Genomic DNA, 118,515 nt, shown 5'->3' with positions numbered 1-118,515 from the left:
ATGACCAGTCCAAAAAACGTGACTTTTCAAAATCAGTGCAAGCTTCTTCTAACAAACAACTTTACAGTCTCTGCATGCGAGCATGTGAGTGCAGCTTAAGATAGAAAACAGACTGCTCTCAGCTGTGTCCCTGCACAATTACAACTTAATAATGATAATGACACGTTGTCAAGTTGATTTTCCCAGCATGCCAAACTGTGTTCTGCTTTAGAAAATGTTTCAAAATGACATGTGCACGATTCAGTAGGCTTTTAAAAAAAATAAAAAAGCATGCATACTGCTTTCAGACACATTTTCTACCAGAGGAGAAGATAAATCCTTTGGCAGACAATAAGATCTTGTAACGTTTACATTTAACATTTAATTTAAAGCTGTTTTACATCATAATATTTTTTTTATGAGCTGGCATAATAGCTGGATTTCAGGTGCTTCTAATTAATTATATCAGCACCAGACCTACTAATCCACCTTAATTCAACTGCAGCAATATGAAATACACTATCAAACTATCAAATTGTGCCAGAAATACAGGGTACAGAGCCAATGACTGTTTTAGTGACAGTATTAACGTGTTTTCGGTGGATTACTCCTGTAATGCACCGTCAGGAACAGAGCTGTAATATGCTTGCATAACAAAGCCTGCCAGCTGGGCTTTGTAAAACTCTGTTGTGTCAGCCCACATTTCTCTACCATAGGAGAGGAGGCTGAGGGGACCAGAATAGGTCTGAGCTCATGAATGACAGCGGAGGAGCAGGACAACACACACAGACACACACACATATACACAGGTTGTGACTACACAAGGGCACGGACATGACTCATCACGGTCTTAAGACTTCAGGCTTGAATTTAGCCACTGTGATGTCTGCATCTGTCACTCATCACTGTGATGTGCTGACTCTGTGAGGAGCAACATTATATAAAACAACACATGGACCATTACAGAGAGTTATCTGAGCGGAACTCTCTTGCTCTTTGTTTTCACAATCGTTGTTCTCAGAAAAATTAAAATTAAACTTTATCTTGAAATGACACAGGAAGCAAAGTATGTGTGTGCAAGCATGCCCATATTAACCCTGTCAGCTAAAACTAATTTCTTTTAATATCCTGATTTTGAGTAAGTGAGCAGTGGAGTTGCAGAAATTAAGAATTTAATTTAATTTAATAAAATTGATATTTCAAAGTCTTTCATCACCTGTGACCTTTATTAAAGCTGTCAGGAAAAGTAATAAGTGAGAACATATATACCTGCTCTTTTGTATACATTAGTCTAGTTGTGTTTTTAAAGGTTTGGCTTGTTCAACAGGAAATATCAGTCTACAACATAGTGAGTGACACTTTACTGTAGAAAACAGTGTGCCTATAGCAACAGTTTGTGTGTGTAATGTATTTTACCGGTTTCAGCACAGTGTCCTTGGAGATTAGAGTAGAGTGAAACTTTAATGTTACAGTGAGGTGATCCTTGCGCCAGGATTGTAGCTGAATCAATAAACCTCAAGTCTGAGTCCCCTGAGTCTCAAATCCCCAGTGTTCAAGTCCAGGTCCAACTCACAACAGATGAGACAAAGTCAAGTTGAATCTGAGTCCAAGTCTGAGTCCTCAGAGCTGAATCTGAGTCAAAAAGGTGAAAAACAAACAAGTCAAGCGATTTAATATTTCAACTGCAAATCAAAGTTTAGAGAAAGATAACAACAACAACAAAAAACAGTTTTCCTTCTCTCTTCTCTCTTCTTCATCTCACAGCCTCTCTCACATGTTTGTTCAACAATCACATAAATGTGTTAAGGCGTCTGCAAACATTTGGCCGCGCAGTGTAACGCAATATTCCCAGCTCAGTATTTTATCAGTTGTCCGCCTGTACGATCTGATGTTGACATTTCTTTCAGACTGCAGACTGAACAGAAGCAGTCGTAGAGCGAGGGAGAAATTAAAAGAGAGCACCAACAGTCTGGCCGACATCAAACGTGACCCTGAAGGCAGCAGGAGACACAGCCACATGGCTCACACTGTCTCGCCTGAACAGAGCAGAGCAGCACAACCGCGGAGGTTCATAGGTGCTGTAAACAGAAACTGAGAGCTTGATAGAAATGGGGGGGAAGCTAAAGGACAAACAGCATGATGAGAAAAATGAAAAACAAAAGGGCAAAAGTGGCATCATTTGGATTTTCAGTCAGGGGCGACATCCATCAAACTGGAAAGTTACAGGAGACACTTTCATTTTGTAAAAGTCTCTTTCTTACATGCTTGTGCTTATAGCTTTCTCATTTTATCTGGAGACTCTCACCAGCTAAATAAAGAACATAAAGAAAAAGTAAACATGGTATAAAAATATGTCACAGTGTGCAGATTTTTGTCACAAAAATACTGGATAGCTGAGTGGACTGAGGATTAAAGTAATGCACTGTCATGTACAAACCTATAGAGAGCAGTGGAGCGCTTTGTTTCACAAAACTCATGCATCTTACAACACAAGTCTCGCTGTGGGGTGAGGTGTGAGAACACTTGTGTCCGTCCAGTGTCTTCTCAGAGGCAATCAGCAGCTTCATGTCGGGATGAAAACATAGAGCCCGGATAGAGTGATAACACGCCCCTATTAGAAGAAAGAGGAGGAGAAGGACGATATAATTGATTCTGCTATTGTTACAGCTTTATGGTACATGAAATTGAATCAAATGATCCATAATGTGCTTGGAGGAACCAGCATGTTTCCACGGACGGCTGGTTGGCACATGTGAAGGATTGCGGCAAAAACCATTCATCCGCTTCTCTTTGCACCAAGAGGGATGAGTAAAAGTGTACGTTTGGCAGCTGATGTACATCCTGATATCTTGGATGGTCTGGCACTACTGTAAATGAGAGGAGAACAGCTTGAAATTGATGGCAGGCTGGAGGATAAAATAAGATGAGATATTTAACACTGCCTGGCTGACTGCAGTGTAGGAGGGAAATGAGAGAGAGAGAAGAAAAAACAGAGAAAGATAGAAAGAGAGAGAGAAGAGAAAACAGCTTAAGGCCTGATACATCCCTCCAGCCCTCATTAGGAAAAGAGAGGCGCAGCAGGGTTTTGTTGTAAATGGAGGGCTAAGCCTGAGAGCCGGCCAGGCTCTGAGGGCCAAACGTAAGGCCTCTGGAGTTTAACACACACACACACACACACACATGGGCATACACACACTCTTTAAAAGGAATAGCTCCACACTTTGAGAAACACACCTGCTTTAGCTCAGGCTGAGAGTTACAGTAGGCTGGATGACAAGCGGTGGCGCTCTCGTGCTTTTACGATACATTTGAAGCGAGAGCAAGTTAGCCTAGCTTAGCACAAGGACTGGAAACGAGGGGAAACAGCTAGCCTGGCCTGGCAACAAAATTCTGTAAAAATGACCCACTGCAGTTTTAACAAGAGGCAAAGAACTGGACTATTTACTATTTACTTTACTTTTTGTACAGACAATAAACTGTGTAAAACATAGGTTGAAGGTGGATCCTCTTAATCTGGCTGGCTATTTCTACTTTTTTTGTATGCTAAGTTTACTGGCTGGGGGAGAATATGTCAGTCCGACCACCCAGGTCCGACCGCCCATTTCTCTGACTACCCATTAATCCGACTTATTCTAGAGCAGTGGTTCCCAACCTTTTTGGCTCATGACCCCATTTTGACATCACAAATTTCTGGTGATCCCGCAATCACGTGACTGCAGCCATCAATCAAGATGCACCAGCTCATTTTCTATATGATGCATTTTATTTGAACTCAATTTATATTTGAGAAAGTGAAAGTATAGAATACAGTTGTTTAAGATTGTGGTGTTTTTAGTCGTAACAATAATTAGTTTAAAAATATTTTTCATCAGTAATTATTCTTTGTCAATTTAGACATTTCAGGCGACCCTACATGGGGTCCCGACCCCAAGGTTGAAAAACACTGTTCTAGAGGGTTATGGTTATGGTTATGGTTATGGTTATGGCTAGCATTACTTAAGTCGGAGAAATGGGAGGTCGGACTAATGGACACAAAAATATAGAAATCTATGATCGGAGAAATGGGAAGTCAGAGAAATAGGAAGTCGGACAGACGCCATGCGCCCTACCTGCTGCTAGCCTCATGTTTACTGCACACACAGGAGAATGACAGTTTCATCTACATCAAGGCAAGTCTGCAGGCTAATATGTATTCAAAGACTCTGTGACTGCTGGCAGATGCCACCTCTGGCAATAAATTATTCCAAGGAAATGTGGAAGTTTCTTTTAATTCTAATTCCTCAATATGAAATTGCTTTGGAACACTTTTTGAGAAAGAATATTAGGCTAATAATTTGTTTGACCTTTACAGCTGAAATGAATGAATTTCACCATTTAATAAAAGCTGAAACAAAAGAAATTGGGAAAGTGGAATTTTGTCCAGGAGCAGCTTGTTGGCTGAACAAAGAGTGGTTTAGTGTAACCTAGAGGTATTTCCATGACCACGTTTAAATGTTCCACACTTAAATAGTGTGTTAGATCAGTGTAATTCATCATAGTGTTTTTTATCATAGTGTGATGAGGATGTTTACAAGTGAGCAGCTACTCGGTCCCTCTGACCTCTATTTGCCTGCTCCTTTCATGCTCAGACTGATTCCTATCACAAAGGGCAGTTCAAAGCATCACACTGAGGAGAACTGCGTCTGGTAAAGGTTTTTTTTTTTTTTTTTGGTTCATTTTCCAAATAACACCACATGTAGCCGACACTGTGCTATACTGCAAGTGCTCATAATTAAGGTGCTGAGCCAAAAAAAAACTCATAGAACGCACCTCAGGTTAAATCAACCAACAGGGGGGTCAAACTCAGAAACGCATGACTCACTGCAAAGCCTTTTAGCACTAAGAGCAGCCACAAATATAGAAAATGGTGCAAGCTGAGCTGAGTTTCAGTGGAAATAAAAGTACTCCAGCAGCACAGAAGATAGCTGCTGCAGGCACTACATGTATAACATTTCCGGCTGGCATGACCCTTGTTACTTCTGCACCTTAGCAGAATGTGACTAAAGATTATGGTGCTTGGAAATGGCAGAGTGGCGCTGCTGCATGTTCACAAATTGAGATTATTACAGAACACCCTCAGTGCACTGAAATATAGATGAGGGAGAGGAGCATTTTGGCAGTCAGAGCTGGGTCAAGCAGCACCAGTCAAGCATGCCTCTGTCATTTCTTTATTTAATTAGGGGAACTGATTACCAAAAGCAAAGACATGTACGTTTTTCTTTCCTGGATGACAAATTTGCATATGTCACGGTGCCAAAACAAGGGGATGAACATTATAACGGAGAGGAAATTTCACTCCCTCGTGGTCATACACAGCATGCAAAAGAAGCAGAAGAAATTAGATGGAAAAAAAAATTCTATTGAAGCAAATGTATGGCTTTTATAAGAGGCATGATGAACAAGGGTGGCTGCCTGTCACATCCACTTTAGCAAATCACTGTGACAGCGGATGCCAATAAAGAGGAGGGGAATGTGGCGTTTGTGAGTAAAGATGAAAAAAAGGGAGGAGAGGAGATAAAGAGGAGAGGAGGAAAAGACAATAACAGGAAGTGAAGGAGTGAGACACGGAGAGACAGATAAACAAATATTCCTTGCCTGTTTTGTTTGGCGAACTAACACAACGGCTGGCTTTGTCAAATGGGCATATTAGATGAATAATTCAAGGCGGCTGGCAGACTGCAGCTTTGGAGGGTGGTGTCAGTAGGTGACAGGGGAGACATGTTTCAGGCTGGAGTGGATGTCAGTGATGCATTAGAGGGAAAGAAAAAAAAAGAAGTGTGTGTATGTGTGTGTGTGTGTGTGACATTGAGAGAAATTAGGTTTGTTTAGTTAAAGTATGAAAAAAAGACATGAAGTGAAGAAGGGATTGTGTGTTTGTGAGTTTCTCAACATAGAAATACCCTCACTCCACTGGGACTCAGGAGCTATTAGCATTTCTCACCCAATCCCTCTCATGGCCGATCATAGAGCTGCAACTGTGCATGTTTTTCTTTTTTCTTCTTCCTCAGTACAGACTATGGAATCAAGGCCTTCTGTTTGATCTTGGAGACACACATTTCCCTGTATCTATAAACCAATAAATCCTAAATCCTGACAGATCCGAGGCCTGTTATCGACCGGAACACCTCAAACCCACAACGCTTCACTTCCTGGACCAGAGACAGAGAGGAGAGGAGGAACAAGAGAGAACCAAAGGAGAAAGGCAGAGATCAAGGCAGCTCAAAGGCTGATTTGATCTCTACCAGCATCCTGGAGTGGCAAACCTCCCATCTCTGTGGTGGTGGTGGTGGTGGTGGTGGTGGTGTGTGTGTGTGTGTGTGTGTGACGTGGAGGTTAAGAAGGTTCTCATGTTGAATTTAAAACCTGGGAAGCTATAGGAATTTATGTTTTCACATTATCAGAGCCTTGACACTGAGGCAGTTTTGAGCTTGTTGCCTTGCAGCCGGGAGCTCCATCATTTGTCCCGCCCTCCTCCACCTCAGTTGGACAAGTTTGCCACTGCAATTCTTCTAACACGTCTAGATGAGCTGTGCACCTTCAAAAAGCAAATATAGGCTGGAGGTTGAAACCTGCCACAGCTAATAGTCTTGTTTGGCTTCTAACAGCCTTTGCAGAAGTTTTCTGAGTAATCTGTATCTCTACCACAAACACAATTTGACAGAGTAGTAGTGCAGAATGAGTCACTTTATTCTCTGTCTTCATAGAAAGCTGTATACCTACACCCCCTTGTTCACAGTCATTAATCATAACCATTACAATTCAGGTCCTGTCCATGTGTCCTGCTAATTTTAAGAGAAGACAGGGCATCAGATTAGACAATATAATAGAGTTGGTTTTCTTTTCTCCTGCAGTGAAGTATGAAAGTAACATATTTTTTTTTATGAATCACTGTTACACTAATTATCAGCAAAGACAGTCAATCAATTACAAACATAGACATACTGTGCCCCCTGAACTCAGTCATGAGTGATGAACACTGCCTGCTGTCATGATCTGATGCAACTAACCACTGCATGCACCATACTGCGCACCATCCAAGATAATTCTCTAGTTCTGCCTTTGAGTTGCAGCTGCAAAATAAGTTAAAAAAAAAAATAAAATAAAAAAGGGCAAAATGATCAGGCACACAAAGCAGGATGTGGCACAAAAAAAGGAGGAGGAGGAGAAGGAACACTGTGTGAGTAGGAATAATTACGATTGTGTGAATGTTATATTACAATCCAAAATCTCTCCTTTGGTGCAAGAGCCTGCCCTGTGAGAAGATCAGTCATCATCATCATCATCTTCACCACCTCACTACTATGACATTTTAAAGTTGCATTTTGCCCCCACTTTGTGTTAACATCCAAAATATGTTTGTCTTGCAGAGACCGCTTGCCGAAAAACTGCCCCCAATGCGCATCAGCTGTTTTACATGAATTTACCTAAAAAAAAAACTCTGTCTCGTAACGTTCCGTTATTATCTCATAGCGTGGTGAATGTGTAGGTCACAACTTGTCCACCAGAGTGTTTTGGAGTTGTTGGATTGTGTATTTGATGAGTTTGATAAGGGAAACCAAAAAATCCCATGAGCCTCTATAGTGTAGCTCTGAGCAGCTCATAGCTCTGCTCTGCCGTTCTAAAATTAGCTCGCATCAACAATTAAAGTTAACAAACCTACTCCTAAGACTATAGGGATAGGCAATGGGCCAATTTGCCAAAATGTTGAACTATCCCTTTAAGTACACATACTTTATTTATAGTATATTGTTGTAAATATTATTCACTGCCATATACGTACACACAAAGATAGTTTTGATTAAAAGTTCTTATTGAAATAAAAAAGAAACATAATTTAAATTCCTGTTATGTCTCTGTCTCCTGTGTGAGCAGTCGTTACAGTACATGCTCCTATTAGGCTTCATTGTACACTGAGATCTTGACATCTAATAGCTTGAAAAGCACAGGTGACAAAAACACAACACACGCCAGTCGCTGAAAATAGAGACGCTGCCATTGAAACAATAGACATGAGTTTTGTCATAGATAACTTGGGTTTAACTAACATTAAAATGGACTATATTCCCTTTAGGTTTATTTACCTCTCTTCCCCATATGTGCTGTTGTGTATAGTGTCTCTCTTTCTATCTGTGCAATTATTCATCTAATTAGTTACACCTGTATTTTTGTGCCATGGCATGTCAAAATGTCTGCCCTGAAAATGTTACCGGACAAGCTGATTATGCTGATTAGTTAAGAGTCGAGTGACTTCCCACAATTCCCAGAATAGCTGAGCCTGGGTCTAATCAGCCAGAATAACTTAAAACACTTGTAGGTGTGTAGTTCCCAATTATTTCCGTCTGTATCTACGGTATGTATAAGTGATTCATCAGTGAGAGACATTGGGAGCCAACTACAGGGACAGTAAGTAACAATGTAGTGAAGGATATAATTTTATACTTAATTTCATCTTTTATTCATGACCATGTAATCACCTTGGATGAATAGCAAGCTTGCTAATTAACATTAGTGTATAGACCTACAGTATGTTCTGAATTCAGGTCAGCTAGGCTAACTAGCTAACAGGGAAAATGTCAGGGACACAGCATTTTATGTGATTATCAAGACTCAAGTTGAGGTCTGTATTGTCAGTTTCAAAGGAGATGAGAGGCAGGGTCAAAGTTCACGCAGGAGATATCTAACGAACTGTTCGCTCTCGTTTTGACCCAATTTAGTTGAGGAGTACAAAAAAAGAAGGCAGCTGGGAGAGAGGAGCATGGTCTGCAACTCTGCATACCAAGAGTCAGTGAAGGTGCAGGAACATAGCAGGTTTAGTGAACGCGTATGTATGCAGCATAAACATTACTTCACGTATACACGCGCACGCACGCACAAAGAATTACACACTTATCCTTACAAAAGCCAGATAGCTGTCAAGCGTCTGATGCAGTAAGTCAAAGGCAAAGGAGGATTTCAAACATTAGCATTCCTCCATAATTCCTCCTAATCCAAACACTAACAGAACAGTAGGAAGTTCAGTCTAATTGAAGAAGGGATGAAAGCCAAGGATATCCTGTGTGGGAAAAGATATCTGGATTAATTAGTATTGTTGTGGTATGTGTGTGTTTAGTTGTATAGCTATTTGTACACCTGTGCTTCAGTATGCCTGTGTAAGAGTATACGTGCGCGGACGTGTGTTTGTGTGTTTGACAGTGTGCAAGGGGGTAATTGTTACTGTATAATATACTATATATGGAGCCACCACCTCATCAGTGAATGTTCACTGTCATAAGAAGCATGTTTGATTGGATTTTCCTGTTTTAATCACTGAGCCTCTATTTTCTGCTTGTGGTGGTGGGGCCTGGCTAATTACAAGTACGGATTAAATTTGAATGTCAACATGTTAAAGGCATGCAATCATAAACACAGAGAATCAGGAAGCATCACTTTAAATGAATCAACCATATGAGGATGTTATTTGAATGAGTACATGCAGTGTGTGATATGAAAAAATAGTGACTATATAAGAACTTAAGCCAAAAATAAAACCCCTGAGCTGGAAATGTCACCAAGATAGCAGACAGATAATCTGCTGAAGCTAAAATGGCTGCATCCAGATGCAGTGAAAATGCCCTAAATTGGTTATTTGTAAGCTTGTCTGCCTGTGAATGTGGTTTCTTGCCAGTGGTTATAGTTTATAACAAATCAACTGAGCATTGCTCTGTGTTTGGGGCAGACTGGAGGCTACAGTGACTCGCTATCGGAAAATGAGACAGGCAGCAGGCTGGAGCTATGTGCTAACTTAAGTATAAGAAAACAATGTGATGATGTTGCTTCCCAACACTGGAGTAAGTTTGATGCTGAATTTGTAACATTTACTCTAGACAGGTAAACGCTGACACTGACTACGTAGCGGTAACAAAGGTGTCAGTATGCTCTGTCATTTTCCAGATGCTGTTGACTATCAATGAGCGCCCTATGATTTCTAACCAGCAAAACTGGAGGTAACATGATAAAAAATCCTGTGACTTTGACCTTGGATATAATGGTGCATGTTTCATAACATACAACTAAAAACTGAACTCTTGCATGACAATTATATTTTCCTAAGGCTTACTGATTAGTTTTAGTTGGCTAAACCTAAGTAGACCACAACTATTGAGGCTGCAAATCAGAAAAATTAAAAAAAAATTAAATGAAAAACTCATTACATAAAACTACTGCCATAAATATTATTCCATGACTGAGTAGTCAAGTAGGGGAATGTAACAGTGTGCATTTACCGAATTAGCATTAAATATGGTGTGGTTAGCTTGACTGATGGACTAGCTAATGTGAGGGATTTCAAGCTCACTCACTATTTAGAGCTCGGCTGAGAAAGTAAATTAAAATATCTCACACAAAATAATACTTATTTAATACTACTTATTAATAACTGTAAGATTAATACAATATTCATGCAAATCAAAGGAAAGAGTAACCTGTGCATGCTTTCTATTCTGTGATTAGTTATAGGCCTCTTCCACTATAAGGGATGATTACAATTGGCTGAGGTATACACATATACACTGCCTAGGCTTTCTTTTTCCTCCTTCCCCGAGAAACTAAATAATATTAATATTTAGAATGATTGTTGCCTCGCACTGCTTTGCCCCACAGGCGCATCCAGTGATGCGCAGCATGTCGGCACCCGTCAGTTTAGTGTGTTGTTAGCCTGAATCTTGGGTGCTAATGTTCCCCCACAGTTTATTGCTTTGTGAAATGGGCTCCATTAGTGTTGAAACCCACAGTAATGGCATGCAGATGGGCTGTCATGCACTAAGGCGAGCCAAGGGTTGCGAGAGGGAACACTGAATGACAAGCAGGAAGTCAGAGCATCTACCTAACATCATACTCTGTGTGTTTGTATATGTATGAAGGAAATGTACCATATCTGCCATATACTATATATGTATATGACTATAAATATACTGTATATATATACACAGTCTTCACCTGTACAGGTCAGTGTGTGTGTGTGTGTGTGTGTGTGTACATGCATGTGGTTGTGTGTGTATATGTGTGCTGTCTCCGCTCAGGGGACAGCAGTGGGTTTCTAGACGTGCTCACTTCTCTTCAGCTGTTACACTCCGCTGATCCTCAGGGGTCTTATGGAAGCGACGCAGCAGTGAGGGGAGAGTGTTGTGATGACAGTGGGAAATGGCTGCTATGCCAAACTATAAATTGCTCTGCTGGCTAAAAAGAAACTTTAAGTTGGTTGGTGATGGCCTGCAGGAGCTCTGAACTTTGAAAACTTTCCAACTACCATGATGTTTTAATATAGCGAGGTCTGTTATGGCAGCATGTTGATGAGGAAAAATATGAATAATATGACAGTTATGTGGTTGATATTCTGTTATTGAAGCATCAAATATATGTAGGATATTAGCTGAACATTTTATGGCTTTATACGAGGGGGTACCAAACAGTGAAAGGAGGATATTGCAGTACCTGTCCCTGTTGTGTTTTTTAATTGTGCTGTATTTTATTTGGGTAATATAATAACTCCATCACGCCTATTGGTTCAGGAAACAGACAGAGACATGCTAAGGGATTATAGATAATTATTGTGTTGCAGCTTCACTGCTATTTCACACATCATCAACAGAATGAGTAACAAACTGAAGCTAAAAATATCAGATTAATTTTCATAATTCAAAAAACGATTTGGATGAAGTCCAAGACCAACAGAGTGACGGCAAAAGGGATGTTGACACTCTGTGTCTGAAAAGTAATTTCCTGATAAAAAACACTTAAGCTTGTTACCTTGCTTGGCAAACAATATCAAGCAGGCATATTATCTCCTGAATAACCTCCAGGATTCCTGTCAAGCATAGCTTTTAATAGTGATTAAATTCTACTTTTGATGAATAGGTTGTGTTAACAAGACTAAAACAACCTGCAGCTCTGGGAAGCTGCGCTCAGTCATAGACGTGCTTTAAACAACATCAGCATGCCAACATGCTTGTAATTACAATTGTTCAGCAGACAACAATATTAACCATGTTCAAAATCTTCCTTAGCATGTTTACACAGGCAATAAGCACTCAGCTACAGCAACAGCTGAGGCTGATGGGGATCACATGGAATTCAGAAATAAACACTGACTTGTTGCGGTTGGTTTTTTTTTGGCTTTTATGCCTTTAATTGATAGTACAGCTGCAGAGAGACAGGAAATTACATGCAGCAAAGGAATCAAACCGGGGCCGCTGCGTGCATATGGGGCACCTGCTCTACCCACTGAGCTAAACGATGCCCTGGTGGAACTATGTTTATATAAAGGAGACATATTCTGCCCCCTTTCCACAAATTAAAATAGTTCCCAGGTGTCTTAAAGACATGTCTGTAAGGATCAAACATCACAGCTCTATTCCTACTCTCTAAACAGCCCTGTTCAGAACGGCTGGTTTCAGTGCCTGTCCCTTTAAATGCAAATTAACCACTGCTTGCCCTGCCCCACCCCTTCTACTGGTACCAGGTAGGGGTGGTATTATGCAAATTTGAATCCTAGTTACATCACTGGAAGACAACTGAGAGAACAGCTCGTAAAACCACGTGGATTTCAACCAATAGGGAGTCTGAAAATTACTGATTTTTTTGTCAATTCTCACATTTTGAGGGCCGGAAGGAAAGACAAACACCCAGATATGTTAAAGGTAAATTGTGTAGGAATTACTCCCATCTAGCATTGTGGTTGTATATCGCAAGCAACTCAATCGTATTTTTCATGCTGCATTCACGTGAAATTGGGCAGACCGCAGACGGACGACAGCCGCTGCCCGTAACGGCATAAACAAACCTCTATGTAAACAAGTGGTCCGTCAGCACGAGGCAAAACAATACACGTGACAATATGTTGTCATGGCGATGTCGTATTGTTTACCTGACCCACGTTTTACCGGCTTTCTCTCGACTTCTGTGGCTAAAATGACATCTGGTTTGTTACTGACGGCCGTCTGTCCGACTGCACGTGAATGCAGCATCAGTGTAAAGCTCCTCACTGCGTTACCGTGGTGACTTTTCACAGACGCCGACAGCTCCGGTGTCAATGGTGAGTTTCCGTGGTTTCCTACCGTCACGCTGCCACTGAACGTAAAAACATGGCGACACCACATGGCAGCCAGCACCGAGCTTACCCGCTCCATGTAGATATGAATGATATGAAGGGCAAATTCAGAGCTGAAAGGAACACTTCAGTTTGTTGATGGGGGTGATTACTGATTAATGAAAAACATATTTTTGAACGAAATAATACATTTTTGTGACTATAACAGGAGAAGTTAGACAATGTCCCTTTAAAGAGCCTTTAAAAAGTGATATTTCCATAATATGTCTCCTTAAAAAAGATTGCAGAAGTCAAACGTATTTGTCACAGACAGTATGGATGCAGAGAGTGGAGACAACAGTGGATTTGTCCATCAAACTTCAGAGTAGGTTTGTGCTTGTAACAGTGGAGCAGTGGCACTTGGAGCTATAAATAAGCAACCATCATTTTTTAAAAGCTTCCTTTGTTTATGTTGATTTAAATAGCGTTATGTGTGAAAGTGCTGACATCATTAACGGGACTCCAGCAGCTCTTCAGTAATCTTCCTGGCAACTGAGCTAACTTTAACATTTAACTGTGGTGTTATGATCACAGGAATGGCAGGACACCATGTAAAGTTTGCACATCAGATGGACACAAGTGACGCAAAACTGTTGTATATTGGAACAACATGAGCCTAACAGAGCCAAACATACTTGTGGTTTATCCAAACTTTGATTAAGAGGTGTTGGTTTCTGGTGTTCGGCTAAAAATATTTGAGTACAGGGTCAAAACGCACCAATTATAGTTCCAGTTTGTTGTGATGCAGTCACACTGTCTGTCACAGATGTAGTGAAATGCTCAATGCTGTGTATCTAGATGGGCGCAGGTGCTGCTTGTTGCCCCGATGAAGCGCTCCCGTCTCTCTCCGCCTCTCAGCCACCACATTCACGTCCTGTGTGCTGGTAAATAACAGCGTTCGGCCATTTTTTACTCAGCAGGTGGCTCGTTGTCAGGGAGGTTGTGTCCTAGTGTCTAAACAAACTGTTGAAACAATCTTCCATTTTCACTTTTGAGAGAGTGGGAGTCCAGTCGGTGGTAGTGTGAAGAACAGTATTGTGGGTAAATGTCACAGAGAGCCTTCTGTTCCATATGTGACTAAGTGAACAAAAAAAAACAACAAAAAAAATCCTCCATAGGCAGCACTTTGTCTGCAGCGTGAGGACAAGGCTGGAGAGCAGGAGTGGATTTCTGCAGAGTAATATGTCCTGGGATTGTCACTGTCATCTTTTTAGTACGAAGACACACAAATTGTGCAGCTATTACATCTTTTTCAAAATGCTTCATGAATGTACCTCTTGGAAAATGACACTAACTTCTAATACCAGTAGCTCAAAGTTGTGTTTGATGGAAAACTGTGCAGTGTCTCTTCCTGTTTTACGGGCACATACAGATGACACATTCAGGACTCATCTAAGCACTGGCTGTTGCAGACATATGGCTCACTTCCTGTTGTGCTCTCCTCATATGGGATGGATAGCGGAGATGGAAAGATTCTCATGGCCACAACTCTACAGTGTTTGTCACTGGTAGCCTGACAGCACGGCTGGCTCTGTGAAGAACAATATCACCGAGTATTCACTATTTGAATCCTACATATTTTTGTCACTGTGAAGCATCAAAGTTTTAAAAAAAATTTTATTAGGCCTACAGTGAAAGGGGGTCTCTTAATTCCTCACTTGTCAGCTTAGTTCACCTATCATAAAGATTCTGGCAGCAGAGTACAGAAATACAGACATAAAGGAGGTCCAGAAAGAATAATTTAGTGTAATAACAGGTATTAAATTGTCTTTTTTTTCTACTTTTGGAAGGAAACAGGACTCACCGTGTGTTTTACAATTCTGTCATGAATCATATACACATGACAGTTGTATCATGAAAGTGTGTGACGTGTTCTTCCTCTTTAATGCATCCTTAACTACAGTGAGTGTAAGAACCGGCACACACACAGAGCACAGGAAACACTCCTGCTAATGTGCTGCTCACGCTACATGTCCAGTGTTGACACAGTGTGAAGGGCCACAGCGTACTAGTCCTATGGAGCACTCAAAACACTTCACACTGCACATCACAGTCACCCATTCACACACAATGATGATGATGATGATGACACATCAGGGCAATTTGGGTTGAGTATCTCGCCCACAGACACTTAGAGGAGCAAAGAGCACAATCACCAACCTTCTGATCCAGATGTGGTCAGGCACAGAGGTGCTATGAGCAAACACCTTGCTAACATGCTCACATGCTGAACTCTCAAAATCACAGAATGGAAAGAAAAAAAAAATTCTGATAATGGAGGGTCCCCACATTATCCCAGTATGGTTGTACGTTGCTCTTGAACCCAATACAGACAGACTATCTGTCTTATCATATCTGCTGTATTGATCCCAGTACTACTACAACCAATAATATGAGATCATATTTAGTTGTGGTGGCAGTTACATTTACATTTTGCAGTCTTTTTAACACTGCTTTGTGGCTGTGTCGTGAATGAATGCTTAAACACAGCTTCTGTTTGTAATGCTCTGTGAACTGGGTTAAACAGCCCAAACTTTTATCCGGAATTTAAATGAGAAAAAAAGAAAGGAGGCTTTTAGTTCAAGCAGCAAGACAATTATCATTTCAATTTTCTCATCGCAGCCGGTCTCCACCTCCTAATTATTACCAGCGAACTCACTAAGTTATGTGCACGTACTTCTCTGTCAACCATGATTAACCTAGCTGAAGGGTATTTAAACTCTTTTACATGTTTTTTTTTCTTCTATTGCTGCTTCATGGCTCCTCCACCAGCAGAGTCTCCCCCACAGATTCATAGCTGATTGTTGGAGAAAAGAAAAAGTGTTTCTGTGATCTCTCTACAAATTTGGTTTTCATTCCTGTAAACGCTGCCTCTACTTCTGATCACAGATCACCGAGCGGTGGACAAATCACTACTACTTTATATATAAAAAAAATACCCCCAAAAAACACGAGGTATTATTTATGGCTGTAATGCAACAGTTGGAAATACATCTGTGACCAGTCGGACTACGTGGCTAAAACCAACACGCTGCATTAAATAAAGTGAATCACGCACATTTTTGACCCCACTGAATACTAGAATCATCAAAACATGCTCCAGCTTGGCAGGCGAGCGGGCTGATCCCTGCCAGCTCTCCCAGTCTGTCTCGCTGGCTGCAGGCCCAGAGGGCAGGGCACAGCAATGGATGGGCCTGTCGCTGGCTCTCTGCTGCCCAGATGGCTCGCTCTGTCAGCGGGCTCACCGCCAGGAGGGGTGGCACCCTGACGTCAGGCCATGATTGGATACGCCAACTTTCATTTGCTTCCCCCCAACACCTGTGGACTGCGTGGAGAAATGACGGGGCGGTGGTACTGGATCCTGGAGTGTGTGTGTGTGTGTGTGTGTGTGTGTACATGAATGTGTGTACTTCTTGTACCTAAATTCGTAGCATGAGGATGTTATTGTATACACTCCATCAAATCCACGTCTACACCTGCACCAATTAAAGGAGCTATTTGTAAGTTTTGCTGTTGCTACGTAGCCAACGTTAGCGTTAGCAGCTGTTTATTCGCCAGTGTAGAAGACGTGTTGTTCAGTGTCAAACCTCATTCATTTACTCACCAAGAGCTGTCTTCAGCTGTGTTAGTCTACGGTGGCCTTTAGAGCTCAGATCTGCAGCTTGAAAAAGAGAGAGAAGGAAATTCAGAAAATCTTTAACATAAGAAAATTATAACACATGCAAACACAACACAAGTCAAACGTGCTGCAAATTCGAGGGGGGAAAACATCTTATTCAATTGGACAGCAAGCAAGAAATCACAACACATAGGCTAAAATAATAATAATACGGTGGCCCTGAGAGGTCAACACACTGCAACGTAAGAAACATGCAAAGACACAACGTGCTACAAATTCAGAAAGCAGCTTCATCAATTTGACAAGGAAAAGCTCACAACACAACAACAGTGTTTCTAGGGAAACAAAGAAGTGACAGACTTGGATAGACTAATGCTAAGCTAACAGTCAATATTTGCAATAATATCAGAATCACGTGACATTGAAGTTCTAATAAACCAAACTCACTTCATATTCACCACTGACAGCCATCCTCACAACTTCTGAATTCAAGAAGCATTGAACAAAAGCACCTCAGTCGAGCCCGTCACTTTATTGTGTCCCCAAAAACGCTTCCACTATAAAATGACCAACCACACAAAGTGTAATCCTAACTGCAGTGGTCTGGGTCTGATGTTGCATCATATCATCCTCAACACTCTTGTTATCAAGAGCTTTTGACTTCAACAGTCACTCTTGGTGATCGGACAAATCTACGTGTTCATCACTTTTCTGTGTCCCCTGGAAATGTGTTGTGGAACTGAAGAACCTCTTTCCAGAATTTTTTGCATATCTGCATGTTTCCTTCAATTGCAATACGAGTCTTATGATTTGGTCTTTAAATACAATCACCCCAGCAGGTAGAATCATGATTAGGAGTTGTATGCTAATTGTACATAAATGTTATGGGGTTAACTGGTTGAACTCAGAGTTACTGGTTCATACGCAGATAACTTATTGGGAGTAGAGCAGCCGTGACCAGACATTCAATTCGAGTAATGCCTTCTACTTAAGCTGATAATCATACCACAGAATTATGCCACAACTACACAAATCCGTTTAGAAAGCAATTCTCAGTTTGGGTATAATTTTTTGATAAAACTCTCAGTGGTGTCATTGTTTACTGCATAAATCTCTCATTTACTGCGAGTCCTCCCAGTCTCCAGCGTGAAGTAATTTGAGTGAACCAAACAAAAGTGGATTTAAGTCCTCAGGCATTATACTGCAGTAGATTTGTGTTGTGAAATTACTTTCTCCATTCCAACAATAGGAATGGGAGACCTAACTCATGGAGCATGTAATTCAGCTGCCTCAACTGTCATTACTCTGAATGTGAAAACTTTGATGAACACCACCGTCCGTCCTCACTTTTTTGGACTGTTCCCACCACCACAGCCTGTGCGTCTCCCACGTCTCCTCAAATACCAGCACACAGCATGGAGCCAAAAATACCTGGTGACCACTGCTGCCTTCCCACCATGTAATGAGAACTCCTCTGACTCCATTAGACGCCGAAACAGTCAGGAGAACACAAAGTATAAGCTCTTATTGTGTCTCTGCGGATTTCAATTCTCAAATGTTAACACTCTCTTCATGCTACCAAGCTGTACATGGAGCTCTCATGTGTTTTCAAAAGCTGCTGACCTTTGACCCTAGCCCCCCCCACACATGTATTTGAAGTGTGCTGTTGTATGAGGAAATGCATTAATGTAGTGGGTTTTACACCCTGGCAGCAGACTGCATGTCTTATAATGTGTGTGTGGTGCGTTTATGCAGGCGCGTGCACTCCTAATGTGTGCGTGCGCTGGAGGACAGCTCAACAGCGTTTTGGATCAATAAACAGGAAGTAGCTTTCATCTGCCACAGTAGAATAAATCTCCTGCAGCAAAAAAGCAGAGAAGCAAAGGCCACCTCGCTGACCTCAAGTCTGTCCAGAAAGCTGCCATCTTTTCTGCAATATCTCAAAAATGAGTCTTGGTGTTCTTTCACAGAAATGACAGGGATGGTGATTTTTTTTTTTTTTTTTTTTTTTTTACAATTTATGACAATTTTGCAGCAATAAAGTACAGGACCATGCCGTTCTGAATGCATAAGGGGCTTTTAAAAATCACTGTACAGTGAGATGCATTCAAAACATTCAGTCTCTGCTGTTGTGTTCAATAACAGCTGTTTGTTAGACCGCTTCCACCAGCAAAACAATCCCCACCTGCTCACTCCCCCTGGGCTGCGCTGGAGTCAGCTAATCTCTAATTTAACACAGATAGAGCAGAGAAAATATGAATACAATATGCAGCAGGTGTGAATCGGATTCAGTTGCAGATGAAGGTGTTGATGATTTTGTGTTGAAATGCCACATCTTATCAACGGCGCCGTCGGCGATACTGTACGTCCCCGCTGTTTGTTATGCAAAGCTGATGATGCAGCTCCAGATTTCTGTGTGTTCTGATGCACAGAGGTTTGGAAAGAGTAAACTTTGAAATGACGGATACATGTCGGAGTTGTCAGCGTCCGTTTAACCAGCAGAACCGAGGAGGCAATTTTCAATTTAATTTATTTTTTTAGGAGCCAGATTGGTTTCTATTCTCTGAAACTGTGTCACTGAGACTGAAACAAACTGAGACAGAAAGGAGCCACACAGTCTACATCACAGTAACATGGGTTGACTGTGGCTCCTGCAGCGGGTTGGAGAAAAGCCAGACATATTATAAAAAGCCTGACTTTTATTAGCCTGACAACATAAACCAATCAATACAAATGTAACTGGACTTCTTAAAGTCTAGTTTAACTGAATTTTATGAGAAACACCTTTGAAACATTTGACACAGAACAACTTGAACTCACAGATAACAAACAGCACATTTTAAACATATGATACAGAAGAGTAAATTTATGTATCAAATAAAGTGCAGTGAACAAACGCGGGCCTGTGGCAGCACGATGTAGAGCAGCAGTGAGCTCAGACTTTGACACAGAGATTTAGTCGTTGCTGCTGAACACCTCCGTTGACTCAGAGGTTCAAGTCCCATGTGAGTAATGTGAAATTTCTCTGTATCATAAGTGTTTAAAATGAGTGTACAAGATGAAAGTATTAGTATGATCTAGAAACAGAAGTTACATAACAGCTCCCATGACGGTATACAGTAGTTTAAATAGCTTCAAACTGATGGTCAGTCATTATAGATTACTGAGTGTTATTTAAGTGACTTTTAAAGAGACAACTGTCGCTTCCAGTGAGAAACAGCAACAGGTTAAAAGTCTATTACATTTACTTTAAATTCCAGTTTTAAAAATAGACCCTGGATGTTGACAGAAACAGATTTTTCATACTAGCTATAGGTTTTCAAACTGAGATTAGCTTCAGTGTAACTTTCATATCATGAAGACCAGAGAATGATCATCCATTATCTGCTTAGAAAGAGAGAAATGATACAACTTTCACCTCATGAACACGCCTCAGAATGATAAAGCTTACTCCACTGAGTCTCTGTACACTGCAAATCAGATCACTAATGAACTCTGCAAACTTTTAACACTTCCAATTTAGCAGGATGGAAGCAAACACAGCCTAAAGACAACCGGGTCTAGGTTGTGGCACACACTGTCAGTTTAACTCAGTCATTCAGTGGCCACATTATTGTTCATGTTTGCATCCCCTAAAGCATTATGGGAGCTGTGATTACGCAATTCTGAGTTTTACTGTGCCCGAAAATAGAAGTAAGACATGCACTGCAATGTGTACAGTATGTGATGTTCATTAGGAAATGTACACAAACAGATGTTTGTGCAGGTCCAGCTGTTTAAGAAGGAAAAACACACACAAGAACACACAGGGATCATTAGACAAAATCAACATTTATTATAAAAATACAACCAGTTGTGTCACAGTCGTGCTGCTCAGCCTGGCCCTTCATTACAATTCAACATAGGAACAAGTGGGTGACTTTCCTTCAAATTTATACACACACGCGCACACACACACACAAAGATAAAGAACAATGTGATTGGGCTGAGCTACCATGAGGATATAAAAATAGATAAGGACATAAGGTTCCTTCTCAGACAGGAAATGAAGGAGATGGACTGAGTCGTCTTTCACACATCACACTCATTATCCATTCCTCTCAGACGCCCCCTCCTCCCTCCATCGCATGCTGACTTTTTGGAAAAGAGACAGAATCCGTCAGTGTGAAATGAGGTCAGCGATCACGTCGCTGATGGAAAATCACCTACAGTACCCACCAGGCCACGGATGGACACACACGGATGGACACGCACGCACGCACGCACACACACACACACACACGCACAGACGGAGTTCGTACACTTTTCTCTCCAACACTCGGTTGCTCTATGAGACACACACAGATGTGTTGCTAAAGGGTTGCCATGACAACTCCCTTACATTCCCAGTTGGTCAGGGCGACTGTGAGGAGAGCCTGTGTGTGTGTGTGTGTGTGTGTGTAAAGTGTAATCGAGTAGAGTCATTTAGGGCTCAGAGAGAAAGTCATTTTGTTGCAGAAATGTCCATTTTAAGGACAATTTGAGGACTGAGCTGCAGAATCAGGCTGCAACACCGCTCACCTCCTGACACAAATCACCAACACATCACCATCACCGTGTTATCAGCCCGACACAGTCCTTCAGCTCAACATTTAAAGGTAGAGTCTGGAGTTTTTTTCGTTGCAGTTTGGAAACAAAACATTGAAACTCTGCCCCTCCTCTTGGGCTCAACCGTGTAGCCTCCTGCCCCAGAAGTGAAGCGCTGGAACCGTGGGCCGATAGCAGACCCGGTGTTAAGGGGTGTTCACACCAAACGCGATGCTGCGTTGTTGCGCGTCGAGATTACATGTAAAGTCAATGCACAGACGCGATGGACGCGATGCCGCGAAAATCGCGTCAACGCGCGAGTTGAAAATATTGAACTTTTGCGGCGATCGCGTGACGCCGTGACGTGACAGCCTATCAGCGTTGAGATTCTGACACAGCAATACACTGCTACTCACCGGAGACAGATGGACAGGCACTACGCAGCTGAAATGAAGCGCCTGTAAAACTTTAACTTAGTTGGTGTCCTGCCTGGAGATCCTGGCACCAACCCTAGCAAGCAAGTCCTCAAACTGAGCAACAGTCAGTCTGAAGTACCGTACAACGGCCGCGACGCGATACGTAAACGGGGCTGAGCGGAGTTTTTTTTACCTGCTACACCAGGACCAGGTCGTCAAGGATCAGCTTCACCTCGTCCATTGTCAAGCCTACGGTAAAATGAGTACACTTCATGTGTCTCAACACATTTTTACATCCGTCCTGTTAGCTGGATTGACAGTAGAGGGGAGGGGAGGGGGGACGCGATGACGCGAATTTACACAAAGCGGTCACGCGTCAAAACACGAGCGATAGCGCGTCGGATTCTCATTTGTCGCGCGAAAAAATCGCGTTCATCGCGTTTGGTGTGAACACCCCTTTACGTTGATGCCGTTGTGGTGAGCTGGGAAGACGGTATTAGTGGCGGATGCTAACCGCTACCGCTAGCCGAAGTTAGCATTGAGCTAGCTCCCCACAACGGCCCTAATATTTGTTACCAGTCAAGGCTTTAGTTGTCGGTGACGGTCGGGAATCGGTCCGCGGCTCCAGCATTTCACTCAGACTGTATTTCTTTTTCTTTGCGGTGTTGCTAAGAGAGAGAGACGTGCTAGCACTCAATAGCATCAGGGACGGCTAGTGGGGCTAGCAGCCCTGAGCCTCCTACTCTGCTGCACGTAGCTTCACCTGAGCCGTCATTGGCTGGAGAGAAAACACAGACTCTCTTGCTCTCCATCCAGAAACGTCCACGTGCACAACAAAACAGAGCAAAAGACCAAAATACAGGCAGGGGGAGGGGGACGCTGCAGACACAGTCACCACCACACAGGACTAGAAGCCCATAGGTTTGATTAAGACAGATTTCATTTGTATAAGTCTAACGTTTATTTTGGGCACAAAACTCCAGGCCCAACCTTTAACAACACAATCACACTCCCGAGCACCTGTGTATGTGTAGAATTCATTGTACTATGTCAAACTGTGAGATCTGCTGATCTGATGTGATTTAAATGTAAAGTGTTGCATCAGAAGTTTGGATTGAAACCATGCGCCGATGATGAAATGTTTTCATCACAATAACAAAAAAAACAAAAAAAAAAGACAGCACAGTGGGGGGAGAGCACAGTCAGCTTAATCCACGCAGGAGACACCATGATGCATATTGCGATGTTCGTGCTACAGAGTCATTTATTGCTAATGAGGTAATCTGATTTGATCCCAGATTTGACGTGAGGGACCGGAGAGAGACTAAGTGGTCGGTTGGGTACAAATTAGCTCAGCTCCTCGGCCCAGTGAAGGAAAAAGACATTAAAATGTTTTAAATGCTATTTATGGGCTCATTTTTCTGCTCGCTGTGTTTGTATTCTGTAATCACCTCTTTATATAATGGTTCTCCTTGTTAGTGGCAGAGTCCCTGATTCTCATGCTGGCTTTAAATTGCTGTCACTCAACTGTGAAACAAATTTAACTATCCAGGCCGAACTGTAGAAAAAAAATTATAAATATATCTCAGTTTCATTCTGTGTGTGTGGCTACAGTCAAAGATCTGATCTGAGGTCAGGAGTGTTCATTCAAATAAACAAAAAAATGGGATTAGCTTGCATAGGATGGGCCAGAAAGGCGTTATACCACAGCAACACACATATACAGTATTGTGCAGAGGATATTTTGGGATCATTAAAGTTACTCCACCATTCAGCTCTGAGGTAGAAAGCTGAAATCCATCTTAACGCTACTTCAGACGGAGGAGGGCTGTGTGGAAAGGGGGAGCGACTCCACAGGAGAAGCACCGGTTTCAGCACACATCCACTGATCTCTGTGTGGCCCTGTTAGGGCAGCGGGTAGCAGAGATAATAACATCCATTCTGCTGAGAGATAATCCGAGGAAAACATTCAGCACCGAGAACATGAACCCAATTTAATTTCACCACAAAATTCTGTATAATTTACACTGTTTAGTCGGCATGTTGTCTCGTTTCAGCGGGTTTAAATCCACTGCCTTTCTCTTATTTCGGGCCAATTATGCAGTCCATGACATAAATCTTCAAGTTAGTGTTTCTACTTTATTGAATACACAGATTTTCTCTGGTTATTGCTTAAATTCAACAGTATTAATTATCTTGTGTTCTGGCCGTGAGTTCATCATCACACCTCTAGAAATCTCTAGAAATTCTTGTATGCCTCTATAAAAACGGGGGCAGTGAAAGTGAAAACCAGTTGGACTTGAGTGAGTCAGGAGAACGGAGCCTCGTCTCTCCGTCTCTCCGACTCCGTGGCTCCTCAGGCCTGCAGCAGCTTCCTCAGGTCCTCGTCCATACCTCGCTCTCTCAGCTGCTCCAGGCTGTGGTAGCGGTGGACGACGCCGTCGGCCGTCACCACCACCACCCTGACGCCGTGGGTGTCGGCGCCGAGCTGGCAGCCGATGGCCGAGCTCACCACCATGTCCAGGCCGTTGTGGAGGCCGCCGGCGTTTCGGTGGTAATGGCCGGAGAAGACGGCCTTCACCCCTGTGACAGAGAGAAGGAGAGAGAGATGTGAGCACTGACAAAAATATGTAAATCCAGGCATTAACTGGTGGAAAACAAAAGCCTGGATTTGTGTTTTCTCTGGTTTGTCTCCATTAACGTCACAGCTCTAAACTGGGATGTTGCCGTAAATAGGCAACACGCTGTTCAAGGTGCCGTGTAATACACACCACGTCTGACCCTGTGTCCCTCACGCAGCCAGAACAAAGGCACAACAAACACAATTATGAATAGCTCGTAACTGAAAATGACCTAAATATATCTACAGTACAAGGAGATGACAGGGTTAAAGGATCAATAACAGGAAGTGACTCAATGTTTACTCCAGCAGAAGATTTCTCCAAATAACTCACTCACTACAGCCTCTGGTGCATTTTTCTACAAGAACCTGCTGCTCAAGTTGACAGAGAGATTTACATTTAGCTCCAGCTCATTTAGCATCACATCATCATTATTAGTGGCATCTGAGAAGAATATACAGACACTTAAAGGAGACATATTATGCCCCTTTTCCACAAATTGAAATAGTTCCCAGGTGGCTTGAAGACATATCTGTGACATGCTTTGGTCAAAATACCCCAAGGATCAAACATTTTCATCTGTTCAGAACAGCTCTGTTCAAAACGGCTGGTTTCAGTGTCTGTCCCTTTAAATGCAAATGCTCCCTTTACCGGTACCAGTACACACAGGTAGGGGTGGGATTATGCAAATTCAAAAACTAATGATGTCATTGTATGTCAACTGAGGGAACAGCTCATAAAACAACATGGATTTCAACCTCGGTAGCCTGCAAATTACAGATTTTTTTTTGTCAATTCTCACATTTTGGGGGCCAGAAGGCAAGACAAACACACAAATATATGTTAAAGAGCCTTCAAAAAGTGATATCTACACAATATGTCCCCTTTAATAGGACTGTATTGGAGCAGATGGGCAAAAAGTTTGAAGAGAGATAAGAAGAAATTATCAGGACAGACAGACAGACAGACAGACAGACAGACAGACAGACAGACAGACAGACAGACAGAAAGAAAGAAAGAAAGAAAGAAAGAAAGAAAGAAAGAAAGAAAGAAAGAAAGAAAGAAAGAAAGAAAGAAAGAAAGAAAGAAATAAAGAAAGAAAGAAAGAAAGAGAAAGATAACATACCCTGGAGCCTTCCACTTGTGGAATATTTTGAAAACCCAGGAAACTTTCATTAAGGGAGCCACGATTTTCAATTTATTTTCAATTACCAACGACATGGTTAATAGAATGGTGCGGCTGTAGCTGGGGCCCGCGGCACTGATGCTGTGTCACTACAGTTGAAATGACTACACACTTAAAATGGCCACGCCAGACGAGCCTCACTTTGAATGAGGGCTGCAAAATGAGTTGTTCTGCTGCGAGCGAGCGAGGGGTTAGCATTGGAGTCTGTGAATTTGTTTCGCTGTTTCTGGGGGGAAACAATTTGACTCTGTGACAAGTCGCTGTCGGGTCTGAAACAACAACATTATGACAGAATTAGAATGAGGTGAATGAAGAGTCATGTTGGGGACAGACTGTGTATATGGCACGGTTGCATGTGCTGGGCTTGCATTATCAGCTGTATAGGTAAAGGGGATCTTTAAAATGAGTTTACTGCAGGCTTTTTTGCAGACAAAAGGAGCTGCTCTATTTTCTAACTGCAAGTGTTTCCATGGAGGGGAGTCTGGCTGCTCGCTGCCTCGTCTCCAGAGAGACACCCAGCCAAAAAAAAAAAACAGAAAAAAAACAGAAAACTGGCAACAAAAGAGGATAAATTGCAGCATGTGCATGAGAAAGACATCGGTCTGTCCCGGAAATCTGCACAACAAAGACAAGGAAGATCCCTCCGAAAAAAAAGAAGAAAAGAAAAAAAACTCTTTTCTTTTCCTCCGTGTGCTGCTGATACTACTTCGGCTTCACTTTCCGTGAAATTGCCCGGAATCATCACGGCCACCACTCTGCATAATCAAACAGCACCAGAATACGAATGTGACCTAAATTTATATTAATATTCCGAGCTACGGTGGGACAACGGCTGCACATGCTGGACCATTAAATAATTAATCCGCCATAGATGGAAATTGATGATTTAGGCCCCTGTGTGTGTGTGTGTGTGTGTGTGTGTGTCTGGGCTAAATTCATTTACAATCAAAACCTGGGGCAGTATTTGTGGGTGGGCCGGCAGCTCCACCATTATAGGCCATACATTTCATGAATGTTTGCACATACGTGTGTGTGTGGCCAGCGATAACAGCATTTCATACAACCTTGCTGCCACTGCTGCAGGTGAATGAACAACTGGCCGGGCTCAACACACGTGTGTGCAGGCGCGTGTGTGTGTAAACGTGCGTCCTTGTTGTGTTGTTTTCTAGATGAGACACAAATGCCCTTTAAAGCCTCCGGGGCCACAGCAGGTACTCATTACTTCCGACTGACTGAGTGTTCTACGAGGAATTACAAAACTCATCTACAATTATTCAGAATGAAAACAAAGAGAAGCAGTAATGGTGTGTGTGTATGATGTGTGTGTGTGTGTGTGTGTGTGTGTGTGAGATGTGTTCACCTGATGACTCAGTTAGCGACACTGATTGTGGAAACGTTTGGATTTGTTTCCGAATCCACGAGAGGGTTGTGACTTCTCTGTCACCTCGGAGACACGAGGACGTGGGAGGGAGACGCCAAGACAGCGATAGTAAAGAAGTGATAGACGAGATTTAATCCTGTAATAATAATGATGACGAATGAACCACCGGGAGGAATAAAGACATCTTTTTGAAGCTGAAATGTTGTTGTTTTTTTTGTTTTTTTTCTGTACCTCCTCTAAAAACTCCCAAAGACGCCGTGATTAATCATGATGCCGCCAAATAAAAGTGTGTGGGAACGTGTAAGTGTGCATATGTATACATGTGTCAGTGCGTCTGAGTTCTGTTGCCACGTCTTTGATGATCCACATCCCACACATACGCTGCACGAAGCCACCACGCAGCAGCAGTGAGCCCCCCACCACCCCCCATGTGTGTGACATATTTGTGATGCATCCATGTAGCCGAGCTGTGCTGCATGTCTGCTGGTCAGAGCTTTAAAAGTGAAGGGATGAGTTACAGACGGTGTTAGACACAAACACAGACGTGGGAACAGGGCTGCGATTAGTGATTATTTCATCTCTCTATCAGCTGCCTGACATTAGTGTTAAAACAGCAGTGACATCATCACGTCTTATTTTGTTCGCCCAACTGTCGGAAACTCACAGATAATTTTATACAGTGTTACTTCTGTTGAACAGTGATAAACAGGGCGTTGTGTAGCTCAGTGGGCTGAGCAGGTGGCCCATATACAGATATATACAATACTCACAAAAAGTTAGGGATATTTGACAAGAATATCCCTAGAAAAAGTTCATGCTACAGTACAGTGATATTCTATCATGAAAGCCTTTTAAGTAGAAGGATGCAATGGTCATTTCTTTATCGCAAACAAAAGCTAAAAACAGTGGTGGCTATAGCACAACAAAAATCTCAATGTCTCAATAACTTGTTCAATTTAATCAAAGTGTTGTCTTGGTATCATGATGTCAACATGTGAACATGGTGGAGAGGAGAGGGAGAGAGAAGAGGACTGTCTACAAATTGTCATTGAACCAGAACATTTAGTTGTTCAATGACAATTGAACCACTAAATCAGACGGTGCTTGTGATTTTTGTGGTTAATCACCTTGTCAGTGACCAGCATGTTATTCAATAAGGACTGAAACATTGAACAGTTGGGCATTCAAAAGTTTAGAGAAGGTTCAATCAAGTTCACCTGTAAAGGTTATAGTGCATTTTAGGTGCATTCTGAAATTTAATCCAAAAGCCAAACATCCCTAACTTTTTGTGAGTAATACGTATAGTCCTTGCTGCAGTTTATATTCAACTAGTTGCCCTTTGCTGCCCCGTTTCTCTGGCTCCCTATTTCCTGTCTCTCTACTATCTTATCTTTCAAAGGCATAAAAAAAACAAAATTCATTAAAGGGGCATTGTGTAGGAATTACTCATCTAGCGGTGCGGATGTATATCGCAACCAACTGAATCGTATTCTTTATGCTGCATTCATGTGGAATCGGGCAGACGGCAGACGGACGGACAGCCACTGCACTTAACAGGATGAACAACTGTCTATGTAAACAACTGGTCCGTCGGCACGAGGCAAAACGATACACACGTGACAATATGTTGTCATAGTGATGTCGTATTGTTTACCTTACCCACGTTTTACCAACTTTCTCTTGTCGACTAACATGACACCCGGTTTGTTTGCTGTCTGCCGTCTGCCTGACTCCACGTGAATGCAGCGTAAGTGTGACCCTCCATCCTTTCTCACGCTACATTGTAGTGATGGTTTTCAAACAGACGCCACCTAGATTTCTCCCAGAGCCGACTGCTCTGGTGTCTCCAGTGAGTTTCTGTGGTTACCTACAGTCACGCTGCCACTGAACGTAAAAGATGGCGGTACAACATGGCAGCCAGCACTGAGATTACCAGCTCTATGTGTATATGAAAGGCAAATTCAAAGCTTACCAGGGCACTTCAGTTTGTTGATGGGGTTAATTACTAATTAATGAAACACATACATGTTGATGTTTTGGTGCTGTCTTCTGTCTATTGTGTTTGTGATACCTGCTGCAAATTCAATTTCCCTCAGGATGTAAATAAAGCTGAACTGAACTGTACTGAACATACCTTTTTAACGAAGTAATAGATTTTTGTGAATAGACAACAAGAGAAGTTACACAATGTCCCTTTAAAAAAAATAAAAGTGATAAACAAAGTGCAATTTTTATTAATATATCTATCATCATCATATAATCCTGACACTGGAAAGGCAATCAGATATTATGGTTCCTTAGAAAAATGACTCATTGATTGCTCATTAGTTTTCTGATGATTACTTGTTTCTCTGAACTATACTGACTAACAGAAATAGTAAGAAATCAAACAGGCGTATGCAATCTCTTGCTGAGAGTTTGAGTTTCACTTGGCTGAACTCCCTAATGTCCATCAGGCGGAGTGGGATCTGTGTGAGGTTGTCATTACACACTCCAGGCTTTCTTTCAAAGATCTGAAGTGTAGCAGAGGACTGAAGTGGACTGAATCAACAGACAATTTTTATGTTGTGGAAATGAATTGTCTTGCTCCGCCGACTCGTCCCGCTGGCTCTTATGGAGCAAAACTGATTTCATAGAAACAATTTAGCGCGGGCCCGGCGATAACACCCTGACCTGAATTCATTTGAGCACGTCCCTTTCGGAGCAGCATCATTACGCAGGCTTTAGAAGTCAAACCACTCCACCTGGGTCCTCGTCTGCTCAAAAACACTCTGTGATAGAAAGCGCGGCCCGTCTTAGGAAGAGAAGCATTTTCAATCTCCACAACATTGTCTGTATGAATAAAAGATAGACAATTGAAAAAAAAGAAGAAGAATAAAGACGTAAGAGAGCCGTCCCCGCTCACAGTGCACTTCAGAGATGAAGATGGCCCCTGAAATTGTCTGCAAAACAATAAATCAGGGAAGGTATTCTTTCAAAGTGAGGGGGTGGAGGCCAAGACTAGCTATAAGGAGGTGAAAAATACACACAATAAAACACAAAAACAAACAAATTGAAACCCCCATGACGCACTAATACTGTCTCAAAGACTTCTGCATATATCTACTGATAAGAAGGGACGGGCAGTTCAAGCAAATATACTGTTGGAAATTTGTTTAAAACTATTCTAGTTTATCTGGGAATACCTGAGTGACGACAAAGCTGACATGAATATTGATTTTTAACACGTCTTCATTTGCACTCCGTGTCTCAAGATTCATCTGAACAGATTTCTGTCCTGAAAAATTTAAATTTCTAGTTTAAAGCTTTAAAGAGACCCCAAGGAGTTTGCTTTTGGTTATAAAAGAGTCTCATATTAATGTGGATTAATCTACGTTACCCACTTGTTAAAGGGTCCATTTTCGATAAATATATCGTTTTGTCTTTATAGTTGTTTTTGATTATTATTTAGTGGTCGACTCGCCCAGCATTTCCTAGTTTTGGTTTCCTAGACGCTGCCCGGCGGGTCATAGGAATAACGCCGTCGGATCGCTAGTTGGCATCGTTGATGGTCGGAACTACGATGGTATCTGATCGTCTTCGAACCTCCGACTTTCATTCTTGATTAATGAAAACGTTCTTGGCAAATGTTTTCGCTTTCGTCCGTCTTGCGCCGGTCCAAGAATTTCACAGTGCACGCGGAGGCTCATGGGAAATGTAGTGTGAAAACACTTCGCTATCCGAAACAGTCCTCGTAGTCACTTTAATTATAACAACCAACTCTCAGGTTTAAACCAGACTAGGAAACCTAAATACAGTTAATGGGACAGGCTGGGCGTCTCTCTGTGGGTCCAATCTAAGCTTGGATTGGTTTAGTTGGTTTAGGATTAGTTCAGTAGCTGTGTCACATAAACCATTTGATTTGTTTCCAAATGTAATAACTAGTTGAATATTTGATTAATCCCTACTGATTAGTTGACACCCCGCTTTCCTCAAAATTGTCTTGCTCTTGTGTGACGTGACCAATGACAGAAAGAGTAACTCTGTAACCGATGAAAGAAAAAAAAAGTTTGGTGGTGGATCTGACGTCTGCATTTAGTAGCAACAGCTGCAGGAAAATGAGCAGCAGAGACCAGACTAACACGCTGTTCACACTCGGACACTCAGGCAGGCTGCTATTCACTGTGAATGGGACCTAGTGAGAGAGAGAAGGGCACACACATGGTGACATCATGTGAAACTGAAGGAAAGCTCAACTTTATGCAAATGTCCTCCTATGTAACATGATCAACAACGTTAGTGCAGCGGCTCCAGACACCGAGCTACATCACTCCTCTCCTTCAACTGACACTATCAAACTCCAAGGCTTTCAACCATGTAAAGAATGAAACATTAAACCATGATAAAAATCTTGAGCGAAACGCAGACAGGAGGCACCGTATGCGTTCAGAGTGTCACAGTCCAATCTCACGTTTTTTTTTTTCCCCCCTCACTTCTTCTCCAGTTCTTTGCTGCATTCCTTCCCTTTGCCTCCTTTCACTGAGTGGGTGCCCCTCGTGACAACACACGCTCACTGTGCTGATAATTCCACGTTCTTGTCTTGGCCTCTGTGGAAATCCCATTTACCTATCAGCCTTGAAACAGTGCTGGTTCTTTTGTGCTTTTCTTTGTGATAAAGACTCCCCGTCTGGGGACTGGCCTTTGCTTTGACAGACAGAGGTGGGGAGGGTGGCAAGGAAGGAAGGAGGGAGCGAGGAAGGGAAGGGAAGGGAAGGAGGGAGGGAGGGAGCGGGGGGTATCAAAGCGCTCGGAAAATATCCAGAGTAAGCAGTCAGAGTGATGAAAACATATTGAATGCAAACGGAGGAAAATTACCCAGAGTCAAATTGAATTCTGGTCAGGAGTTGAAGAAAAATGCACAGAGAGGAGAGGAAGGGGGGGTCTGGGGGGGGGGGGGGGGGGTCTGGATTTTTTCCCCCTGTAATAAAAAATTTCACATGCTGAAGTCACCTGTACCGAGCCCCTGTTAATTGGTGGATCTACTGGAAACAGCTTTTACTTTTTAAATGCTAATAATCTGCGTTGAAGTAGTCTGCAAAATAATGGAATAAAAAGGAGTGAAGAAACGCCCATCCACATCAAATCATGTTTGATGTTTGTGCGCCCCTTCTTTCAATCTGCCCTCCCGTTCTCTCTCTCTCTCTTCCCACTCTCCATCATCTCTCTTTCATCTCCTGGTCACCGATTCGCAGGCTGCGAGATTGGATTTGCTAATTGCGAGCTAAGTTCTGTCGCTAAACCTCCTCTTATCGTTGATTACATCTAGGAGAAGCCGTTCTCCCTCAGACCCTTTTTCCCCCACTGTCTCTTTGACATAAAAACTCCCGATGGAGTTCTGAACAGAGCTGTCATCTGCACATCTGTGAAGAACAGGGCTGCGTAGGAGGAAACATGCAACGTGTGCGCTCGTGTTGAGGGGCGGTTGTCATTAAGTGCAGGTCTGGGAAATAATTCATCACGCAATGGTGGTGGCTGTTGATAATTTGCATGACAGAGGGATACAAAATGATGTAGCGCGGTGAGGCATGTTGCAGCCCCGGCTCCCCATAAATCACTCTCAGCCATCAGTCACTGTGCAGCATCCCCTTCCTGTGTCCTCCAGTCACACACACACACACACACCATCTCAAAGGGAGCTGGGAAATGAAAGTAGTCAGCATGTCATCTGTCCCCCTTTGAGCATGCATGTGTTTTGGCCCTTTGGTATCCGTGGCGGTCCCTCCTCACCGAGCTATGATCCCTGTGTTTAAAGCAGCATAGGTGTCACATATGGATCACAGGAACCTGTCAATACGACCATTTAGATCATCATATGAGAACGGCCTATGTTTACTGAGCGGTTATTTATAAGGCTGGGTATGAGGAGTCATGATGATGAATGTCATGATAATAGCTGGGCGCAGTTTCTTTCTATGGAGTTGTTTTCGAGGCAAATACAGAGACTGCTTGCCGAAAAACTGCCCCTGACAGGAACGCGCATCAGCTATTTTGCATGAATTTGCCTCGAAAACAAACCAAGAAATTCAATGAGCCTCCGTAACGTAGCTCTGAGCAGCTCACGGCTCTGCTCCGCCGTTCTAAAAATAGCTTGCACCAACAATTAAAGGTAACGAATCTACTGCTATGACTATAGGGATGGCAATGGGCCAATTTGCCAAAATGTTGAACTATCCTTTTAAGATATAAAGAGATTTTTTTTGGACTCAGGTAAGAAACCAGTTCAATGTAAAACTTTGCGACTTAAATTAACAAAGGTTGGAGAAACTCAGCGGCTGTCTGATCTAAAAATAAGTTAACAAGATGAGCTATCTGAGCAGACCGGCATGCTCAGGTATGGACGCCCTAATTATTCTGGATGTAGAGATGAGCTTTGGAATCAAGCTGGACCGAGGCGAGAGCCGCATCAGCAGCTAAATCGATAGAATGGTAAACGAAGAGGAAGTGGTGAAGATTACTTCATGGTTACCGTCCACTTTAATGACTCTGATTCTTTCAGGCATGAAGAGACGATGGATCAGTACACAAAATCCCTAATTCGCTCATTAAATGAAGCCGCTGCTTTGACACCAGGCAGCAAACAAATCCATTGTAGGATTTTATAACGTTCTACCCTTCACCTCACCGCTCAGAGCCCGTCCACACGGGAACGGGTTTCAGTGAATCCACATATGTTTTGTTTTTTTATTATCGTTTTGGTGTTTCGTCTTCTTACAAGCCTTGCACATGTAGCACAGCATTTTGAGTCATTTTGTACGCAGAGATTTCTTGAAACGATGCTGTGTTAACGGAAAACTTTTTTCAAAACGAATAAGAAAAAGATTTGTTTTGGCTGAGGCTCCGTTTCCGTGTGGACCAGGGCTCAGACTGTGCCTTCCTGGGTTGTTTTCTCCCATCCCACCGACACCCAAAAAAGCCAGACGCCCACGAGCCAACGCAGCGCGGGCGTTTTTTTTGGTCTGAACGCCCGGTATCTGGTCCCCACCACCTCCCCCACCTTTGGCTGCAGAAGAAAGAGACGACGACGGAATGAGAGAGCCGAGATACAGAAAAAGCAAAAAAGCATTATTCAGCCTCATCATTAAAACAATGGGGTTAAAGGCTTAACCGTGGCCTCTTATCGAATCCCCAGCGGGTGATAAATGTGTCTTCGCTTTTGAACAGAGTAGGATGCTCGCTGATAAAGACAACCAGCAGCAAGAGAGCGAGAGCGAGCGAGAGACACAGAGGAGAAGATGGAGAGGCTATGCGGAGCGGCGCGCTGCTTATCTGCGCCTCTAATTAGCTACTGTATGTACAACTCTACAGCCGGGAGCAATGTTGGGAATTCCAATGAATTTCTCAGCTGCGCTCTTGTTCTTCTGTTTTTTTTTTTCTTTCGTTCTGTACATAAACAGGGTTTAGAGGCAAACAGCAGCAGTGGGGAAATGTGTGTCTGTCTGTCTGTCTCTCTGTCTATGTGTCCATCCGTCCTTGTTTGTATGTGTGCTGCTGAAGGTATCCCTGCATGCAGGATATAAACCTTGGAGGAGGAGGAATGGGGCTAAGAAATCTAATTACAGTCCTCCATCTACGAGCAGAGGAGAGGCTGAGGACACTGCTGGGATTTCTGCTCCTCCACTCGTCTCTGGGAAAGGAGACAGCGGTCCCCAGCCATGGGAATTCAATCTCCTTCTGAAGCAACTCTGGATGTGGGCAAAACCCATTCTCTCTAAATTCAACATCTTCAACGAGCAACCTACAATTTTTGCACGTCTTTTTTTCTTTTACTCGCTCTAACTAGATGCTACATACAGTACATTCATACAAATTGGCATAGGTGGAAGCAATAAAGCCCAAGAGAGCATTATTTACTATGATTATGAGTATGACAGTGACAAGGCAACGCAGGAATACACACGTAATACGAGTAAAAAAAACTTCCTCCAGGGCTTTGTGTGACAGTTAGACTTTAGACTTTCTTGCACATATGAAACAGAACAAATACATTTAACTTATCTCTCTTAAAGGGATAGTTCACTCAAAATTGAAATTTCACTCATTATCTACTCACCCTCATGTCGACTAAGGGTTGGGAGAAGTTTCAGAGTCCTCTGTGCCTTCTCTCCGTGCAGCACTGCATGTCCATATGACGGGGCTCACTTTTCTTCGTCCAAAAAGACACACCAAAAAACATCCAAATACCTCCATACTGCTCGTCTGTAATGTCCCTCTTGTATTGAAGCCCCAACATGAGAAATTGTTCCAAAAATGTTTTTAATAAGTCTATGTTTTAAGCTTGTTTGTAGCGGAAGCTCCCAGTGTCTCAGTTCACTGCTCTTCCTGTGTCAGTGCAAATCTCGCGTGATTTGCATTGACACCCAGTTCACAGCTCCGCAAATTGCGCAAGATTCCAGCAGAGCAACATTGGGAGCTTCCGCTACAAACAAGCCTAAAATATAGACTTTAGATAGAATTTTTTTGGAACAATTTCTCATGTTGGGGCTTCAATACAAGAGGGACATTACAGATGAGCACTATGGAAGTATTTGGATGTTTTTTGGTGTGTCTTTTTGGACGAAGAAAAGTGAGCCCCATTCGCTACCGTCGTATGGCAATGCAGTGCTGCACGGAGACCTGCTGTAACTCCAAAAAGGCATGGAGGACTCTGAAACTTCTCCCAGCCCTTAGTCGACATGAGGGTGAGTAGATAAAAGATGAAATTTCAATTTTGAGTGAACTACTAGTGAACTATATATAACTAAATAGGGAGGAAGATACGAAAAATGTGTGAAAAAAGTAAAGAAATAACATACCTTGTGCGAGGTAGAGAAATAACAAATAAAAATTAGAAAAGAAAAGAAAAGAAATGAAGATGATGATGATAATAGTAAAAATAATAGTAGTAGTAATGATAACAACACTAAATAAATAAATGGAAAAAAGTGAGATTAAAAAAAGAAAACAAAAAAAAAACCTCATACAGATAAATTAGGGTGGCACTACGGAAGGCAAAATTGAACAGTCAAACCAATTTTTGTTGTTATGTTAATTCTTAAAGTAGTCTCTTTGAATATTGCCAGTCACCACTAAACTGACTCCACCAAGAAGTGAATACCACAAAAAGAAATTTAAACAGCTTTTATTGTTGTCAGACTTCTTTGTGTGTTTGAAAAACATCATTTTCCAGTCAGGGGCTTACTGTAGTTTCAACTCAAAAAAAGATATTAAACCCAGAGAGGAAGCTCCTAATTAAAGGCAAGATTTAATATCAGCCAAATCACTGTCAAATCACCAACCGCAGTGATTGCTTATGCAATTAAAAAAGGGAGTGTGTGTGACACCTGGCTTCCCCGAGAGGCGGGTCATCACACAGAGACGGTGTATCATTAATACGAGCTGGGTTACAGTCAACAGTTCTCGGGGTGGAGGCGCTCGCTCCGATGAGCCCGAGGATGACTAACCGGTGTCACACCTTTCCCTGTGATGCGGCTGTGTCGCCCAGATAACGTACAGATACTCGCCGCCGAATACATCACGCATAGAGAACGCACCGCTGCGCAGCCATTTATTTGCAAAATGCATACGCTGACAAAACATGTACAAAATAAACAGTCGCGCGCACGCAATTACTCAGACGTCTCCCGACACCCATATCCAGGAGAAGGAGAGGGAGGGAAGAAGAAGTAGGAAGGAAGGGGGGAATGAAAAATACTTCGGTGACGAAAAATCAATTAAATTTTCTTTGTCTGCGGGGGACAATATTCTCTGTTTCCATCATATGTCAGTGGCTTGGTGGTGGTGGTGGTGATGGTGGGGGGGCTGCAGGAACCCAGCAGCAGTAATAACAACCTCACAACTGCTGAGCCAAATCCCCAGCTGCTGTAAGTGAACTGACACCACACACACACACACACACAAAAAAGGACACCTCTGGAGTGGTTGGAGAAGTCGGTTACACACGAACACACTTACAAAAGTACGAGGACTGATTGGATGCCAAAGAAACATTTGTGTAACATCCAGCAATCCCATTACAGGGCTGCTTTCTGTAGAATTAGTAGACAAAGAATGAGAAAAGTCATCCAATTTTACCTCTTTGTTCCTGCCAGACAGCTGTTTTGCTTTGCTCAAGTAAGAACATTAGGGCAGCCAACAAAGAAGAATAATCTTGAAGAGTTTTTTTTTTTTTTTTTTTTTTTTTTAGCAACATCCGTGTGTTATGGGTACAAAGAAACATTGTTAGAGTGTCATGACGCATTTTCCAGTGTTCCAATAAAGGATCTTGAAGCTCGGTACTTTTTACACCATAAAGTGTGTAATCCTTCAGCTGCTGCTATAGCTACATTTGTCTTCCAGGCCCAAATTATACGAGAGCGAGCTGCACAAACATAGACTGAGACTTATCCCTGTCAGCTGCTCACTTTAATGAAAATCTCAGCAGAAAGATGATATTCATGCTTTTATCTGAGCCAAAGCTTAACTGTTCCTGCATGGACTCCACAATCTTTCCGAGAATAAGACGGGGGGGGGGGTACAGAAATGTGGTGTATGAGTATGTATGTGTGTTACTTGGAGCGTGTGTGTGTGTGTGCGTATGTGAGGTTAATGATGCTGCCCTTTACTGTAATGACAGTAATGATCACCAGGGTACAAGAGCACATCTGGAGGATGGAGGATCACAGGGCGCAGTGGTGAGGACAGACCAACAGTGGGGGGGGAGATGGCGCGTGAATAAAGCAACGCAAAGAAGGGGAAAAATTACCATGGCTGATGTATATGTCCAGAAGAGACATCATTTACCATGGATGAGAGGAAATACAGCCACTCACCGCACGGACAGGAAGACAAACAACACACACACTTAACCAAGCTCTATATTTTCTTCAATGCAGCAAATAACATCAGAATTTACTGGAACTCTTCACTCGCTCTGATTGTTTTCTGCTCTATAAAAGACTCACAGTCTCTGAGTCCTTTGGGATGTTTTTTTTGTACCAGGCCCTGCAGGGAACTCCTGCTTAATAACATGTTAAGCTGATACAACTGTTTTCTGATCATGTTTGATACACATCTGAAAAACTAGAATCTATGAATCACAATTGCTAAATATCCACTCATTTGTGAGATTGTCTTTTTCTGATCACTGTGTCGTTTCCTGCCCCGGCGGTAACCCTGACGATCACAGTGCATCCCATGCAAACGTGGCGTCGTCGCAGCTCTTATCATAAACTGACACATAGTACAAAGATCACAGCCAGTCTCTTTTTTCTTTTTTTTTCTTTTTACAAGCATGCCTCCAGGACAGACTCCAGAAGATTCAGAGTACAGATGTTACAGCATCAGTCATCATCACCATGGTACTCCGAGTCGGAGATGAAGGAGCGAGCGGAGGGGGCATGAAAGAGAAAGCGGCGACTCGGAGGAGAACAGAAAAGAGGCAATTCTTGTATTATTCAACAATAACGGCATCGCTTCTTTTTATGCAAGCGTTGATTTTTTTTGTCAAGTCATCAGATTTCACTTTTTGATTGTATCCATTTAGCCGACTTATCGGGAGCTTTTACCGCACAGAGATGAGCACTTTGCTGCTTTCTTGTGATTTTCTTGTGGCTTTTTCTTACTCTTTCCCATTCAAGCCTCGTCACAAGCTTGAAGGCAGCTGTAACCGTAACGCTGAATTGAGCCCATTGTTCTCTGCGGGACAGGCCTGCACACTGGGAACATGAGCCTGATGAAGAAAACATGACTGCTCATAGATAAATCACAGAAATCACATCCTTCCTCTCGCTGTGGTTAGAAGTAACCGGATATTGTACGTTCGGCACATAAAGCTACATGTATATGCATGCAAATATGAGAAAAGCATGTAGTGTACATAGCTTTACAGTGAACACCATGTCTGTCATTAATTATTCAAACAGCACGTACATGTAAGTATGTGTACAGTTCATATGCTACATGCCTAGTGTGCACTCTGAATCGATAATTGCGGCCAGGCAGGACACGTGTGAACAAGAGAGCGGATGAGAGAGGATGTAGCATGTTCCCCACGCACAGTAACAGCCTCTGTATAAAAAGCCTATACGGAATGCCCTTTAAATGTTTAACCAGTGTTCCCTTGGAGGGACAATCAATTATGTGAGAAAGAAGGGTCATCAGACCAAAACAGGCCAACACGGTTAAATACATGCTAGAATAATGGATAGATAATGAAATTAATACCACCCCCCTACCCCCCCCCCCCAGCCAGTCACCTTGATGTATAATTGAGGTGCGTGGCATGTGTCTGTACGAGAGGTCGCGTCAATCAGCTGGGTGTGTTGTGTACATGATTGAATGTGTGTGTGAGTGTTTAGCTGGCGCCTGCTTAACCCTCCTGTTGTCCTCCTGGGTCAAGGGAGAAACGAAAGAAGGAAGGACGAAGGGAAAGAAGGAAGGAAGGACAAAGGGAAAGATGGGAGGAAAGAAGGAAGGGAAAAGGAAAGAAAGATGGAGGGAGGGAACAGATTGGGTCAATTGGGTCAAAAAGGAAGGAAGAAGTAAGGACAAAGGGAAGGAAGGAAGGAGGGAAGGAAGGGAAAAAGGATTGTGGAAAGAAGGAAGGGAAAAGAAAAGAAAAGAAAGATGGAGGGAGGGAACAGATTGGGTCAATTGGGTAAAAAAGGAAGGAAGAAGTAAGGACGAAGGGAAGGAAGGAAGGAAGGAAGGACAAAAGGAAAGATGGGAGGAAAGAAGGAAGGGGAAAAGAAAGGAAAGATAGAAGGAGGGAGGGAAAAGATTGGGTCAAAAAGGAAGGAAGAAGTAAGGACGAAGGGAAGGAAGGGACGAAGGAAGAGAAAAAGGAAGGAAAGAAAGATGGAGGTATAGGGAACAGATCAGGTCAATTGGATCAAAAGAGGAAGGAAGAAGAAGTAAGGACGAAGGGAAGGAAGGAAGGAAGGAAGGAAGGAAGGAAGGAAGGAAGGAAGGAAGGAAGGAAGGAAGGAAGGAAGGAAGGAAGGAAGGAAGGAAGTAAGGAAGGAAGGAAGGAAGGAAGGAAGGAAGGAAGGAAGGAAGGAAGGAGGAAGGGAACAGATTGAGTCAATGACCCACTAGGACAACAGGAGGTTAAATGCTTATTGTCCTTGTGAGCGAGAGCCTCCCTGCCCGCTGCCCTTCTATCACGCTCTTATAAGCCGACAACAGTGGGTTTCGATTATGGAATTATTCTCATAGGAAGTCAATTTATTAATTAATTCAATTATGCCTGCGTTGTTTGTGTGTGTGTGTGTGTGTGTGTGTGTGCCATGGGAGCCCCTCCTGTGCTTCTGGCTAATGGCGTATTAATCCTCTGGGCTAGCATCTTAAACCGCGCTTCAGTGAGATGCGCTAGAAACTGAACAGGTTTAACAGGAATATTAGCGAAGAATTATTAAGATAAGGCATTTAAGTCTCACTTCACAGCGGCTTGAACGCATAGTGGGAGAAAATACTGCTGATGTATTTCAGGGTTATGGATGAGGCAGCTGCTTGACTTTTAAAACTCATCTTTTCAGTGACTTCTAAAGCGTAAGCAGAGAAATAAACTCAAAACTGGACTCAAAGACGAAGTAGTTGGAGGGGACAAAAGCTGTGACACATGAAGTGTCCTTGAGAGAAACACTCACTGGACACACACTTGTTCGGTCAGTCATATAAAGGCAAAGTGGCCAGAGAAAGGGGCATATGAAGGTCAGAACTAGTGCTTCTCTGTTCTCCTACCTGCTCTCTTGAACCTGTCCAGCAGGTTTTGTCTGACCGCCTTCTGCAGGTTGAAGTAGTCGTCCTCCTCGTCAGGGCTCTTCAGGTACAGAGGAATGTGCTGGAACACCAGGACGTGTTTGGGTTTGGGCTCCTGAACGAGAGATTTTGTGTGTGTGAGAGAACAGGAGGAACATCACAATCACCACAACTGCACAGATGAAATTCAATTGTCGTGTCATTTGGCAGCAATTATCTTAGACCGCACTGTCCAGACGCAGCAGGAGGAGACATTATCTGGCTGAGCGTCTTCATAAATCAAGCGAGAACAGAATCGTGCCGTCGATGCCGTCCTACCGTTGTAGAGGAGGAGGAGGAGGAGGAGGAGGAGGAGGCTCTGCTCAGCTGCTCCTCCAGCCACGTCTCCTGGGCCTCCTTCAGCTGAGGGCAGGCTGAGGCGTCGTAGAACAGCTGGGAGTTCAGCACCAGGCAGAGGACTCCACCCACCTGAGACCACAAGACCAAGAGCACACAGAGGAATGTGGATACATGTTAGTTACCTACACCTCATTGATTTTTAACAAACATTTGGATAGTTGTAAGTAGGGTTATTATTTTTTAGTGCTTTTTCTACCACCTACACAGTCACATTTCTTTGTACAATTACTTTTTCTTCTCCTTCAATTTTACCGCTGCAAAAACCGAAGTTCTGCACCGATGATCATTGAATCACCTTATTTGTTCCTCTAATTTCAAACAGCCTACACTTTACTAGACACAGATAGATGCATGAGCAAGGCCCAGGAGTTGAAGGGGAGCTCATGGTCTTCAAATATTTTTCAAGTGGGCAGGAATATGTAGAAGGACTCAGTGCTAGTCTGTCAAAGAATTGTGAACTTAAAAAAGGAAAGGAAAGTTACAAATGAGAGCGAGAGAGAGCATCGGTTAGAGTGTTAGAGATGACAGAGTGAACACTGATAACCCTCGGATTCAGACAAATGTGTCTGAGATGAACTGATGCACTTTAGATGTTTGATTAGGCCTGACAGACAGAGAGCGCCTCCGTTAAAGCTAAAAGCTTAACACAATGCTAATAATAAAAAACCCAGCACCACATTGATGTGTTGCATATGAGTTTATTAATGGATCAGTGTTAAGTAAGATTTTTTGTTTTCACCCTGAAAGGAGCACTCCACTGATTTTACACGTAAGAATCGTTAACAGGTTATAAATGGTCCTGCCTGTCCAACAGCTTCTATAACGTTCAGCCAAGTCTGAAGAATGACCCTGATGATGTCAGAGTGAAGTCATCTGAGTCAATATAAACCAATCAACTCCATGACAGAAAATCTGTGTTTTAAATTGATGGTGTACTGTAGACTTGTGTACCATTTATTAAAATTTGCTACTGAATTGCATTGTGGGTAATGTAGGCTGCATGTAGGCTTTTGGTTCTTTGGAATAAGGTGCTGTTTTTTTTATTATGTGTCTTTTATGAATCTCCCAACTTTTAGGAAGCAAAATACTTAAAGGGATAGTTCAACATTTTGGTAAATTCGCCTATTGCCATAATCCCTATAGTTATAGAGGTAGGTTCATTACCTTTAATTATCGGTGCATGTTGGTTTGAGATCCGTGGGGCAGAGACACTGCTCAGCGAACACAATGAAGGTGAATGGTACAGGTCCCCTGTCCCTCAAAACTCATCAAATACACAATCCAACAACTCAAAAATGCTCTCATGGACAAGTTGTGACCTGCACATTCACCACGCTATGAGATACTACTGTAACATTACGAGACAGGGTTGTTTTCGAGGCAAATGCGTAGCCGGAACTACATTCCAGATATGGCTGCTGGGCGGCCAGAGCGCAAATAGTTCCAAGGATTTGCTTCATGTGTGGTAATGTTACATAACATTATTATTTCATAGCGTGGCAAATGTGCAGGTCACAACTTCTCCACAAGAGCGTTTTGGAGTTGTTGGATTGTGTATTTAATGAGTTTTGAGGGACAGGGGACCTGTACCGTTCACTTACATTGTGTTCGTTGAGCAGCTCACGTCTCTTCCCCGCAGATCTCAAACCAACATGCCCTGATAATGAACCTACCCCTATGACTATTGGGATTATCCCTTTAATAGTCAGTACATAGCAAGACAGAACCATAATGTTCAGCTACGACTATCAATGCCTACTCACCCAGAAGCTGAAATAGTCGTCCCCCCATGCAGTGCAGTACTGGTGCACCGTATTAGCGGTGGGGGTGTTGCCCAGGTCATGGTTCCCGCTGACGAACACCAGCGGTATCGAGGGGTCCGTTCCCTTCAAGGCCGCCTTCAGGTCTCTCTCCTGACCTTCTCTGAATGGTGTGTCTAGGGGGGGGAAAAATGAGGTAATAAGATTGTGTCCTTGTGACAAATGAAGCAGCGGTGACGGTCAACATAAAAAAAAAAAGTATGAATAATTACTTTGGAGAAGCAGTGGCTTAATGACAACGATCACACTTAAGTTGGACGAGATAAAAACGAGACACAGAGAGAGAAATGCACGTGAATGTAGATGAACCGTGTCAGATGGAGTGTGAAGGGTAGCATAGGTGAGAGTCGCCTAAGGGAAGGAGGATTGTTTGGATGATAATGATGACAGCTCGCGGAATGATCAATGCTCCGTACAGCTCGACTTTATATCGCCATGGTTACTGACATGATAAGTAAGTGTTCCGGTGAAGCGAAACCCAACCAGACCGATCCGTCTATACGATACGCAGGGCTACTAGTCTTACAGGATCATTACAACGTGTTCGGTGGTTTGTTGTGTTAAAATCAGCCGTTCTGCTCCGACGTGCCTGGAGTTCACCAGGAGGAGAGGCATGTAAAGAGGAGGGAAACGTCTGGAGTTAAATTAATTCAATCGCAGCATGGGTAAAGGGCAGAGAATGGTTGAGACTCAAATCTATTTATAATTTAGAATGTGTATCAAACAAACCTATCAGCCCCTGTTCTCAAGTCATTTCTTCCTCTCCCTCTTCTCCTCTCTCTTATTTCTTTTTTTCCTTTTATTCATCTGAGTAATTATTTTACTGACCTACTTTTGGGGGCGCAAACGTTTCCTTGGATGTTTGGATAGGACTCATTACATAAGAGCCTTTTCCGACAGAACATCTTGTGCGTGACAGAGTAAGAAGAGTGTGGAGTTTAAAACCTATCCAGATAAAAAAGGTAAAACATCACTTTCACCTGTCTCCTTTTTATAATTAAGCCACGCCGTCAGACTCCAAACTGTCAATACGGCACACAAACATACGCTCAAATGCACAGAGAGACACGAGGGCTTCCTCTTTGTAATGTAAAACAGATTCTGTGGCACTTTAATGCTGCATTTGTATTCAGGCCCGGAGAGCAAGTGCTTCTGTGTAATTGCCTACAGTATATTCATTTCCACATGTGTAACAGGTAGCATTTCAACAAGTCTGATTAGAGCAGCTGGAAAATGTTCAGTGGTGTGGTGCACATGATGGGCATGAAACACATGGGTGATGATGACTCCAGTGATTCTCAATATTAAACTATGTTAAGTGCAGGTACATTTTGTATGAGCTGGTGAAATATCATTATGGGACTTCCTCTCAAATTTTACAATACATATAATTATGCTAAGTGATCAGTCAGAAAAGAAAAGGAAAAGAAAAAGATAAATGGTCACAGTGTCTGCTCTGGTCACAAGTGTGAAGAATGACCTTTGTCTCTTGTTCAGATAAAACAAAACATGTTATAGACTTAAATTATGTTCAAAATTACAACTAGCTGCAGCCCTAATTGTCATGCATGTAAATGTACTGGTATTGTAATTTAAATTAATTTCCTTCTTTTTCAGTATAGCAAACAAATTCTATAAGAAGAAAAGTGAACACTTGTAGCTATACCCATGATGCATTCTGTTCCAGAAAACATTTCATTTTGTGGCAGACAAGGCGTTCTGACATGAGATGTTTTGAAACCCCTGAACAAATCTTGTAATTATGGGATAGGGGGTGATACAATGTATTGACGACAACTGTGATATTTAATAAATATTGATATAGTGTTAATAATACATAGATGGCAGGAATGACATGTTGATATAACCAATTACATGTACTGTATATGATGGAGTTGTTTGGACTGCATCTATGCAATTCATCCCTCTTCATCATGGCACTTCCACACATGCTAAAAAGACCTGATAAAAAATGGTTCTCGCTTTGTAGCACTGTTATTGTTGTAAGTAGCACAATAAGTATGACAAAGCTAAGGAAAACATCCCAGTGCTATCTGAACTCAAAACAATGAGACAGTAGCGGAAATATTTATTACTGACTGAAATTTGGTCTGTGTCAATGCCTGTGAGTCCCCCTGTGTGTTGGAGACATGAACTCGATGACGACTCTGGAGCAAATGGCTGTTATGGAAATGTCTCTATTCATGAGCAAAAAACTAAACAAAAACAAAGATATAAAACTGAAAGACAGATTTCCTTTAATGTTGTGAGTGAACAATAGCACAATTGATTGAAGTAAATCATATTCAACACTTTCTATGGTAATTTCATATGAGTAAGTGACAGATTTCCTTATTAGGCCTGCATGCATAAATAAACATTTGTGATGAATAAAACCAAAACTAATTTTAATTTAAAATAAGTATTTTATAAACAAAAAAACAAACACTTGAATACAAGGTCAAGATTGATGATATAAAAGGTTGTTTTTGTTGGTAAGCTCAGTCAGTAAAAAAGTCAACAGAATAATTGAAAGAATAATCAACTGATACATCTACAACTGGCGATGTAGAGTTAAGATTTAGAAAAACTTAACATGTACAGTAAGTGAATCTCTTTGGAGCTGATAGTCTGAATGATGAATGGGATGACAGTGAGGCCACAACAATGTGGACTCATTATTCCACAATCACAGTATTTGACTGCTGCCACAGTTACATACAAACAACGGTCTTTAAAAGAGGGGAAGCTCATTTTCGGCCTAGATCATGCAGTCTTATGCTGCGTTCGAGACAAGCCAGAACTCGGATCCTTCCAACCTTCTACTTGGAAAAGTGTAATCGAACAACCCCCCTCAAGTCGGAGCTCCCCCACTCAACCCCGACTTCTTCGAGAATCAGTTGTCTGTAGTCACACAACAATCTGCACCCATGCAAAACTACACCGCCAACGGTAAAACATCAATTAAAATGCATTTAAATGCCAAAATACATTAAAACTTTTTTTAAATTGTTTTTGTGCCCTTTGTTATTTTTTTATGCCTTATGTGAAGCACTTTGAATGCAAACTTTGTCCCGGTCCACCATGTTCCATGGGACCACGGATGGAAACTAGCTCTCTAGCTAAATCTGGCATATTTACATCAAATAATTGTTTTTGTATGTTCATGAATATGTGGAGTCCCATTTCAAATAAACTAATAAATGAAATGAAATGAATGTTTTTGGTTATTCTGGCTCGGTGCATTTCGAAGTCGTAACTCAAACGAAGTAACAAAGTTTTCAACTGGGAGATCCCGAGTTCCAAGTTGTGTCAAATGCAGCATTAGAGCAATCGCCTCTGCTCTCAAATGATCCTGCCGTTACGGGCAAGTGGATTTTAACAGATTCCCTCAAGTTATTCACACATGGAGCCTTTTATTGTTTTTATTTCAGCATGGTCTGTTCAAGTATTCAACAACTTAAGAGTCTGAAAGGGGGAGGAGAAATGAGGATTGCTCTCCCCTCTTTATAACACTGTCAATATGGCCTTCAGCAAGACACCTGACTGCCTCAGCTGCTCCAGTGGAGCCGCTAAGAGCAGGAAAAAAAAATGTTTTATGCTCGACACCATCCATGTGTGAATGTGTGTATCCAAGTGAGAGTGACGCAGGGTGGGGCTCATCACGAGCATCTAAGCACACTTAACTTTCTCGAGATACATAAATGTGAATAAATAGCGCTGGTAGCCTCACACAGAGTGGCAGGGACGCTGTGCCGCCTTCTGCTTCCTTGAACCTCCAGCTGCCTGCCCTCAACTGCAGCCATCCGCTAACACAGCGTGTCCATGACTCACCTCCCAGCCCGACGCGCTTCAAACCGACGCTGCACCGTACAGCGGCCTATCAGTCTGCATTCTAAACACTTTGCGTCTGATTAGTTGGGTGTAGTAAAGCCATTTAGGTGGTGCGGTTAAGTTACAGGTTCTTGTTTTGTATGCATGCCGTGGTGGTTGAAGAGATACTTGTGATGTTAAAGGAATAGTTCTACATTTTGGCAAATTGGCCCATTGCCATAATCCCTATAGTTTTAGGAATTGGTTCGTTACCTTTAATTGTCGGTGCAAGCTATTTTTAGCACAGTGGAGCAGAGCTGCGAGCTACTCAGAGCTACACTACGGAGGCTAATGGAATTTCTTGGTTTCCCTCATCAAACTCAGCAAATACACAATCCAACGACGAGTTGTTTTTGAGGCAAATGCAGCGACTTCTTGCCGAAAAACTGCCCCCAACAGGAACGCGCATCAGCGGTTTTGCATGAATTTACCTCAAAAACAACTCTGTCTTGTAACATTCCGTTATTATCTCATAGCGTGGTGAATGTGCAGGTCACAACTTGTCCACGAGAGCGTTTTGGAGTTGTTGGATTGTGTATTTGATGAGTTTGCTGAGGGTAACCAAGAAATCCCATTAGCCTCCGTAGCATAGCTCGCGGCTCTGCTCCACCATTCTAAAAATAGCTTGCACCGACAATTAAAGGTAACAAATGTACTCCTAAAACTATAGGGATTATGGCAATGGGCCAATTTGCCAAAATGTTGAACTATCCCTTTAACTCCTTTGCTTGTTCATGTATATTCAATAGAGAAAAAAAAGGAGTGATACAATTCTGCAGATACATTCACTTCATAAATAAATAGGAATCCTTGCGCTCAGTAAACAATGAGAAATCATTATAAAATGAATTCTAAGCATCCACTGTCTCACACTGGTTTCCTCTTTTGGAATAAACAATGCATGTGCAGAGCGGTGTACACAGAAAAAAAAACACACACAATGCTGTTGTCCACTGTCTCTGGAGCTCTGACTGAAAGGCCTTGTTCGTTTAATGAGATTGCAACACTGCGATTCTCAAACCCTGACAGGAGACTTTGGCAGGTTCTCGTTGAGCCTGTCCAACACTGTAAGCCCCTCTCTCAATTTCCTCCATAGACCGGCTGTCGACACTGCACATAGGTCTCAGTGTGTGGGGTCTTGCTGTCGCATACATTTTCTACACACAGACAGCTGTCTTCTAATATGTGGGCACCTGTGTGGTTGTGACTTACTCGAGCATGAGCTGGCACTGGCAGGCTGTGCTGACACGGCACTGGTTTACAGCTCATGACAAGGTATAGGTGATGTAATAATAACTCTGCCCTACAACCTTTCACACACAACCCAGCGACATTACAGTCCTGAAACACAATTTACCACAAACACTCAAAACTGTAAAGTCCTGTGGGCTTTCCCTGACCAATACGATCTCTTGTTCAACATGGTGAACACCATTATGTTTTTTAAATCAATGGATTCATTCATTGTTTGGATTCATAGCTATCCGTACATAAAGAATTTTTTATCACCAGCTGATAGTATCCCCTTTCAAAAGAGGAAAGGACCAATGTCAATAAACTCATCCAGTTATTGTCTCTCGTGCCGTCACATCTGCACATCAAGATGAAGATATCGGCAGCTTCAAAGATCCGTTCGTCCTTATACATCCTCCGAAGAAGCTGATAGAAATGAACTGCCGGTGGTAACAGAAATTTAATTTGATGCGTCACAAACAGCGGCGTCTTCTGGGTTTGTTTTAAGACAGGATTTGGACTGAAGATTGACTGAGGAACATGCAGCATCAGCAGCAATGCGTTCATTGGACTGGCCTGTCGAGGGAACTGAGCCCGAGGGTTGAGGGTCTTGCTTTACTAGTCGATGTACGTTCTGGTCTTGAGCTCTGGATTTAGAACTAAAGGAATGAGATCACTGATAGATATGGCTGGAGTAAAATGAAAAAATAATAAGTCACTCTCACAAGAGATGGTTTGAAGAGCTCAGACATCAGCGGCGGGCTCCAAGAAACCCATTCATAGGGACAGGGGTTTTCTAGTTATGGGTCAACAACGTGATGCAACCCAATGTCAAGTGGTGCATCTCTTCATGAAAATCTGAAAATAAATCTGTGAAAAAGAACTGTGTTTTTAGGACATGCCCTGCTCAGTGTTGCCAAAATGCATTAATATTTAAAGGTAGGGTTGGAGATCTTATTCTGGAGCATTTTTTTTACTAAATTGTTTGAAATCCTCTTCACACCCTGATTGCCACCAATTAATTAAATGCTTTTTCTGAAAAATGAAAAAGGCAGTCACCCGTGGAGGTAAATTCATGCAAAACCGCTGATGCACGTTCCCGTCGGGGGCAGTTTTTCGGCAAGCAGTCTCTGCATTTACCTTGAAAACAACTCAGTCTCGTAATGTTCTGTTATTATCTCATAGCGTGGTGAATGTGCAGGTCACAACTTGTCCACGAGAGCGTTTTGGAGTTGCTGGATTGTGTATTTGACGAGTTTGATGAGGGAAACCAAGAAATTCCATTAGCCTCCATATAGTGTAGCTCTGAGCAGCTCACGGCTCTGCTCCGCCGTTCTAAAAATAGCTTGCACCGACAAATAAAGGTAACGAACCTACTCCTAAAACTATTGGGATTATGGCAATGGGCCAATTTGCCAAAATGTTGAACAATCTCTTTAAATGTAGAAACCAACGAAAAATATCTCAATTTCATTTTCTCAGAAGAAAGTTTATCTTTTGTAAGTAGACTTAAACCACTGTAGGTGGATAAAATATTGAATATCCTTTTGTGGTTACACCATTTGACATTTTCAGGGACATTCAGTCTTACTTTTGTTTAAAAAATGGTCCAAATGTCATTTCAAATTACATTAAACCAACATGAATACATAATGTACAATTTAAAAAATCTGATGCATGCTTTTATAACTTTTTTTAAAGATATTTCTGAATTGCTCATCTTTTCTTTCCCCCTATTTGTCACTGACCCTTATATTGAACTTAGAGGAGATTCCATGGCAACCACAGAGATTGCTGGGAGGATTTCATACTCCTTCTAGTCGCGGGAAGTCTCGGGACGCCACTGGAGGACCTGGAGGATGAGGCCTGGGAGAGGGATGTCTCGACGACTTCTCTTCACCTGCTGCCACCGCAGCCTGGACTTAGATAAGTGGTCAAAACTGGACAGACAAATGGATTCACCCTGACATTTACCAGAGTTGTCTTACAGAGTCTGTGAGGATCTTTTCACACTGACATTTGAACTGCGTTTCTCCTGGGTCTTTATAAAAGTACCAAGGTGGTGACAGAGAGACATTTTGAAACTTACACACTGCTGGCAGCTCCAAACCCCCTAAGAAACCTATTACTTCTCACAACCCACAGGATGAGCCGGTTAAATAAATTCACACACTTTTCCCCGTTCAGTCACCCCCCCCCCCCCCCCCCCCCCAAAAAAAAAAAAAAATCCAAAACGCTTCCAGGAGTCACAAAACAAACTCTCCCTCGGCAGTCTGTCGTTCACACTCGACTCTGCTCTGCTGCTGAAGCCCACGGAGGAAACCATTTTATCAGCCGTCAATGGCAATTAAACAGGTGTCCACAGTTACACAGAGTGGACAGGCGAGTCCCAAGGTAACCTCTGCTTCACCTCTGCGAGTTTTACACTCACGCATGCACACACGCGTACTCGAACACTTCTCCTCCATGCTGTATCATGCGTAACATCCTTCACCAACCCCCAGAGACGCCGCTTGGATCCTTTGTAGTGCTCATTAGGAGAGTGTTAAGTCCAACATGTTTCTCTAATCTAATCAGCTCTCTATCTCACCCCCCCCCCCCCCCCCAACCCCTACTCCCCCCCCCCCCTCCCTCCCTGTTCTTTATCCCCTTCATTTGTCGGCTTTGAAAATAAGTGAGAGAAAGACACAAGAGAGCGAAAAGCGAGGGAGGGAGAGGCCGAGATAGAGGGAGGGAGAACGAGCGGCGAGATTGAAGGAAGTCCTTGAGATGAGAAAAACGTCTCTTGGGGGTTGGGCTTGGATTGGAGAGAGGAGGCAGGGAATTGGGATCAAGGAAGTTGCTGTCAGTAGAGGTCTGGATGGCGCCAAGTTGTGGGATCAAAATGCTAACCAGCATTTCTTTAAGGAAGCATGACCTGTCTAGTTTCGGGGAATGGGATTGTTCCTTTAGGACCATCATGGCTCTTCTCCATCTCCTGCTGCCTGATTGCTTCTGAGTTCTACTTCACCAACCACTCTTTGATAAGAACGTGGATTTATAAAACAGCGACATCACTACTCAGCGTTCAGATCCAGCGCTGATGCTAAAAAAAAAAAAACCAATGCTGATGAAACACAAAAGAGCCCATTGTTTAGTTTGTTCCAGAACAATTACCAGAACAAACTTTTGATTCCTCAACACCAGCTTCGATTCACACCGGTGCTTCAAATAGATTAATCACAGGCAAGAATAAGTGAGCGTGTTTGTGTGCAGTGTCAGACTTGCAAATGAAGGTTGTCAAAATAAGGTATGAGGCGCGAGACTGCAGCTGTTGACAAAAGAGAACAGACAAGACGACGGAGGGAAGAGAGGGAAAGGAAAAGAGAAGGTGCGAGCGAAGGAGAGGAGAGATATAGCGACGGGAATCCGAGGCAGCAGAAAATACAGTTGCCAATTTCCCGTCGCCGACAGGCAGCGGTGTCGACAATGCCGTTTGACAGCCTGCTTCCCCTGGCCGCCTCCCCATTCATTCTGCATTGTAAATAAACAGTTTAAGGGGAAATGTCAGCCGAGAGTCGGAGGGAGCGGGGGCTCCTAATATCTCTTTCCCCCCCCCTCCGCCGACGCCGCAGCCCACTTGCCAGGAATGTGACGGACACGCCGGGTAATGAGGATGGCACACACAACCTGTTCTGCCGGGGCTGACAGTAACGAGGGCTGACGCCGCGCCGTTCATAGGTCCCCGAGGCCCCGGCGGTTTAAAACCCCGAGCTTTACACTATCTACTGTCCCACTGTGCATCTGAAATAGATCTCGCTGTGACCTATAAATGCGACTGATCACAGGGAGGCGGGCAGAGTGGTGGAAAAAGTGGATGGCGGCCATGTTTTAGTCTAAATGGTGCAGTCATGGAGATGATAAGGATACTTGGACGCCTACAGCAAGACTCTTGGATGATAGGGCGAGACAGCTCCAGGAGCGTTCATGACTGTCCCTGTGCAGCTAAAATTGGTGGTCATAATGACCCGAAAAGAGACGAGCTGCTCTGTGACTAAGCTGAGCCAAATCTGTGTTGCATACGAATAGTTAGCCTTGAGTCAAACCACAGAAACAGGGGCCAAGGACATTCTACAGATGACATACTGCACTAAATATCACTAAAAAAATCTGCGTTTGCGTAATATTTTACATAATCTCCGAATGAGGATCGAGCTCTGCGTGAATTTCATCATGAAACACATGCACACACGCATACACACAAATGGTTTTATTTAGGGTTGTACGTTTTCTTGTTCTCATTTTCATTTGTTTTACCCTTTTATTTTATTTTATTTTATAACCACTGTGCATTGGAGTAGCTTACATACGTTCTTTGATGTAGATGACAATCCAACTGTGCAGATTTAAAGGGATAGTTCACCCAAAATTCAAATTTAACTCATTTTCTACTCACCTTCATGTCGACTAAGGGTTGGGAGAAGTTTCAGAGTCATCCGTGCCTTTTTGAAGTTACAGCGGGGGTTCGTGCAGCACTGCATTTTCATATGACGGTAGCGAACGGGGCTCACTTTTCTTCGTCCAAAAAGACACACCAAAAAACATCCAAATACCTCTATAGTGCTCGTCTGTAATGTCCCTCTTGTATTGAAGCCCCAACATGAGAAAATCTCAGTTCACGGAGCCGTGAATTGATACACTGGGTGCTTCTGCTACAAACAAGCTTAAAATATAGACTTATTTAATTTTTTCAGAACTATTTCTCATGTCGGGGCTTCAATACAAGAGGAACATTACAGACGAGCGGCATGGAGGTATTTGGATGTTTTTTGGTGTGTCTTTTTGGACGAAGAAAAGTGAGCTCCGTTCGCCACCGTCATATGGACATGCAGTGCTGCGCCGAGCCTCCCTGTAACTCCAAAAAGGCACGGATGACTCTGAAACTTCTCCCAACCCTTAGTCGACATGAGGGTGAGTAGAAAATGAGAAATTTGAATTTTGGGTGAACTATCCCTTTAATGTATAATGATAATGTTGACTTCATTTTCGTGTTGTGATTGTAAATGTACGTATATTTAAATGAATTGGTTTTATATGTGGACCACAGGAAGAGCGCAGCTAATGGGGATCCTAACAAATAAAAAAAAAATGAAACACTTGGTAGAGCTGCCGCCCCATGTTGAGGCTACAGTCACTGCAGGTGGCCCCGGTTTGAATCCCACATCGAAATCCCACATCGGGCAGCCCTTTCCTGCATGTCATTCCCTCTCTCTGCCTCCCCATTTTCCTGTCCCTCTCTCCACTGTAATGTATCAATTAAAGGCAATAAAAAGCCCCAAAAATATATATATAAAAAAAAAGTACAAATAAAACAGATGTGGTGAGAGGACGGGCAGAGACAGACAGAGAGACGGGCTTGCCTGCCGACCCCTTTTCTCTCCGTGTCGCCTGTTTCCTTGAGGCCAGGCAGCCAGGCGGGCACCTCATGCTCGCTCCCTAATTGTCATGCAAAGGTAGTTTGCATTGGTTGGCAGCTTGCGGCTCTTTTTGCTGAACATTAACTCTGCAGCGGATCCCGCCGGCTCATTTTGCTTACCCCTGTCATCGAATCAGGCAGCTGGACATTGAGAAAAACACACAACACACACACACACACACACATACACACACACTGCAGTCAATCATTTCATTACAGTTGCTTCAGTGAAAGCATCCGTTTACCTCTAAACGCCTGCCGAGCTGCTCAGTCAAGGTCTTGCGCTGAGAGACACGGGATTGGTCGGTTGATGTTTTCAAGTTAGCATTAATCATCGTTTCTCTAGTCACCAGTGGAATAGAGACACAGACAGACAGAAGGGAGCACAATTGAACGCAGCGTGAGCCAAACGCAGCATGTCAGCTCCAAACAAGGTGGAGAAATGAGCAGCAGAATGATTATTTTGTTTACTTGGCCAGCCATTTGTGGAGGTATCCAACTATTTTCAAACCTGTGTTCTGTTCTGAGAATCTATTTGTCTGGCCAGACAGCGAATGCATCTGGTGAATTGGGGGAAACCAGCTGCCACTGTGGCAATACGAGTCAGCTTGCTGTCCTGCTTCAAAGACGCCTAAACTCCACGTCCAACTAGGATCTGAAGACTGATGAGGAGGAACCAGTGCACACCGCAATTAGATATTATTCACAAACCAAATCACTCAACACAAAGGCCTCATATTCCCCCATCTGTATCCACTATCCATCTGCTGAACTATTCATACAAAGCAAAAATCTTGCTTTCATGTAAACAGCTTGAGGGTGAGCAGGTGCTTTTTATAGATAAATATTACATGCTGTCACAGGGGGTGTGTTGTTGGTAAACTTGACTTTATTATCAGGGCAGAGAGTGAACTTTTTCACATTCCAGCTGCAGTGGGAAACGCAACAGGCGCTGTCTTGTAGATCTTTAAAATTTTAAAGTCTGGGTGGTCTGATCAATAGCTGAAATCTTTATCGGCATCAGACTGAATGGACAGACGGCGGCTTGTGCTTTCTCATAGACGAAGTATCAACTGCTGTCACAGGGGAGCCAGCTGCACTGTTTACAGACTCAAGCCTACCTCAATGAGGAATATTCTCCAATTAAATCATTCCTAAGCCGATGATCTTCAAGGACTGCATTAATCAGATTAGTGCTACCACTGAGGGGAGAGCTGAGAATACATTAATCAATACATTTTTTTAAATGTATCAGACATCTTCCATTCTCTTTAAAGACTGATAAATGTCAGAAAGCTCACTTGGTCTCCGTTAACAACATATCTGAGAATCTGCAGCAGTTAGAGAACGTTTTTTAAAATGTGAGGCTTTCTGTCTATTCACACACTGTTTGTGAAATAATCCAGTATAATAAAACACCTCACATCTCTATCACAAGTGTCCCTAATGGGTATTGTGTATATTTTTGGTCAAATGACAGAATTTCTAGAGGCACATACATACATTGATTTTACGGGTCATCACAAAACCTGCTGCACTGGGACGACAAATAATCAATTCTGCCTGAGGCTCTGAAGTGATATTTCAGATTACACTGCATGGCGTTTTGGAACTCCGTATGAGAGAAAAAAAGCATGAAATTTTAATGGTTTCAATTAGAAAAAAATTCATGTCACATTTTACCATTATGACAAATATATTCCAGATTAACATAATACGGTAGCTGCTTTCAGATCAGCTTTCCTCACGCTGGGCAGAAACTAAAAAACCCACAGTGGAAATGGAGAGAGCCGATCAGTCTGGTCTCAACACATCCCGATCTAATGTACGGTTGAAACATCAGAGCAAATGCCTGATGCATCACAGATATGTGGTTAGTTTGAGGTATAATGCAGTAATCTGTTTAAAATGAATAAGCCTGAAGCCTGCTATGGAGTAAAACGCCATCAGAAACACACAGTTAACATTAAATATGCTGTGGCTGAACTCTAAGACAACACTAAGTTGTGGCTGGTGATGCATTTTCAGTCTGCAGGTTAGTGACATTGCCTTTCTGTGACCTTGGGGACAACACAGATTTTTCAGATGTATTCAACCTCAAATGGATGAAATGAATGTTTTTTCTCCAGATTGAAGACAATGACTTCAATTGCAGTTAAAGAGGAACCAAGCAGGATTTGTGGTGTTTCTGGTGTCCCAGCTCTTGTCTCTGTACACGGCCACACAAACGCGCTCCGTAACCCGTAATCTTTTGTTTACGACGGTTAAGACTACACAAATACACGCGTCGTAACATCGTATATGTTATATAATAGGGGTGGGAGAAAAAAATCGATTCACATAAATATCCCAATATCTTTTTTGACGATTTTTAAATCGATTTTTTTTTTTGTCAAAAATCGATTTTTTTTTTTTTTTTTTTTATATTGTGCAATGTGCATTTGTTAGCCTTTTTTACATACAGAGAGTACAGGTTTTGAAAAGGGTTTAAGTTCACTTTATAATGGAGTGTGTTAATTCATAGGCTCCTACAGAATTTGTGTGCAGATAAATGTTAAAAATGCAGACTAAAAATCGATTGTAGAAATTGCAATTTAAATCGAATCGCCATCCAAAAAATCGTAGAAGAATCGGATCGAGAGAAAAGCATATCGTCCCAGCCCCATTTTATAATGTTATCCACCGCTCCATGTATTGATTTTTCGCCCGGCTTAGTTGTAAACAAATGCACATGGACAAGCGGAGCGTTACCAAAACAGCTGAAAAGCGACCGGACTTGCATAGTTGCCCTTTAACACTGTTTTAGGCTAGAATCAATAGTGTAATAAACTGATTGTTTATCTAATTCTCCGACTCAAAAGTAATTTATTGTTGTTATAGTATTCTTCAAGCATCAGACTTAACATTTAAACAGAATGAGCTGTAAGTGGTGTGTAGCTGGCTGAGAGCAGCTGATGAGGGTGGCACAGACTGTCTTCCTCTCTACAATATATCTCTCCAGATCCATACCGTGAGTGTCACACACCAGATCACTGCTTAGTCACAACAGAAACACTGATTAGCAGTGAATCTGATGTCGCCCATTAAAACCTGTAGCATGTGTATCGTTACAGCCTCATGACTTCAGTAGGAGGTTTGTTCACTGTCCAGTATTGCTCACTGGGCAGTATGTCTTTTGCTGAATACCAATGAGGCATAAAACAAATAAACTGGAGAAGCAGCATATACTGTAGTGTGTGAGATCAGAGCTTGTGTTTCTAAACACTTTGTTGTTATCAGTCATTAGGGAGAGCCGTTTCAAACACTTTGAAACAAGTGCAGCGATTGCACGGGCCTGCGTGGGGTACCAGATGCCGTGAGATAAAACTCACTGGGCCACTGCTTTATCATTTGTTTTGACTAAAAGAGCCTGAGCGGAGTTAAAGCTCACACAACTGGCATCTGTGAGTTCACATTATGTCCTCCAACATTAGGCTGATAATTGGCAGCTACTGCGGTTGATGCCAATATTTTGTTTTTACCGTCCATACGGCTGTGTGCCCGCTGGGCGCCTCTCTTCACTGCTGTGGCCTGTTTTCAATGGTAAGCATGTGCTGTTGTAGTAGAGCCCTCAGAACTCAGCGTGAGTTTATCACTCAGAGAAGTGTTTTAATATTTAGCAGGAGAAAGAAAAAAAAGCAATGTACTTCAAACAGTGTGTCATCACAATGCCACACTCAGCACTGCCCATAAACACCTGCTCAGGCCAGTGCCGGCTGGCTTTTCTAAAGCGGCTGACAGTGTCTTTATCTCATGAAGCTACAACTATATCAAAGAGGGCAGCAGTTATATTTTATGTCCTTCTTGTGCTACTGTATATCCATAACAAAGAAAAACACGCACTCTCCAAAAAAACTTTCAGGAACAAACTGAAGAGGTGCACAGCCAAAAGTTGCACTTACAGAAAAAGAAGAAAGGCCAGCAGCACTCGTGTCCTTCTCAACTGCGGCGGCGCTAAAACACACGGACCGGTTTCGACAACGTCTTCCTCAGTGTGCAATTTTCAACAGGAAGTGATGTATTTAAATACCGGTCTGTGTGTTTTAGCGCCGATGCAGTTTGCAATAAAAAAAAAACAATGAGAAGGACACGAGTGCTGCTGGCCTTTCTTCTTTTTCTACAGTATATCCATACCTGGCATGGCGTGGACCAGGTCGCCACACAGCACCATGAACCTGGGCCTGGGTACCAGCTGGTTGACGGCTTCTACGGCCTGCTTGGTGAGCTCCACCTCCTCGGCCCACTCGTCTCCTCCGCCGTCACAGTCGCCCTCCCTCCAGGCCTTCATCAGGCCGAGCTGCGGGTCTGCGGCCTGGATGAAGCAAAACGGTCCCGTCCATTCCCGCTCTGCATCTGGAACAAAGACGACAAACATTAACTTGTATGGTAATACGTGAGACTAATGTTGATACGGGATCAGAGTAAGAAAGGCATTTCTCAGAGACAATACAAGAAGTAGGTAGCCGTTTTAAGTCATCATGCTCTGACGTTTTGCCAAAACAACTTTATGAGGTGATAAAGTGTCAGTGCTGTTTTCTTCTCACACTGCCTTCTGGTCAACAAAACTCCATGAATGCAGCTTTATAAATATTAAATGACAGAATGAATATTGCTATAAATTTCACAGCATTTACCAAAAAAAAACAGCTGTCCTGTCGATTAAAGGGATAGTTCAACATTTTGGCAAATTGGCCCATTGCCATAATCCCTATAGTCTTAGGAGTAGGTTCATTACCTTTAATTATGCAAGCTATTTTTAGAACGGCAGAGCAGAGCCGCGAGCTGCTCAGAGCTACACTACGGAGGCTCATGGGATTTCTTGGTTTCCCTCATCAAACTCATCAAATACACAATCCAACAACTCCAAAACGCTGTCGTGGACAAGTCGTGACCTGCACATTCACCACGCTATGAGATAATAGAGCGTTATGAGACGGAGTAGCTCTGAGCAGCTCGCGGCTCTGCTCCGCCGTTCTAAAAATAGCTTGCACCGACAATTAAAGGTAACAAACCTACTAGCAGCCTAAGATGAGGTCCTTAAATAGATTTTTAAAGTTGTTGGAAAAGCATTACATCCTCACATTTAAAATGCTGAAGTAGATGTTGATTACTGTTGATTGGTCAACTAATTGTTGCAGCTCCCATCTAGTAATGAAAAACACATCTACTGTAGTCATTAGTACTTTTTCACATATTTTAACTTGCACACCTACACATTTAATGGACACAACTTTCACCAGCGGCCCATCTTATGATTTGTCTAACTGGAATTAACTTCACACCGACTCTGCCGGCATCTGAACATTTTCATTTCAATATGCTGAGGTCACAGGATTCTTCTAAAGAGCATCACGCAAAGTAACAAACAGGAAAATAAAAGCTTTAAGGATTAAGTGTCATCACAGCATTAGTCATTCAGTGGTACAAAGCCTGCTGTGAAAGCTTCATGTAGAAACCTCATTATATTCATTCTTGCGATCAACACAATATTTCATTTGTTATAAGCACTGTGATCAGGATTTAGGACTGGGAATTGGAGATCTGAGGAAGGGAGGGAGGGAGAGGGGGGGGGGGGGGGGGGGGGGGGGGGGGGGGGGGGGGCTTGGGTGTTACTCACCCCATGAGTAACGAACGCTAAATAATTAACAAACAGCTACATGTCAGAGAATGAATGGGAAAGAACGAGTGTTTTACATAATCCTGATATTACGTAACAGAAGGGCCCTACAATCTAATCACCCTCAAACATTCATTAACAAGGCAAACTGAGCCTGGTTCTCCATGTAAGGAATGGAAGCAGCCACTCAACGCTGCTTTAGCTGATGGTAATGACAAGGTATGACATGAAGGACGTGAGAGAGAGAGAGAGAGAGAGAGAGAGAGAGAGAGAGAGAGAGAGAGAGAGCGCCCAGCGGAGTGATATGGAAATGGAGAGATGCTAAGAGCAGATGCTAAGAGCAGGTGTAAACAACAGCTTTCTGCTCCGCTCGTTTTTTTCGTTTCCGGAGGAGGATGTGGAAGCAGTAGCTGTAGTTACTACGCGCCGCTGTCACTGTGCCGGAGAGTCTGCATCTGCATTCTGCACAAATCCCCCTCGCTCACACTCAGCGGGGGCCACTAGCTGCTCGGCATCCTCTGTGTTTAACATGCTCTCCATGTATCACTCTCCCAAATGAGTTTATGATAATTCTTGTCCTCTGGAGAAACTTGAGCAAAGATAGGGAAAAGAAAGAGCCACGAAAGCGAGCGTCGCTCCCAGGATCTAGACGGTGTGTAAGATTAACAATGATCCCATTTGTGTAATTGACATTTTATGAAACCACTGGGGGGAAACACGCTCTACTTCTATCTACTATCTCTTCAGCCAAATTATTTAAGAATGCCTTCAGTCCTAACCAGCCTGGCCTTGATCTTAACTTATGATTACAGCGAGGACTGCTGATGAATTCTGAATTTAAACCAGCCGCCATGACCATTGTAGTATAAAGTGAAGTTTCCTAACTCTATCTCAGCAGTCTTTGACAGTCCATCTGCACTTACTTCAGAATAGATCTGTCTTTTAAACAGGAAATAAAAAAAAAAAAACTTTCATCTTGATCTCCTGCAGCTCAGCAGAATACTTCTCAAACTCTGCCTCAGCTTACGAGTGTTTGTATATGGAAATCACTGCCTAACAATACAAACCTCAGCATGCAGATAAAAACCTGCTTCTTGCTCTAAAGGAATATATTCACATCACGCAGGAATGCAAAGTATGCACACACACGCACACACAGCATCTACACAACCTATGCAGGATGGTCCTGCTCCTGAGTTATTAACCATCTTCTTTGTCACTGATCCTGACAACAGACACACTACATGCAGCTGCGAGGCACTCTCATACAAACCCTGCAGGCTTTTTTGTTACATGAATATACTTTATAGTGCTGTGTGTGTCTCTCTCTCTGGAGTCAGATGTGTGTGTGTGTGTGTGTGTGTGTGTGTGTGTGTGTGTGTGTGTGTGTGTGTGTGTGTGTGTGTGTGTGTGAAACCATTTCACAGACAAATGAAAAGAGAAATTAAAAAAAAAACACAAGGACTTGGAGGAGTCAACAAAGATCCCATGACAGGAGATAAGAAGCAGCAGCCTTGCGTGTCTTGAGCTGCGCGAGCACAACTTCAAACATAAATAGCAGAGATTTCTCAGGTGGCAGATGGTACGCTCCAAACAAAGCTACAGTAATCATCATTTGAGATGAAAGCACATTGGGGGTTTGCTTTTGCAGCAAATAATAATAATAAAAAATACTGAGCATTTCAATCTCATCCCTCGGGTTCCCTTATACTAACAGTTTTTCCCTACACAGGGTTGTAAGGAATTAAGCCTGATATCAAGGTGGGGGAACTGATGAAAAGAGAAGTGAACACGCCACTGTGATTATGTTGTTAGTCCTTGAATATTGTGGCTGCAGGCTGAGCCACACAGATACATGGTAGCTACACGAAGCCTCTGAAGCAAATTCACTCAATTAACAGATACAAGATTTCAACTTGTGACACACATAACTTTGCACTGTAGCTAAAGTGTGTTGTGAATTATTAATCCACCAAATGATACCTTAATGAATTACTAAACTACAGTCTATTCATTATTATTCTTTCAATTGTTTGAAACAGTCAACACTGGCTTCATTACTGCAACAAGAGCACAAACAGCACTATTTGTTTTGTTGACACAAGCTAACAAGCTACTGTAGCAGCGTAGCCTGGGTTTAGTTGACTACGGTGGCCCGGTTGTTCAAGCACAGCCACACAGAAGCTGTCAAGTGACTGCGCCCAACCTGTTGGACCAGTGACCTGTAGCCAGCAGCTAAAAACTAGTGACACGGCCAAGTCACAGAGGGCGTTAGCTGCCGGCTAGCTGAGGAGGCTAACACAGTGTGCTACCTTCAGTCAGTCCGCTGAACGTCCGCTGTGTTGCCCTGAGAAACAGATCCACGCTCTCAGCCATAAGAGCAGCGGCTTATCTACTGGGTGGTTGTCCCGAGTCAACTAGTTCACCACTGACTAGTGAGTCTGTCTGCGAGCCTCCAGACAGACACGCCTGTGGGGTTGCTCCAGCTGTCTGGGCGGAGAGCTAACACTGCTGCTGCTGCTGCTGCTGCTGCTGACGATGATCATGATGATCGGGGATCGACTACGCTGCCTGTTTGTGGATGTGTGACTTCTGCTGCAGCGGCCCCCAGTGTGGCAGACACACGCAGCTCTCACCACACACACACAATCACATCCAGACATCCGCTGGATTTACTACTTCTTTTTTTTTCAAAAATTACTTCAGCCTGATTTGTTTTATTTTATTTTTTTAATTATAGCCTAGTCTAGGAGGCTACTGAATTTGCTTTCGAAATTTCCAATCACAGGGGCATGACATGAATATAAAGGGCTCCAGACTGCCCCTAAATGGGGCATTTTGCTCCTAAATTGCAGTGCAGCTACATTTTTCATCAACTTGCACATGTGCAACCAGTAATTTGTTGGATATTTTAAAACACTGGTGAAATGTGGAGGGGGCGACTCGAAGAGAATCTGGAATCTGTCATTAGCTACAGGTGTCAGGCCAAGGTGTGTGAGGATCAAGAATGAAGAGAGATTGTGAATATTTGCTTTGCAAGTTGATTAATGGTGTGTGCCACAACATTTTCTGTTTGCGCTCCTAAAATTTTAGGGCCAATGTGCGCCCAGTAAAAAAAAAAAAGTTAGACTGGAGCCCTGAATATAATAGAGTAGGCTAGCTACAATTTATATCAATGTATTTTATTAATTATTAATTTATCAATGTATGTTATCATCATCTTTATCACAGACGTTCTCATGGTAACTCAACTAAACATTACCATTATAATCATGTGTCTCCTTCTTCTCACTGAGCAAACACATCTGCCAAGCTTCCTCCTTCGATAACTGAACATCTTGGAGGTAAACCTTGCATTGTGTTTAGAAACTGCAGGAGGTCCTGTGGTGATCAGCACCTTGGACAGAGGCCGCAGCCTTTCAGCACCACGGAGAGAGGTCGATCCTCTCCCAGCCTCACCGACCCTCCTCTGCAGCTGAAAGGGGGAAACCACACAGTCTGATTGATCAGGTTGTTTCAATATTTTTAGATTTTAAAATAAAGAGATCCATCCGAGGTCTGTTTTTAAACCACATCATTCATCTAAAACGATGTGCTTAGCCTACAGCCTTTGTGTGATTTGCAGGTGAAATCAACCTTTTTGTGTTTGCTCATTTGATGCGTCTTTCTTTATGTTTGACAAAAACTGCAACACCTGCAATGAGGAACGTGAGATATCCATAATAACCTAGAAGTAGCCCTAAATATATTTCAGACCTATTGGCAAAATGCCGACGCTGTTTTTTTAATATTGATTTTTAGGGGGAGATCATTTCCAATTTTAGTCGCACCATTTGGGAATGGGGCTCCTCCTTTTCCCAGTTTTAAATCTTAAAAATGCGATCAAAAACCGTGCCAGATTATTTGAGAATAAAAAATAAAGAACCGTGTGAATTCTCTTTTTATCTGGGTTTGTATTTTGGACAGGTCTGGATGAGCTTTAATGTGAAAGGCGTTTGAAAAAAGTCCCTGGGGATCTATAGACATGGTGCCTTGAGGCGACATATTTGGTGAAAGAGGCTTTTTTCTGCTTTTAGAAGCTGCCCATTGTAACACATGAAGCCACTTGTGATTTAAAACAATTGCACCTACGACTGAAAATGCGTAAAGTGGGAATAAAAGGAGGTGGTGTCTCCCACGCCTTTCCTCGACGGCAAAACAGAACAGTGATGTGCGTATTCCGGGGATTTTCTCATAATATTTCACAATAAAGGCTCCTCTCTCTCTCTCTTTTCCATCCCGCTATCCTCAGCCTTCTCAGTCTCTCTCTCTCACTCCCTCCCCCTGTTTTCCTCCTCCTTTCCTTTTGCGCACCAGGCTCTCTCACTCTCGGTCCCTCTCTCCGCTCACTGAGCTCTCATCCTCCGTGCGGCTTGTGTCTCTGCCTACTCCTGTGCGTAAGGGCGCACCGATGGATATGCGAAGTGATGCACTCCTGAAAACGACGGACCCGAGCCTGCGAATGTCTTTCTGGAAAGACGTGTAGGTGAGCGGCAGAGAGCGCGCGCTGAAGAGCAGTTATTCAGTCTATAAGTCAAGTTCAATCCACTGAGATTTTGTTTTATTTTGCGTTTTATTTTCATTCTTTCTTTTCTTTCCCTTTTTCTTCTTTTTCCTGGATGATGATATGTTAGTAAAGATGTTCATCAGCGCGGATGACGGTGCGTTGCTGTTTGGATGTATCTTCCTGGACTTTTCAGCCTATCATGACCGCGCGCCTTTCCTCCCCTCTCCAAGTCTTTTCGTTTCTGCGTGAAGTTGAACGGAGGAGAGAGCACGATGAGAGGGAAATACTTTCTCCTCGGCTTCTTGTTGCTCAAACTTATGGCTCTGGTGTGCAAGGCTGACGGGGAGCCGGGACTGCTCGGTGGATTCGTGATGATCTCCACCTCCAATGGCTCCAGGGAGGAGGAGAGCGTGTCCGAGGAGACCCCGCACACGGAGGACAAATGCCGGGGTTACTACGACGTGATGGGCCAGTGGGACCCGCCGTTCATCTGCAAAACGGGCAATTACCTATACTGCTGCGGCACCTGTGGCTTCCGCTTCTGCTGCGCCTACAAGCACTCGCGGCTGGACCAGAGCACCTGTAAAAATTATGACACCCCGGTGTGGATGAAGACCGGGCAGACCCCCTACAAAAAAATGAACAAGATGCACGACAGCACCAAAGACAAGACGAACTTAATCGTTTACATCATATGTGGAGTAGTGGCCATTATGGCTCTTGTGGGGATTTTCACCAAACTGGGTCTGGAAAAGGCGCACCGGCCCCAGAGAGAGAACATGTCCAGGTAAACCTCTCTCTCTCTCATTATCTCACTATCTCACTATCTCCCATCCCCTCTCTCTCTCTCCCTGCTCTTCTCAGTGCGCTTGTTTACAAAGAGACTTGCAGTAGTAGCCTACGCACGCAGGGATCTGGAGCGCGCGTGCCCTCCATCCCCTCCACCCCTCTACATCTTTATAAGTACACCATAACAATAAAAACAACATCATAAAGCTCCGCCTCGCTCTAAATGCATTGGGCTTGTTGTAGTTTCACAGCCAGACTCTGGTTTCTGGGCAACTGGAACAACTCTTGTGTGCTGAGACTCTCTGAACAGGAGTGGATGCTACATGCCGTCTCCACTCCAGTCCATCCATCCATTGTGATATAACATTACGTGAGCTACTCTCATCAGGCGGGGGCGGCTTCTTTCACCAGAGTAAATAGGCGGCATTGCGCTCCATTGTGTATGTCTGATATGAGATCGGTGAAAGAAAAAAAAAAAAACACACACACTCCACACACCTATGTGTAATGCATTAGTCAAGAGTGCATGTACAATGACTGCAGCAGTAGAGGGTGGAAAAACAGCGCAAACAAAAGCAAATCACAGTGTTATTGACACTCAGCTGCATCTCGTATAGTTTCATGAGAAGCAGCGCTGCAGCCCAACTGAATGATCAAATTAACCGTGTTATGCACAGTTCCTCATGTCTGCGCCTCTCATCCATCACCGCCTCCCTGTCTCTCTCTCTTCTCCTCCCCGTGTCTGTCTGACAGGGCCGTGGCCAGCGTGCTGCAGGGCGGGTGTCCAGGTGAGCAGTACCGGGGGGAGGAGGCCCTGGGGATGCATTCACAGCACTATGTCTCCAGACCCACAACCCTCCGTGAGTTTTTTCTTATACATATATATTTTCTTTCTTTCTTTCTTTCTTTCTTTCTTTCTTTCTTTCTTTCTTTCTTTCTTTCTTTCTTTCTTTCTTTCTTTCTTCAGAGCTCATTATTGGCTGTTGTAAACTGTGTGTGTGACTTAAAGCAGCATACGGAACATGTGGGAGAGTTGTGTGTGTGTGTGTGTCAGCATATAAAAATGAAGGGCTGCTTATTTAAAGTGACTTGAGTGTGTCCAGGTTGGTGTCATCCCCCCCACCCGCCCCCCTCCCCCTCTGAAGGCATCTGCAGTGATGTAAGGGATGTGAGGGATTGAGATTAAGTCAGTCATCTCAGCTGGACTTGCCAAACTCATATCTGGCGCGTTAGTCAGAAAATCCTCAGAGATATAGACTCTATACTGTATGTGCAGAGAGGGAGAACACACACATCCCTACAGGCGTTTTTTTTTTTTTTTTCCTATTTTGTTTCAAATGACAGCGTAGGGTTGTTTTGTTTTATCGCACACCGGCCAGATTTCGTAACACGCTCGAAAGAGTCTTTCTGCCTGCTTCTCAAATCCAGCCTGTATTCACTGTTTTATTTTGGTTCATGCCTGCATGATATAATGAGAGAGAGAAAGAGGGAAGTGGGAGTGTGTGTGAGTCGGTGAGGAAGTGTGTGTGTGTGTGTGTGTGTGTGTGTAGGGGGATTGAGAGGGGGCTGGCTGGGAGTTTGTAGGGTGGTGGTGGTGGTGGTGGTGGTAGAATACAGAGCACATGAATGCCATCTATTTCGGTTGTGTCCCGTGGGCTGCTACAGTACCAAGCTCCTTTGTGTTTTTTAACACCGAAGATCAAACAGATGAATGCACACAAAAAAACACAAACACACACACACTCAAGCCAAGCGCACAGTGCAGGCAGGCACACACATCATGGGAACAGTCAGTACACAGCTTTCACATTCCCTCAGAGTTGCGTTTCCAGTCCGTCTGTTTCCTGTGCCAAAACAAAAAAACACACATCTGAGGTGGATCTCCACGTAAACGATGCATTCAAGACACGCCGAGTCTGCACTCACTTTCGTCTTGTTACAGGACTGCCCCCCCCCCCCCCCCCCCCCCCCTCCTCGTTTCTTGTGTTACTATCCGGCTATACATGAATGGCACCTTGTTCAATTCCATCTGACTGCAGCTGAAATCCTCCCACATCAAAAAGACTGCTTCTTGGCTCCTTTTTTTTCCCTTTTCGAGCACATTTCATCACTTTGGTGCACAGCGAGAAAAAGATAAGCAATCTCACAATGTTATGTGAGTTGAAGTTTTTAAGTTGTGTTTTTTTTTAATGAAAAGTGCAGAGATTTACCAGTTGGATCAGATTATTTTTTTGCTTTTTACTACTTTCAGATAAAACTGACAGTAAGAGTTCTAAAGTTCACAGAGTTCTAACTAACTCCTGACTTTACTTCTCTATGTTTTTATTAAAGATGAGATAAAGTTTATTTCTTATGTCATTGTTTCTTTTTATTGGAACAATTCTTGATTAGTTTGCGGCACTGACAGAGAATCTCCAAATTGCCAGTTTTTTCCCCCGTAGTTCACAGTTTGTTTGGAAACTGAAACAGATATCTGGCTGGAAATGCTGGTATGCTGGTATCAGGGTATTATTGCTGCGAGGAAGTGTTAATGTAAGGAAATGGTGGTGGTGTTGGGGGGGGTTTTGAGTAACTATTTCTATTTGTGAGAATGAGATAAATATGTAATCCTACAACAGCTCCCCTGGCTAACGACAAGGTGACATAACCCTACTCAGCATGAAGCACTACGCCCACAGACACCATCAACATCATGATGAGAGCGCAGCTCATGGACAAGGGGGAAAAGAAAGGTTGTATTCATTTAAAAGGTTTGCTTTCAGGAAAGAGGAGGAGAAGGGGGGGGGCTAAGTCTCAGAAAAAAAAATCTACCATGAAAAGAGATAAATAACACTTTGAGTAGGTGTCTGGGTCGGTACAAGTCTTTTTTTTTTCTCTCCTCGCTGCGGGAGAGATGAGATAGCGTGGTGGCCTATCACCTGAGTGGCCAATAGGACGTCGCTGTGAAATAGCGATTATTATTTTCAACGTGGAACCTGCTCCTCTGAACCCTTTAATCCTCGGGCTTGTGGGTAATCATGTGGAATGTTATTAACCTCGATGATCTGGTGGGATCCTCCCTGACAGCCACCTGATTGGTTTATGGGTCCCCTCAGTCAGCGAGCGGAGGCAATTTATCACGAAGGGGGGGGGCACGGGGTGGGGTCGTAGGGGAGGGGAGGAATTAGATATGGATTTTGCAGGATATGGACATGTTATTCTTGTTTTAAGTGATTAAGGGGTGATAGATAGACTGAAGAGGGCGAGATGATTTCTCAGGGAGACGGCGGCTCTGAATGCAAACGACACATGAGGGAAGGAGAGAAGACGAATGAATAGAGTGGTAATTGCAATGTAAAGATAAGTGTTCAGGTTAAAAGGAACATGTACATTTGCACATGCTGGTGCACATGAGGGGGGTTATATGCCAGTTATAGTGCAGGAATGTGCTGGAAAATCTATTTTTAGTGCAAACCACGTATTGATTATAGCTTATGGCCAGATTGCCCTATTACTGGCATTAATGCATGTGGCCTGGCAGGTTCTCTGCAGCTTCTATAGGGGGGAAAACTCCTTCGGGCTCAGGCGACTGTCAGTCACAGAGTGCTTTTTGTCTGCGAGGACCATCACTGCTGTATCATTAATGTGACTCTCCTGCGGCGGTTCATTCAGGTTGTTTGTCTGCAGCTTTAAAAGAGCGATTGAAACTGCTGCTCCCGCCGCGCGCTTTGCTGCGTCTTGATAAGTCATAATCATTATCATGTGTGCGAGTGAGAGATGTGCACCATCAATTAGCAACACAAGAGGCTCATGTTTGTTATGTATTGGGGGAGCGGTGGGGGCCCATGTGAATTGAGCAAAAAGGCCCCCGCAACCTGCTGCATATTAAAAATGGACACTTTGGTTGCTTTGTGAACCAGAACCACAGCAGCCGGCCCACCTATTCCCCAGCCACGCCGGGGCTGGCAGACTTTCATGTCATCTCAAAACCCAGAGACTTTGTTTGAATCCTTAAAAGGCTGAAAATCCCCGGCCTCTTCACTTTCAGCATCAAAGAGCCGACGAGACAAAGATGGGAGCACTGGAGAAAGAGGAGAGAATGAGTTTCGGGGGGGGGGATGGATGGAGAGCGAGAGGTGCGAATGATCTTGGTGGCAACCGTCCAGGGTGATTGATTTTTCTGAAGCTCTGAAGGCCTGTGTGTTTATTATATGCTCATGTTTGGTTTGCCATGGTAACCTGCGAGAACACGCTGAGCCTGCTGCTTTTTAACTCGGAGTCTGCTTGACAAAACAGCAGCTCGACTCATCGCTACTACTCTTACTTTATAATATAATGAAGACATTAGATGGGCAATTTAATTGGGAAATCATAGTTATACTTATGAATTATTACGCTGAGCACTTCCTCCAGACCAACATCTCACTTTTTAGTTCTGTTAATTGTCATTTTGGGTATCACACTAAAGAGCTTTAGGTGGGCAGCGCTATTGAGTTTTATTAAGACAAAACACACACAGCTACATGCACACACACATGCACAGTGCTCTGTATTCACAACTCAATTCACCATTTGCAGGCTTAATTACCTCCCCAGCAGTTATAATCTTTTCCTAAACATTCAGAGATGGGAAGGATGAAATTTTAATAGGTAATTGCTTCTGAGATTGCACAGGCACGAGAAAAGGCCCCGTCTGCAAAATACTCCAGCTCCGCCTCGCAACTGTGTTTGCGCGAGCCAAGGTGCACGCGTGCTCACTGCGCCCGTGTGTGTAGGCGTGTGTGAGTAAGTGTATGAAGCCCTGTCAGAAGGAGCCGTGCACATCCTCTGTTAAAAGTAGGTGACTGTGTGACCTTGTCTTCCCGGCTGTCATCCAGAGCCTTCGGTGTGTCACATCTGATTGCAGAGTGTCAGAGCGGAAAGAGGAGCTCCTGCTAGTGAACCTACACGGTGGATCGTGGAAACAAGCAGGCAGAGGCTGTGATAGAGAGAAAATGACAGAGCTGGAGGTAGTTATCTGTGAGGCGTCACTCCAGCTCCAGCTCTGTTTGAAGCTCGGCTTCTGTCCTCGTGTTCAAACAGGCACAAAAAAAAAGAAAAAAAGAAGCAGGTGCAGCTGAAGTTGTTCCATCCATGAGTTTGTCTTTCAGGCTCATAGTCTGCTGCAATGACAGGAAAGCTTCCACTATATCTACAGCCACTTCCCTTTGATCCAAACCAGTGAAGAAATGGTTTGCTTGTTTTATTTTCTCAATTAAACACACTTCACATACTTTATGTGCCTTATTTTCTTGTAAACAGGCAGTGTGAACTGACACGCACATACAGTACACACACTAACTTATTTGTCAAACCTTTTATACGCACGGAAGAAGAAACACATCTGTGATGTTACCCTGGACTGGGATGTACCACTCCCAGTCACTATTACCTGTTATGTCGTCAGAGAATTCATATTCGAGCAATAATGTGGAGATCTAAAGATTTCTAATTCAGTGACACCAAAGTCCCATATTTAACACAATGTTTTATTTTAGGGGGTTAGCCAATGTGAAACTTTAAAGGGGACATATTATGGAAATATCACTTTTTGAAGGCTCTTTTATATTTAGGTGGATATGAGAATTGACAAAATAAAATATAATGTGCAGGCTCCCTAGATTGAATGTGGTTTTACGAGCTGTTCCCTCAGTTGTCTTTCAGTGATGTAACTAGGATTCAAATTTGCATAACCCCACCCCTACCTGGGACCGGTAGAAGGGGAGGGGCGGGGCCAGCAGTGCTTCATTTGCATTTAAAGGTACAGGCACTGAAACCAGCCGTTGTGAACAGGGCTGTTTAGAGCGGATGAAAAGAGCTGTGATGTTTGATCCTTGGGGTATTTTGACCAAAGCATGTCACAGACATGTCTTTACACCTGGGAACTATTTTAATTTGTGGAAAGGGGGCATAATATGTCTCCTTTAAATACTGGTCAGTGATATTACTACTGTATTTTTGGCAAGTTGTGCAATATATATTGACTTCCTGTCCTGACATCCAAGCAAACAGCAAAGACTTGTTGAGCAGCTACTTTATGAGAAATATTACAGAAGACTGAATAAATTAAAACCGTGACTTGAATTAATGCGACACCTGGTGTGGATTGTAAAGTTACTGTCAGAGACACATTTCAGTCAAGGTAAACATGCTTTGCTCTAAGACCTGATATCCTACTAAATGACCACCAGTTGCCGAATTGGCACCAAACATATACGAAGAAATTAGGTTTGCCTAATACTAAATCCCATCAGCAATAGATCAGATTTCACTCCCCATATTCAAGACTCATTTTCACATTCTTCCCAACACACCTTCTCTTCTCACTGTTGCACATCACTCTGTCTGATCACACCTCGCATTTGAGGTGATTTACTTGTTTTGAAAGACTCATCATCGTCAGACCTCTTGCCCTGTTTTCACTGTAGGAATAACGCAAAAGCAGTGAACTGGGTTACAGGGACAAGGCAGAGAACCAGAGAGTTAGAGGCTCAGATTCAGAGAAACATCAGCAGTGTCTCCTCCTCCTCTCCAGGGCCTCATTCCTGCACCTTCTCTCTGCCTAATTATCTTAATGTGAGTCCCCTCGGCAGCACGGGGACGCCATTAGACTCCTGTTTATTAGGGCTCTGGGGCGGCACAGCCAGAAAGCATCGACCAACGGCAGGCACTCATTCAGTTTAGGAACAGAGGGAGGCCTGGGCCAGGGAGGTGTCAACACAGCCTGGGCCAGGGAGGGAGGGAGAGTGTGTGGGACTACAGCGGGAGAAAAGAGGCAACATGATTTTTTAGAAAATGAGAAAAGAGAAATGGAAAAAAAAGTCTTAGCCTCATTTACAAAATCCGAAGGAAGCAGCAGAGCGGCGTCACGCTCCTGTTACTGAGCATCAGCTTCTTTGTGAAAAGGTAAATTGTAAATTGGAACAAGCACTCGATTCTGTGGACGTTTCAAAGAAATCACACAGTATGTTAAAGAGCAGGGAGAGCGCTCTTCCTCTTCTGTCCTCAGTGTTCTGCATCTTCCACTGTGTAATTTCCCATCTTGTCATTTTGCCGTTGTAATAAAAAAGAAGCAACAGGGACAGTGAATATCTTAACTTCTAATCAGCTCGATGCCCCCACACCCCTCCCTCCCACCCTTTTTACGAATATTAATCAGCTCATTTACTCCCAGGAAGTCCCATCTTGCATTTGACAGGTAATTATGTCTGTGTCTGTGTGTGTGTGTGTGTGTGCGTGCGTGTGTGCATACGTAGCCTACTGTATGTGTGTGTGTTCGCTGGTGCACACAAATGTCCAAGCCTGTGTTCTTGAACGTGCTCAACATATGCGCCGGTGCAGGCATATGTTAGCCACAGAATAAATAAATAAAAAATCAACCTGCGCTGCCCTTCAGTCAGATCCTCAGAACGCCGCTCCATCCATCCATCTTCATCTATTTCAGTCTCATTTAGGTTTGACTATCTGTAATGAAACAGCACTCACAGGCAGTCATGGGATAAGGAGACAGACTTCCCATCTGTATGTTTGAACAGGTGGTTATCACCACTGGTTTCTAATTAACTGCTACACTGACTCTTCTTAATCGACTATTCAAATTAATGAGTCAAGCCTTTTGCAAATATTTGGATTATTTTCTGTCATGAATTCACACAAAATGTAATTATTAGGGAACATAGCTGCAAATGCTTTTCAAGTTTTTTCTTTTTTAATTCAGGCTGCGTTTTAAGTTTCAAGAGGCACTTGGCTCGACGCATGGATCCTTATATTTCTTGTTGCAGTGGAGGAGCTATTGAGAGAGCAGCTATGATTCTTTTAACAATAACAAGCTCACTGTAAGACATAGAGTGAGGCAAGCTGTATTACATAGTGGCATTATAGGTCTATTTATGCCCCCTAACATGTAGCTGTGTTACGCTGTGTGAAATCCTCAGTAATCTGCAGCTATTGTCACAGTTTTCCTTTTGATACTGGTTCTAATGGGGAAGCGCAGCTCTAATCTGCTGTGCTGCCGACAATAATAGGACATATATATTCCTGCCACTTTCCAGCTGTGTTCTCATAGTGTTCGCAGTGGGTAGCACTCCGCACATGGAGGACTGGCAATTCCCACCTGTGGTGGCACATGGGAAGACGGTGAAGAAGCATTAGTAAGAAAAAAAGTTGTAACACCTGATCACTACAGGTTGCCACTGAGAGTCCTTGAAAACTAAACTTGTCAAAAATAGTTCAGAAACATTATTTCAGTCAATAATTTCTCCCCTTTAATAATACGAATTGGTGTTGTATTTTATATCGTTGGAAAGCCTGATTAGTCACCTTTACAATGAGGTACAACTTGAAAGAATCACGCATCCATGGAGTGAGCAACACAGCTAAACGAGTGGGTAGCGCCCCCCAAAAATTTGCCAAAATCCCCAAAACAGAACTGGTCATCATTGACGGAAATCTCAATGCAGTTAGATATCAGAATGAGTTTCTGAGTCAGTGGCCATCCCATATCACCACAGGATCCATCACAGGATCGTCACAGAGCACCTTCAGAATTTGGGAGTGGGGAGGATGGAGTGACCTGCTGTGAGTCCAGACCTCAACCCAATTGAACACTTGGGATCATCTTGGGAGTGACCAACACAACCACGCTGGTTGACCTTCAACAACTCCTGGTTGAGGAATGGGATGCCACTCCAAAGCAAAATGTGACCAGGCTGGTGACCAGCATGAGGAGGAGGTGCCAAGCTGTTGTGGCTGTGTATGGATCTCCCACACACTACTGAGGTCCCTGACAGTGCAAAACCAATCAAGTGTCAAAATGGCCAATATGTGTTTTTTTTTTTTTTCCTAATTACTGTGGGAGAGTGCAATCATCCAGTCCACAGAGCAACTCAAAACAACAACACCAACAGGAGAGTATTGCAGGGGATTTTGGAACATTTCTTTGGGTGGCGACCCATGCCTTTAGCTGTGTTGCTCATTCCACGGTTGCACGATCCTTACAAGTTGTACCTCGTCGTAAAGGTGACTAATCAGGCTTTCCAACAATATGAAACACAACAATTGGTATTATTAAAGTGGAGAAATGATTGACTGAAATAACGTTACCAAACTTTTTAGTTAACGAGCAAACAGAGAAGCCGAACAAATAAGAGTAACAGATAAACTTTAAGTATTACAGGAGCTGTGCCACTGTCATCTCAGTGTGTGTGTGTGTGTGTGTGTGTCTTGGCTTTGAAAAAGAACAGTCTGTTTTGGGTGAACCAGCCAAAGCAACAGATCACTTCCCATGTCCCTAAAGTGCTGAAGTCCCTTTTTCCTTTTTTCATTTTCTCATCCGTATGTACACACATGCATATGGACACCAAAAATAGCGCCCACACATGTACAGCCTCCATATACACACATAACATATCCTGTTCCAGACTTGCGTAGCGCTCACGGCCCGGGGGCAGGTAGCAGATTTGCTTGGCTGGCTGACTGATGCCACCGGCGACGTAAAGTCACAGGCAGGGAGAGCTCATGCTGGAAGCACGATCGTGACCCGCCCCTCCCCTCTCTCCTCTCCATGCACCATCCATGTGCCATCCCTTCCCCACACATACACACCTCTGACACACTCGCGGCAGCAGTCTTGGGAGAGTGAGCTCCACCTCCTTTCTCCCTCTCGCCTGCGGGCCTCAGTATGGCCTGGCTGGCTCGCCACCCTGCCCCGAGGAGGTAGGGACACGCTGGCAGCCTTCCCGCTGTCCTCATACATACATATGGACGCACACGCAAAAACTGAACCTCGCAAACTCATGGACAGGCTTACAGCTCCCCGCCACCGCCGCCACAGCCGCCGCCGCCCCTTCCCATCATCCTGCTGGGCGCTGGCCCATGGATAGGGGACATGTGGCTGGGCGAAATGCGTCACGATGCTGGGCTCTCACTCCGACAGATCTTGTGCCTGTCTGCCTGCCTCCAAATTACCAGCCTGGAACGCCTCAACAAAAACAGAGAAGGAGTTTTGTTTTCCACCCTTCTGATTGCAGCAGTCGCCCTGCTCTCAGCTCCCCTCGGCTCCTGGCCACCGTCGCCTGTTCTCTTGGCATTTCTTGTCTCTTATGGCAGTCGCTGGTTCTTCATTCTCCTCCTGCTCTTGTTTTTGTTGCAGCTTCTACATGAGATTCTCACCAGAGTGGAATCAGAAATGCGTCTCTGTCTGTGCGCTATACATATGCATCATGCTTAGAAGGCACTGATAAATATGTTCAGATTGGTGCGTTACATAATATATTTTTGTGCTGTGAGACTGGCAATGAGTCCAGGCTACAACTGAACAACAAATCTCCGTCCTTAGAGGATTTCCACTGGGATATCAAACTGCTTTTTGTTTGTTTGTTTTGGGAGCTTTTTCTCTCAGGAAAGGTCAGGTGTTGTCTTTCTTTATTTCATCCACATATAACCCGACGCTGTTAGTGAAAGCAAGGCACAGCCAGAATCACTCCAGTGTCAAAGAAGGGAGTCAAGGAGAAGACGCCAACTGAATACTTAACTTTCTCAGAAAGATCTTCAACTGTTCTCACCTTGAAATCTGGTGCAGGTGCAATAAAAACCTATGTTTAGAGTAAAGATGGTGACTCTGGGAGTTTGAGAATGGAGCTCTCTCCCTTGGAAAAAGAGGGAAGACAGCTGTACAGACGATATGAATTAACAACAGTTACAATGGATTGCAATGGTGACCCAGTTTCACAGCATCAGAGGAAGTTCGACATGTTACAAAACATGCTTATTTGCTCTCTTGCCAAGAGTTAAACGAGAGAAGAGAACTGATACCACTCTGATGTTAAATATAAAACTAGAGCCAGCAGGCAGCTAGCTTAGCTTAGCACAAAGGGGGAAAAACAGCCACCGGTTGCCTAGCGATCTCATGGTAATGACAGGATTTAAGGAAGGCATCGCTCTCGGCCCGAGAAATAATCCAGGACAAGGTATTGGTTTTACAATTTTTTGGGAAGAATTCGAGAAATGAGCTATAAAATGTTAATTAGTGAGCTTTATAGGTCTGTAAGTCGCCGCAAAAATGCAACCTAGTTTAAAAGTCTATGCATACTATTAAGCCCTATGAATAAATAATATCTGTTTATTATCAGTTTCAAAGCTGATTTCTTGCCAAAAGTAAACTCGGGTGTTTTTTTTTTCATCCTGTTGATTCAATTGTTTTCCTGCCCTTTCATTGGCCATGCACACTGTATATGCAAATGCACCATTTCACTATCTTCTCATCAGATCATAGGCAGCTGCATGCCACTGTGTCGGCACACAAAAGCTACTTAATGAGCTTCATAATCCCAGCGGGCCTTACCTTATTGGAAAATCAGAGAGCACATTAATTTAGTTGGCTGCCCAGTAACGTACGACACAGTGTGCACCGCGCTTGTGATGGTGCGTTTAACTTTTACCTCGCTCTGTGATCGTGAGTGGGACTCTCGCATCAAGACTGAACACTTCCCTTGAGTGTCTACCCCGCAGCCCATAATCATACAGCTCTACATGTTGTAGCGCACAGGATAACCATCTCAGATCACACAAGAAAGCTATACTCTTTTCACTATGGCCATTGCGAGCGCTGCAGAGAGAGGAAGATGAATTCTAGAGAAGCGTAAGAGACAGACATCCAGAGGGAGAGGTACCTTTAGATGTCACTGTCAACCTCACCAGCAGGCAGCGATTGAATCAGTCCCCCTCAGGAATCTTGGAAAATGGAAGCAGAGGGGATCTGAAAGCTCCTGATATACACTGCCTGACGGAGAGCAGCCGCACATGTTAAAGTCTGAGAGATAGAGACAGAGAAAGAGAGAAGTAAAGTGAGGGAATAAAAAAATGACATGGGCAGAATCCAAGTGGAGGATGGGAGATGAGAAAAGAACGATTGAGAAAGTGAAAGAAGAATGGAGCAAACAGTGGGGAGGCTGCGAGTGTTGGACGAAACATGGAGAGAGGAAATCTATACGGAGACCATCGATCTTTCGGGCCTCTCCTGGTATGAGAGTGGGAAGACGTACAGCAGATTGGGTTCAGACAAAGCCTCCTGTTGCGTTTTTTCTTTCCTTCATGTACACAATGACAACGTTCCCGTGTTGTAGCAATGAGGCTCGGTGCTTTGGTGACAGCCACTTAGTCCTGAATAGGTCAAAAGCTCTTTTGTGTACCCCACTTACTGTGGCATCCGCAAGTTTGTTGCATGTCATGTATGAATAAACACATTGATGTGAATGTAGAAGGTGCATTAGTACATTTCCAACATGAGTGACATTTCATGTTTTTGCTGGTAGACAATAAGAAGTCCACATTATTATTTTCTACCAGCTTGTTTTTAGGGTTCATTAGTACCTAGGTCTTATCTACATGGCTTAAGGTCACCATTCTTGAATCATAATTTTATGCATAACAAAATGAAAGGTTGGGATCTTGGAATCTGGCAACACAAGGAAACAGAAGAAGTCAGGCTCAAACTAAGTTTTAAATGTTGCATATTTTACACTTTCTCTGAGTTTTAGTCAACGTTTTTATGTCCATAAGAAGATATATATGTGGGTTTTAAGAACCAAAACCACCCAAATCTAGATTTACATCTCATTTCTCTTGTAACAACAGGTTGGTGAGCCAATCAGAAGAGAGGATCTGAGATTCTCTTACCTTTTCAGGTAAACACTCCGAGAAACCAAAGCCTGCAAGGTTGGATGGTGGGTCTGGGTGGGTTGGACTTGGGGCATGGCTGAGGGCAGTGACTGCTTTGATGTGACACATCGGTGGTGTACGACATGTACTACTGCCATTTGACACACTTTGTAGAAATGTTCCTGATGCCAGTAATTACTTTGATAAACACAACCCTTAAGGTCTCTAAATGCCTGACATTAAATCAAATGGCATCTTAAGAACATCCTGTAGCTGTGATAGTGTTTTATACATAACCGAGACTGAGTCATTTAATGCACTGGCCTAATAATTAAATATTGAAGGTCTGTGACTGTGTTAACTCTGCCTGATGCTGTTTTATTCATTTCTCTGGGACTTCAAAATGTCAAAATTTGATTCAAGTTAAGTCTTTAAACAGTTAAGCACGTTTACAACTCAGGTTTCTGTGCACACCGTTATGCACTTGCGTATGAAAGCAGGAGTGTGTTTGTGCATGTGTGCTCTTTTGTACACAAATGTGACACTTTGCATGAATGGCCTTGCGAGCAAACATTTGTCTTAGCCGTCTGTCTGCTCCCCGTTTTATTTCAGCATCGCACTGAATTTAATCTTGCTGTACCTAAGTCATTTAGTGCGGCTGTATGTTTGTATTGATTTTAATCTGCACTCTCAATACATCCCCATCTCCGGCCACTTCCTCTCCGCCCATCCCATACTTCTTTTCTCTCCTTCTCATCCTCCCCTCTACGCTGATTGTGTACATTGTTTCCCCAGGCTCTGTATCGCCCTAAGATCAACAGTTAAACGCCATAAATAATGTATAATTCATTCCACACAGCTCTGCCCGCACAACACATTACATTTATGTATGATTGCGTCCTCTGACCCACAATATCTACCTAGCTGAATTATAATGCCTCTCACACTTTTTCAAGTTCTTTTGTGAATGTGAAATGAAGTCCCTCTTTGTATTTTGTTGGTAAAGAGTTCAGTAGAGTCTCTGCGGTGGCCTGTCTGATTTAGGAAGATGTCCTCAGTGTAGTTTCAATAGCCTGATTAGCGATGCAACAATTAGTAGAGAATTTGTCTCAGGATGTGCGTTATGTGACTATTGTGAACAGCTGACCTTTTGCCAAACCTCCCCTCTGAGCAGTGAGTGCCCAATCAGAGCATGATAATAAAACTGCAAGTCCATCAAACTGTGGATTTGTACAGTTTGGAGGATGTTGTCTTTACTAAAAAAGAAACAGGAGCACAAAGTGTAAAGAATAAATTGAACTGTGAATCACTACTGTTATATTAGCAAGCCCCACTAACTAGTGTATTCAAACAAAGGTGGAATGTCAATGATACATCGAGGATGTTACAGCTGCAAAGAGTTTTAGTTGGTTATTTTAACATTCACGTATGTTCAACTGTTCACTTTTATTTCAAATGTGTTTTTAATTAGTTATTTGATGCTATTAAAAGGAGGGGGAGTTGTTTATGTTAGTTATGACTGACAGCTGAGTGACTTCTGTTTGGAATGGGGCCAGTGTAAGATGCCAGTGCCCGCATCAAGGGTGGCTTTATTATTATACAGTGAGACGCTAGACATCAGCTAACTAGGTCACATTAGCATGTAGAGTTACAAATTATATTTCTAAAAACACATTCAAAGCTACAACATGCACACCGTAGTGTTGGAAGTTGATATCAAGGCTAAATAACTTTATGTGTGGGACCCACTGATATCGTGTATGTAGCCACCGAATAGCCATAGTTAAAATTAGGGCCGGGACTTTAACGCGTTAATCACGATTAATTAATTAATTACACAAAAATTAACGCGTTAAAAAAATGTACGCATTAAAATCCATTGAAACAACTCAGCTGACATTATAACAGTCAATCAGTGTTTTCAAACAGCGCATGGAGATGATGTTAGCTTAACTCGATTGCTAGCTAGGTTGCAAAAATCCGCTTATGATGTCAGGCTCTGGATGTGACGGGTGGACCAGAGATAAGAAATCTGCTTTTGTCTGCCTCTGCCCAGCAGAGACTACCAAATCCTCCTTTGTGATAATCTGTTTGTTTATGTCTTGTTTGCTTTAATGGTTTATTGATGGTAAGAGGCAGCACCTTTAATAGCCTATCTATTGGCCAGCAATTGCATTTTGCAGCTCTAGCACAGGTCAGTGTTTAGAAAGGAGATTATCATCATTATCTTCAGAAACACGCCTTTACAGTGCACATCCGGAGACCTGCAAGTATCGATATCAGGAAAAACCAAACCCATGAAGCAGTCTTCATTGGCACCAAGTCTACAGCTGCAGCCAACGAGCCTGCAATGAATGTTTTAATACCAAGTGGTTGACTTGAGATTAAATTTGCAAAGCATGTCTTAAAATTTCATAGAATACCATTGGTTTGAATATCAAAAATGCAGCTGAGAAACTGCAGCAAAGCTACGCCAACCACCACTCAGTCCAGAACCACCTTTGCCATCCCAGCATTAGCTGAGGCCTAAATTATTTACTCTCTTCTGATTGTGTTTGCCAACTGGCGTCTCAGGTTCCTCCATCGCCACATCCACACTCCTACACCGTCTGCCCATCTGTGGTTGATGGGATTCCACAACTGCCTTACCCACGAGCGTGGCCATTGCCGCAACACTGTTTATATCGGCGCTTATTTATTTCCTGGGATGATTTGCTAACAGCAGGCGTGGGCCACACAGGTTGATGAAGGTAATGAGAAGGGGGAGGGAGAGAGGGAGAAAGGAAGGATGAGAAAGAGAGAGAGAGAGAGAGAGATGCTAGCTAAACCATGTTTTTATGGAGGATAATTTTCCTCCCCAGAAGGCAGTGATTGGCATTAATTACCTAACAGGTGCTAACAGCGATGAATCTCATAATTAACCGGTTTAGATTTAGTTCATTTGGGAAGACATGAGTATGAGGTGATGGGTGCAAAACTGTTTATGTGTCGCAGCATGTGTTTAGTGTGTGAGTACACATGCATTGTAAAAGAAAACAACAACGAAAAAACAGGAGAGATAAAGTAAAAGAAATATAAACATGCATATAAAAAATGAATGAAAATTTGTGTGTGTGTGTGTTTTCTTAGTGTTATCCTCCTATCATTGTGGGGGTGGTTTCAGGTATAGAAGTCAAGAGAGAATTTCCACGGTGTGGATTTCAATATGACTTATTTTTGTCTAAATACAGCTCAGGAGGTATTTCCGCCCTAAAGAAGAACACGTCCCTGAGGGAAAACCCTCATCAGTCTGCAGACACTGCTACTGTTTTTGGATCCACACTGAGCTATTGATTTATTTTGTGTACGTATCTAGTAGTTTGTTGCACGTCTGAAGGTCTTCAGAGCAGAGAGAATGCATTTGTCTGCGCGCGGATCGTCGGTTGTACCAATATGATACAGAGCCATGTAAAAATGGACATTTCCACACCTTCCCAAAGACGCTGGAGTAAGTTTGATATTGGGGGACAATGTAGTCAAGTGAAGGTAAAGCAGGAAATCTTCTCTGCAGCAATTCAGTAACAACACAAGACACAAGCAATTATTTTGAACTCCTGGATACTGGCATCCAAGGCTGCAACTAAGAATTATTCCCATTATTGATGAATGTGGTAATTCTTCTTTTTCTTTTACAGAAGCAATTTCTAGTTTCATTTATAACATTTACGAAAAGTGAATAAAGAGTCCAAGGTGAATTCCTCAGATGGCTTGTTTTGCCTGAAAAACAAAACTAAAGATATTCATTTTATAAGTCTACAAAACAGAAAAAGACAGAAAATACTCATATTTATCACTAAAATAAAATGTGATTATCAGATTTATATCTGGTCGTCTGTTGCTGTGCAGGATTCACTGATCCACAAGTTGCAGCATATTTGTTCTCTCTGTTCTTGGTACGTCAGTGTAACAGTTGCACTCGAGGTACAAGATAGATAAACATGACAGAACCAGCGAGTCCATCGCCAACAATCAGGCCCCATTCAAAACCACTCAGGTTATTCATGTGTGCTTTCTCTTCAGTTACAGTTGCTGGTCTGATTACATGTACCAACACCAGCTGATACACAAAATGCTGGTCCCTCCACACACGCAGTCACGTGACGTGGAACTTGCTACTTGTTGTACAATCTGTATCGAGGCTGAGGCTGTTCCAAATAAACTGGGAGCTCAGTCCGACTGGAGCCAAGCGTTTGTCCCCTCCATGCTTCTCGCTCGGGGCTCTGGGTTAGTTTTGGAGGGCTGCTGGCAGGACAAGCGAATGCCCAGTGGGATGAGGTGGTGCTGATGGAGGGAGAGGAAGAGGGAAGGAGAGGAAGAGGGAGGGAGGGAGGGGTCGTCCATATGGGGATTTCCTTTTGACCCACTTCTTACCCCCATGCTGTTGCACAGAAACGATCTTTTCCCTGCCTGCCTGCCTCGCCCCGCTCTGCACCAACTCGTCAGGCAGAAGGAGGCGTCTTTGTCTCCTCGCGCTGGTTCCCTCGCACTCCCTGTTGCCAAGACACGGAGCGGTGCAGGAGAGCCGACAGTTACACTGCCACTCTGCAGGACCATTGCCTTGCACAGGCTATTGCATCAACGCCATCAAATAAGCATTCGGCGGATATGCAGTATGTGCATGAAGAAAAAAAAAAAAGCATGTGGAAAAACAACAGAGAGGAGCTCTAAATCGTTGCACAAATGGATCCTCATGAGTGAAAACAGCCATGTGAGAATGTGCATCCACTCAGAGAAAACGTGCAATAGCATTTTTCACTCATCTACCCACATCCGTCCCTTTATGCCACCAATCCTCCCTTCACAAAGACACAGCAACACACAGGCACATTTACCCAGTACCCTTTACTCACAGTGCACAATGACGCACACTCACACACTGTACACTTTGCACCCTGCCAGTGTTTGTGTTCTCCTGCTTACAAATGGAGCGAGGCAGCCGGGTCTTTCTTCTGTAACCTACTTTTTTCTCTCCCCTCTCCTCTTTCACTCACGTTCCCTAAAAACTCTCCCGGGGAGTATGGATGTCTTGCTGGAGTCGATTCCCGCAGCGAGGGGCCACCCATAAGTGCCATATTTAGTTCATAATATCACTAATAATAGAACGTAACTGAGGCATCTTTGTGGATGAATAGACAGGTCTGCAGCGGAGTGTGGGATTCACTGGCTGGCTAATCCGTCCCTGTTAGTGTGGAGATCCCTCGGGGCCACTCCGAGGTTCCTGAAATAATAACCCCCCCCCACCACCACCACCCACCCCTACTTCCCCATTCTGAAATATGATATCTTTCACAAGCTGGAGGAAAGCAGCAGAAAGGTATCAGATGCCCTTCTGGAAACGTGCGTGACTCACTGTAAAGTTTGCTGACCTGCTCTTTGAGCCGCAGACAGACAGGCAGATAGATAAACACTCGGGATGCTTTTGACAACAGATGGACCGAGAGAGCAGGGGATTCGGTATAAGAGGAGGAGGATGGAGGCACGGGAGAGAGAGAAAGAGAAGACAGATAAACAGGTACACAAATAAACACAGGCACAGGGATAAGAGTGTGTGTTGCCTACCATGTGCTCATATCAGACAGGCATATGGCAGCAGCACAGGGAAAGAGGCAGAGAGATCACTCCAAACGCCAAGCCTGCTCAATCTGGCCCGGCGGTGGCCCTTCGCCCTCTGGTAAACTAATGCCGCCACAATAAAAGCTACCTAATCACATTCACTTTAAGCAAATTATACTTTCACAGCCCAGTACGGAGCGCACACAAACACTCGTCCCAGAACATATCGCAGCCTTGAAGCCGTGAAGTAGGGAGGAGAAGAAAAAAAAACGCCTCCCGCCAGATCACCCCCAGCGAGCGAGCAGAAGGCAAAACCAGTGCTTTTAGCTGAAAGGAGGAGAGGAGCATGAGACAGATTATCTACTTCACAGATGGAGCGAGGTGCAGGATGCGAGGCTATTCTGCTGCCTCGCTTTGACTCACTCCATCACCGATGTGTTGTCTTGTGGCTTTCAGGAAGGGGCGGAGGGGGGTGTGGGAGACATGAAAGAGAAACAAAGAGAGGAAGGGATTGTGGTTATTATGTTGTTGTTGTTGTTGTTGTTGTTGAGGAAACTTGGAACTGTGGTAAACTCTGCAAACGGAGCAAATCGCGTCTGCAGACGATGATGAAGCGTTGTGTTATGAAGCTGCGGCGCTTCCAGCCAACTCTAGAAAACTGTGTAACAAGGAGCTGTTTGTACTGTTGCTGCCCCAGAGGCTCCGACTTTCTGCCTTCGCCAAACAAACACCAAGCCGCCTGGTAATTGCGGTCCAGGATTGATTAGATTGTTCTGATGCTGTGTGAACTGCACGCAGCTTTAAGCCGTCACTGCTTGCATTTAACCGACGCTCCTCGCCTGAATTCGCCGATTATTGTCGCGCGGTTCTTCATCCTGCTGCTGCTGCTGGCTGCACGGGGATGAGCAAGGAGAAATCTGCCTATACTGCCCCGTGTCGTCTTCACAGGCCAAGAAAAGCCCTTCACAGCTGTGCTCCGACACTTAAACCTGCCAGGGATTCAGCCCCAGGGCCAGGTGCAGCAGACTAAAGCTTTTAAACATAAAGCTTCTCTTCAGCGGAGCCAGAGGAGCAGACTGTGGGTCACAGACCGCGGGGAGAATAAACTCTGAGGTTACGCTAATTAAACACTATCTGAGTTGAGTCTGGCTGCTGGGGTATAATAGAGTCTGGATTAAGTGTTAAGGTGAGACTGTGATAGAGTTTAGCCTCTATTAAAAATCTGAGGCCTGCTGTTTTTCTGTAGGACATCGTTAAAAGCGATTAGTTAAACAACATGTGATTAGCCATTTGTGACCAAACAATCTACTGAATATCCACTTGCTAGTTGTTGAGGCTTTCAGCCAGATCTCATGGTCTTGTTTCAAAACGTCTACTTTATGAGGAAATATCAAAGTGTTAAAAGTCGAGGGGCTTGTCAAAAAATTGTAAAAATCAAGCTCCAAAAAATACAGGATCCTACACCTCTCACAGTCTTGGTGGTGTGCTCGGTTCTTACTTGTCTCCAAAATGTCCAAGTTCTGTGAAACGTCCAAACCATCCAGAAAATCTGAAGCTGAGAAGAAAGGATTAACCCTGATCGGTGTCGTCAGGTTTAGTATTTCAGGACATTGGACAGCTCCCTCTACAGCCACAACTGTGCTCTCAGGCTGAGTATTACACCTTATGACAAGTAAAGTGAAATGTGTAAAATCAATGGAGTGCCCTTTAAACCTACTCCATTTCAGGGACAGTGAGGATAATAGTGTGCCGTGGACATTCGCTATAGTCAATAATACTTAATATCATATTCCTTTAGTCACATGTGTTTTCTTTTTGTCAAGACAAATACCATAAACACCTGACAGGCTCTCATAAGCAGCCATTGGAAAGCAGTGTCCTGCCCGTCTCTCCTCTGTGGTATCTGGGTCGGCACCACTGACATGTTGTCAGAGGTGTCAGCCCCCCATGGAGACACACATCATTATCATCACCGTCTCCCACCACCGCCCTCCCTATCTGTCGGTCTCTGTCTGTCTCTCTTTGCCTCTAGCCGCGCGTTGCCCTCGGTTGATGGAGCGGCGGTCCCACTGCTGACTCATAACTCTGGGAAGAGGAGGGGGGCAGGAGGGGGGACAGTAGGCCCGCTAAGTCGAGGCGGCACTGCAGCGGTAGCATCCTGCCAATCAGGAGACCCAGAAACACTCAGATGATCTCTTGACAAAAAGAGCCTCATGGGGAGAAGAAAGAAAAAGTTCGAGGGAGGCACATAAAGGACACCAACTTTTAGAACTGGCCTCCTTTTCTGCCAAAAATTCATAAACAATCAGGCCACGAGTTAAAAATGGAACAGTGAGACAAAAGATCATTGAGAACAACAAAGGGCCCAGATGTTATTGCGGATGCTCTGTTTCCTTGAGTGGTGCTCCATCATCATGATGAATAAGGTCTCCTCTTTGTCAATCATGTGCTTTAGTGGAGCAGGTATTTATTTCTCTGTTTTCGCTGTCTACTTGTCTCTCTCACTCTCTCTGTGGCCTGGTGACTGATGAGGCCTGTCACAGGGGGGGGGGGGTCTGTAGCCCAGTCTGTAGCCACCGGAGACGACTGCCCGTGGCACTGAGGTACAATAATGTGACAGAAACCTGAACACTGGTATTTTTGAATACATAGATAAGAATGTTTCTTTAAAGACTTTTGGTGAAGAGTGCGAAGTTAAAACATGCTTAAAGGGATAGTTCAACATTTTGGAAAATTGGCCCATTGCCATAATCCCTATAGTCTTAGTTTAATTGTCGGTGCAAGCTATTTTTAGAACGGCGGAGCAGAGCCGCGAGCTGCTGGTTTCCCTCATCAAACTCATCAAATACACAATCCAACAACTCCAAAACGCTCTCGTGGACAAGTTGTGACCTGCACATTCACCACACTATTTGCTGAAAAACTGCCCCCGACGGGAACACACATCAACAGTTTTGCATTTACCTAGAAGACAACTCGTACCATTCTGTTATTATCTCGCGTGGTGAATGTGCAGGTCACAACTTGTCCACCAGAGTGTTTTGGAGTTGTTGGATTGTGTATTTGATGAGTTTGATGAGGGAAACAAAGAAATCCCATTAGCCTTCGTAGCGTAGCTCTGAGCAGCTCATGGCTCTGCTCCGCTGTTCTAAAAATAGCTTGCACCGACAATTAAAAGTAACAAACCTACTCTTAAGACTATATGGATTAATATCAGCCAATTTGCCAAAATGTTGAACTATCCCTTTAACAAAACTAAATATTACAGCTGATTTTCAGGGTTAAATTTGACCTCAGTTAATACACACCAGCTTTAAATCTACACACCTCATCCCAGGGAACTCACTGGGATCATTTATATGTAAACCAACATGAATTTACATCTCAATATCAGAATAGAGAGTGCGTTATTAAGCAGAGGACCCCTCGTTATGCTGCCTTTTGCTTGTCAGCCATCCCAGTGTTTGATTTTACATAGTTTGTCCGAATTCTGGAGTCAGAGGCGTGGAGTGTAACAAAACAGCGTTGGCATCCCATCCTGCCAAAGCTGCGAGCTCAGAGACTGAGAAATGAAGCCAACACAGACGTACCAAAAGTTGCATTTCTCCGAATGGCTGCTCCAAAAGTGAGTCAATCCCCAAAGACTCCCATGTTAAAATGTCCAACTTTACAGCAGAAATAAACATGTTTACAGCCTGGTACAAAACCAGATTTGGTATCTACGGCTAATTTCCGAACACATGGCGACTGTTGGGGGGCTGGATTTTTAATTATCTTGCTCATTTAAATCTTACTGAGGCTTTACGTTCTTCATGATGCTTCGAGTAACAGGTGGGTGCGTGTGTGTTTGCCTCTGGGCTCCACACGTACTCCTCCCCTCTGACTGTTTTTTTTTATTAGCTGGGACTTAGGCAAAGTCTGGGAAGACGGTGACAGCAGAGCAGCTCACTGTGAGCTTCACAAGCGCTCCTCAGAAACCTGTGGGTGACATCTCAGCATGTCCATCTTTATCTACAGTCTAACGTGTCACTGTGTTGGCTCTACCTTTATAATAACAAAATAACAATGCTCCACTAATGTTTGTAAAGAAAGGTGTGTAAAATGTGCCACAGTGAACATAATGAATATCAATATAATGTATTACATAATATTACATTAAATGACCTCAACATGAGTTGCAGAATCTGATCAATTGTCCCCTGATTCTTGATTATTTTGAGCATTTTCATTGAGCATGGTCATTTTAGTAGTTGCAGTTTGAAGTAACAACAGTGCTGCACACCTCAGTGTTGCCAAAGACGTATTAATCAGAGCTTATTCCTCTAACACCCTCTCCCTGGTGCAAAACCGAGCCAGGGATCCGTTTCTGGTCGACTCGATTTCTTGTTGATAAGAAATTGTGATTATTAGACAGTACGTCTACAGCTTTCTTTCCAAACATTTTTATTTTTTTTGCACATTCTGTTTTCTAACTGGCGTCCTCCCACACATCTGTCAGCACTCAGCGGGTGCAGAGGACTTTTGGTTTTAAGCATCTGATAAACAGGTCTAGTTATCCGGAGGTGTTACTTTGCATCTCATTTGCTCTAATGCCCTTCACGTGTGAGCTGTTTCCAGCCACTCGTGCAGCGTAGATGCCACAAGGTAGATCCTTCCCCATCTAAATATTAGCGTGAAGTCAGCTGCAATGACACACTACAGTGCCGTTACGAATGGGCGCTCCCATCTGTCACGGTTTGGGATGGGATACAGATAAAAATCGAAGAAAAGTGTCCTGGTATACAGTTTGCATCAGAAGGAAGTGTTTATGGGAAAGTGGAGGAAGTGATGGTCATTATCACAACACTGTTTATTTATTATTCCAACATAGCTGACTCCCTCGACCTGAGATGTTTGTCTCTACAGATATCAGATTGATATCCTACTATTGATTCTGTGACTTGCTTTAACAATATCCCGTGAGGCCGGAGTCGATGCATTGTCCTGTGACAAGACAATGCGAGAACGAGATGGTCGTCGAATCCTGCTGCGAATGCTCCACGGTGAATAGGAGAGGGTGGAAAAACCGGCACAATAGAAATCAATAGCTCTTCAAAATGAGGAAGGTATGACGGAAGGCTGTAATCATAAAGGCGTGCGGCGGAAGTCATTGTGCTTTCAAAGGCTCAGGGAGGAACAATTAAGGGTAGATAAGCTATTCTCTCTGCTATCGTTTCCCACCACTATTTCCCATGACAGACTTTTCAATAATACGGTTTCCCTGCATCGCGCTCCTATCTGTTTAATGGTCAGCCCTCGTGGGAATTACTCAGAGATATGTGATCGGTTTTGTAACAGAGTTGGCTGCACACATTTCTCTGCATCTCCCGAGCATTTCACGACACCCTCTCCGCCGCGCCCCCCCTCGGAGCCTTCTCTCACCATCTCTTCCTAAATGGGAGTGTACTGATGCGCTAATGAGCGAAGACAAAGCAAGCAGCATATGGTGATGATAATGAGATGAACAATGTTTGGAAAACAAGGCCATATATAAGACTGGGGATCTTGACACATTGCTTTGCAGCAGACAGACAGCGTTGTGTGCTGAATGCCATACAGGGGCCTTATGGCTAAGCTACATAAGATGGTTTATGCATGGCGATGCACGCATGCACACACACGGGTCCTTAAAGGGATAGTTCACCCAAAATTCAAATTTCACTCATTATCTACTCACCCTCATGTCAACTAAGAGCTGTGAGAATTTTCAGAGTCCTCCGTTCCTTCTCTGAGTTACGGGGGGGTCTGCGCAGCAGTATTTGTCCATATAATGGTTGTGAATGGACACCAGAGCTCTTCGTCCAAAAAGACACACCAAAAAACATCCAAATACCTCCATACTGCTCGTCTGTAATGTCCCTCTTGTATTGAAGCCCCGACATGAGAAATTGTTCCGAAAAAAATTAAATAAGTCTATATTTTAAGCTTGTTTGTAGCGGAAGCTCCCAGTGTCTCAGTTCACTGCTCTGCCTGTGTAAGTGCAAATCTCACGTGATTTGCACTGACCGGCGGAACAATTTCTCATGTCGGGGCTTCAATACAAGAGGGACATTACAGACGAGCAGTATGGAGGTATTTGGATGTTTTTTGGTGTGTCTTTTTGGACGAAGAGCTCTGGTGTCCATTCACAACCATTATATGGACAAATACTGCTGCGCAGACCCCCCCGTAACTCAGAGAAGGAACGGAGGACTCTGAAAATTCTCACAGCTCTTAGTCAACATGAGGGTGAGTAGATAATGAGTGAAATTTGAATTTTGGGTGAACTATCCCTTTAAGGCTCTGTGTCTGTTCAGACAGATAGTGCCACTGAGCAGCCTTTAAAATAATAAAATGTTTTATCATATTGCACGTGCCTAGAGTGTTCATGCTAGTTGTCATCCTGCAGACTGCTCACAAAACAATTCCCACCCTTTTTCAGTTGTATGGTAACCACACAGTTGCCAGATTAACTAATGTAACCCTTCAGCAGCACCAGCTATCATAGCGCATTCAAAAACCACTTGTTAACACCGTTAACTGTACCAAAGGGGATTTTGCTCCTGAACTTTTATGCAATTGAAATGTCAGTTTTTTGGCTGCAAGTCTGGATTCATGTTAAAGTGGCAGCAGCGAGGTGTTAGAATCATTTAGCAATTAGCCTACCTTTGTCCTTTAATTATTACCTTTAACAACAACTTATCCATATGTTTGCTTACGACTTCAACTACTTGTCTGCTATTATTGCCCTATTGTCTATTTTACTTTCAATACTTTCACCTTTAGCTATTTCAACTAATATTCAAAACTATTCATTTCTTCATTAGCCTATTTTAAGCTAATTATTTCAACCATTTCCCCATTACTTTTAGCTAACTGTTCAACCATTGTTTTGGTCAGCTGTTTCACATACTCATCCATTACCTCTTGCTTTTACTTTTATTAAATTTAAATACTTCAATTACTTAGCTGCCCATTATTTTTTATAACGGTTTATCCATGATTTTTAAATAATTGCTTATCCTTTGTAGTTAGCTGACCATTTCCATTAGTTTTAGTTCATAGTTTCAACCATTCATCACTTTAAGGTTTTTATACTGTACATGATTTTCCGCTAAATATTTGTACCCTTATTCATCACTTTTAGCTATTTCAACTACATTACTGCCAGCTAACTGTTTACAAGAGTTCTATTTGCAAATGTTTTGTTTTTTTCATTTTTCTAAATAACTCTGCTCCTCACCTGGCATCTGCGGCCGCTGAGGTTTAAGTACTGCTGATCTAAATGCTACTCGGTGACTTCTGAAGCACCTCTAAAAGCTGGGAGTTGTTTGCCTGACTCTCATAGAGCTGGCACTCCTTCAAGGAGTAAGCATCGGTGTCAAATAGTTTCTGTCTGTGAGGTTTTTGGCCCTTGCACGTCAAACTTCCCACCCATTGCTGACAGCACCAGCAGGTAGCACGATCTATGGAGCCTCGGACATCTGTTCTTTTCTCGCTCTCTGTCTCTGCAGTATCTCTTGCTAGCGAGCTTTCATATTTATATATCACAAGCTGATGAATTTTCTCCCTCGTGCCCACCAATCAAATCCATCCATCTGAGCCGATCACTTCAGGGCCCAAACACAGCGTCCTCGCTCTAGCCTCCGCATGAACTCATTCACCTTTCAGCCCATCATGCAGAGGGGATTTCACACAAGGCTTCTGGCGAAATCCAATGACGCCTGTCTTTAATATAAGCGATTCTGGCTGTCCTCCACGCTGCAGGAGAGTGATATGGGAGGGATGAGGTCAAGACAGAAGTGACGCTTCTTTATAGTGTAAACAGACGGGAGCAAATAAAGAGGAGGCGCTCGACTCCTGCCTCACACAGGCTCACACATAACCTGCTTACCATTTTCACTGTGACTAAATATGTATATGCAGAAACATAGAGAGGACCCCACACACACTCCTACTCACACACACAAGTATGTGTGTACACTGTCACATAAGGGTGAATGATTTACATAAGTCAAGAGCTCTTACGGCTACAGAATAAATCTGACTTCAGAGAATGATATCTGTAGTCAGTTTTCATAAAACTGCTATGAACTAATATCGCATAGATTTTCACCCGTGCCTCCATCTTCACAGAACAAAACCAGCAGCAGCTTTGGACAACTGTGCATGTCACATCTCTCATTGTCAGGCTCTATTTACACAGGTTTTCAGCGTCGGCGCAGACTTCTGTCTGTGTCAACAATCTCTTCAATGTCAAACTGCCTTTCTTGGTTATAGCAAAAGATAACTCGTAAATTTGCTTTTTACCAAACTAGAACAAGTCTTTCAATAAATCATAACCCCCCTTTTTCTTTTTTTTTTGACAACGCCTGACAAAGCTGTTAGGATGTGACCTAGAACATGCTCAGAGGAGGCAAGCAGACACGTGAAGAATAGAGAATGGGAGAGAGATGAACAGACAGACCGACAGAGCAGCAGGCAACATAACATAGGTTGCATAACAATGACTTTTTCAGTACAGTACAGCCGGCCTGCCTGTTGATATGTGGGCGCGGGTGACTGCGGGACAATGCGAACTCGCCGTGTGCTGCAGAGCAAATACTACACAAGAGAATACTGTTGCCATGACAAGGGAGAGGAAGAGAGAGAGAGAGAGATGGAGAGGGTTGAGTAATGACAGAGAGGCAGTTTTGCAGCTGAAGGAAAAGAAGAGGGTTTATCCATTTGCAGAGTGAGGAGAAAGATGGAATAATAGATGAGTCAGCTGCTTACAATTTTTCAGCGCCGAATCAAACAAGCAGTGAAATTACACTGTACAGCCAGTAGCGATGGAGCGGGGCCAAGCGTGAGATAGAAGCACTCCTACATACATGTGCTCTGGCTCCCTCTTGATGTCTCTGTCTCTCTTTATGTTTTTTCCTTCTTCATTTTCTCTTGCACACACAAACTAGGCTACACAGTGTACACAGCTAGGGACAGAGTTGAATATGTTTGTTTTGCCGCCCCTTCCTCCTCCTCCTCCTCCTCTTGCTCCTCTTCTTTTCGGCGTATAGCAGGAGGGAATATATTCTTGTCTGGGACATGAGAAAAGCACAGATAGAGTTCAGCCCCAGGAGGATTGCCTCTCGGCTCCACGCTGGATGACTGGCTTCCCACGGGGGAGACGGTGTGACTTTGAAATCACTCAGTGTTTTTCGGTGCCGCACGGCTCTGCCTCTGCAGCGTTGTGTGGCGTTGTGTTGTGCACACTCATGTTGTGCGCTGCTGACTGCACTGTCTGTTACCTGGTGGTCATAAGCTCATCATCCACACGCTGTCTCATCAGTGCAGTCACACCGACTCTAATCCTGACATCCCTGCACCTTTGCCCCTGCACTTTGAGTTCATGTAAATGTCTTTTTCTTTATACTCCTCACTTTTCAAACCAAATGCAACGCTTTCTCCTCAGCAAACCCTCAAGCATCCCTCTGCGAACGCTTCATATAAATAAATGTCCAGTTCCTTCCTGTCAGTGACTGATGTAGCAATGATTCGGGCCCTAAGCCAATTTGGAGCCACTTTTACAACGTGCCTCTTCAAACAGCCAGTGTTGTGAGTGGTTATTCAGAAAAAAAAGAGGTAGGCTACACAGGAAGTGATAAATCTTTCATACTGGTCAGCAGTAATCTCGCACAGCCAGACGTCCATCTTGTCAAGCTTGCGGAGGTCTGAGGAAAATCATAATAAGTGACCTTTAGAAATCTTCTGGCAGCTTTTCAACTGACTGAGATGGAAAACACCCACCGAGGAGCCCATGAACCTGGATGGATTCGATTATCTGTAAGAACTGTGGATTCAATACCTCGGTGGGAAAATGTAATTAAACGTTTCTTGTACAGTATGTTGATTTCTGCATGTTTCTGCAAAAGTGACATGGTGTTAATTGAACATGACTCTCGCTCAGCAAGCGCTTCATATAACCTTTTAATGCTAATCCTAACACCTCCTGAAATTAATCAGTAGGCTCAACAATCAAGGTTTGGGTTTAACATAACAAATTTAACCACATAATTAAAATGAAAGCAATGTTATGCTACTGAATAAGTTACTTTGGATTAGGCCGGCAGTTGTATGGTTAGTTTGCTGTAGCTTCCTCGCACAATGGGATATAGAGAGTGTCCTCTTGTGCAGCAGGTTATTATGACCTTGTTACTCTTTATTATAAGGCAACATCTAGTGGCTGTTGTAATTGTTAGAGGTGTAAATTACTAGTTTCATCACAATATGATATATCAATTCAACCGACTATGATTTGTTGTTTGCGGATTCCACGAAGTCTGTCACGATACGATTTGTTTCGATTCAGGGATCAGTGATTGATATGAGACGATATCATCTCCTGATTTTACACAATCACTTCCATTCAAAAATTTGTTTCTTAATCAAAACAAAGTGTCTCATTCTGATTTATTAAGATTTATAATTTTTCCATTATACAAAATGAACCATCTCCTATTTACAAATATTTTTTAGGCCTTAGTAATTATTATCACAGACGTCTTTGCAAAAGTATGAAATTGCAGCAGATGTGCCAGGGGAATTTAAAAATAAAGGCACATTTCACAAATGATGATATGTATAGATGTTTAATCGATGTTTTCATTCGAGATTGATCCTGTTGACTCATTTATCACTGAATCAATATCCACATCGATGTAGACTGATGTATTGTTAGACCCCTCGTATTTATAGGAACAAAGGGAGAAGTGCACTGACATGGTCGGACTGGATGGATGGATGGATCAATGAAACACCGGAGTTTTATAGCTCAGATTTTAGCCGTGTGTTTATTATGAAAACCATGACAACTGGGTCCTTTGGTGTGCTATTTCAGGAGACGCTCCTATAGGTCATATCAAAGGGTTAAGAAATGATTTGCATGGTTGTTTAGGTTGTAGGACGTATTGGGTTTTGACATTTTTTCTGCACTACCCTGCAATTCAAAGTAGAAAGTGTTTGCAGTGACCAGCTGCACCAATGCATCTCAGTAACAGAAATAGAGATGCTTAAATTTTCACCACGTCCTCTTAAAGGATTACAATTCCTTACAGGATTTATTCCACAAGCAACAATAAACTGTTTAAATAGCATCCACAGTGACTACTTCAGAGGCCACAGATTAGTTTTATTTCCACGTCATTTCACTGCAAACCCTCTAGACATCATCGAAAGGAAGTGAAGAAAACTAATTTCCAACATGATACAAGAGTTCTCATCCACACCAGTCTTTTATTTTGAAGTCACTGAAAAAAACATTTTAATAAGGTTATTGAATGTGAGATTGAATTATTCAACGTGTTTTTAAAAGGCTCATACTATCTCCTACACAAGGTGCTGGTTGTGGTTACTGTACTGTAAGAAGTGCAGATTATGTAATCAGCTCCTGTGTATTCATTTGTTTGTCACAAACGCACACTGTCTGCCAGACTGTCCGCTGGGTTTTAAAATACATTTGGCAAAATGAAATTTCATCATCCATCACTCCGTCAGTCCAACCTCTCAGTTTTCGCATGAACACGCTGCGTCTTCTGGCCCTTTTCACAAACACAAAGTGAAGAGATCCATTGATTTTGACGACCTCGTGACCTTTCACCCAGCACTTTCTACAGCTGTCAGCTATCCACATACTGCTTGGCTGTGACAGCAGAGCAGTGAGATGATTAGACTTTGCGGAGGTTTTCAGCCGAGCTCGACCGAGCAATTTTAAGTCAGATTCTTTCAATTTCCTTTTTTAATTTAATTTTTCATTTCTTAATTTAACACACTGGATTTTTTCAAATTGTAGATTAGTATGTAGAGGAGTGTTTTTGTGAGATTGCATTTTTCATTTTGTTTAACCCAAAACCTACAAACTGAATGAGCTGGTAACTACCATTACAGAGTCCCATCTGGCAACCAATTTATTTCCCTTTCTTTGTCTGGTGCCTGGTCCCACCCGAAAAATCCCACAGACATAACCTCACAGGATCAGTTTGTTTTGGTTCTGGTGGATGCTACACTGTTGACGTATAGGCAAAATCCCACTGCACCCACCTCGTCCTCTAGACAGCACCCTGGTGACAGGTGTCAGTCACCCAGATCACAGTGTGATGATGTCATCCAGTATACTGTGCGTGTTTTCACTCTGAGCTGTGGAGTGTGTATGTGTGTGTGTGTGATCTTTTACACTCAGATGAAAATGTATGGATGAGAGGGTTTTGACTGAGATCAGATTAAAGTAGGAGAATAGAACAAGAGGACTGAAGTGGTATAATAATTGGATTTTTCTTTAGTTCATTATCACAGGACTGTATGAGGCAAGGTGGGCAATTATTCATATTTTGTCTCAAATTCCTGTCGTCTCTGTCACCCTTGTCAAGCCACTGAGCATGTCTATGAGGCTTAAATAATTATAGTACTTTGTGAGCAAACAGGGACGAGGAGAAAAGGTTGCAAACTGTTCCAGAGTCAATATTAGGGGTGGCTACAGGAGACTGATTTAAAGAGAGGCAGTAAACAGTATTAATTCTTGTCATGCTTCTTGGACGTGAGCTGACCAAAACACTCCTGAAGAGGCAATTAGCAGTGTGCACCTATATATCTACCTATTGTGCATGTGTTTGGACTGTGGGAGGAAGCCGGGGAACACAGAGGGAACCCAGACAGGCACAGGGACAACATGTAACCTCCATGGAGAACGCAGCAGCGTACCGCCTGTGACTGATGAATATATTGCATAGATGAGGAAAGTGACACCACAAAATTAAGATATTACTGGAAAAATTAATATGCAAAGTGAAATTAATAATAATATTTATGGCTTGGATTTTTACGGCACTTTACAGAAACCTTTATTCATACGTACAACATTCACACCGGTGTTGGTAAGATACGTCTGTAGCCACAGCTGCCCAGGGGCAGACTGACAGAGGTGTGGCTGTATGCCAAACGCCCCGCCCCCTCCGACCACCACCAAACATTCACACGCATTTATACGAGGCAATGTGGGTAAAGTGTCTGGGATGCAAAGGGGATGGAGCAGGATTCGGTCCGAAAACCCTCCAGTTGTTGGACGACCCACAAAATTGAGGGAAAGCTACTTTAAAGGAGACATATTATGCCCCCTTTCCACAAATTAAAATAGTTCCCAGGTGTCTTAAAGAAATGCCGGTGACATGCTGTGGTCAAAATACCCCAAGGATCAAACATCACAGCTCTTTTCATCCTCTCAAAACAGCAATGTTCAGAACGGCTGGTTTCAGCGCCTGTCCCTTTAAATGCAAATGAGCCACTGCTTGCCCCGCCCTGCTCGTCCTACCGGTCCCAGGTAGGGGTGGTATTATGTAAATTCGAAACCTAGTTACATCACTGAAGACAACTGAGGGAACAGCTCATAAAACCGCGTTTTAAGGACAACATTTAAAGGACTAGTTTGAGTTTGGTAAATGTGTTCAGTATCATCATCATCATCATCGTCATGTCAGAGCCAGAGCAGCTGTTCCCCCATCTCCACTCTTTACACTAAACTAAGCAAAGCCAGGCTAAGCTAAGCTAGGCTTGGCTAAGCTTTCCTTCTTAACTGTGGCATCAATGTGGTGTCGTGTATCTCCTTATCTGACCCTTTGTTAGAGAGTGAACGAGCATATTTCCCAAAACGTAGCACTACTGCCTACGACCAAATGCACCGCAGTTGCAACCAGATGTTTGTTTGTGGCTCAGTGAGACTGTGATTTGATTTGCCAGCTTGTCACAGCCAACAGCCATCCAAGTTGGTGGAGCAGATGTGCCCAGTTTAATGCACTGTGTCTGTAGTCTCTGCGGTGACTGACGGCTGCACTCTTGTCTCTCCAGACAATTATTCACCGACAACATAAGGAATAGATGTCGTAATTATTACATTATATAGGCTAGTACAAATGTGAGGAACAGTCTCCTCTTTATTTGGAATGGCTGCTCGTGGATTGACTCACAAACCAGATCATGGCAGACTGCCTGTAGAGGAGGAGGTGCACCTGTGCTCCTGCTCCTCAACCAGAGCATATTCTGGCCTATGAAAGATGAAGCAGTGGTCTGGCTTTCATCATCACTGGACTGAGTGTTGGAGAAATTCTATTAAATTCACAAGAGAGAGGGGCTTCAGCATCATAATGGGTCAGTGCCCTCAGCTCCATTTCTTCTTTATTCCTTCCACCCGTGATTGTCTCTCTCTCTCTGTTTCTCTCCCCTCTACAGCGTACGCCAGACCCCCTCACTCACTCGGCCTCAGTTTCAATTTACTTAAATTCATGTAGCTATCAGTGAATCAGTGCGTCACAACATGTTTACCCAGAGAAGTGCATCAGAGAGACGCCGTGCGAGCAACATTCAAATCCAATGAAATAACCCAAACAGCGTTTTCAAGATTGCGTTTTTGAGTCGTCCAATTTTCCTCTCTGGACGTGTCCTTTTCTCCAGTTGTCCATATGCACTCCCATCCTCCCATCACATGTCTTTTCCTTTTCACCGAGCACCATGGGACATTTTATCACATCAGGGAATCTCGTCTCTTATTCTGTCTTCTACACGGCCTCACACTGTTTCTCACTCTGATGCTCTTTTTAATTGTCTCTACTCCCTGTCTACCTTGTCAGTCAGTGTGTGTGTGAGTGTGTGACGGTCTGAGTGTGTGTGGTTTGAGTCAGTGCCAGGTCTAAGTGATTAATTAGTACCAACACTACTTGCTTTGCCTTCACAGTTGAGCTGTGGAGGTTTACGGCCTCTGAGCGCACCTCGCGGCTCAACACCGCACCGCTGAGATCAAACAGGGAGAAAATGGTGGAGGAAATCAATATTGTCGGGTTGTGGCCACACAACTTCCTAACTTCCTATACTGTTTAGGAAAAGAAGAGCAGGAAGAGTTTATATTTATAGGACTGTGTGGAGATTGTCCACATCTGACTGTGTCTTTTGTGTTAATGTTTTTGTCTTTGTGCTTCACACACCTCTTTGGTTTCTCTACCAGCATCCTCCTCTGACATCCACCCTGCCTCTCCTCATTGTTCATGCATCCTCACCCTCCTCCCTTCTTCCTCTTTCACCCCTCACCTTTTCCTCCCTCTCTCTCTCTCTCTGTCTCCATCTCTTAAGTTTTACTCTCTTTTTCAAATTATCAAGTGGCAGTACTTGGGCTTTTAGCAGAATGTATTCACTTAGCAGGGATACCTTTTGCGTTCAGTAACAGGAATTTGCAATTATCTGTCGGGCTCAGCGCAGCGAGAGAACAATGCTGAGGAGAGTGTCCTCTGAATTCCCACACACATCTTAAAAGACTCGGCTGAGCTGTAAAAGTCTCACTGTGCAGTTCTGCTAGAGCGGTTCCTTTCGCCGCTCTTGTACAACTCGGCGGAGCTGCTGGCACCGCCCTCCGTTTCCATCTGTACAATCGCAGACGTGTTATCCTGCCATCTGGTTTCTGCGTCTTCCAGAGGAGGTGCGGCTTTAGGCACCGTTATATAACTCAATTGTGGGAGTCGGCTCCATTCACTAATCAATTATGGCCACGGCTGAGAGGGCTACTTCTGAAATGTGCCGGGGTGTGGAGGACTGATTACCTGCTAATCACAATCAGAACATAAAGTCGACTATTAGATGATTTGTGCTCTGGTGATTTTGAAGTATAGAGTTATACATTTATTTTATATCTCTGATAGAATGATTAATACAGTACAGTTGGTCAAGTCTGCAACAGTGATACTGTCATTAATACAGGAAATGGGTAACTTTGTACTATATTGCCATGAAATGAGTTTATTCCATTTAAAGCCACAAAAGGAAAATTCACATACTAATGGACAGTGAATGCAAAAGGGTGTGTCTCACTACAATATGTAGTAATTAATTCCTAGTCAGGGGCTAGTGTTAAGGAAACTAAAAGCTACAAATGACTTTACAGCAAAGCTACCATACGGAGAAACAGTTTGTGTTCATTAACTCGTATTAAATAGACCCATTTGATATCATATGGTTAGGTATGTTGCTGTCTGTACAGTCTGTGTTATTGTAACGATGTTCACAGACACTCATCACTTGGCACCATTTCAGCAGACTCTCGTATGGGTCGCATTAGAGGGTTGAAAGAAAATATATATGATTATTAAAGGGATAGTTCAACATTTTGGAAAATTGGCCCATTGCCATAATCCCTATAGTTTTAGCAGTAGGTTCGTTACCTTTAATTGACGGTGCAAGCTATTTTTAGAACGGCGGAGCAGAGCCGCGAGCTGCTCAGAGCTACGTTACGGAGGCTCATGGGATTTCTTGGTTTCCCTCATCAAACTCATCAAATACACAATCCAACAACTCCAAAACACTCTCGTGGACAAGTTGTGACCTGCACATTCACCACGCTATGAGATAATAACGGAACGGAAATGCAGAGACTGCTTGCCAAAAAACTGCCCCTGACGGCAACGTGCATCAGCGGTTTTTCATGAAAACAACTCTGTCGTGTAACATTCCATTATTATCTCATAGCATGGTAATGAACCTACTCCTAAAACTATAAGGATTACGGCAATGGGCCAAGATGTTCAACTATCCCTTTAAAGTTCAACAAGTTGTCGATCTATCAAGCAAGTCGGAGAGTGAGGGCTAACACCATGTACTTTCACATGGGTTGACAAGTCAGATGTACATGAATATGATCTCAGTATTGTGCTGACATTTGTATTCTGGGACATGAGCCTCTCTGCTCTAATGATGACACTAATGTACTGGCATGCTTGGGGAAATTACGGGTGAAATCTCATGTAATACTCAGCAGATGCAGCTAATCAGAGTACATACTGTAAGCACACTGGATTCTGTCCAATCGTGTATTAGGCAGCATGATATACAATAGGCTGCAGCTGTAGAATGATGACAAGAGCTCATCCGCTGATGGTAATTAATAGACGTTCATGTGGAGTGTGGCGTGTGAACGGATTCAAATGGTGGTGGTGATACGAGTGGGTGCTGGAGAACGTGTGTGGGAGATATTCCTGACTGTAACCTTGTCCCGCCGCGTTGTCCTTGTCCACAGAGGGTGGCCAGATCAACAACGTGGCACCGGGCTCGAACATGGGCCAGCAGCACCCTTACCCCGCCCTCAGCCAGCTGGCTCACGTCTACGAACAGCAGCAACAGCAGCAGCAGCAGCAGCAGCAACATCATCAGCAGCAGCAGCAGCAGCAGCAGCAAAACAAGGATCTCAACAAGTACGCCTCCCTGAAGGCCGTGGGTGAGTGTCTGTCAAGCTTCTTATTATTTTATCATCTTTAAAGTTTGGCATGAGGAATAACAGAGAACATCTTTTACACTTTGAGCGAGGCAGCGCACTTGATGTTGCACAACGTGATTTTATGAGATGTTGCTGCTGGCTCTGAATGCAGCGGTTTTATTATTTATTTTTTTTAAGAGAGGGCGCATGTTCGTCACAGTGAATCTCGGGGCTTCCCCCACTCTTGCTAGCGGAGTCACGATCGGATGTTTCCACAGTTGGTAGTGAGAACTTCTTGATCTTGAGAAATAGAGAACTGAGGGTGTGATTTATTCATTACTTGCTTTTTTATCGTTTGCTAAGGGAGCGTATTAAAATTATTGGAGCAAGGAGGGTAAAGCTTTTATCTAACTTTTTGAAAAGCACTCCTCTCTCTCTAACTAGAATTTAAGTTCCATGTCCAATGTTCTAATATGTGCTTTAATAGTAATTTTATACAGAGCTTTACTGTATAATAACACTTTATAATAAGTACACACTATTAAACATCAACAAAAACTCATATTGGCTCCTACAGTTAAGCATTAATAAATACTGAATTCTTCATTTATAATCATGAATACTCATTAGTATGTAGTTTATAACTACAGTTAATGCCTACTAGGGGTGTAACGGTATATGTATTCGTCCCGTGCCGTCACGGTACGGGGGTCACGGTTCGGTGCACGCAGTCACACGACAAATACGTAAAGTCGAGTCCTCACTTTTTTTTTTGTAATAGTTGTTAGTTGTCAAGTGCAAGTTTTTTTCCTCTAGAATTAATGAATGGCATCATAACACTCCTAATGCACTTATTATAAAGTGTTACTGTCTTTCTCTTTAGTGAATTTCTCACTGAAAAGGATGCACTAAATAATTCATCCAGTGGAAGAAAAAACCCAAGATCATCTCCACTCTCCCTTCAGCCAAAATAACAAATACATAACCGTCTATTTTTTTCCCCCTTAACTGTCAACCCTCCCTAATAATTTACATACAGTCCCTAAATGTGCGGTGATCGAAACACAAAGGGCAGCGGATGATTTTTCCCAGAGGTCTCCAGCAATGATGCATGTAAGCAGTCTACAGCAGTCCCGTGGGCTGATTTGACAGGTGTTATTGATTACCAAACTGGAGCCAGTGCAAAGCAGAAACAGCCTGCTTATCAAGCTGTTTGACAGCTTAATGCACGCCACCAAATTCTATGAGGTCATTTGCCAGTGTGGCTGATTCTGAATTCACCTCGCCATGCCCATTATGCTATTGGCAGAGGCATCTCTATTTCATAACCTGAATTAATTTGAGATTGAGTTGTGAATTTTTCAGTGTGTGTCTTTTTGGTTTGTTTATGTTGTAAAAGCCGAGCACTCTCACTCGACCTCAGCTCACTCGCACCAGATAAATTATGAGCTATAAACACATTAAGGTATCTCTGCAAACAGTCACAAGATGACAAGATGTTTTTAATGCATTTGTGCCCTAATAGAAAAATAATCACACAGATGTACTGTAGTCTATGAAAACTCTTTTTCCTGCCTGCCCAAGAGTAGAAAGTAAAATATATGATTCAGATGACAAATGTAGGTGTGGGTTTACTAACTCATCGGTGGGCATGTTACAGTAATAGATCACACAGATGGAAGTAAGACAATGTCCCAATCCCATTTCTCATTCATACTCCTTCACCTACCCCAACCAATGTCCCTCGCAACAGAGTGCAAGTGTTACGGGTAGATACTAGCCTGACAAGCCAGACTATATCATTAAAATGTATAGTCTGGCAACGACCGGTAGGCCTCGGCTCAATCCAGGGGGCGGGATGAAGGCTGTCTTTCAAACTGCCTCTGCACGCAATAGGGTAGCGCTACAACTAATCAGAGCAAAGAGCAGGATGACGTTAGCCTGACAAGCCAATTAAAATGTATGTCGTCATTGCGTTAAGCCCGCCCAACGACTCTCTAAACAGATAGAGCGCTGTGATTGGTGAACACAATCAGTGTTCGAGACTCAAAAAGTTCCTATGGCTCGTTTCTAGACCCACCTATGGAGCAAAATTTGCTGCCGCTAGGTGCGTCTAGATTTCTAGGCTAGGTAGATACGATATTCCCTTACAAAACAAGACACCACTACTAAACCATAATAAGTCATCAAATGCATCGATTCAATATTAGATGATAGGTATAAAAGTTCCAGAAATTAACTGTCATTGGACTTTAGTTCAATTTCAGGGATCATGTCTGAATCAAACATAAAAATGTGGGTCTGTCGTGCCAATCATTAACAACATTCAGTACACCAGTGATTTTTGAAAACTTTTCTAAGAAGAATGGCGTCGTAATTTACTGTATATGGACACAGCATTCAATGTACAGTAACATAAACTTAGAACAAATGGAAATACTAACATTAATGAGGTAATTGGTGATCTTCATATGAAGGGCTATGTCACACTCACTCTCAGCCCTCCCCCTTCATCGAAAGAGAATCAGGATAACCCCTACTCCTGATGTGAGGGGAAGGGCCAGTGCTGCGTTATCACAGCAGAAGTGTAATTGTCACACACAAACTGACTATCAAACTGAGACACAGATGAATAAAAAGTGGCAGTTGTAGACACCTCTGTCTTTACCCTAAAAGGAAAGCCACCTTAAAAAGAGCATCAATGAGAACATTGATTAACAGTGTCAACCTGAGCCTTGGTAAAGTTATTTGTTTGCTGGTGTATTTTTGGAGCTTTCAGATAACAGGCCAAATATAGGCTGGATATTTTCAGCGCAGCCACAACTGCGTCTGATAGCAGAAAAGTGTTGAGTTATCTAAAATGCCGACAGGGGACGTCTTGGTGTCAGTCTCCGAGGATCAGAGAACAAAGGGACGATTTCCCCCGCTCGACGTTTTCGACCAGCAAAGAGAGAAGGGATCCATGATAGGAGAGGCTGAGATGCCAATTTGTTCACTGACAGGAGATTCGATAGATCAGAGTGCTGTGCAGCCACGAGACAAGCTGCAGTTTGAGTAAAGCGACAAAACCCCAGTAGTTCTCGACTGGAAAACCACACGCTCTGATGTTGGGCTACTGCTCTCCTTTCATCTCACCGCACATAACGCCAACAGATGGATGCAGCACACGCTCTGGGGACTGACATTTTGGGGAAATATAGGAAATATCTTTCTGTGGGGAAAAACGGTGGAGATGAAAAACTGTTACAAGAAAAAGGCTAAGTCAAGCAAAATTCCTCCGATTTGAGAGAAAGTGCTCTATCAGTACGCAAAGATGCTTTGGATAAAAATTAATAAAAAAGATAATTAAGCTTTTCATGAAAAATCCTATTCTCCTAAAATGGGACAAATGACATATTATTTGTTCCGTTGCAAAGAGCTGTGACAGCAGTGTTTGTACAGTTGCAGCAGATCTTACTTCCTCCCCTTCACACACAACTTCTGTCTAACAAAAACACATTAAGTCAGTAAATACTTTTGATTTGAATCATCTCATACAGCCTGTCACCCAAAGTTATCTTTTTGAAAACATGATTGAAAGGCATGCCACTGAAGTTAAGAGCCTGAAACTCTCCCTTTCAGAATCAATTCTGATTAGATAATCAACTGTCACCAAGACGGTGAATCCATTGTTTTAAATCCCCATTGGCCAATGTATTGTACCAGCAGCTTCTCTTCAGGGGTCCTCATAAATTCATAAAGAATACTTAATGCAAACAGATCAATACCCATCCATATCATACTCACAATAAGTCTAGCAACACAACAGTTTGGGTCAATGTACTCAGAATGAGGCCGTTTGGAGAATGTGAGAGGCACTTAAACAATTAACCTCCCTACGTCTGCTCGGACGGCGCTATCTTTTCGTAAGTGAACAAAACAGAAGACGCATGTTCCCTAAACGAGTTGAGGAGCTTAAGGAATGAGGAGCTCATTAACAGACCTCCACTTCCACTGAGGAGCGCCGCTCGACTGAAGAGGAAAAACAAACCATGAGCCGATGACGTAGACTCTCTCGTATCTAAGTAGCGCAGCGTGTCTTAAGGGCACATTTCACAATTTTGACTATTACTCAACACTAACTCAAACCCTATGAATTACATAGCTGTAAGCTCTAATTAGATAGCTGTAATTCACTTCCTGTCTATATTAACTGAGAAAAGAAAACTCTTCACAGTAGTAAGGCACAAATAAAGTAAAAGTGGGAGGGAAAAAATATGAAAGTCACACAGTTCTACAGTTCTTCTGTGAACAAATGCAAACTTAAAGTAGAAGTAAGCGATCAGGTCGTTTTGGCTAACATCCTGTCAGCCGATGGAGTTAGCAGCCCCCGCCCTCGTCCCTACGTCACCACATTCACGCGCATCCATTGGCTGCACACACAGAGAGGACCGCCCCTTTATGCCGTTCTCTCTCCTCATTGGATAAAGGTTGTAGGATACAAGGAAAGTTTTCTCCTCGGCTTACAGCAGAGCAGAGTGACTGACAGACCCGTGTTTCAGACCAAACACTATATAAGTGATTGCTGTCGGAAGATATAACTATTTAAGACTCATATTAACACAAACATTCCCCTTACTTCTGCTTTAAATTTAAACATCCTATGGTATGTTTTAATATTAAATGCCACCATTTCTTGATAGTCAATTGAATTGAACAGTGAGCCACAGTAAATAAGAAAAACCTCTGAATTTTAAACATGTCAACCTTCATTCAAATTTTCATATTTGATTGTTGACATGAACAAAGACAGCTGGGCTTCTTCCACAAACTCCTGCAATACTAGCCGACAAAAATGTTCTCCGTGACTGATTATTATTCTGAGGCTGTGTGGAGATTTATAGAAAGCTCTGACGTGTTCTGAAAGAGTCCGCCTGGAGAGCATGAAATCAGTCTAAAAATGCTGCGGAGTGACAGTTGGAAATCCTAAGTGTACACAATTTCAAGTTAATGGGATAAAAAGGGCAAAACTACCAATGCTTCAATTACAATAAGGTAAATTTGACCATCTGAGCTTGCAAAGACTGAATTGGGTCCAGGCAGCAGTGTAGAAAATGTATTCAAACCTTTCAGCACATGTCTGTCAATATTCTTCCCTTCCTCCTCCTCAGCTCCTTTTCAAGCCACTTCTTTATATCTAAAATGGCCCTCGTCCTCCCTTCACCACCTCTCCTGGACCGCTTTCCTTCCCCCCGTTTGCTCCTCTAACCTTTAATGTCTTGGCTCGTTTCGCTCTCCCTCATCATTTTCTTCCTCCAGTCCCTCCCCCTGCACTTCTCGTCCTGGCTGTCCCCTTCATTTCCTCTCACCTTTTTTTTTTCCTGCTCTCTCCTTCACTCCCTCCTCTACTCGCTTCCCATCTTTTCTTCCGTCTTTCATATTATTGCCTCCATCATCCGCCTCCTGCCCTCTCCTCTGCATTTCCCATCACCTTTCTCCTTCTTTTGCGCCGTCTCGTCTTTACCTGCTCCGTATCGCTCCTTAAAGAATCACTGGGCAGCTAATCTCGATCCTCCCACATAGCGCCTCATATCTGATTCCATTTCTGTAATTGAAGGGAGCCCCCTCCTCTTCCTCCTCCTTCAGGCTCACACTTGACTGACAGATTTCCATTCCACAAGTGGTATTCAAAGAGGCACCTATGAAATGATTGGAAACCTGTCCTGAGATACAGTATGCAGCAGAGGAGCCTGGGATTCCAGAAAGAAAACTACCATTACTGTGAATCCGATGATGGGCGCATCAGTCATAAGCTCTGAAAAATATTTGTTGCTAGGAAGACAGCAAAGAAAGAAAAGAAAAAACACACACAACTGAGACAGATCAACAGTTTTCCCACCTGCCTTTTTTCCGTTTCTTTAATTGCCCCTGCCATCATCCCCAATGGTCAATCGTCAAGCTGATAAGCTGCGCTTCTGTCAATCAATAACCATCCACTTTGTCCCCTTGTGTATCTATATAAGGTTACTTTATCGAATTCAAACTGCAACTAAGGCAAAAACCAACTAATAATTGTGCCCGGATGCGGACATGTAACTCGGCCCCAGAGGAGGATGCGCTGCTCTACAAGTACAAATGACCAATTATGGCCCGAGTCTGATAGAATCGGCTCTGCTGCATCTTTCAGCTGCCATAAGCCCTGAGGAGACGGACGGTCTGGTAATAAGTTAGTTCTCCACAGATGGTCTGCAAAGTATTTCTGCAGTAATTGGGGAACGAACTGAAATGTCAAAAATGTTTGCGGACCACATGTGACCCCATAATAATACCAGACTAAATAACACGGTCTCTCAGCCCTTTTTATTTAGTGATAATGACTGGACATTCAGGACTGAGCACAAAGCAGCAGAAGCTCCGTTTATTTATTTTGTTTTATGGACACAGATCATTCGTTGATTCACTTTGTCTCCCAACGCTCTTCCGTTTAATTCCTCTTGTTGCAAACCAGCTATCTGTTTATACTCCAGGTTTATACCAAGCTGTCAGACTCAGATAGCAACATATAATATATATTTACATCATATATAACATTATACGGTCCCCCTTGAAACCTTCAGTATGTTTATGCATTATATATCACACACACACACACACACATAAATGTATAAATACCAGCCACCATTAAATAGAATCCATCATTTTCCTCACAAATATCTTCAAAAATTCATGTCCTTTCATGTCATGATATTTCTGAGTGGTGCATCAACCCGAGACCGACATTGTCATTCCTTAAGGCGTCCTGCGAGGGTGGCCAAAATGTCACCTTCTCGAGCTATAAATAATAACAAGCAGTTTACACCTGCAGCTGTAATTTTATTTGCTACATTTGCCAATAGTTCAACTGCTTTGCCTGACATAAGTGTATTTGCAGAGTAGAGAGGGCAGCTGATCCACAACAGAGAGCAGGTCCAGATTACATCTCGTATCTTGTGCCAACGCTAAATATCCTTATATCAGAGCATTTTCCTGGAATACAGAACATTCAGTTGTAAAGAGTTCATGTTTTCCAGAGTGAAAAAAGCCTCACAGGCAGAATCATAAAACAATAAAACTCCTCTGAAACTCAGACTAATGGATGTTGTTTGCTAGGGTGGCAGCACTTTGATGGAGAGATCCACCCACTTATAATAAATACTGAGATAAAAACTCTGGAATAAATATAGTTGCAAAAATACATTATAAATGTGAAAAGAAATAAAGTGGAGGAGAGTGAGCTAATAAGCCGTCCATCACCTGAGCAGAAGACAACCTGCTGGTCTAATGGAAAGCAGATTGACACACTGGTCTAACCCTAACAAGGCCTTTCATGTTATTGGTGCTGTGGGACCTCGGAGAGGCAGTGCTTGATTTTCTTTGGTGATGCATAATGTGTGTTAGTCTCTGTGGGGTGCTGGCCTTTCACAGGCAGAGGCATGCCGAGCCCATACGGCGGAACAGCGGTGTTTTCCATTTCCACTCACGTACGCCGCTGGATGTGTGCACCGTTGAGCTGACTGCCGCCGGATTGATTCACCTGTCGCCTGAGCAAGTTTGATCCCCAGGGGCGGTCTAGCGGCAGCTCGGCGGGTGAGACGCAGCCCTCCCCTCTAACTGCACCCCACCAGCCCACCCACCCACCCCCACACCCCCGCTCCCCCCGCGCTCACTGTCCCCCACTACTGCCTTCTCTCCTCGTTCATGGAGCGATAAACGAGATTTATAGCTACAGTGGCAAAGCAAACTCACCGAGTGTGTTAACTTTATCTTCGACGACGCGGAGGCAACAAGGGTTAAAAAAAAAAAAAAGTAATGACTTGACTTTGAATGTGAATTCGACGGGAAAAAACAAGAGGGTCACATTATGCCGTGATAACAGCGACTGTAGCTCAGTGACAATGACTGACAGAGGGAGGAATGAATGTGAGGCATTAAAGCTGATTGCCCTAAGGCTGAAGACACACACACACACACACACACAGAGGTTTACAGAAGATATGAGAAGACACTCAACCAGTGAGGCGGAAACCTGTGTGTGTTGATTCAGCTTGCGTTTATGTAGACAGATACATGCTGGTGTCAGTAGGATGAGACAGTATACGTGCATGCTTCTCTGTAACTCTCTGGTCTGATGGAAACAAATTCTATTCGGTCTTTACACTTTGGGGCTGCATTTCCAAAACTCACAAATCTAACATCCATATAGTGGCAACGTTTTATATGGATTCACTACATTTGTGTAAAGTGCTGAGTATTAACAACACTACCCTTGGCATATCTCCCATAAACCCCCCCCAAAGTTACTTAACTGTGCACAAGCGGAGGCTGTCCGTAAGCCAGTAAACCAACCCTGCTGGATCTACAGTATGGCGAGTGGAATCCACACACAAACATATGCAGACACTGTAACGCATTCAAGGTCTTTACGGGTCCAAAATTGTGGACTTGACCCAAATAGATTTGAGGATAATTAGACCCGATTCAAACAGATAAAACAAAGAGAAAGAGAGAAGAAAAACACTGCAGGCAGCACGATGTCCTATCAGTAATTTGATTAATTAACAAACAGCCACAGTGGCAAGCTAAAGCAGTACAACAATAATGATTATTATAATCATAATAATCATTATTATAATTACAATAATAACGATGTCCTCAGAATTAATGTAAAGTCAAAGGAAGTAAAATAATGAGTTTATATGCTCCAAAGACAATTTCAGTTCCACCTCCTGCACACACAATAGGAGCCAGCAATATTCTATCTGTGATAAAACGCTGGAGGCTACTCGGTCTACTGAAATAAAGGGGCTTCGGTTTCCCTGTTAGAACAAAGCTGACAGACCTGCGACAGTAAATTGAGAACCCCCTCCACAGCCTGATTAGGCTGGGTAGAATTTGGACCCAGTCTGACTCAGGCACAGTGGAGACCTTCATTACAGGTCATCAAAGCCAAAATCTACATCTCTGCATCTGAAGGAATTTGACGTTACTGCTCTAGCCCACAAAGAGCAGGAACAAAGTCTCCTGTTTATTTTATGTCAAAAGGAAGAGAAAAATCCTGCACCATGTTGGAGAAGTGGCCGCCACAGTGCATGTTGTAATGGCCCCGCATCTTTCTCCCGGATCTTCTTTTGTCTTTTTTATCATAGCCGGCACCATCCTACCACAGAGAAATGAGATGTTTTCTTGGCTTTATAGAGGAGGACGAGGCGAGGTGGAGGAGACATTCTGGGCTTTTCTTTTGATCTCACTCCTCCGGTGGCTCAACAGGCCTCCGTATGCAGGCGTTTACAGTAGCCCTGACACCCTGGTTGGTCAGTTTGATCAGGGGAGGCTGACTAACAAAGTCCACAAAGTGTATGGGGTTTGTTATACGACCTTTTTGAGACTGTGGGAGGAAAAAGAGATGGGATGTTTTCTATCTAAACTTGCTTGTGTATGTGTGTGTGTGTCTTAGTTTGCAGCTGATATGCAAACTGCTGAAAGTCTTATTTTATGAGTCACTCTTTATAACTGTTCTTCTTTTCCCCGTAGCAAAAAACTAAGGCTGACGACATTGTTTTTCCACAGCCAAACAGGAGGAAGCAAATACATTTAGATTTCAACATTTGACCCAAGAATTCAACTGTATGTTCTTTAGACGCTCTTTCATGTAACACTTAACGTTCTCATTAGCTCTCTTTCTCTCTCTCTCTGCCATCAGCTGCCAAATACAACGGTGAACTCTACAACAAGCGGCGACTGATGGTGGAGCTGCCAACGAAGGGCGGCCTCCCTATGCAGCCGATGGGCAACTCAAGACCTTCTATGAGTGCCATGACATCGATGACCCCTCCGATGACCAACAATCCCATGGCTTCGAACCCCATGACCTCCAATCACATGAACCCAACCATCACCCAGATGACGTCAATGGCACAAATGACATCAATGGCACAAATGACATCAATGGCACCCATGACCTCGATGACGCCCATGACTTCCCTCGCCCCGATGACCTCCATGACTCCTATGACTTCCCTTGGTCCACTGACCCCAGAGCCAGTGGCCACCTACATCACAGAGATGCCCAACATCTCCTCCGTCTCCACCCTCCCGACAGAACGACACTTAGCTGGCGGAGGAGGAGTTGGGGGAATGAAGCCGAACGGCCAGAAACCAAAAGGCGGCCATGGCCACGCTGCTCACAGCTCCCACGTCTCCCACAGCTCTCACCCTCACGCTCACAGCCACAGTAGCAAGCCTCCAGGACTCGGAGCTACCTCCCTGGCACACATGGCGGGGACCATGCCAGGTGGCATGTCCCTGGGTATCTCCAGGGCCGCCGAGACCACTCTCGGCTCCAACTCGGCCACAATGGGCCGCCCATTGGCATACAGTTCCAACACAATCGCGGCCGGGCATGGGATGGGGCAGGGGCTGAAGGCTTGGGACGGGACTGAGACGGTGGGCCGGAGGAAGACCTACGGGCACAAGAGGCCCCAGTGTACCGTGCTGGAGCCGAACCAGCTCCACAGCAGCAGAGGCCACAGCCACAGCCAACACTTCCTCCCCACACAGCCCTACTTTGTGACCAACAGCAAGACAGAAGTGACTGTGTGAGAAGAAGAAGAAAGGGAGAAAACGAGGGTGAAAGGATGCATGTGGAGCGGTGGCACAAGTAATCTCTGCGTGGAGACACCAACTCACAGGGTGGTCCAACGTGCAGATCTGTGTGTGTGTTTGTGTGAAGACGCTGAGGCCCGTTGGTGTACTGGTGAATGTGGTGGGACAGCGACACTGTGTCTGAGTGGTCCTCATTTCACAAACAGAGCTCACCAATCAAATCACTGAACCGACCTTTGTTGTCAAGAGGATGGTACGTTGGTGGCATCTGTAACCATAACAACAAAGCGCCTATAGAGCAGGGATGTCTGTACACTTGTGGTGATATTAGAGTGTTGTCTCACAGATAATCTTCTCTGTAACGATAACAGTACCCGAGCATTACAGTGCGACTACACACACGATGAAGTGAGAAACTGCTGATCACAAAATGGATTGGCTTTATTGTACGAACCAAACCCGAGAAGCAATACAAGGGATCAAGTGTAAAGCAAAGCAGTGACACATCATGGGAAAGCAGAAACACAACAAGTTTATACACAGACCTCGCCACGAGAGTTCTGCTCATCTGCCCAACAAAGCGTAGAATGGTTTGGAAAGAAAAAAAACGTTTCCTTGTGATTCACTCCCAAATCTCCTGAGGGTTTTGAAACAGACACACACGATGAGGCTGCCGGGCTTTGGACTGCAGACACGCAGGGCTTTGTACTGTGGCTATTCAGAAGCGCCCTCATAAGCTCTGCAGCTGAAGGTCGCCCTTTTCCACGAGGCTCCAGCACAGAGAATGGAGGCTGTCGCACTGGCATTGTTCTGTTCTGATCTCGTCTGTGTGGTGACAGCTGGCCGAGAGGAGGGATAAGGAGGCAGGGAGGCAGCATCTGGATGATGCTGCGGCTAGCAGAGGCTCCTCGGAGCATCATACACATACACACACACACACTTTCAGAAATGTGCACACGCAGACACACGTTTTCACATACACAGATGTACACCGTAGAAACACCACACACCAGGTTGAATAATAAGGGTTTTTTTAAAGAATGATGCCAATTATCTTAGATTTAAAGTTACAGATGGTTGAGCATTTATATAATTCATGTGTATTTCTTAGCTTTACATCAGACTGTTGAAATTCAGCAATTATGTTCAGTGTTTCCCAAACATGAGCTTCTCCAATTTAGATCATTGCAGTATCTCAAACTGTCTCATGAGACATGGCAGCTGTTTCAGAGAGACCCATCAGCCCAGTACATAGAATCTGATGACCTTTAATTTTCAAAAATTCACAAAAGAGTGAAGAGGTTTGATGATTTGGGAAATACGCTTTATAGTCTTCTTGCTGAGATTTAGATGAAAAGAATGATGCAATTCTCACCTCTGTGTGCTAACTGGCTACAGTACAAAGTGAGGCAGGAAATATCTGCCCTGGGTCCGTCAGTCCAGTGGTACAGTAACAAACTCTCCCTTCCAGCAATATTCCTTTCAAAGATAAAATGTGCAAAAAAAAAAGCAGTTTTAAAGTGGCTGTGTAGGAAAGGCCTTCGTCATAAAATGACTTATTTGATCAAATAAACTATTTGTAAGTTTTGCTTTTGTTACATAGCCAACTTAGCATTAACAGCTGTTAGCCTACCAGTCTTTGAGCAGCGCTATCTATCATGACATTGTACTAGTTACATACTGTAGCATGCTAACTTCAGCGGAAAAAATTAATTGATAGAAAACGAAGCAAAACAAGGAGGTTGGGTTCAACTGCTGGCAACAGCTCTTCGTAGGTAAAAAAAAAAATATTAACCTGTTTCTTATAGACTGGTAATTAAACGGTTGTTAATGGCAATGTTAGCTTTGTGGCGGTAGCACAACTTGGAAATAGCACCTCAAAAAGACATGGTCTGTATATTATAAATCAGCTCACATAACATCTGGGCCAACTGAGCAACTTTATGCCAATAAATCCTAATACTTTATCAAGTGGACCAAATTTCAGCTGTGGCTTCTCAACATTTCATTTCAGCACAAATTTTGCATAGGATGTTCTACTTCTGTAGTTTTAGATAAAAGCAAGAAGAAACTATTGTGAAAAGTGGGAATAGAAATACCACATTTTTTTGCTGGTAATGGAAAACACTGCCACAAGAAACTAGGTTTGATTAGATCACTCACTGTACTTGAGCTCTAGCTGGGAAGAAAAATCACAACCAGCAAAAAAAGAAAAAAAATGAATATCTGGGTTACATGACTCACACATGAAAATAAATCCTTAAGTCTGACAAATAGGCCAAATCTTCCAAAGACTCCTCAGAGTCTATTTGCTAGTTTTGTAATGATGTGGTACTTATTAGCAACTGCAGCCACCGTTATCATTTTAACCTTGTTATCTAAAGAGCTGCTTCCATCTGTAAGACCCTCTTTACACTGCGCGATTAAGATGCATTTTGAAGTGATCAGATTGTAATCAGACAGCGCTCGGCCACAGTGAAAGAAAAGACGCAAATGCGCCTCGGAAATGGTGAGCAAGGAGGATTATGATGTGCTTAAAGCATCTCCGGAGGTGGTCAGAGAGGCATTTGGCGTATGTGTAAATGCGTCTTTGAAATGTGTGTGCAGGTCCAACTGAAGCACAAGCAAAGAGGCGACAGCATCACACGAACAAAAATTTGAAAAAAAAGTGTTAAATGTCAATTTTAAAGCATGTAAATATAAGAGAGAAGGTGCACATGACAATCTGGTGAGAGAACAAGACACTGAATTTCAGTGTGACACATTTTATTGCCAGGTCCAGCAGAGCTACACTCATTTTGGGTAAAATGTGGTAAAAAAGAAGAGGTGGGGACGAGGGGGAGGGATGTTGGGGGTGGGGGGGGCACTGCTGTGCTGAATCAAAAGCCAGATGAAACAACTAAGCCAGCTGAGCACGAGATAAGGGGTCTATAGGAGGGGATATTTTTGCCCCATGCTGCTCATGCTGTGGAACCCCTGCTGCCTGCTGGTCACATGACTGCAAACCTGAGACCAAACTGAAGCTGTGGAAAAGGGTTTACTAAGTCATCAGAGCATTAAAATGTGTCACCTACACACTCGCACCTGAAACACAAACACACACACAAACAAACACACAGTGACACACAGAATACATTACAGGGTGGACTCTGCTTTCCCTCTGCTCCCACAGTGCCGAGCGGCAGGCGTCATCACGGCAGAGAGACAAAGAGTCAGCACTGTTACCGCGCCTGTTGTATGTACATGGAAGACTGTGAAACTCCAGATCTTGGCCCTTTGTAGCGATAACTGATATTATTCTTTTTATATATCTATCTAAATATACACAGCCTTTTTCTTGCTTTATCTTTCTTTTCATGCTCTCTTTCTTCTTCGACACTTCTTTTCACCCTTTTTTTCTCCTTTGCCTCCCTCCACGTCTGAATGGAAGACCGTCAGAGCGGAGATATCTGAGAGAAGCAAAAAAAAAGCGGGGCTGTGATGAATCTTTTCTGTGATAGTGGCGTGTGGTCATGATGAGACAGTGGATAATAATAATTCACTCCCATCTAGAAAGGCATGACTGGTTCTCCCATTGTTCCAGCAGGAAATATTAGTGATTGATTCTATGTGCCAAAAAAAATGTAATTCAGTTTGGAATTTTGTAATATTGTCAGTCCTCTTGAACACTGCGCACAGTTCACTCTTAAAAACTTTGTGTATGCCTCTGTGTGTATGTGTGTGTACGCGCGTGTGTGTGTGTGTATCCAACTCTGGCAAATGATTACTGTCTCTGAAGAAGTCAAAACTCAAACAAACCAAAGTGAATCATATATAAATGGAGTTCGCAATCCCATAAAGCTGTTTGCTCCCGATGATAATCCCCTGCAAATGTTGTTTTTTTTTAACTCCTCTGTGCATCCATCGGCTCCTTTTCTCGACAGCTGGTGGTTTTGTCGGAGACGGGAGTTGAGAAGCAGGTCAATGTTTGCTCAGGATGTGCATTACCCGACCCAATTGACTTAATCCAGCAAGGCGGAAATGTGGAAGTATGAACCCTTCCTGCTGCCCCATACTGCTCCACCCTTAAAGCCCATTCAGCTCTGCAGAAGCAGCCACTGGAACAATTGGTGAGCAGGCCGGGGCTGTGGAAACAGTTGGTAAACAAAAAAAGCAAAGAAACAAACAGGAAAAAAAAACAAATCCTTCATCCCAAACCGTAACTGCCAAAATAAACCTGATATAAAAGCAGGGGAATTGGTTGCGCTGGCTGGGTCACGGTTGATAGGGTCAGGCCCACAGATGAGTGGGTGCAGGAGGCAGCCATGTCTGACATTTTTCATCAGACGAGTCATCAGAGACAAAAAGGACACCAGGTAGTCTCCAGGCACCGAGCCAGTTTAGCGTCAGGAGCCAGGAGGAGCGCTGGAACAGCAACTGTTCCTCTTTATCATTTATTGAAGAGATAATCTGAGAGATCTGTGTTATTCTGAATTTTGACAACAATGTTTGATAAAATGTACTGTAAGTACGTCTTGTCAGTACTGGCTCAACATACTGTAATATTTAAGACATTCAGAGTATACACAGCCACAGAAAAAGAGGACAGTATGCATTATTCCTCGTGTATCCTCATTTGGGAGTTGTTTTTGTAACTCTGTCAACAATATGTGGCTCGGAGATGGCTGCTTTCCTTTCTGGCAAGTTTACCTGTCTGCAGAACGATCGATCAGCTTTACCTCTTTGGATTTTCTGCTGATGAAGTTTGGCTTTGTTTAGTTTCGAGCGGTTTTTCACGGCTGATGCTCATACCCACGACCTACTTCTTTCCTGAAAAAGACAAGACACCCTGAGTTTCAAATCGGAGAGCGACATAAGAGCTCATGAACAATATGTAGAATCAATCTCTATTATGTGGTATCATCTGCAAAAAAGTGCTTACATAACACTGCATTTTAAAGTGCAAAGTTTCATTGTGTTCATCCAAACTTTGGTTTACCAACAAGCTGGGTGTCACCAAATATTTTTGCATAGCCACATGATGATTCAACAATCCAGTCACTCGGCTGATCAACTTCACCTCTTTGTGTCTTACCACCAAACATGACACTGCCAAATGAGATCTAAATTTAGGGATGACCGCTCAGTGTGAACAGTCCGGTTCCTGAATGTCCTGTGGGTGCACCGCCTGCCACAGCATTTACGCCTTTTCTTTTTCCCTCTCGCCTCCTTCCTGGCTGAATGGAAGTCAGGTGAAGAGAGGATTTGCGATTGGCCCAGTTATACTGTAGGAATCAGACCCAAGTTAGAGGTTGCAGTGGTTCACTGCTACATCGATCGGTAACGGTGGCAGGAGCAGGAACCGGGTCAGTCGAGCGTGCCAGCCTGAAGTTATGTGGTGTTAACACCTGCGCTGAACACGCTTTGGCCTCATGACCTGGAGTTAATGAGTGATGCTATACTGTGGGGTTTGCAGGTGCAATATGTTGACTGCATCTTTTCAATTAAAAAAAAAAAACATACACAGTGAGGCCACAATGGAAAGAAAATAAACTATAAGTGATGTTTTCCCTCTTTTGCCACATTGATTTTCTTTTCTGTCACACACCAGCTATGTTGGCGGAGGCAGTTACTACTGTGACACTGTTCACCGGCTCACACGTCTGTATGTACAGTGGCTTTTACTCAAAGTATCCAATGACGATCACTGGTCACGACGATCCCTCACTGGCTTCCCACACTGCTTATTCTACTGGGTCTTTGCTGAGCCCTGAACCACCTGCGTCACCACCACCTAACACGACCTCTCGTAACAATGTGCTGGCTTTTTCATGTGCCCTTGCTCCGTTAAGCTCTCAGAGGAGACACGTCTGAATGATTATGAGCAAACATGGAGTCTGGGAGTGAGCTGGTGCGCCCACATTGCGGCGAAGTCTCCCAACATGTCGAATTAATTAAGCGCATGGGGGAAGGCAAACGGTAAGAGTATAGGTTGGGTGAGAGATTTTAGTTTTAATGAAACATTCTCAACAGGAGATGGAGGAAAAGCTGGAAGGCAAACATCTTGAAAAGTCACCCACATACCTGCTCGCAAAGTAGACTGACAAGAACTAGCGGTGATAAAACTGAGTAACAGAAAAGTTTATACTCCCACACTAGAACGAGAAGCTTCGCTGAGGGACGGAGAAGGGCGGATGGCAGAGAGGGGCGTGGCGGATAGGATATGAAAATACGCATTGTGGCCCTGACTTGGCTCAAATAGACTAAAAACAAAGCTATTAGATAAGAAATCAAGCGCTTTTGTTCAGCTGAACAGCGAGCGGCTGGCAGGAAAACCAGACGCAGTGGAATATCTACAAAGGAATAGTCAACACGAGACAGAGCAGGAGCTGTACTGGGACTGGGGGCTGGTGAGAGAGAGAGAGAATCGGGGGGTGGGGGGGGTATGAGTTCTTCTCAGTGTGGTCTTTAATCACCCAAAACCCAGAGAGATGTGTTAGTGCTTTGGTGCTGCAACAGGGACCGAGAAGGGACCTAATGTCAACACTTGATGGGGAGGAGGCTCTGAATTATTGATTTGGCAAAACGTTGGCAGTGAACGGCACGTGAGCTCAAATGGCTCCGTTTAGAAAGCTGTGAATCTGAGACCGTTGGCTCACACACACACACACACATGTCAAGAACTCCTCTGTCGATTGATTTCATGTTACTACAGTATTGTTACCCAGACATGCCGACTCTCAGACTATTGATCATTGATGCAGCAGCTCAGTAGATCCTCAAATCAATCATTGACAGATTAAGCATTTATAATAAGGACTGGAACATATTTATGTGGAATATGCATTTCCTGTTGAGCTCAGTAGTATTTTTTTTTTTTTTTTTTACACTCATTTAAAAGTTGAAGATGTGAAGCATGGATTGTTCTTGATGTCAGTCTGAATCAAGACAGTGCTGTTGTCTGTAAATATTCATTTCTTGGTAGGAGGAAGTAGTGAAGAGAGCCTTTTTCTTTCCCTTAATCACTACAGATAAAATGCAGTATACTCTTTTCATTGACGAAAAGAAAGAGCAGCGTTGCCATGATCAGACAGTGGGATATGTACAGTACATCAGAGATGACACTTAAGGGCTCAAACACAAGCTACATTTTTACCAGACTTTCTTCTGCGCTTTCCTTTTTTTTTTAAAAGAAATCCTTTACCGCTGCCGTTCGCTGAACTTTATAGCGCTGTGCACATCACAGCCTACGGAGAACAGCATCTATATGATCAAGATATCAATATTACACGATATTAAAGTTTTCTTTTGTCAGCTACGTTTACGACTTTGTACGGCATCAGTCTTTATGTGCAATGTTTCTCACCGGGTTACGGAGCTGTCTACTTATGCACACGCAGACAGAGGAGGTGCAGTGTTTGTTGTCCAGTGATGCTCAACATCTGTTTTTATAAAGGATTTGCTCCTATGGTGTGCTTTATACAGTATGTATGATTTTGATCATTAAACCTATATTAAATATTCCTGCTGTTAGCATTACAAGACGGATATCAATCACAGTAGATGTGAAAAACGCTGGTTACTGACCTCTGCTATGGCTCAGAGCCAAGAGATTTTCCATTACCTTTGAAGAATCAATAAGCTATTTGCGATATGACTACTATCCATTAGCAAGCATATCCTTTTATAGAATAACTCATTGATTAACTGATTTTTGGTGTTAATCATGCATTACATACAAAGTTATATGAGATCCAATTTTCTATTTTTGATGTCCAGACCAGTTTGTGGTATTTATGCATATGTGTATATGGATACATATGGCCCCAACACTGCATTTATGCGTGACTAGTAAAGCATATTTTCTATGGTAGAGCCCATCTCCCACTATTGTTTG

At 43.3% G+C, this 118,515-nt stretch overlaps 2 protein-coding genes across 3 annotated transcripts; one reads left to right on the top strand and one right to left on the bottom strand.

Moving 5' to 3' along the window:
- Positions 1–22,672: 22,672 nt before the first annotated feature.
- cpped1 (calcineurin-like phosphoesterase domain containing 1) lies at positions 22,673–61,658 on the bottom strand. Of its 2 annotated transcripts, none has more exons than XM_083993595.1 (6): positions 61,455–61,658; positions 57,660–57,878; positions 42,869–43,041; positions 41,025–41,174; positions 40,689–40,821; positions 22,673–24,325 (listed from the first exon to the last, which is right to left on the bottom strand). In XM_083993595.1, exons 1-6 carry the CDS (start codon positions 61,516–61,518, stop codon positions 24,099–24,101), a joined length of 966 nt encoding a protein of 321 aa, XP_083849721.1. In that variant the 5' UTR covers positions 61,519–61,658; the 3' UTR covers positions 22,673–24,098. The 2 variants fall into 2 exon arrangements, with proteins under 2 accessions (XP_083849721.1, XP_083849722.1); XM_083993596.1 differs by having other exon boundaries at positions 40,689–40,818.
- Positions 61,659–63,960: 2,302 nt separating this feature from the next.
- Positions 63,961–110,636, top strand: shisa9a (shisa family member 9a; the record flags this gene model as incomplete). Its single annotated transcript, XM_083993886.1, has 4 exons — positions 63,961–64,475; positions 65,231–65,337; positions 99,843–100,040; positions 109,738–110,636. 4 exons carry the CDS (start codon positions 63,961–63,963, stop codon positions 110,634–110,636), a joined length of 1,719 nt encoding a protein of 572 aa, XP_083850012.1.
- Between the last annotated feature and the right edge of the window lie 7,879 nt (positions 110,637–118,515).

Source organism: Trachurus trachurus (genome assembly GCF_905171665.1).
Source record: "Trachurus trachurus genome assembly, chromosome: 19".
NCBI classification, from domain to species: Eukaryota; Metazoa; Chordata; class Actinopteri; order Carangiformes; family Carangidae; genus Trachurus; species Trachurus trachurus.
The sequence above is the reverse complement of the archived record's forward strand: the minus strand, read 5'-3'. Positions and strand labels throughout refer to the sequence as shown.

What these genes read in the sequence shown, in the direction of transcription:
- cpped1 (XM_083993595.1), bottom strand. Translation starts at nt 61,518, where the DNA reads ATGGCTGAGAGCGTGGATCTGTTTCTCAGGGCAACACAGCGGACGTTC. An exon ending in ACGACTATTTCAGCTTCTGG is followed by an intron (nt 41,175 to 42,868) that starts GTGAGTAGGCAT and finishes TTGTGGTCTCAG; the next exon opens with GTGGGTGGAGTCCTCTGCCT. An exon ending in CCTCCTCCTCCTCTACAACG is followed by an intron (nt 40,822 to 41,024) that starts GTAGGACGGCAT and finishes TCTCTCGTTCAG; the next exon opens with GAGCCCAAACCCAAACACGT.